The 121896-nt window shown below is 33.5% G+C and overlaps 6 protein-coding genes and 1 pseudogene across 10 annotated transcripts; 4 read left to right on the top strand and 3 right to left on the bottom strand.

Moving 5' to 3' along the window:
* Window positions 1–496: 496 nt before the first annotated feature.
* LOC143240136 (uncharacterized) lies at window positions 497–17273 on the top strand. 4 transcript variants are annotated; one of them, XM_076482066.1, is made up of 4 exons: window positions 497–649; window positions 969–1128; window positions 6259–6380; window positions 9724–17273. In XM_076482066.1, the coding sequence occupies exon 4, from the start codon at window positions 9873–9875 to the stop codon at window positions 16845–16847; it is 6975 nt and encodes a 2324-aa protein (XP_076338181.1). In that variant the 5' UTR covers window positions 497–649; window positions 969–1128; window positions 6259–6380; window positions 9724–9872; the 3' UTR covers window positions 16848–17273. The 4 variants fall into 4 exon arrangements, with proteins under 4 accessions (XP_076338181.1, XP_076338182.1, XP_076338180.1 ...); XM_076482067.1 differs by having other exon boundaries at window positions 501–645; XM_076482065.1 differs by having other exon boundaries at window positions 511–1128.
* A 7332-nt stretch (window positions 17274–24605) lies between these two features.
* LOC143239335 (dnaJ homolog subfamily A member 2-like) lies at window positions 24606–66676 on the top strand. Its single transcript, XM_076480314.1, has 10 exons — window positions 24606–24763; window positions 28186–28245; window positions 42446–42548; window positions 42706–42820; window positions 52415–52495; window positions 56541–56674; window positions 60091–60233; window positions 60791–60989; window positions 61253–61380; window positions 62974–66676. The coding sequence occupies exons 1-10, from the start codon at window positions 24695–24697 to the stop codon at window positions 63157–63159; spliced, it is 1218 nt and encodes a 405-aa protein (XP_076336429.1). The 5' UTR covers window positions 24606–24694; the 3' UTR covers window positions 63160–66676.
* Window positions 66677–68376: 1700 nt separating this feature from the next.
* On the bottom strand, window positions 68377–75785 carry LOC143239334 (tubulin beta chain-like). The gene is made up of 6 exons (XM_076480313.1): window positions 75634–75785; window positions 72465–72573; window positions 70674–70784; window positions 70225–70469; window positions 69401–70037; window positions 68377–68909 (listed from the first exon to the last, which is right to left on the bottom strand). Exons 1-6 carry the CDS (start codon window positions 75688–75690, stop codon window positions 68731–68733), a joined length of 1338 nt encoding a protein of 445 aa, XP_076336428.1. The 5' UTR covers window positions 75691–75785; the 3' UTR covers window positions 68377–68730.
* Window positions 75786–77977: 2192 nt separating this feature from the next.
* Window positions 77978–89599, bottom strand: LOC143236119 (tubulin beta chain-like; annotated as a pseudogene). The gene is made up of 5 exons (XR_013019494.1): window positions 89525–89599; window positions 82918–82937; window positions 81531–81583; window positions 79368–79594; window positions 77978–78890 (listed from the first exon to the last, which is right to left on the bottom strand). The product of XR_013019494.1 is annotated as a tubulin beta chain-like (transcript).
* A 3573-nt stretch (window positions 89600–93172) lies between these two features.
* LOC143236118 (uncharacterized) lies at window positions 93173–96564 on the top strand. Its single transcript, XM_076474392.1, has 5 exons — window positions 93173–93309; window positions 93584–93707; window positions 94456–94522; window positions 95213–95375; window positions 96210–96564. The coding sequence occupies exons 1-5, from the start codon at window positions 93173–93175 to the stop codon at window positions 96247–96249; spliced, it is 531 nt and encodes a 176-aa protein (XP_076330507.1). The 3' UTR covers window positions 96250–96564.
* A 5761-nt stretch (window positions 96565–102325) lies between these two features.
* Window positions 102326–107921, bottom strand: LOC143239333 (tubulin beta chain-like). The gene is made up of 6 exons (XM_076480311.1): window positions 107763–107921; window positions 106604–106712; window positions 105019–105129; window positions 104336–104580; window positions 102913–103549; window positions 102326–102758 (listed from the first exon to the last, which is right to left on the bottom strand). Exons 1-6 carry the CDS (start codon window positions 107817–107819, stop codon window positions 102580–102582), a joined length of 1338 nt encoding a protein of 445 aa, XP_076336426.1. The 5' UTR covers window positions 107820–107921; the 3' UTR covers window positions 102326–102579.
* An 8077-nt stretch (window positions 107922–115998) lies between these two features.
* On the top strand, window positions 115999–116438 carry LOC143236117 (histone-lysine N-methyltransferase SETMAR-like). The gene is made up of 2 exons (XM_076474391.1): window positions 115999–116098; window positions 116194–116438. Exons 1-2 carry the CDS (start codon window positions 115999–116001, stop codon window positions 116436–116438), a joined length of 345 nt encoding a protein of 114 aa, XP_076330506.1.
* Window positions 116439–121896: the final 5458 nt, after the last annotated feature.

Below are 121896 nucleotides of genomic sequence, written 5' to 3'. Positions count from 1 at the left end.
ATAGATACAGAAGTAACACAAAATGATCCATAGATAACAGTACTAGGTGAAAGGTCAAGGCCATAACAAACCATATGTGATATTATTTTAGCTCCTGACCTTCGGTCAGAGTAGGGGTAAATATCACTTTCCAAATGGAATTGTAATAAGTTTTAATGTCTTGTTTTGCCTGTGTGGAAATATAATCACTTAATGTGCATGCGCATAAGGCTACAGCCCAGCAGGAAAAGCCCAAGCGGAGACTGCCGTTTATTTGATCACTCCGCCCGTTGCGACTGCAGCTCGTGTCAAATAGTTCCAAACCATTGCTGATATTTTTGGCTTTTTCTTATGTGTAACCTTCATAGTTGCCAATGAATATTGATTTTAGTTGGCTTCATTATGGTTCTGTGCTAAAACAAATGTTTCCAATAACCTTTATCGTTGCATGGTTCATCATGTGACTAAAGCTGAGGTTAAAAAAAATAAATCGATGTTACACCACTTGCTAATCAAACTTTTATTAATAACAGTGACAAGCGTGAAAAATAAATCCATCCCTGTAGGCAAAATGAAACTAAAGTATTGTTAATATATTCTTTCAAGTTACGAGGATCCAGGTTTGATTCTGGACCATAAATTTGATGCTGCCGTATGTTTTACGTTGTAGGTGTTGAGCATAGTATGACATGTATTAATTTTTTATACTGTTGCACAACTTAGTACCTAAAATAACGTAACATTAAATCAGATACCTCAAAATGTTCATTGCATTCCTGTAAAACACGGTACAATGCTCAATATTATCATAACATGTCATTTAGTTCACTCTTGAGGTAGAATCTAAATCTAATGATTAACAAGAAAATGTGCAAAAAATAAACAAAAAATAACAAACTTTCTTGTTCGAGAGCATGAATAAAACCATATATGTACATTCTTTCATCACTGGATTCTAAATTATAATCCAAAACTGTTTCACAAGGTAGTGTGATGCCCACAAGTGATCCCCATGCGTTCACCTGCCAGAGATGGTTCTTACTAGATCACGTGATCGTCTCCCTCCTGGTGCTGACTTGCCGATACTGTTGGGCTGATTTGGTGGAGGCATCAGACGAAAAAGGCTCCAGCTACCATCAGGCATTTAAGGTAAGGTTATTTCAATATTTAATAAAGTTGTTTTTTAGGAAGTTGTCATCAACACATCAATTATGATAAGATAACACATTCCAAGATTCTAATGATACTTTTCGTAGTACATGTATGAGTTATACTTGTGTGACTTTTATCAAGCTGTCTTTTTTGGAGTCATCCGCAATGGGTTTTAATGGACGGCATTTTGTAAGGATGGAGTAGTCGATTTGTTGAAATAATATGGCGCTCGCAAGAACAGAATCCTTTCAGTATCACCTTTTGAGAATGTCAGTCAACCCCTTTTAATTTTACCTTTCTCCTGTGTTTGTGTTACTGCTTTTTAACAGCTTGAATGTTGAATAGATACGTAGCAAATGATAATATTCGTAGATTCTGATAATCTTTTTTTTTCTTCTTTCAGATGTATTTCATTAACTGTAAGTTGCAAGAAGGTTGCCACATGAATTTGAAGTTATTTTTTTATTTATAGGATTTGCGATGTTTACTTTTGCTATCAACATATACTTATAGGATTTCTATATGAATTGTATTCACATTAGTGTGAATATTTAAACTTTAGCTTTAAGTAAAGGTACTGCTGTTTTTGCAGGTGCTATAATGAAAATGTTCATGGGATGCTATAAGCTACTTCTTTTTGTTGAAAATATAATTTTTCACATATTTTTGTAAAAAAAAAATACAACACGTAAATTATTGAAAATATTTCTCTATAAAAGTGAAGTGTTTTTTTTATTACCTATACTACACTGTTCTGTCTAATTTTGATACAAAATATTGGGGACTTTTTAATCTGTTTTTCATCAACTCTTTTTTTTTTTTTAATCAAATTTCCATATGATGGTACAGGTTTTTGTGGTTGTTTGTGATATAGTTGATGTCACTTTTAGAGCATAAAAATTCTGAATAAAATTTCACAATGTGTGTATTTGTGTGTCCATTGCTGAATACAAACACAGCATGTGTTTCTGTTGCAGCAACCACATGCATGTCCATATATATATATATATATATATATATAGACTGTTTCTCTTTTGTAAGTTATTTTAATCTGGTTTTATTTTGTATTTTGGACATTTGAAACTGTCACATGCTGATTATTTAGATTTTTATACTCAGTTGAACACAGAGGACTGTGAAAGACCACTTTGTTAATCCAGCTAAGTAATGGTATTAACTATGAAAATACTATATTTAATAAAAGTAACAGAAGATTATATATGTATATAGTGAAGCTCTTTATTATATATAACTTAATGTAATAAAATCTTCAAATAATTTTTGTTGGAAGAACATATACGTTTTTCACTAAGCTGTTACAAATCCTAAGGAAAACATGAATTTACACCTCTAACACTGTCACAGCTGTTTTATTACTTTGACAGTTCAGCCAGTACTTTAATTGATACTGTTTTACTAAACTAATCATTTTGTAACCTAATTTACATCATTCTAAATTTTTCAATGCTTTTAGAAAATTTTAACTATTAAAAAAGAAACTTTAAGAAAGCTTATACTACCACATATTTTCATATGAATGATGGTCCATCATTAAAAGTAAATTCATTTGAGATGCTTAAACTATTGATTATATTTACTGAGTAGAATTTCAATATCCAGAGGGATTAAATGCACTCTACAGGAGATGAATTACAAGAACATATAAATGAAAGTAAAGACAAATGTAAGGATATGTCAACCACATTATTTACCATATCCAGTGTCAACAAGGCCTTTTGCCCAGTATCAGACCTTGTGAGTCCAACTTAGATAGGACATAGTAGTAACTAGGTTTAAATTATGGCAGAAGAGGTAATTTGTTTAGCACCTATATGTGGTTAATTCCTGGCTATTGGACATTGTATTATTATAGAGGATGTGTCACAGTGTGTCTCATGGAAATATATTTATATAGAAAGGTTAAGAGATAATGTAGAGCCAGGGGACACAACATTTTTGCTTTTGAATAAAAGTAGATTTGAATGTTCCACCATGGAAGTGGATAAACCAACCCTAAGCTAGTCTAGAGTGACACATTCATCTCAAAAGTGAAATTGTGGTTACTTAAGAGAACTTTTCTATCTGAAGTACTATTATTGTGAAGCTAGGGATATCATTTGATAATACTAACAAGTTTAAATGAGGATTTAATGCTGGTAAAAGTTACAAAAAAGCATCAGGTGTTTTATGAGAAACAATTAAGTTGTTAAAACTGTAAAGTAGATGTCTTGTGTATGTGTGTTTGCAATTGAACACAAGGTGCTATCTCTACTATGCTCAACATGGGTATTAAAATCCAGTTTTTAACGTAAGTCTACAGGCTTACCACCAAGTCAGTGAAGGGCAGAATGAATGCAAACATGGCCAAAGTTGCCAAATAAATAATAAGGGTTCACCAGTTCAGAAATAAAAAATTATGTTGTGCACAAAGACATCAGTAGATGGCAGTATGATTTGTATTTTTTCTAGCAAGTCTTAGTGCATAAAGAGTTGTTTGTAAAGTGTTGATACTGTTGGGAAAATGTTGTTAGATATGTTATTGGCTCCATGAGATAAATATGATATGTTGAATGTTTACAGTAAATTTATCCTAACAATTTCAAAATAGAACCATGTATGGTTTTTATAAAAAGAATAAGGGGTCAAGCTCACTTAAAAGAACTTGTATGCAATTTCAACTTCCTTGGAGTACATGGTTTGTATTTATATATATATATGTATGTATATTGATACACAAATTGTTGTCATCATATTCTTCAGGGCCATCTAAAATGAGAAAATACTATGCAGAGTCTTTAGATTATATAATTATCACATTGACTTAATACTTGCCACAGGTTAATAAAAGTTATATTAACTCAAAAAGATAATTTCATATTTTGTTGTTGGCCATATGTGTTTGATTATAATATGATGCCTGGGTGGTTGGCTTTTGGAATCAGCTGCCTTCAAGAAAATTTAACTGAGGTCAAGAAAAGTTTGGATGAAAAGTAAAAGGTGATCACAGTTGAGAGCTGGAAGGGACATCATTGATGGGCTAATAAGCTCCTTTTCTTGTACTATTAAAATTTTATGAAATTTATAAACTCAAGGGTGAGTCTTGTTTCTTCATGAGGTATTGTAATGGGAGTTCATGATCCCAAGTACAAGCCAAAATTGATTTTCTGAACATTTATAGCTTTCACATACAAGACACTGAGGTTGCAAACTTAATTGTATTCACAATTAAATTCTACTGAGATTCCATAAAGTAACTGGCAAATTAAAATACAAATACATCGTGGTTCACTAATTTCAATCACTTTTACCAACTCTTCTTCACTGTAAAACATGTCACAGGTAATTCTTATGTTGAGGATGTCATAGGGGCAATACAGGTTTGGTGTATTTATTTCTGGGTTAAACAAATATAAACAAGTAACTCACAAAAATTTGTTTAATTATTAGCTACCTTTCCATCATCTTTGCTGCATTCTCAAAAATCCCCTCATTTACTAAACCTGAGTTTCAATATTAAAACAGTAAAAAATGCAGCAAGTACAGATATTTACCTCTAACTTAGTCTCTGAAGAAATTTTGCAATTGCCTAAGGTAAATAGACATTAAAAAATAATAGTAGGTGAGTGGGCATACTTGATTTAGCACTCATTAGTATTGTCATTCAGGGAGTGTGAATTCTATTGATGATGATGTTAAAATCAAATAGTTTAATAATAACAACTTTAACATTTTAATACAACATGGGATCAGTTGGTTAGTCTTGTCTGTTCCATCCTCTAAACTGAACTAAAAACTATTAATGAATAAATTAAAAACCTTTCTCTGAACAATTTTCAACAACTTTTCCAATGTAAGGAGCCCAAGACTGTACACAGTATTCCAAATGTGACCTAACCAGTGACCTATAAATGAACTTAACATCTTTAGACTTAGAGGGTTATATTATTAAACCATTTGATCTTAACATTATTATTATGTCCCCAGATCCCTCTAGCTAAGAAAAAGAAATTATAGTGCTGAAATATAATTTACAACATTATGGAACAAAAAATATATATAGCTATTGCTAAAAAGCAAATTTATAGTTAATTATTAAACTGTTTTTGCATTGACAGAAAAATAAATCCAGACTATGATGAACCCAGGTATGTTTAGAGAATATGTATGTCTGTACACTGGGAAATAGTGGCATAGTTAGATATACAAAGGAAAATTGAGAATCTACACTGACTATGATAGGCTGGATGAAACTCCTTCAAATGTGGATAAATATATTTATTAAATATATAGTTCTTTACAGGAATGAGTTCAAGATTTATGAAATTATTGTTAATTTTAGACAGATGGAAAATGTAAAGGTACTGATTAAGGATTTCTTCAAAGGTCATTGACATGTTACTGTTATTTGTATTGTGTTGGAGTAAATGGAACACTAAAATCCTTAATATTTTTCACTTATTTCATGAGGCTTGCTCCTAAACCCTTATGTTCTCATCATGACAAAGTGCTTTATCTGTAAAGTAAGCATATTATAAACCCATTAAAGCTCTTATAGTTAATACAATAAACTCAAGGACGTCAAAACTGTCAAAAACAGAAAGTTAATAAGGAAATATCAGAAATAAAGAAAAATAATAGTTTCATAACTGTTATCAGGAAAAATACATTACCTAGGAATTGTATAAACACAAATGTATGAGTTTAATGATTGAAACAAAAAAGTCCTGTAATGGTTTAAGGTTTTTGTGAGAAAAAGATTTATTTCATAATTGTTGATATGAATAAGGAAAATTATTTTTGCTACATTTACATTTTCATTTGTACTTAAACAAGTCATGACAATACCTGGTATTTTTTTTTCTAGCAGTACAATAGAATTATTATTAGAAAGACAAAATGTATGGAATATGCCTTTTAAACATTGTTTATTGTATTAACATAATTTTTCTATTGCAAACTACAATATATATGTTTCAGTTGTCTTATCTCTAATGGGTTATGATAAAAAAAATCCATTTAAAAGCTAGTGTCATGAAACAAACTATTATGTGGTTGTAAGTTGTTGTTTTTTCTGACAACTCCAGAAATATTTATTATTTATCACATCTCTTTTTAAATTCCTGACAGAGTAACCTTAGCTACCATAAACTTTTACCCATCAACATTTTTGGAGAATGAAACCTACCTGAGAAATGCTGTTACTTTTTTGAAAATCAACATTGCAGTCATCAATGTTCTCTTTCAAAACAGTATGTATTGAAAATATTTAGACATAAAGTTTGTTAGTTGAACTGTTTTACTAAATCAATGATACTAAAGTATGTAGGGATGTTAGAAAAAAAAATTCATTTGTATCAGAAAAATGTTTATTTTTACAAATGTATGTGTGTGTATATATATATATATATATTACATAATATAATGTTTACTGACAAGGGACCTGTTGGTCTCCAAGCTACTGCTTGCAATTTTGGTTTATCTGGCCCGTCAACAGTTCATTAAAGTAATATAATATTATAAAATTGAAAAATAAAACATAATTGAGCAAAAGCCAGTCTAGTTGTGATGTGGCCAGCCAACGGTTAATTAAAGTAATAAGATAATACAATGATGTAAAAATCAAAAATAAATGTAATTGAGCAAAAGTCAAGGTACAATACACTTTTCTATTTGGTGGAAAATGTCATATTACTTAGTATTTTGTCATCTCACTTATAGATCCCAGTGCCCTGAAGCAGCACGTTTTTTTCCACACTTGCCACGTGTACTTAGTATGTGTCAGTGAATGCTGCTGTTTACTTTATGTTTGAGTTCATAGCTATTCCTGGTTATTATGTCAGGACAAGGGAAAAAGAGAAAATTTGACTTGGAATGTCGTGTTTTTAAAGAACAGTGGAGTGTGGACTACATTGTTTTGAATCACACAACAAAGCATTGTGGTTAATATGCAATGAGATTGTTGCAGTGCTGAAAGAATACAACATTCGTAGAGAATATCAAATCAAGCACTCATCAAACTGTTCTCAGTTCACGGGAAAGTTACGTTCAGACAAATTCGAAACATATCTTATCATCTCAACAGTTTGTATTTATGAGGAAGAAAGAATGAAGCTGCAACAAAAGGAAGTTTCTGAATGATGCACCTGTTAGTCAAATAAGGAAATCCATTTACCAATGGTGAGCTAATTAAATTATGTATGATTGAAGGAGCCAAAGAAATGTGCCCAGAAAAAGTAGACTTATTTAAGACTATTAGCCTTTCAGCGAATACAGTTGCTCCTAGAGTCGAGGACATCAGAAGCAGTATTGTGTCTCAGCTGAAAGACAAGGCCAAAGAGTTTGAGAGCTTTTCCATCGTGCTTGACAAGTCATCAAATATATCTGACACTTTACAGTTGCAACAGATGGTAAAAAAATATGTGATGTAGGAAAAGGTTTAAGTTGGGCAGATTTACAAAGCTGTTGAAAGTGCAGGTTGTTCCAAGCCTGTGGTTCTTCATTGCATTGTTCATCATCAGGCACTGTGAGTAAAATATCTGGATCAATCATGTGTCATGGAATCTGTAGTCATTCACTCCCATGGACTCAACCATCGTTAATTCCATGAATTTTTTGTGGAAATAGAAGTAACATATCCCAACTTGCCATACCACACTTCAGTTTGATGGCTTATCTGTGGGAAGATTATGTTGTGATTTCTTGTGCTTAGAACTGAAATTGAAATTTTCTTAAATGAAATAAACTGCCCTCAACCATTACTCACAAACAGTGAATGGGTTCAGAAATTAGCTTTTTATCCAGACTTGACCATGTAGCTGAATTAATTCAGTCTTAGATTACAAGGTGAAACTATGCTTATCTGCAATTTGTACACCAAGGTGAAAGCATTTCAGGAAAAACTAATTCTTTATTAGTCCCAGTTGATGAATTGCTTTACATACTTTCCATGTGAAAAGTTTAAGCAAGAAGCAGGATCCCCATTTCCAAGCAGGTTTGCACAAGATATTCTTTGTAACCTGAAACTACAGTTCCAGGAGTGTTTTTCTTATCTTGATGCAAATGCAACAGAAATAAGGATCTTCCAAAACCCATTTGATTGTGTTAATGATGAACTGCCACCTGAACTTCAAATGGAAATGATTGATCTGCAATTCAACATGTTGAAGGACAAATACAAAGAAGGGAAACTTTGCTCATGGATTCATTTCAGTTTTTTGCACTGCCTATTTCTGTGAAAAGACATTTTCAAAGATGAAGATGGGAAATATAGTTACAGATCAGCCTTATCTGATGAGAATGTGCAACCACATTTGATAATAGGGAGCACTAACTTTGAACCACCATTAAGTGCAATTTTATCAGAAAAGCACCTGTTTCATGCTTCTTACTAATGGTAAAAAAAGACGATTATGCATCTTAAATATTTTCAGTATCTGCTCTTATGAGAAATAATTTACTGGTGTATTTTGATCATGTATGCATCCCTACTTAATTTTACCGTGACCCCTCTAGCCTGCAAAGTTAAAAAAGATCTACCTCCTGGTTCTTGTCCATAAAGAGTTGGAGACCCCTGATCTAAGCTGTCCCATTTTCTAAACTATATAAGTATTAAATAAAATAAGAGAAAAAAACAACTCAAAGCCAGCCTCTATCATTTATATAGTTATCAAGGTATCTTTGTATGCCAGCTCCTCTATTCCAGGCACTATTCTAGTAGCTCTCCTCTGAAGCCTTTCCAACAATTTAATGTCCTTCTAAAGACAGACCTTGACAGATATTTTTAAATCTGGGAGCCAACCCAAAAACTTAAAAAGTCGGGTATGATTAACGTAACTTCACTACTGTTTGCACTAGGAATTGGGGACTACATATATTTATTTGCTTTCACAGCAATGAGTGCATATTTGTTATCATGTGATATCAAAAACCACCTGATGAAATTGCCTGAACTTTTAGCCCTGTCTGAATCTGAACATGCCCATTGATTTGTTGAATTGAGAGAAAAAAGAAAAATAAAATTGTATAAAATTAGTACTGTGTTGTGCAACTGTATAACTCCATTCCTGAAAAAACATAAGTGCTAAATCTGCCATTAAAATCCTAGAAATGATGTTTGATTTAGGACTCGAATGTGAAAATAGTTCTAGACTTTCAAGAGTCAGAACTGTTCTAGATTTTTATTCTATTAGCACAGCCCTATGGATAAATAAAGTGGGAGAAAATACTAGGCATCATGGTGAAATTTTAGTCACCATGGCGACCTGGCACCTATGATTTTTTAGGTCTTTCATAAGGTAAGAATCCCTAGACTGAACACAATACTCCAAATGTGGCCTATGTACTCAAAGTTTAAAATATTCTTTTTCCTTAGAACTTCTCTTTTTGTATTATAAAAATTGAGAAATTATTTTTTTTGCTGTATTTAAATTACATGTCTATATCCATCTTTTATCTTTAATTCGTGTAACTTTGTATCACTGTTTCTGACATAAAACTTTTTTTTAGGATAGGATAGGAAGAAAAAATTAATCTGATGAAAAAAAGCAATGTTAATATTTATGAAAATTTATGAGACATTATACTGTATTTCAGGAGGTTTATGCAGTTGAAGCAGTTGGTTCAATGGAATGGACTTGCAGCTTTTTGACTTGACAGTATTTCTTCTTACAACAGAAAATTGTAGAAGTGATATTGATTACTATATATTTTGCTAAGAAGGTGATAGTAATATTTCCAGCAACATGAACAGGTATCAATATCTTTGTGATACCTGTGATCACGTGGCCGAAACCCGAGCCTTGCTTCTTCAACACACTGCTTACCACCATGCAGCTGAAGTGTTCAGATGCCCAGTGTGTCCATTTATAACCCAGTACCAAGCTAACCTACGCAGGCACAAGCGAACTATTCATGGAATCCAAGCAGGCATGTCTTCTCAGGTTTTAGAGAAACAAGTAGGAGTAAAGAAAAAGGTACAACAAAAAAATTCAGCTCAAATATCACAGGTGAGTGGTTTTTGTGACAAACAAATCAGTTCCAGTCAGTTAGCAGCACACATTGGAAAGACTCTTAAAAACTCATCCACTACAAATTCCCAATCTATGGTAAAATCCAATGAAAAATATGGAAAGAAATCAACCAAACCTTTTCCATCAGAAGGATATCTTCGCGTTAGAAGAGTTTACAGATGTCAACAGTGTGATCTTGTTACTATAAACCCCAGAAAATTTTTGTACCATTGTCAAGAGGTTCACATGGAAAGAATAACTGTGTATGAATGCCCATACTGTCTGTATGCTTCAAAAAACTTTCAAAAGTTACAAAGACACTGTGGTATGGTACACAAGAAAATGCTTGTTAAAGACACAAATTTAAATCAGGTCAAGCACAATACTTCTGGTGGACAAAAAGCTGTAAAAGGCATTCATACTTCTAGAAAAAAACTAACTAATGCTGAATCATGTTCTACATCAGTTAGAAAAAATGCTGTAAAACCTAATAATTTGCTTGTTCCACATGCTTTTACACAGGAATCAAAGGAACAAAAAAACATTTCCATAGGATATGCTGATGTAGAAGCAGGTTCTACAGTGAATACCAAAAAACAAAAAGACCAAAGGAAGGATTCTGAATATGTCAAGAGTAACTTGAAAACAAAAAACACATCTCACTTGAAGAAAAAATTCTTCCGTTGCTTAAAGTGTAGCTATGTGACTAGTGAGAGAGCAAAATACACTAGACATTGCAAATTCCATACCATGCCAAAAATAAAGTGTAAATTTTGTGATTTTCAAACAACATACAAATGGAATCTTGATCGTCATGTAAAAAATCATGGCTTAGAAGGAACTTTTAAGTGTAAAACTTGCTCTTTTACAAGTCATACTAAGCAGTCCTTATTGGTGCATCAGTGTAAACAAGAGGATTGCCAGTATAATGAACATGTAAAAATTAATTTTTCCAGTGATGTAAAAAACACCTCCAGGTCTGTTAGTAAGGATTTTAATCCAAGAAATGATGATGATGAAATTTTTGAAAATTCTTCCAAGGCAACCTTTAATTATGAGGTACATAAGGAAACTGTGAAAAGTAATGTAGTACAAAAAAGATTCAAATGTCGGTTCTGTAATTTTACTGCTTGTCCATCACGTATAAAAAGACATGAAAGGGGACATTTAACAAAAAAGAAATACTCATGCCCAACTTGTGGACTGGGTTTTGATCTTCTTCCATATCTCACTCGTCACATGAAACGAGAGCATGGAACTACTGAGCAAGCAGCAAAAAGTATTGTACAGAAGTTAAAAAGGAAGAATGGAACTGGTAAGGCAGTGCCAACATGTACTGTCTGTGGCTACAAGCCCAAGTGGGTGTCAGAATTAGAGAAGCATTTTCGTGTTCATTCAGGGCAAAAACCTTTTTCATGCTACTATTGTCACTATCAGACTAAGTGGAAAGGTGATTTGACAAGACATCTACAAAAATATCATCCAAACAAACCACAAATGTCATTTTTGAGACATAAACATGGGCAAGAAATTAGAATTAAAGCCTTAAAACATTATGAACCTGTCATGAGTAGTTACTTACCTAGTGGGAATGAAGAAAATAAGACTACTGGCACAATGAACACAAAAGCTAAAACAGTGAAAAAAAAAATGTCACAATTTTCTAAACATGAAAACAAACATCTCCAGTTCTTGAACTTGAGTGATAACCAGAAATTACCACTTGACTTAAGTGTTGCCAATAAAACTATGTTATTCAAAGAAGAATATGGAGATTTATCTTCCACTGGTGTGAGTATTTGTAAAAATGCAGTCTGTGATGTGTTACCAAAACTGGAGCTACAGAAAACTAAGTTAAAAACCATCAATGCAAATGGACAAGGTGATTCTTCCAGAAGCTCTTCTAAAGAAAGAAAATTTATTAAGAAATACAGTTGTGACCAGTGTTCTTTTGAAACACATTTGGATTCCAAATTTCATACTCATTATGTGAAACATCATGACATGCAGGAATTTATTTGTTCAGCTTGTGGTTATAAATCTAATGATCAAAAGGAAATCACTGAACATATTAAGATAAAGTTTGCTGATGATTCACTGCATCAATATGCCACATGTTTGTTGTCCTGTGATACAGGAAAGATTGACTGCCAAAAATACCTAAAGAGTGTACTTGATGTGCCAGTAAATGATATTGTAAGAGATTTAGATGGGAATGAAAGTTCTGATTTAGAAAACCCAGCTAAAGCAATAACCTGTGGCATTGAAAATGAAACAGTAGAACAAAAACCCAGTTCAGTTTCTTTGAAACATTGGGCTGAGTCTTCAGAATCAGGTAATGTGATTTTTGAAGTTGACTTTAGAGGAATTCAGTCAAAGAATGAAACCAAATTATATCGTTGTAACCTATGCAGCTTCAACCATTGTGACATGAAAGTTGTTGTAAGTCATATGGCTGTTCATGCTGGGATTAAGCCATATCGTTGCCGTATCTGTAAATTTACATCTAATTGGCGTAATTTAATTCTTAAGCATATAAAGAGCAAACATGGTGGAAACGTTCAAGACTTAGAGGAATGTTTTAGTGTTAAGTTAAAGAATCATGTTCTTTACCTTACAGGTATCTCAACAGAGAGTAAACAAAATGTTAAGAAAGACTGCTATCCCCTTGAGTGTTTTAGGTGCAGTATATGTCCTTATACCTGTGAAAAGCAATTTTACATCAAAACACATCTAAAGCAACATCAGCCAAGAAAAGAAGCAGTTTTCAAGTGCTTATATTGCCCATATTATGTAAAATATCGTAAAACATTAGTAAGACATATGAAGTTGCATGAAGAGCACTCTTCCGATGGTAGTGAAAGAAAGTTATCACATTATGCTGAGGACGAAGTTGAAGATCAAAAAGACATTTCAGTTAATTTTGTTAATGAAGATGAAAATGAAAGTTGTAACATTATTTGTGAAGATAATATGGGTACTGAGAAATCTGTAGATAATGTGGGTAATAAGAAACCTGTAAAAGACAGTGTAACAACTGGGAACCTATCCAGCAACCCAACTTTTGCATCTACTGCACTGTTCAAGAAATTCATGTGCAGTCAGTGTCCATATAGAAGTGACAACAGGAAACAGTTTCTTCATCACAAACAGTTCCATCGACCAAACAGAGTTGCCCCACATAGATGTACAGTTTGTTCATACTGGGCAACCAGACTACATCTGTTGAAACAGCATATGAAGCTTCACACAGTTGGTACAAAATCAGTTGAAAGAGAGGAGGAAACACCAAACATGGAAGGTATTGAAGGAGGTATTCCTTTTGAATTAACAACAAAAGGAAACTTTCTGGTGAAGACATATAAATGCTGTTATTGTCCAATGAGAAATCGTCGTCGGGTAAATGTTCGGCTCCACATGTCAATGCATAACAGAAGCACAGTTTCAAAATTTTCTTGTCCTCTTTGTAACTATCAGTGTAACAATCAAGGAGTGTTAGGAGTGCATTTAAAATTACATCAGGAAAGTGAAGTAGATGCTTTTTTGAAAAATACTATTGGTACAGAGGCACTGAAACACTGTGTGCATGATGAATTCAACAGTGACTCTAGTCAAAAGAAAGAAAACCCAGAAACTAAAACAAAAGAACTGAACATGTTATCTGGACAACGTTTATTAACTCCTTGTAATCAAAAAATAAATTTTAGTTATTTCTGTATGAATTGTCCAGCAATGTTTAAAAGCATTGGTGGTCTTAAAACTCATCAGAGTTTTCATGGGGTTAACCATTCCTTTCACTGCCCTTGTTGTGACTATACAGCAAGACATAAGCCACACTTGCACAAACATCTTTTAGTGCACACTCCGGCTTATGCAGCCAAACGAAAAGCATCAAATGCACCGCCATTTAATATATCTGATAATACTCATAACCTTTCAGACACAAATGGACAAATTTCTGATAAAAATGAACTCAGTGAAATAACTATTAAAGAAAGTACAATCAACAATCAGATGCTACTGCTAGAAGAGGCTGAAACACAATCTTACTTGCAAGGACTTTGCCAAAAAATTTCTCAAAAACTTTTATGTTGCCCACTTTGTCCTGCAAAATTTGTGAAGCAAACAACCTTTAATTTTCATCTAGGGCTACATGGTGGGCCTGGGCCATATAAGTGTACTAACTGTAATTATACAGTAGCAACAGCCTGTAATCTATTAAGTCATACTCCCCTTCATTCACAGCCTGGAAAAATTCAAAACATTCCTAAGAAAAACGTTCATCAATGCCCTAAGTGTCCTGCTGTATTTTCCAAGCACAGCCGTTATGATCGACATGTTAACTTGCATGGTAAGAAATCCAGATTCACCTGTAATAAATGTGATTACTCAGTCAGATGTGCAGCTAATCTACATAAGCACAGAAATGTACATGAGAAAATCCAGTCACACAGTCCACTTGTTGTACAAGAGTCCTTTATTTCTCCAGCTTTACCCTTTGTGAAGCAAGCACAAGAAACTTGTAGAAAAGAAACAACAGAATCCCCAATGGATGTTGTTGATAAAGAAAATCTAAAGTGCATATTTCGATGTGATCGGTGTCCATACACAAATGAATGTAAGGATGCTGTCCAAATTCATCAGAAACAGCACAGTGCACAAGAAGGAGTTACTTGTCCACATTGTGACTACACAACTGTTCAGACATCTGGTTTACTAGATCATATTAATAGTCACTTTCAACTTCAGGACTTCCTTATGGTTAAAGCATTTATGGAACCTCTGGTAGAACTTTGGAGTGTAGAAAATGAAAATAAGGAACAGATCTTTATCTGTCCAGACATATCTTCCATTCAACATAAGAACTTTACCAATCCACTAGAAAATAATTATGTGGAAGTAAATAAAGATAATTTTTCTCTCACACCTGCTTCTGGTATTAAGCATTCTAAAGAGGAATTTTTATTACATTTGAATGTAGTTGAAAAGAAAGATGTTTCCACGAAAACCAAGGAGGATAAAATACTTGCTTGTACATCTAAAGTGATAAATCATGATTTGGAGTATGATAAAACTGAAGACATTACAGATTTCCAATTAGCCAAGCAAAACACATATCAGGAAACAGCAAGTGGAATCTGTTCTACCAGCAGCGAGCAATTTAACATGGAAATATGTAACAAATCACAGGACCAACATGGAGCCATTTTTCACACATTATCAACAGATGTTGAAAATAATACATTATCAAAAGACTCAATAGCAAGAATAGTTGAAGACTCTGAAATTTTTAAGTTTCATAGAGTAGATTGTACATCTGAATATTCTATGGAAAAGACAAGCAAAAGAGATAAATCTTTAGAAAATGATACAACATTTGAAGAATTTACACTGGAAGAACCAGAATGTTCTAAATTTATTCATAAAAGTAGTACACCTTTAATCAACACAGAAATAAGTAAGAACTTCACTACAGATGAGCTTTTTGTTAGCAAAAAGAGCCAAAAAGAAGGCTCATCTGTGTTAGAACCAACAACAACAAACAAAGAGCAAAATACAGAAAATTCAACTGTGAACTTTCATGATTATGAGAGTAATGAAGAAAACGTGTTGGAAAATTCTGTAACAGATATACAAAATGCAGAAGATCTCAAGACAACTGTTATTGTTTTAGATCCTACAAATTCTTCTCAGCTCATAAATGATGTCTTACATAATAATGATATACTTCAGCCCATAATTAAGGAAAATCAAGATGATAGGCTGGAAATATGTGGTCAGGTATCTAGTGTCATTGACCATAAGGAGGATGAAAAAATTGAATGCTTTTCTTTCATTGATTTGGAGAGTAAATCAGCAGGAACCAAAATTATAAATGATTCAAGTTGTATTAGCACTGACGTACCACTGGAAGACTTCACTGAAAGACCTCTTGCACAGTGTGAAATTTTAAGAAACAAAGTTGAATGCACTGCTGACATTACATTGGAAGAATTGATGTGCACCTCACATTCTGATGTTATTTGTACAGACACTTACAAGTTAGAAGAGCAGAAGGAAACAATTACGTTACATACAGACATCGTTAATGAGTTTTCACCTGATGACACTGTTCAGAAAAATTTGTCAGAGCCTTCTAGTACCATTTCGGAACTAAATGGTTCTGTGAACTCAACTGATTTTCCATTTTCTACTGCTAACGAGAAGGACTTGTTTGTTGATGATCTGACAGATAATTTCATTTTTCAAGATTGTAAAGCAGAGACTGAGAATCGAGTTTCAGACGCTGAGAAAAACAAAAGTTTTTTTGAAGATGTTAGTTCGTCTGACTCTGTTCATATAGTGAGCCATAACTTCGAAGGCATTCACACCCATGATAACATTGATATCTCACCAGTTTTAGAAACTGGCAGTAAAGAAAATGAAAATGCCTTTTTCCAAACCAGCATGAATTCTAACTCGCAGTATTTTGACGTGACTTCAGTGGATGATAACCAAACTAATGATATTGTTATAGGCAGTAATGTTTTTTATAGCTGGGACATGGATTTGTCTGATGATTCCCATGTTGGTGCCTATGTTTCAGTTGGCGATTCCCGAGAAGATAATCTTTGCCCTCTAGCTCCAGATTATGATTTGTGTACATCATCTGAAGTGGTGTGTTTGACTCAAGATGAAATCGGTCTCCATGAGTCATTAATGAATTAAAATGAAATCCAAAGAGCTACTATCAGAAACTGAAGTTCAGAAACAGTTATTGTATATATATATAATTCGATTTAGAGAGGGACAGCCCAACTCACACCTACTCAAGCAAAAATACCGAAGTATTTGCATATTTCATTTAATTGTTTTTTTATAAACTTTCTGATAAAGCGTTGTTCTCGTATGGTATTTATTCTGATATTTAACATACTCTTACACAGAGACACAAACGTATAGTATGACTTCAGAGTGAAATGTTCATATGTGTACCGATATACTGTAAAACTACAAAGTGTCATAGTTCAGTTTTACACTGATGTTGTTATATGCAAAATATAAATGTGAATGAAAAAGTTGTTGAATCACCTATGAAATTTTCGTGAAACTTAGAAAGGTCTGTTTAATAAAATTATTTTAACTTGCTTTCAACAATATTCTTTGTCACACTAAAAAGTAAATTATGACTGATTACATGCAGAGTGTGTGGTAAGATTGTGAATTTGAAGCTATGTACATTTGAAAAATACTGGATAGATTTTGAAGACAAATTATCAAAAATATATACACGCTTAGCCGAAAAGATAACATTTAAACGAAAGACTTGATTTAGAGTGGGGCTCAATTACTACCAAGATGTTCACCAGGGGGGTTATATATTTGGTTTATTTTTAAATCTTGCAACGACCAGATCCTGGTTTTATTAATTGTCATTAATTTATGATAATATTTGTCACGTTTACAATATAGTTTTTCAAAACACAATATTACATTTACAATGATCTAAAACAAGTATATACGGTGATTGTGTATTAATTCCGAGGAGTTTCTTAGATTTCAATACCCTAAGATTACGATTAACAGTGTTTCCACTGTCTTCAATTAATTTAACGATGACAAGCGATGCAAGTCGAAAGTCTTTTTTTTTTTTTTATCATTACAAGTAGTCAGTCGATGTTAGTAAAACTGATAATTGATCAAATTATTAGTTATTTTATTTGATCGGTGGGCAAAACGTAATGCTTTGCACTTTTGTAACTAAGTAAGAATAAAGTTGAGTTATGTATTCAACAAGTTTAATTTCATTTTTACGCTATTATCTTAATTTAGTTTTCACTCTTGTAAGCAGTGTTCTATAATAAGTATCAAAACACGGTTTCATTTTCGATTTATTAAGACATTTGAGAGATGATTGGATGTAGTACGAAAATTTTTTTTTTTTTTTTTTACATTTATATTTTCAGTTTTTATTCTAAATACAAACTTTTATTTTTTAAATACACGACACGACCTTAGTCTCAACTATGTTGGGGTTTGTCTGTATATTTGTAAGCTAAGAATGTTTACACCTGGGCGATTGGCTCCTTAAGCAATCGCATAGGATGAGCAAATTCAGCGATGAAAATTCGAATTTGCGAGGCAATCGCCCTGACCGCTAGATCTACAAAATCCAATAAGACGATTGTACGACGGCAATCTTTATTATAATTTGGTTTATCAGATTTTTGAATTCAACTAATTTTTATTATTTTGTCACAAAAACCTACAAAACGAGATTCTATATTAAAATCTAATTTCGCCCTCCCCAGTAATACAGCGGTATCTCTGTGACTTGTACCGCTAGAAACCGTGTTTCTATGCGTGTAGTAGACAGAGCCCATTGTGCGTAACTACGAACAAACAAAATGATGTTTGTATTAGAATCAAAATTCTGTAAGTCGTTTACACTTAGCACTTCAATTGCAACTTTCTGTACAGAATAAATAGAAGTATTTGAAACATAAATTTCCGTGTAATGTAGCTTATCATTCTTTTATATGGAGATTAAGAGCTGTATGAAAAGGCTTAGATTTTTCTAAGAATTAATTAGTGAAACTGATACTGATACTATTCATAGTTAGTTAAAGCACGTTTGTTGTTGGCAGAAACTATAAAAGTGCACCAAGCAAGAGTGTGTCTGAAGAATAGAAGTTATTCGAGGGCTATCTGCGCTAGCCGTCCCTAATTTAGCTGTGTAAGACTAGAGGGAAGACAGCTAGCATCAACACCCACCGCCAACTCTTGGGCTACTCTTTTACTAACGAATAGTGGGATTGACCGCCACATTATAACGCCCCCACGGCTGGGCGGGCGAGCATGTTTGGTGCGACTGGATTCGAACCCACGTCCCTTGGATTGCGAGTCGAACGCCGTAACACGCTTGGCCATGTCGGGCCTAAGAATAGACGTTATGTGTGCACAAGCTGGTTCCACAGTAAATCTGTTCAACCATTGGATACCTTAAGCAGCTGGAGGACGAAAAAGGTTTTATGTTAGCCTATATGAAGACATACTGGTCAAGTCGTATGCAATGTTTATGAATGTCTGTGTCATTGAACTGTAGAAAATAGATGCAGGGAAATCATTGTTCTCCTACACTAGCTTATGGGTGGCAGATAAAAGGAGTGGTTTACTTTGGATATGACAAACCTACAAAATAGTCGTAGATAATGGAAATTACCATGCATGACTATTATGACGATGCATAGTTGACAGAGTATAAAAGAATGTGACAACGTAAACTGTAATGACATAGATTATAAATATAATGTTAAAGTAACGTGCATATCTTCTTCATATATACAATGTTATAACTAGAACTATATGAAAATAATTTTATCTATTTGTAATGGCCAAGCGCGTAAGGCGTGCGACTCGTAATCCGAGGGTCGCGGGTTCGCGCCCCCGTCGCGCTAAACATGCTCGCCCTCCTAGACGTGGGGGTGTATAATGTTACGGTCAATCCCACTATTCGTTGGTAAAAGAGTTGGCGGTGGGTGGTGATGACTAGCTGCCTTCCCTCTAGTCTTCCACTGCTAAATTAGGGACGACTAGCACAGATAGCCTTCGAGTAGCTTTGTGCGAAATTCCAAAAAAACAAAACAAAAAAAAACTATTTGTAATACCTGCAAAGCTTTAGGTATCTATTTGTTACTGCATACTACTAAAAAAAATTTCTGAGAAAACTAATTACAAGTAACTAAATTCTTCTTTCTCTTTTAAACAAATTGACCATAAAGAAATTTCACCTTATGTTTAATGTAAAATTAAGAGTGAAATGATATACTAAAACTTGGCAAATATATCAGTGACACTAATTTATAGATATAGTATTTGTTTAGACAATATTTTGTCAAAATGGAATTCAATGAAAAGTATTTTTGTCTGCAGTTTGTAATTTACAAAACAACATCAAAAACAGGGAAAGGGAAATATTACTTTCTAAATAATGACACATCACTAGCTGTTTTATTTGAAAAACTATGCCAACCCGTGAAATTAATGCGGAAAATTAATATCAGTTTCTTTGTTGGTAAGTGCCAAGATACTCAGTGTACTATCTCTGTGTTTCAAAAACCATATTTGTAGCGTTATAAATTATCTTATTCACTGCTGAACCATTAGTGGGATACGAGTAAGAAGCTTATAAACTAATAAGAGATAGATAACTGATGGGGAAATGGAAAGTTTTCTAACGTGTCACTACCATGGCCTGGCATTGCTTGGTGATTAGGACATTATTCGCAGTCTACGGTTCGTGAGATAGAAACCCGTTGTCGAAAGTGATCGACTTTTCATCCGTGAGAGCGTTATAATGTGACAATAAATCTCAACTTTTATTGTTAAAAAGTAGCCTAAACGTTTGTGGACTGGACTAAAATTCTACCGGGGAAAAGCTTGAAGGAGCCGACAAACATAGACATACAAGGGTTATTTCAGAGTGAGGCTGTGCAAATGGCCTACGTATTGCAAGCTAGGATGAATACCACACTCCGCCTGGTACGTTTATACCCACAACACAAAAATACATACTCAAGACGTATATTATTTCATGTTAAAATACTACTCATATGCAATTCATAGATCAGTAATTTTGAAAACACGCAGAAAGAGTTGTTAATGAAATAGAAGATTCTGAAGATAACGTCTTTAACAGAAATATTGTGGTATATATATCCTTTTCAATGAACATCTTTATTGTTAAAGTTATTATACGCGTTACTTTAAATATCAGGCTTATGGCATTAGCCAGATAATTATTTTATTATTCTAACAGACCATTTGTCTATTTCTTCACATAATTGTTTAAGGGAGTTTTCCGGTGCCTAGGTGGACTAATCCTCACTTAGTTATAGATAATCACTGTATGCTTTACCTCTAGTCAATCTCCTCTAAAGTTAGAATGACGAACGTCAATATGCCTCGTGTATCTAGCACTAAGTAATTACTATTTTATGAATATAGTTTAGACATAACCTACTCTAACTGAGTTTAATTTTAAACATTTATCGATTTCGTAATTGGGAACTATCGCAATACTCTCAATCAATAATGTTTGTTTTGAAACTCGTGCAAAGATACAATAAAGCTATATGCGCTATCCGTCCATAATTTAGCAGTACAAGACTAGGAAGAAGGTAGCTAGTCATAACCATCCATCACCAACTCTTGAGCTTCTCTTTTACTAATGAACAGTTAGATGTATCGTCACGTTATAACGTCCCCATGGATGAAAGGGCGAGCATGTTTGGTGTGACGGGGATTTGAACTCGCGACCTACAGACTACTAACAATCTGGCTATGCCGGACTAGTCAGTCAATACTAATACACAAATTATTTTGACAGAGAACATAACATACTTAACAGGTACACTTATTACCTGAACAAATATATCACTGAAAGGGCGAGCATGTTTAGTGCGACGGGGATTCAAACCCGCGACCTTCAGATTAGGAGTCAAACGCCTTAACCCACCTGGCCTTGCCGGAAGATAAATATTAACACATCAAAATGCATTAAACGTATGTCCACCACTAAGCATCTTCGACATCGTTAAAAACACTTTAAATATGTTTATGAATTGAAACACTTGTTTCATATTAATTATCGAAAATAAATATTTCTTCAGTTTAATCGCATTTTTTCTTTTCCATTAAGAAACAAGAATAAAAAGAGAAAAAGGATGGACATTTCTAACGAATTTTCACCACTGATTACACTAGCTAACACAAATTTTATTCATAGATAGTGTGTGTTAGTTTTTATTTGCTTATGTTGTAAAAGTACAGAAAATAGCCATTATTCCCTTCAAACTTTGCTTTTGTGACCTGGATAATGAAATTTAGAAATTAACCTACTTTTTATGTAAAAACGAGCAAATTTGCACATTTTCGTTTACATAATGTCTGAATAAAACAACATATGAATCAGGATTTACATGTATTTATACTAAAGTTATATAAAAACGAACAAAAATGTTTAGAAGTGAGTAGTTTTTCGAGATTTGCGACTGCAATGTAAATCACTTTCACGTATCAACCCCCAAATATAGTATCCCATCATATTTTCGTCATATGCTCCTTGGTAGCGGCGTTTGAAGTCCAGTATATCTTAGTGGAAGCGCTCGCCTTGCTCCTCTGAGTATGCTTCCATGTTCTCCTTGAATTTATCAAGATGAGCGTCAAGGATATGGACTTTCAGGGATATCCTGCAGCCCATTTTGCCGTAGTTCTTCACCAGAGCCTAAACCAGTTCCACATAATATTCGGCCTTGTGATTGCCCAAGAAGCCCCGAACCACTGCGACAAAGCTGCCCCAAGCTTTTTTCCTTGCTATTGAGCTTCTTGGAGAATTTTCTGCACTACAGAATCTTCTTTATTTGTGGTCCAACGAAGACACCAGCTTTGACCTTTGCCTTAGATAGCTTAGGAAAGAAGTCTCAAAGGTACTTGAAGGCTGCAGACTCCTATCAAGAGTTGCAACAAATTGTTTCATAAGACCCAATTTTATATGCAATTGTGGGAACAATATCTTCTGGAGGTTCACTAGTGGCTCACACTTGACATTGTGCCTCCCCACAGAGAGCTCGGTCCGTTGAGGCAAGTGCTTCCTGTTGTAGTGCACTGCAGTGTCCCTGCTGTCCCAAAGGCAAAGATAACAGGGAAATTTGGTAAAGTCTCATTAGAGACTCATCAGAAATGCCACCATTTTGAAATATCCGATATCCTCCCAGTCATAATCGTCATACTTCACGGCGTCTATCAAGGTCTTGACGTTGTTGTATTCATTTTTCACAGAGTACTTTTTCGTTCTTGTCTTGATAAATTGGTCACATACATAGCAGAATGTGTCTGGAGGATTCTGGTAGCTTCTTGATGCCATCTCTGATAAAATCAGATAGGTCTGTGTGTGCACTTAGGCAGCTAGAACTAAACTGAAGTTCTACAACATTCTAGAAAGTTCTTGAAAATTCTCTATCAGCTACTCAGCACTGAATCTAGCTGGAATGTTCTGGAAAATGGGTAAATTTGAAAATTTCATTACCCAGGTCACAAAAGCAAAGTGTGAAGAGAAAAATAAGTCTTTTCCATTTACTTTGGGCATAAGCAATTGGGAAATAACACTTTCTGCCCAGGTACAATAAAAAGTAAAAATTTTGTTACACAGTGTGATTGGTTTGTTTGGTCTGTTTTGAATTTCATGCAAAGCTACACCAGGGCTATCTGCGCTAGCCGACCCTGATTTAGCAGTGTAAGCTAGAGAGAAGGCAGCTAGTCATCACCACCCACCGTCAACTCTTAGGCTACGCTTTTTACCAACGAATAGTGGGATTGACCGTCGAATTATAACGCTCTCACGACTGAAAGGGCGAGCATGTTTAGTGCGACGTGGATTCAAACCCGTGACCTTCAGATTAGGAGTCAAACGCCTTAACCCACCTGGCCATGCCGGTAGATAAATATTAACACATCAAAATGCATTAAACCTATTTCAAAATAAACTACTTAACAAGATCTGTGGTACTGTGAAAATAAAATATTTGAACGCATACAAACAAAACAACGATTTTTAATAATCACTGGAGCCCGGCATGGCCAGATGGTTAAGGCACTCGACTCGTAATCCTAGGGACACGGATTCGAATCTTCGTCACACCAAATATGCTCAAGAGTTAGCGGTGGGTGGTGATGACTAGCTGCCTTTCCTCTAGTCTTACAATGCTAAATTAGAGACGGCTAGCGCAGATAGCCCTCGAGTAGCTTTGCGCGAATTAAAAAAAAAGATAGAAAGAAACGGAAAAAAACACGTGTAATATTACAATATAAATCTAGATTACAACACATAAAAACAGGCTTTCAACAAGATGTCACTAACAAGGAATGGGCCACTCCTGGTCCAGATAAAAAGTTAAAAGCACGCCAATTTTAAATAGTGGTAGGCAAAATAAGACATTTAAAATGAAGTAATGTTAATAAAGTTTTATAAGAAGAATTAAGCATGATATCAATTAATTAATAATTAAATTGGGATGAACTTTATTTTAGAAAACTGTCATATTTTTTCCTCTCATAAAGAGAAATACACAACTTTTTGTTTGTTTCTAGAGCAAAATCTTATTGGACTATTAGGTGTGTCCATAGCAGGAATCGAATCCAGAATTTTAGCGTTGTAAGTCCCTAGACTTACTGCTATCCCGTTGGAGGACATACATGATTGAAATAATCAAGCTAAAATATTTTTTAGAAAATTAATTGAGATATACCTAAAGCATTATTAAACAAAAGTTCATGGATATTCTTCTGTTAATATTATCTTTATTATTTAATTTTATATTTACTTATTCAGTCAGGCTTTATTAATATTTCTAATAATCTTTAATAAAATTCTATTTATAAATGATAAAACTTGTACCTTTTTTTTTTTATTATAATAGAGGTCCTTCCAAGAACTTACATAAGCTGTTGCTCCGTCGTCATTGTCTAGCTGTATGACGTTAGTATTGTTACATATTACTTGTGTGGAAACTTAAATAATGGCTGATACTAAACTGTATGATTTATTAGGTGTTTCCCGAAATGCCAGTGATTTAGAAATTAAAAAGGTAAGATTATTATTTTACAACCATACAATTATCGAGTGATATGAGTTTAACTAGTAACATTAGATTATTCATTGAATTACTTCACATCAAAATATTTAAAAGATTGACACTCGAATCACGATTCACATAGTCATCAGAACAAGGTTGGCTTATTATTAATTTAATATTAAGGACAAATTATCTGTTGGAATTTGTTCTGAAGTTAGACTTACAATTAAGGTTTATACTTGTAAGTGTAAATAAAAAAAAGAAAGAAATTATAGATGAGTATGCTTTGTAGGTATGTTATGATACAGGATTTATTTACGATGTAGCACAAGTAATGTCCGATTTTAGGTTCAGAAAAAGATAAAGGATTTCAAACGCTTTTCATGTTATATAATCAGTAATGTATGTCCCATTATTATTAATTACTTTCTGCCAACGATTCACAAGTTTTTGAATGCCACTTCTATAAAATTCTTGAGGTTTGAAGGAACAGGATGTAGAGAGGGTAGTTCTGACATCTTCATGTGTTCCAAGCTCTTTTCTATCAAAATAGTTCTCCAAACTTCAGAATAGATGATAATCAGACAGGGCAAGGTCTAGGGAATAAGGAGGATTTGGAAGTTTTTCCCAGTCGAGCTCTTCATTCTTTGCAGATGTGATCCTTATTGTATGAGGCAGTGCATTATCCTGGTGTAACACAACACCTTTACAATTGATCAAAGCAGGCCTCTTTTCTTTCAGTGCAACATTCAAGCGCTCTAACTGTTGACAATAGAACTCTGATGTAATCATTGTATTGAGTGGCAGCAATTCAAAGTGGATTGCACCAACAATATCCCACCAAATGCTTAAGACTTTCATATGGTGGAGGTCCATTTAGCCAGTATACCTGCACTGAGCCATTGTCTGTGGCATTTAATATTTTTATAATATATCCATTTTTCATCTTGACTCACTAACCTATACAAAAATGGTGAGTTACATTCACAAGAGTGCAGAGAATTGCAAATGCCCACTCTTGCTCTAAGGTTAGCTTCTGTCAAATCATGGGGGATCCATTTTCCAAATTTTGACACCTTTTCAAGCTGTTGCAGATGATGGTGAACTGTTTAATGGGTTGAATTAAGTTTCTTTGCCAATTCTTCAACTGTTACAGCATAATCTTCATCAAGTGCAGCCAGCAGCAAGTCATCATTAAACTCAACAGGATGACCTGAATGTGCTGCACCACTTAAAGTGTAGTCACCTAATCTGAACTTCTGAAGCCATCTTTGACATTTTCTTTCATTGAGAGACTCTGTACCATAAACATCTTGAATGTTTCATGTAATTCCTGCTGCACTATTGACTTTTGTAAACTCATGAAGCATTATATTCCTAATGTGCTCTTCAAACACATCCATCTTCATAAGGATTTATTTGATTAATGATCTGAAAAAGTGGAGTTATTAAAGTTGTTTCTAGAAACAAAAATGAAGATATTAAATTTTCGAACATTACTTGTGGGGTGACCTGATAGTACCAATACTTATAATGTTATACATAGTGTATGTTTCTATGTTGATTTAATAGGTAGTAATTATTTTAAATTATTCATGAATTTTTTTAAACTAACAAGTTTTAAAAATAATTAACGGTAACAGAAATACATTAATATTTACAACATTACTATGTATATAATATGAGTACTATTACTAGTAAAGTAGTAACTAAGCAACTACTCTGTTATTTTGACACTGTTGACATGAGCAGTCTTCTGTTGAGTTTTAGAATTTTTAATTTCTGACTTTCATGTCCTTTTATTTTTATTTAGATTAAAGTATAACCTTGACTTAAACTGTATAACTACAGTAGTTGTTTTTTCATTTATGGCTTTGTGAACATACAAACTCTATTTAGAGTGACAAGAGTTTTTACACTGTAACAAGCCTCATCAAAATTTCATTTATTTTAAGAATAGATGCATCTAGTCCAAGAAAGGATGAAAATTAAGAATTCTAGAGCAAGTCTTTCATCCATATAGGTGGCACTGATTAATCTAGTTACTAATTACTGAGAAGTCAACTCTTATTCTGAACTCAGTTTATCTGTGTGAGAGGGAGAGAGGCACTTTTGTATACAGACTGTAGACCAGCAGTCACAGTTGTTAGAAAGAGTTGAGCAGGGTTAATTAATGTAATTATTTACTATGACTATGACTACATCAGTTAGTATCATATAATTGAATTATTGAAATTATGATTAAACAATTTCATGAAAATAAGCAACTGTGTAGCTAATTATTAATGGTATAGAACATTGGTACTGTTCTGTTAAACCCTTCAAAGGGTAATTTTTTACTCTATGAATACATCATTTATTAATATATTTTTATTAAAAATTGATTATAGACATTTACTATATGAATAAAATGATTTATTATTTAAAAAATTAAAATTTCTTGTGTGTAGTGGAAAAAAGCCAAATATTTCAACTATCTAAGTAATTAAAATATTGCCATTATGGTTTCACCTTATATTTTATTAATTCAAGATTGTGTAGTTGAATGTTTTAGTGTCAGAACTCCTGAAAATTATAAAGTAACAAGTGTTTTTGATGTTTTCTATTTTAGATTATTCTAACTCTCAAAGCTTCACATTAGTATAATAGTTAGTTGAATGTCATTGATTAATGAACCTATTACTCAGATATCAAATTCTACAAATTTCACACTTCCATTAAAAATAGGAGTACACAAAAAACTTTCAGATTTTTTTTTGATCTGTCAAAAGTGTGTACACATATTTTCACTCAACAGAACAAGCAGTAAGTCCTATTTTGTTATTGTTTAAGTGGTCCTCAAACCATATGAATATACTACAGATTATCTTTTGATGATCATAAGCATTATAAAATGTAATTGTTTATTCAGTGTTTAATTAAACATCAGTTAACTGCAGGTATTAATTATATACATGTAACTGTTTGTTACTCCAGATTGATCTGTTCTCATTATTTTAGGCCAGATTTTTTTTTATTAATATCCATCAATTTCACTTCTTGATATTCCCTTTCACATATTTCATACAGTAGAAAATAATTCTCTATAATACCAGTTAAATGTTTTGTTGAGCCATATGCATATTTAACTACCAGTTTTAAACTATTTATAGCATTTAATGTAGATATAAGAACAAAAATTATCATGTCAGAAATTTGTTGGGTGACTTGATGCTGCAAAATATTCATAATAATAAAATAAACTTTTAAGGTTCTCTTCTCTTATTGGCTTAGATTATTTTTTTTAGTCTGATTATCTCCAAGGCTTATTTTTGTCATTTTGTACTTTGTTTTAAAATATGTTTGTGTTTTGAACTTTTTGGTGTGGTTAATTTTACTGTACATTAAAATAAAAATTTGTGAAATAATTAAAATACTATAAACTTATGTTTCAGGCATACCGTAAACTAGCCAAAGAATTTCATCCAGACAAAAACCCTGAAAAAGGAGAAAAGGTAATTATATTTCCTCCATTGTACATTTTACTGTTACCTTGGTTTTACAATTTTAAGAATAGGATTAGAAATAATACAAAAAGTCTTGCTTTACATGGAAAGGTGCGAGATAAAAATAGCATGAAATCTGTAGATTTACATTCATTACAATAATACAAGTTTTGTTTGACATAACAGTTAAGGAAAATAAGGGGCCTGTTGGTCAGCTTAGGCTGTCACATCCACTGAACTAAACTTATCAAAGATTATGATAATAAAAAGCCCCTCAAACCTAGGTATAATGTAATTATCAAGTCTTCCCGTTATTTGCTGGACCTATGGCAATCCATTTCAAAGGCCAATCACCTTGTTAGAAAATTATAAAACTATCTTAGCTGAAGATGACTAATACTCTGCTAAAATTTGTTTCATATAAATCTCACAGTTACATGTAAAAAATATGTGAATCAACATTGTCAGTTCTCTTTACAGTCGTAAAGGTGAATTTTACAGAAAAAGGAAACTTTGCAGTTAAAAGAACTACTCATAGTGATTAATTTTGCAGGTTCACATTTTTTATGAAACGTGTGCTAATAAATGAAACATGGAACTTGGTGCAGAAAGAGCCCTTTCCGAGCAGCAATCTGACCATTTTAGTTTTTACATTTGCTACTAGGAAAAGTACTGTGACGTAATAGTTGCCAAACAAACCGACAACGCCAGCTCTTTGATTGTAAGTAAACATGGCCGGTGCATACGGAGAAACAGAGGTGGAGTCTGTTTTGATTTTGTGTTCTGAACAGTGTCGAGTAGCACCATATCAATTCAAACCTACTCTGAACGAACCTAGAACAGTTACTTTTGACACACATCTGACAAGTTCTAGTGATGAGGACAGTTCCACGAGCGAGAGTAGCGGAACTGTGAGTGATACTGATGGTGCCCAGGCCTGTTGGAAGTTGGTCATACCTCAAGTGGAAGAATGGTAAGCCTAAGTCATGGCAACAGATATGGTCTGCATTATTTCACGTGCAGTTTTAAGCATTTTGAAACCTGTCTGGTGTTTATAAATTATTGGTATCACAGACTGGGTTTTATTTGTTTATATTTTGCCGACTATGGTAACTAATACTCAGCCCTTCCACAATCAGCGTACTGGGTATTTATGACTCGTAACAAAATGAATTTCAATTATACTTCATAATTCTGTCTATAAAATCAAACTAGATGTAGCAGTCTGAATAGTTAATTTATCTTGAAATGTTAAATTTGAAAAATGGAATTCTTCAAACTTTTCCATATTTAAAAATGATACAAAAACATCTACAGAATGATCTACCAGCTTTTAAACTTGGAATATACTCTATAGATTTGTCCACTGTTTAGACTAGGAAATCAAGGTTTCACTGACTTTCAGGTGCCACAAATGCAAAACATGCTCATGAATATGAAATGTGTATGTCTAGTTACATTCTTCAAAAACTTGTACTTTTTAAATTATTATATTATACTAGTTATTGTTTCTCGCTTTATACTGCACACGTACCTTTAAGTTTGTTCTTTTCATGATGGCAAGGGATGGCTTCAGAGGGGTGGAACCTGTACATTGCAGGCTGAGATCAGTCCTCAGCTCTACACAAGGAAAGATGGTGGGGACGATCCTGTCTACTGCCAATGGTTTTTTCAGTCTCAACCTGCCTGGCTTGAAACCCATGGAATGCAAAACAGTGGGATTTGACACAAAACATAAGTGTTCAAAGTGATCTTGACAAAGCTTTGCATGGTGTGAAGGAGTCCAGTTCTTCCTATTGACCATCCGCACCCACTGTCGTCACCTTGCCGGTTCCTTCTCCTTGCATGGGAACGAAAAGAAACTTTTGCCCGATGCTGAACCGTTTTTACAACCATAAGCAATGCAGTAAACCATGTTATCATAAAACAATATCAAAACAAGAAATAGTCTCACAAAGTATGTAATCCGAAAAAAGCAGCGATAGATTACAGAAAACACCAGCACTGAAAAGAACACAATGGTCGACACGCAACGAAGCATATTTGGCAACTATTACGTCATATTTGTAAAATGTCACGGAAACAGCCGAACGACCAAGAGGAACTTGAGTTCGAGGACCTGCATATTTTGTTTCATTTTTTACTCAAAAACTAAAGTGTTTTAAAAATATGCCAACCACACAGGAATTATTACTAACCAAAGTACAGTTTCTAAGGAAATTATTAAATTTGTTGAAAATTCACCTTTAAGTACCTCAGTCACTTCTTAATTTGTCTTCATATGCCAACCTTTCTGTCCCAAATACCATCCTGGTAGCCCTTTTTTGAACATTTTCCAACCTATAACATGAAATTATAATGTATTTAGATTTGTCTTCACATTTTCTGTAGATACAGTCTAAAATACTATTTTTCCTACTCTGGCTCTTTAAGTCAACCAGGCAGTTATTAACAATTTTTTTGCTATCTAATGCACAAAGTTACACTTGTAACTAGCCTTGAAACTCCAACCTAATTCCATATATATGACACAGTTCAGCTACAAATTAGCAAGTGACAATCCTTCACCAATAGGACCGAGACAAACTCTCTTATTGCAACTGATTCCCTCTATGTAGTTGGACCTAATCTTTGCTTTCTGTTTTGGCATGACTGTGTTAAGACTTACTTTTGATTTCAAACATTTTTTCTTCTTTAATGGTTACTGAGTTTTCAAATTGATTTCTTGAGTTGATTGTGAATTCTACTTCCCACTTACTTGCCAGTAGTCAGTTATTTATGAATACACAAATATATATTATATCTACAATGGCTACAAACTGTACTGGTGTTCAATAGCCTGTAACAAAAGCTGCAGGTGGGGCATTATTGGCAGAGGAAATGCTGGCTGTAGTTCTTTGTAAGATGGTTTCTCTCATGTGTGCTGATAGATATACTGATATACAAGCAATTCTGCCATTCTCTGGGGGCTTGAATCAGGATAATATGGACTTGAAGAGTCTCCCCCTCCTTCCTTGCAGTGGATACACATTCTCAGCCTGTTGAAGTACTTAGACTTCAGTCACCACTTTCTTATTTGATATTACAGATATGTTGTGTTTTATCTTTGTTGCCTGTGTCATTTTATCCTTCCCCTTTGTTATTAACTGTGGTACATACTGTTGTTTTTAACCTCTCTCCTGATATTGAGATCAATTCTGAACATTTTGCAGAGACTCATCCACTTGCATATCTTCATTCAGTAAACTCCTGGGTTCTTTGAGTTTTGTGAGAAGGACTCTTTTTTTTTTTCTTCTCTCTCTCTCTCTCTCACATCTCATGCTTTATTCTCTGTTCCAGTTCTTTCTGTATTTTTCAGATCCTGTTTTTGAGTTTTTGTCATTCCCAAGGAAGGCCAGATATTGGCATCCTCTTTTTGATCTCTCCCAGCTGAAACCTTCCTCAAAGTGCTTTGATTCGTCATAGAATCTAACGTGTCTCTCAGATGGGCCTTGGATGATCAGATTTGATGTATCTGACATATATCTTTGCATTGCCCAGGCTTTGTGTCATTATCCATGCTTTTTCCATGAGGATTATTTTTGTCATTTCTAACTTTTTTGCAGATTAACATCAGCACCCTCCATTTTCTGTCAGGTGGTTTGGTCCTTTGCTGATTTGTACACTTTTGTGGATTCACTTTCCACCTTTATATGGACAACTGGTCTCTTCTAGCTCCACCCTCATCTTCCTCACACACACCCAACTTCTCCTCAGAGAAGCTGCTGGTGTTGGTTGTTTTTTAAGGTAAAGAAATCTTGTTCACCTGGGAGTGTTTTTCAAGTCATATCTCAGTTGAGCTCAGTCTTCTCTTTATCTGTGATTTATGGAGCTTTTAGTTCATAGGGCCCTGTCAACACTTTTTCTCCCTACACAAGAGGTTTTCATTTTTTGGGAACATGGGCATCACTGGAAGCTTTTATTCCTCTAGATTTTGCCCACATGCATTTTTTGCAATGGATACTACGAGATCAATGCTACCTCGTTATGGAATCTCAGGATTTACAGATATCCCTTCCTACTTCCCTTCAGTCAGATTTCTTTTGGTGGTTAAACAGGGACAACACATTGGGGGTACCTATTCCTCTTTCCCATTCAGATATCCATGTCTTCACAGGTGCTTTTGTCTGGTTGGGGTGTATGCAGCAACAGACAGGAGATCTTGAGCCATTGATCTCAGGAGGAGTTATGTTTTCAAATCAACCTTTTGGAACTCCATGCTGTTTGTCAGGGGATAGTTCATTTTCTGTCATATATGTGGGTATGACAATTATGATTCATTCTGAGAACTTAGAGGTTGTCTCTTAAATCACCAGCCAAGAGTACTTGATCCCAGCCCTTATGTTCCTATGCTCTATATCTCTTCATTGGACTCGTAGCCATCAGACTTGTTTGCTGGTTTTTCACGTACTGGGTACCCTCAATCTTGTACCATCCTGACAAGAATGGTCTTTTGATCTCAGGCATTCTGTTGACTATGTTTTTAGTTCAATTCTCCCTAGCTGGATGCATTTGCCACTCTTTTGGTCCCCAGTTCTGCATCATTTGGCTTTGATATAGATACATTCAGTTGGGATTGAAATGACATTTTCTTTTCTAGATACTCTTCCATCCATCTTCTACCCCTAGTAATGTCTCTCATACAATCCATTCTGTGTTGGGTGCTTCTTGTAGCTTGTTTCTACCATGGTTTCTTTCTCTGTGTTTTCTCCAGGAGGAACCTCTTCAATTACATTTCCTTCTCTCCCACTTTCTCCTCTGGCAATCTCAATCAGGGGTCCTCATACCTCCTTTCCCATGTTCTGGCTTCACTCATGGCTTTGGTCCAATTCCTTGTGAGTGGTTCTGGACTATTTACACATGTAGCATCCCTGAACACTGTTGTCTCACACTGCCCATTCCTTATCCAGGTCTGTGTTTATCAGTATAAGTTGGGAATATTCTATTTTGCATGGAATTTCCCCTTTCTTTCTTTCCCTTCCTCGTATATCTGTTATTAAATGAGTGTTTGACAAGTGTCTGCTCTTTTCAACCATTGTGGGCTATAGGGCAGCTTTTTTTTTTTTGCTGTGTTTTCCTTTCCAGTTGTTTTTCTTCCCTTCATATCACATATTTACTTTCTCTCTGATCCACTTAATCTGCTGAGTCTGTTCTATGTTTTATAGTGTTACATGTTGCACTCAGCATCTTTCTATGGCTGTCATTCTTGTTTGTTCGTCCATTGAAATCCTTCCGTTTTTCCTATCATCCGTACTAATTGGGTTTGTTAGGTTATCTGTATTGTGTATTCCTCTCTTTTTTCCTGATTCTTGCCAGTTGTTTGGTGTATCATTTCATGAGATTTGTTACCACATGAAGGTCTTTACTGCTTATTTCCTTTGTCCTCTAGATGACATTATCTAAGGTAGCATATAGACCACTCCCTAAACTATTTTAGTCATGCTTCTTGCACTACCTGACAGTTTCGTGCTCAGTTGGATATCCTCTTCTGTCTGTAGCCATTCTCCATATGCTGGTACAACTCTGATTAGGTGAGTTATGTATTTCATTTCTCTCTTCTTTTTTTTTTTTCAGGGGCCTACTTTACATGTTGCAGATCATGCTCTGTGGCAAGTTATGGTTGGATAGGTATATTGATATCCCAAAATTCAGACTATGAGATGGGGTGTTCCACAAGATTTCTTGGTTCTTTTTTGTGGCATGTTGTGTCGTAAATATGTTTATACTAGACTATACACTTATGGACTAACATGAGTAAAACAGAAAGAGATTGCTGTTCATTTCTAATATTCCTTAAGTTGAATCAGAAGTGATCTATTTTTCAAAATAGGATTTCTTGATTGCCCATTGCATTTTTTCCAGTGATGCATTTTTTCTGGAATCTCCAATGCATTTCTTTCCCTGTAGTTTAGTGGGGTGGGTTGTGTGAGATTTTCACATATGATGGTTTAGGTTCATGGGATAGGTGCTCCTTTTCCTTTCTGGTTCCTAGATCTGAGGTAAATGGTTGAGGACCCTTCTGTCATGGTGCTAGTTGGGTTCTTTCTGGTACCATTAGTCTGAACTGCAGTTGACCTTCTGCTTATGATCTGATATGACCTAGCCACTCTTCACACGTTCCTCTTCCTTGGAGATTTGGATATTTTACCTTGTTTTGCCCTTTAATTTTGACACCAAACTTCTTGGCTCCACCACATGGGCAAAGAGTATATCTGGTTTGGATAAGATGCAGTCTCCCATAAATGTTTTCTCTATATATAATTGGCACATTCCATGGGTGCTTTTCAGACTCTTTTAAAAGGTGCTCATCTAGGTAATTTTACATCAGTTTTCCACCTGCTCAGTGTGGGTGTCTAGCTGTTACTGAGGAGAAGTAATTGTATTGGAAGCTAAGATTATCTTGTACTGAAAATATATTTCCAATAGATACTCACACTTCCTTCCTGTCCTCCCTACTTCCACAATTTTTTCTGTCCAATCTCAAAATGAAGAGTGATTTTAACTACATAGAAGGAGCAAGCTGTAATAGGAGGGTTTGTTGCAATCCTATTGGTGGAGAAGTGTTGCATGCTAATTTGCATGCTTAAACACAGCTGAATCATGTGGAATTAAGAGGGAGTTTCAATGCTAGTGGCAAGCACAAATGTGCCCACTAGAGAGCAGTCAACTTGAGAATAGCTGTAACTGTGAGGAGAGAAGTCTGTATTGAAAATATATTTTCAATTTACAAAAATATTAATTACGTAATGCCATGGTCGTAGCAGTTTATGAGGTCACTGAGGTACAGACCTTTGTTATATTTTAAAATTAAATGTAATATGCTATTTAATTTTACACCTGTGTGGAAAAGATGTATAATTTGTAAGCTTGACCCTATGTACTTGTTTGGATCTCAGATAAATTTTATCTGTAAAGGCTATTTTCATCAAAACTATATTTGTAATATAAATGTGCAACCCATATGCATTAAATATAACTTATTCTTTCCACACACATGTAAAGATATTTTTAACAAACCTTTTGTGTATTTGACATTGTCAAATACTTTATAAAAATAAAAGAAACAAGTTTACACCATTACCCTCATACACATAAAATGTACATACAGAGATTAGATAGTAATGGGCCTATAGGTTAATATAGACCATCCAATCCACTAAACTAAACTATCCCTGTAAACACAGGTGTGTATGTGTCAGAGTGTGCATGTCATGATGTTTCTTCAGAGTTATATTCAAAATTTGATTAAACAGCTCTGTTATCAGTGCATGTTGGTACACTTGGCATAAAATATTTTATAACTCAAAGAATAAGATGACATAAGATTTATTTTCTTAATTGTAAAAAATAAATATTTCAGTTATTACTCTTTACTTTGTATCTTGTAATACTTCTTTGCTCCAAATTGCCCATTTCAGGTTTCTTTTTACCTGTATATGACCCTCTGAGTTTGGCACAAGTCACATGTTTATACAATAGATGTAGTTGAGCTATAGTGTAAATATATAGCCACCAAGCTTCTTGCTTTGCTGATGTACAAACAAGAAAGTAAAACCCACGCTTCTCCTGTCATATCCTGTTTTTCTCAAAATGTCTGTAACTCTTAGTGATATTTGCTATTGGGTTATTTATAACTTTTAGAAAGAGAAGATTCTGCTTTACTAAATTTGCTATGAGGTTAGTTCATTCTGGTGACAGGTTTGGAAACATTTATCCTCAGTTTAATTATTTGCCTTTATGACATAAAGCTTGATTATCTAAGAATCTTTTTAAGACTATCTGTAAACACATACATCAACTGACAAATCAGTTTATTAGTTTATAACTTTTGATAATAAATTATTGTTGCAGCAGAACTCTGCTACTGTTTTTTTTTTTAATAAAATTTTCAATAGAATTAGTTTTTTTCAATACTGTAGTATCTTCAATGAATTTGAGAAATTTCTGAGATTAGTAGTGAACAAGTAGGTTTCAAGACACCCTGGATGGTTACATTCTGCTACTGGAAAAGTACTTACTAATATAATTGTTTGCCCCACTTTTTTTACTTTGGTTTCAGATGAAAAGCATACAGTGTACAGTACTAATTATTCATATGGTGACATGTAAAGATACAGGCCATAAGCTTAGGTTGCCATTATCCGAGTGATGCAGAAGTCCTGTAAAGAAATTCCAACACATCTGTGAGATTAAAAATTTTTTATCATAAAACTGTCTTGAATTGTCTTTCAACTGATTCTCAAGTAGATTCTAAATAAGATGTTTAAGACAAAACTCAAGCTTATAGCCTATAAGTGTCATTCTGTCAATCATTAAGAACTTTTGTTGCAGTGTCAATGGACTAGAATAATAGAAGTTTCCACAAGTTCTTTTTGTAGCTTTTTCAAGAATTTAAGATAAATCTCATCTTTCCTAGATGTACAGGGTGGCCCGTAAGTCCCTATCCATCTGTATATCTTATGTATCCAGTGTATCTGTGTGCTGTTTCTCATTCTCGCTGCATAATATTATGCAATGCGATGTTCTGTGAGACATTTTCCTCAACATAGTAGGGGTTATTGTTCCAAATGCTGCAGTAACATCTGCCTTCAACTTATCATTAGTGTTATAACGTTGTTTAGACACAACATATGGATGGGTAAGGACTTATGGGCCACCCTGTACATAATTGCAACACTTGTCTTGTTGACATCTATATTTGTGCTCATGCCAAGATTAATTTTGGTTGTGAAGCCAACATGGCTAATACTAACACACAAATATTGTCATTCTGAATGGCCAACTATACAACATGACTCTTTATGTACTGTATGTAATTGTACTAGTTTTATGGGTACTATTCAGTTAAGAGTTTTGAACATATAAGTAAGCTATTAAGAAATTAGATATCAAGAAAACAGATTTACCATGCAATAAAAGTATTTATATTTCAACATGTCCTTTAAAATGGCTTGAAGAGTTCTTTTAAGTATAAACTATCAAAGAAAAGAATCTAAATTACAACAGCCCAGTAGTATGCTTTTGTACCTAAACACCAGAAACCAGGTTTTGATACCCATGATAGGCAGAGTACAGATAGCCCATTGTGTAGCTTTGTGTTCAACTTCAAACAAACAAATCAATTATGATTTTTCTGATTAATATGTCTAATTTTGTAACTATCTCATTTTGTTATTCCACAAGTAAAGAAAAATACTAAGTACATTTGTTTTTGGGATAAATAGAAATTATGTAGTTTATAAATAATTCTTATGTTAATTCTGATTGATTGTGTTCTCAATGCTAGTCTGTGGCATTAATGAATACACATCTCTGCATGTAGTGAGATGTGACTGCACATTCCTCTGCTTACTAAGAACATTTATTCTATGACTCGTTTATCAGAAAAATAGACTGCACCTTAATCTTACATAGTTTGTACAATAATGGTGAAATTTTCTCTTTTTTGTTTACATTTTGTATGTTACATACTGTCTAATGTAGTGAAATTTACAGAAATCATTCCAGGTAGTATCTATTCACAAAGTACATAGTTAGCACAACAATGGTAAAATTGAAGTCTTGTTATTTTCATTTTGTACAGCATGTACTAACACACTGAAATCTACATAAATTATTGTGTAAATAACCTTCACATGATACCTGAAATCCCAGGGTCTATGGTTCGAATCTCATTTTCTGATAACTTACATTAAGTGTAATATTGTTTGCTAATTGTATTAAAATGTTTGTAAACCTGAAATACTTAGGAATAAAAAGATATTAGCAGCCTAAAAGACCAAGTACAGAAAATGGACCCTATGGAAATCCGTTCTAATAAATTTTGCCTAAAAGTGTTGTTTGCATCCCATCTCTGAAATTAAAGATAAATAAGGCATTCATGTTGCAAAGGTCTTGATGGATGTCTTAAGGAGGGGCATTTGATTAAAAAAAAAAAACTATCTTGTGATAGTTTTCAAATTGGAAAATCATTATTGTAATTACCTCATAGGCATTTTTTTCAACTGCAAGAAAAATAGCCATGGGAATATTGTGTTTGAATTGTGGCAATGCTACAGGAGTTATCTGCCACTGTCCATAATTTTGAATTGATGGCACTGGCACCAACTTTTGGGGGGTAAATATTTTGCTCAAGACATACTCAAATGTAATTTTAAAGGGACCTGCTATTCCCTCAGAATGTTAGTGTGCTAAATTACACTCAGCCAATGTTGGATTTTAAAAAGTATTTTGTATTAAGTTTTGAAGACTTAAAAGTATCTACAGGCCTTGAAAAGGACCAGAAGTTTTTTTCGTTTAGAGGGAGTGTAATAACAAGTCCCTTTTAAAAGTGGATTGATGAATGATGTTATTTCAAGCATTATTTAATTAAATAGATAATTGTTTAGTACAGTAATAGCATTAGTATAAAAATGTAGGGGTAAGTAGAATACCTCTATTGTAGGATACATCTTGTTGACTTATAGTATATAAGAAGAAAAAAACATCCCATAATATTGTAGTATGTGTGCAAATTGTGTGAATATGCTTTCTTGTCATACACATTGCATTTGCTCTATGTATATTGGTTTAAATTTTGGAAGGGTATAACAATTTATGGTAAAATGCCTCCCACTGACTCCCTGTAGCACCAACACTGATTGTTGACCATACAATTTTGTAGTAGAATGCATTCACGTACAGTTTTGGAATTCATGGGGGACTGTACTTACTACAAGATATAAACTTAATCAGTGTTATTGAAGGTAAGATCTTTTAATGAAAGAAAGTCTTTACTGGCTCACAAAAAAAAATTAAAAATCTAATCAATGAATAACTTCCTTATTTAACTTTTTATGTTAAACATTACTATACCTGGACTTTTAACAGTCTAACAGTACATCTTTAATTTATTGACATTAACAAGACATCTGTTTAATTACACTATGCAAAACAGTTTTTACTTTTTCTTGTTCCTGGGCAGAAAGTGTTTTTTCCCAATTGCTTATGCCTAAAGTAAATGGAAAGACCTTTTTTCTCTCTTCAAACTTTGCTTTTTTTGCCTGGGAGTGTATAACGAAAACATGATGGAAGATGATATTTGGGGGCTGATACATGAAAGTGATTTACATTACAGTCGCAAATCTCGAAAAACTACTCACTTCTAAACATTTTTGAATAACTTTAGTATTATACATGTAAATCTTAATTCATATGTTGTTTTATACAGACCTTATGTAAATGAAAATGGGCAAATTTGCTCGTTTTACATAGAAAATAGGTTAATTTCTAAATTTCTTTATCCAGGTCATAAAAGCAAAGTTTAAATGGAATAATAGTCATTTTCTGTACTTTTATAACATAGCAATTAAGAAATAACACATGCTATTCAGAAACAAAATTTGTGTTACATAGTGTTTTTATTAACTAAGCTAAACAGAAAATACAGGAAAACAAAAGACTGGCTGTTATCACTTACAGGTTAAATATTTTGTTGTTTTATTTATTTATTTCTCAGCATGCATGTATATTTTCACAATTTTTTTAGGTCTCTATTATAAAATGTGAATATATTAACAGTTTTAGTATGTCCTCTATATTTTTTTTTTCTCAGTACCAACAGCTTCTAGTTTGAAAGTTTATTGGCTTTTTTAGACTTAAACTTTTGTTAATTATACTTTAATTTTTTCGTGCTGATAATGTAAGTATAAAATTTGATATTTTGGTAATTAAAGATTTTGAGTTGTCACTTTTTTGTATTTCTTACAATATTTTGATTTCTGTCTTATGGATCACTTTATTTTCTACAAAAATGGTCATGTAGTATCTTCACATGTTTTATTGTCAAAATACTAAATATTATACTGTTTGTTTCTGTAAAAGCAAGTTGAATTTGTTTTCACTAAATTATATATTATTTATCACAAATCCTGAAAAAGATCATTACTTGTCTCATGACATGAAATCTTCATGTGTGAATTAGTTTATTTGGTAATTGTCTGCTAAAGCCAGATATCCCAGCAAACCTTGAAATGGTACTCATGTTACAAGTTTATTTTACATGGTATTGCATGTGTGATATATTTTAAAGTATGACAGCTTGAGATAAAATTGTACCTTAGTCCTAAATTGTCGTACCTGAAGATGTCTATCATATTAAATATAAATAAAAGGTAGTTCACAAATGTACTGTTAAAAATCCAGAAAAAGTTAAGAATGGAAAAATTAATCTCATTATGATAATTTTTTGATTGAAAGTAGTAGATTAACATGTCCAATGATTAAGGTTTTAGTACATTCTATCAGTCAACCAGCTCTGGTGTATATAAACTAAAATAAATGAAAAGTTAAGTAGTTATATGTTGATAAAAGCTGGGGTACCTCAAGATATATTTTGGCTTCAGTAGTATATTTGCTGTTGTTATGTCTATTAATGATGGCACCATTTTAAACATGTTCTGTCCCAAGGTTTATCTGTAATGTTATTGGTGATGGTGACACTGTACACCTTGGAAATGTTCTTAGGTTTTTTAAAGACCATTAATCTTTTAAATGATATTTAAGTTTTTTTCTATAATTTATACACTAGACATTTTTTAATGTGATTCCCTTTTGAGAATCAAAGTACATCTAGTTCAATTTGAAATTAGAAAATTGCCATAATGTCAAATAACTCGAAACCAGGACTGGAAAGGCCAAATTCAGGTAGCTAACACTGCTGTTTGAACTACCCGCTAGTCGTCCTGGCTAGTTATCATTAAAATTTTACTACAAGTCTTTTAAAACTTTTATTACTTTCTGAAAATGGCCATAACATCAAACAATTCAAAACCAGGACTGGAAAGGCCAACTTTAAGGGACTAATGGTGGTTTTTGAACTTGCCTGTTAGTCTTCCTGGTGAGTTATGATAATTACAGTTATGCTACAGAAAGTCTTTTACAACTTCTATTACTGTAGGTTTCCTCTTACTGGTGTAGACCAGATGTAAAAGTTGGTTTTAATGCTATTTATGTTTTTTAAAACTTTATTTTGTTTTACCTTAATTTTCTTTTATGAATTTTACTAATTTTACTTTAATTTTAACTTTTTACCAGATGTTTGGTGCAGATAGTCTAGTTGCTTTGCACCATAAAACACCAAACCAACCAACCAGTAGTGTATTTACTGTGCATCAGTGATAGTACTGACTTAGGGTTAGACAGTTCATTTTCTCTGTATGAAGATAATTGTGTGATCATGTTCAGTGATTATTAGATCACTAATATTATATCTAAATCACATGTTTGTGATAAACTTAATATATGTTACATCTTCAATGTACAAACTTTAGTGGAGCTACAACTGGAAATGTTTAATATTGTTTATCAGACAGTTTGTGAATTTGTAATTTGTTGTGAAATTACACTAAATAGCATCAAGTGTTTGTAAAACAAATTAATCTTCCTACAAGCTGTGATTTTTGGTTTTAAATTTTTTACTCATCTTTTTGTGACACGTATTTTACTGAAAATGTTTCTTATTACTAGCTTTCATGCTATTCATGTTTACTTGAAGGAACATGTTTTAGTATTCATTCAGATAGAATAAACATCAGGACTTAAGTCTGTGCAAAATATGTACATTAATTGTTTTTGATATAGTTTAAAATTTTTTCATCCATTTGTTATCCATTATCTGAATGAAATTTTTCATTGGTCTATCCAGTCTGTGATACCTGGTAAATTAAATATCTAGTGTATTACTTGAAGTAAATAGATACTGAAATTACTGCAGGACGTTTGTTGTTTGTTTTTTCATTTTAGTAGAAGTACAGTTTTTTGTTTTTAGGCATGTATTTATTAAAGTTTTAATTACTAAATTAAAGTATATAAACAACTACAAAACCTCACAGTAAAAGTTTAAATATAATACGTTGAACAAAGTTTGAGTTAAACTCGGACTTCTTGTTCAACTTTTACACTGTTTATCCTTAACTTTGCTCAGTATTTTGTTACTACAGTTTCTATAGAAATTGACATCTGAACTTCTGACCATTCATTACAAATGATTAGTTAAATTCCAGGTGTAGAATGCTAATTCTCATATAATGATAAGAAAAAAGAATCTTGTATGTGTCATGATTTAATAACATTATTATTTCTTTTTTTTCATTTTTGTTATTATACTTCAGAGTTTGTTTCTTTTCTTTAGTTTAAAGAAATTTCATATGCGTATGAAGTGTTGTCAGACCAGAAGAAGAGAGAGATCTATGATCGCCATGGTATAAAAGGTCTTCAAGAAGGAGGAATGGATGGTTAGTGGAGTCTCAGTTTTTTTTTTTTTTTTTATCTAATGTTTTTTTATTAATTAGATGTGTATATTTGAAAATGTATATATACATCAACTATATGATAAAGTTTTTATTTGTTGTAATTGTACATATACTAAAGACTTGTAATTTTTATACCTAGGTGGTTTTACAAGTGAAGATATCTTCTCACACGTGTTTGGAGGAGGTTTGTTTGGTGGTATGGGCCGTGGATCGGGTAGGAAGAAGAAAAGTGAAGATATGGTACACCCACTCAAGTATGTGTCAGATATGTTTGGTAGTTATGAAACTTATGAATAAACCTCCAAACACATGTATAATTATAATACTTATTACATTGCTCAAGTCAGGTTTACAAGATGAGTGCTGAACTTCATGGAATGTTTGATAAGTAAACTGATGCTTTCATAAATCAATATTTTATATCTAAATTTATAAATACCTTGGACCAAAGACCTTTTATCCTAGAGTTTTAAAGGAGCATAGAACTTGTGAGCTACTAGCTAGTAGTTTTTATTGGCCATTGAGTAGTGGAAGAGTATAAGAAAATTGGAAGTTGGCTGATGTTAGTTTAATATTTAAAGTAGGTGATAAACATTATTCAAGTAACAGTTAGTCTTGCATCTGCAGTTGGAAAGGTTTTGAATAGTGTGATTAAATATGCATTACAGAGTCACTTAAAACAGTTTGATATAGTTTCAAAGAGCCATTGTGAATTTACTAAGGGAAAGTCTTGTTTAATAGATCTCCTGACATTCTTTAAGGATGTTACTGCAAGAGTTGATGAAGGAAATACTGTGAGTTTGGTCACATTGATTTTCAGAAAGCATTTTATAAGGTGTCTCACAAAAAAACTTGTTACAAAAATTAAATCTATGGATGTGGGGAGAATGTTATTAAATTAATTAGAAAATTGACTGGAAAGAAGAAGAAAGAATTGTAATAAATGGAGCTAGAACTGACTGGATCACAGTTACAAGTGGAGTTTCCAGATGACATTAAGATTTTTTGGGTGACTAACTATATATATATATTAAAGATGCTTCAGTCTTACAGAGAGATTTTAGTCATTTGATGCATTGGGCCACTACGTGGCAGATGATGTTTAACTATTCAGAATGTTAGGTGATGGATGTATGTTTTCAAAGTTCCAGGTATTATCCCAAGTTAAATGGGAATACATTAAATGTTTTGATTGGGAAAAAAATCTTGGTGTTGTGAAGAAAAACTTAAATAATCTAAACAGTGTATTATAGCCAGTAATAGGGCTAATAAGATTTTGGGTAACATCTACAGAAATATTGAATACAAGACAAGGAATATCATTGTTTTATTGTATAGATCACATGTAAGGCTTTGCTTAGAGTACTGTGTACAGTTTTGGATTTCCTACATCAAGAAGGACATTGAATTGTTGGAAAAGATTCGGAGAAGAGTTACTAGGACAATATCTGGGATGGTGGGATTGTTTTATAAAGAAAGACTAAGATTTCTAAACATGTTTTCTCTGGAGAGAAGAGTTTGGTGTTTTTGATTGAGGTGTTTAAGATAATTAAGAATATTGGTAGTATGGATCCATCAAACTGTTTGTGTTTAGCAGTGAAAACAATAGGACAAGGGGTCATAAGTTTAAATTTTGCAGTATAGGAGCTGGCTGCATTGTATACAATGTTTCATTCATTTCAAACAGGGTGGTTGGTTCTTGGAATAAGTTATCTTCAAGGATAGTTTGGATGGAAAAATTTAACTGAGTAGTTAGGGCTGGTTACAGTTGGGAGCTAGAAGGGACATCCTTGATAGGATAATAAGCTCCTTTTTTGTATTTTTAAAATTTGATGAATATATACACACATACATACACACACATATATATTCATAAAATTTTAAAAATACAATATATATATATATGATTTATTTAGCTTTTTTTTTTTATAGAACATGAAGCAGCTGATTTGCTGTTTGTTCAAGACCACCTGCATTCAGATCTAGTTTTGGGGGCTTGACTGTCTGCTAATATCATATTGCTAATTTTTTTTATAGTTTTAGACTAAGTGTTCACTGTATTTCACTTGTTAGATCAGACCAAGATGTAGAAATAAGTTTGATATGGATATCATAACTATAAGTAAGTTTCTTAAATGTGAGGAATTATATACAGTTACTAGAAACTATTTCAATAAGATCTTGCTGTTCCCTCACACAGAGCCATCTCTAAGCATTTTTGCAATCAGTGTACTAGTCTGTATACCCCATCAATTTCACTATTTCTGGAGATGTACATATCATGTGACTACCCTCTGTCAAGTGTATTGAGCCACCTATAGTACTATAGCTAGCTGTTTCTGCTATTCCTGCTCTTTCCTCACTTTCTTGATTGGTACAACATTTTTTAGATGTGCTTTAGATTTTTTTTTCTTAGCAGTTTCAATTTTCTGTGTTGACATTCACTTGTTTCAACAATATTTTTTTGCATTTAATTATTGTTACCAGACTCAATGAGTCATAATGTGGATTTATGATCATTATATCAACTGTGTAATTTCCTGTTACGGTTGAATTGCTTATGGTACGACTTCCTAGGAATCTTGTGTGAATTTATCTGTAAAGGAGGTATAAGTTTTAATTTATGTGGAACTCGATCCATATGTTGGGTCTGCAATTTCTTCTTTTCATTGTAACAATGGTTTTAAGAGAAAATACAGTCAGTGAGTAGATACTTTGAACTGTCTTTTTCTGGCACTTTCCACCAGTTTCTCTGCAGCTAATTCACTCATTTTAGCAGTGAATTGTTCTTCCCTTTCTTTCTTCCTATTACTTTTAGTAGTTTAACAACATTTACACTTCACATTGGATTAAAATACTTATGGTAGGCTGGATCAGTTGTCCTTTTGTGGCTTTGCCCTAATTTATACACAGGAGAATTATGTATTTCATGTCCTTAGTGCTTTGACTTTGATAAGTTATATATTTATGTATTCTTTGTCATCTAATTATTGTAGATGAATTGTAAGTTAGGTATTGATTATTGTTCTCTATTTTCTGTAAATTTATTCATTTTATGTTATACAGGGCGTTCGGAAAGTCACTGTGCACTTATATATTTATTAACCGACAAAACTGCACAGTGACTTTCCGAACACCCTGTATTACCTACTTTGTAGACTGCAAATTTCATGATTTTATAAGTTTGTTATTAAGTACTTCACCTCAGTGTGTTTAAATTGTGTTGGTAACATTACATTACTGTTAGTAAAATCTTATTAATTATTCTGCAAGTAATTTTTTTTTGTCACTGTTAACAATGTGCTGCCTTGTTACCATTTTTGCTGGTGTAGGACTTGACTAAGTGTCCTTTATCATCTAGGTTAATTTAGAGAAATGATAAGTTAGATATCGATTATTCATGTATTTTCCAGGATATATTAATCGATTATTACATTCATTATCATTCCATACTTTGTGGACTAGGTGTGTCTATGTAGATAGTTTGTTCCTTACATACCATTGCTAGTAGTAACATATAATTTATTATTCTGTTTAAATACTTATTTTCATCATTGTTACTTTTGTGCCTTATTATCACACTTTTTGTCAGGTTAGAACTTAAATATTGGTCCTTTGTCATTAAGGATAACTGACTGGTAACTTAGATATTGGTTATTAATGTGTTTTCTAGGTAATAGTTATTTATCATGCTAGTTAATATTACATGCTCTGTAGACTAGATAAATTTAGATGTTTTTTTTTATTTGATATTTATCAGCCTTAAGTTAACTGAGTATATTTCAATAATTTGTACATTATATGTTGTTACTATTAGTAATATCAGTCTTGTTTTATCTGAATTTTTATTTTATTTTTATAAGTTTTAACTGTATGCCTACTTTTGTTAATCTGGAACTTAAAATGTTTGATTTGTTACTTTGCCAACATGTTTGTTTGTTTCACATTCATAGGGCTTAGGTTGGCTTTGGCTCTTTTTCCTGCATTTGTGATTCTAGGAATCTCATAATTTCCTCATAATCTACAATTCAGAGCTTTTCCCCCCACAGTACCTTCTACTTCATTGATAGTTATTTATTGCTCTAAGTTGAGTTTTCCAGTTCAGGGTCCTACCTTTTGGATTAAACTTGGTTCTTTAAGTATTTTGTTGGGAAGTACAAACTTTCCCAACATATTTTTTCTATCAGTCTTTGCACTGTTTCTTCTATGGATGATTGACTCCTGCTTGCTTCCTCCTATTTACACTCTAGAGACCATGCTTCTCTGCTCATACAGGATGCAGAACATGTGGGATTCCTGTTGTAAGTTGTGGAGTAGTCTGTTCGTATCCCTTTTAATATCCCTTTCATTTTAAGAGGGGGAGGATTTCATTATTCCAACTTTAGTTGGATCCAGCCTCATTTTCTTTATTTTTGGGCTTGGTGTGAGCAATTTCTCTCACTTTTTGTTATGGCTCAAAATGTTCTATCTCTCTAGGGATGTGGGCTTCTTTGGAAGCTCTCACTTTTATAGTTTGGACTCATGCAAGTTTCCTTCAGTAGACACTCTTTGATCAGTTTAACTTCTTGGATTTCTGTCCTGGTGGTCAGAGAGAGTCCAAACCACAGCTAAAGTGCTGCTTATTCCATTTTGTCTGGATTTACATCTGTTCACATACACATCTTTAGAGAGTTTGGGGTTCTTACCTCAAATTCCAGGAATTTGCTGCTGTATGGCTGATCAAGGAGCCTTATCTTCATGTCACCTTTCTTGAGCCTATAGTAGTTCATTGAGCTTTGTCCCACTTCCTTCCTGTCCTACAGGAAATGATAGTCATGGTATGTTCTGACATCTTCACAGTGGTCACTTATGTTACTGAGGTGGGGTATTGATTCCAGGTCTCTGTGTTATCAGATCCTAGATCTCCTTTCTGAACCCACAGTTACTACATTGAAAGTTTAGCTTTCCTTTTTTGCTGGCTCTCTGAATTTAGTGATAGATTGTTTATCTTCTCCTAAGAAGTTTTCCCTCATGGAGTGGTCCCTTGTTCCACAGATTTCACATCTCTATCTTCAAGCATTGTTTTTGTCTCTACCAAGGGACTGATTCCATGTGCTGCATATATCTTTTTCTAATCCATTAGACTGTCTTTTCCATGTCTTTTTACCACACATGACAGTATACCTTCTGACTTTGATTTCTTCACTGTGGTTTCTGTTCTTCCCACCCATCTATTTCTCGACTTTCCCTATTTTTCACCCATTTGTTTGACAAAGCCTTGTCCACTTTGTTTGTGTCTAGCTATCAGGCAGCCTTGTTAACTTCCCTCTGTTTCTCCAGGTTTCATCTGGTTTTGTCTCCCCTGTTCTTTCCCTCCTTTTCAGTTTATTTGAATTGCCTATTTGGATCTTATTGTGGTCCTTTATGCCCTTTTACCTCTGCAGTTTAAACCTTTGTCTTTGTATTCCATTTACCCTTTTTCCCTCAATACTTTTTTCTTCTTGTTTGCAGCAGTCATTATTTAGTTATTTATGCCATTAATGTTACCCACATCCTTTGCCATTCCTTCTGTATCATACTCTATCCTGACCTGTGCTACCAGATTTGGTGGTTTGGCTTTTCTACCCATTTCATACTTTCTATTTTCATTTGTACTCCCATTCCAATCCAAATTGACTTCTTTGTCCTTTTTTTGAATTAAGTTGATATGTGACAGATCCTGTCTCCTTTTGGTGTTTATGTTCCCAACCTTTTATTCCCTTGAACCTTTCCATTTCTTGTGATGTGTTTTTGTAACACTTGCTTGTTGGGCTCATGAACTCATTAGGCTGTTGTGTTTGGACTCACCTATGAAATGTTGCCATCTTCACAACATTTTGTTTCATTAGATTTGCCACATCACAATGTCTTTACTGCACAATTTCAGCTTCTCTTTGATGATATGGTTGAGACTGGAATGTGTACTACTCTCGATAACTTCAGTGTTCATTATCTGCATTACCTAGTTGTTTCTTCCTCTTGTGGATATTGTCTCCTTTCTGTGGTGATTCTACATGTCTCAGTTTGCTTTTGACTGGGGTAAGTCTTATCTCATTATTTCATTTATGTTTTTATTTTAGAAGTCCTTGTGTTGACTGCTAATAATGTCATCCCACTCTGTGGCAGTTCTTGCCTGGTCAGGTATGCTTTGTCTCAAAGAATCATATAGACTTCAAGTCAAACAAACTGAGATATCTGCCCACCTCTACCAACAATTTCATTGAATAAATCAAGTGTAAATCTGCTTTCTAAAATAAGAAGTTGAAGATATCTATTGCAGTGTGTCTGATATGATGTTTCTCTGAACTCTCCACCCCTCGATGTGGATTCCTGTATGTGGTGAGGGAACCTCCCAGAGAAGGTTCTGTTCTTATAAGTGTTATAAGTGATACTGCTCATCTCACTCATGTTTTTACATTTTTAAGAGCCATTGGTCTTTTACACTTAATTTAAGGTTTTTTTTATCAGACTATATAGTGTTTTAGCATGATTTCTTTTACACATTTTAATGTTTTAACACGATTTCTTTTACACATTTCAATTTTTATTTTGTCTCTGACCCAGGACTGGAAAGGCCAACTTCAGGTGACTGACAGCAAGGGTGTACTTCTTGCTTCAGTCTTCCTGGCAGTTCCTAATTTTACATATTTTACTTTTCACCTTAATTGTCCTATACTTATACTGTACCATATTTTGTCTGGCACAGGTAGCCTTGTAGCTTTGTGCCAATAAACATTGAATACCTACCTACCTGAACTCTCCACAGTATTTTTTCCTATTTTTTTCTAGTGGAACATGGGAGTTCTTACCACTTCTCACTTGCTTGAGTGGTTGAGCATATAGGCTTTTTCCTGAGTGAGTTTAGAAATTTATTTTGCATTACATATTCAGGATTATTTGCTGAGATTCTTTTTCTCAGGCAGACAGCAATAGACAGAATAATAAATTTATCAGTTGGAGCAGGCCCAGCTTATGTGGGATACTACTCATAATGGCAGGTTCATTATGACAGTACTCTGTTCCTACATTAGAGTGCAATAGATGCCTCTCTTAACCTTAATTCAAGTTGCAGAAAGTTATTTCCCTCCTTCTGCAGTTGAGTTCATCTGTGTCATAATACCTGCAATAGGACAACCATGCTCTTTTACTAAGGTTGGACAATTGTTCTGTGGTCTTGTAATTCTGGATACAGGATGTCTCTGCCCTGTATTTATGGTTGAGAGAGTAATGATTTTGCCTGCAACACCAGTTACAACTTTACCGTGTTATTATGGTTCAATCATAGTAATGCTATGACCCCATAATCCTGGGTTCAGTTTATTGTACTTCGTTATTCAGTCTTTTGGGGAGTTTGTCTAGTTACAATCAAAAGCTCGCTTTCTATTTGTAATTATGGTTGTGTGATGTATGACACCTGTTAGTTACGGTTGGGGTTGTTGAGTATATATAACATGGTCCACATGCCTTGGCCACAGTGTTGTTACAATTTTTTTGTCCTCAATCTCCTAATGGTGACGATGAGTTATGGAACTTTGTCAAGTTGAGGTTGAGAATGTATTAACCTTATTTTGTTTTTATGTTGCTATAGCTTACACCTTTCAAAACATAATACACTAGTGCAAGTAAATTGCTTTTTCTCTCCATATTGGATTCATTTCCTACTTCCTGGGGTGGCCTAGCTCGTTAAGGCGTGTGCTTCGTAATCTAAGGGTCGCGGGTTTGCGCCCAAGTCGCGCTAAACATGGTCACCCTCCAAGCCATGGGGGCGTTATAATGTTACGGTCAATCCCACTATTCATTGGTAAAAGAGTAGCCCAAGAGTTGGCAGTGGGTGGTGATGACTAGCTGCCTTTCCTCTAGTCTTACTGCTAAATTAGGGACGGCTAGCGTAGATAGCCCTCGAGTAGCTTTGTGCAAAATTCAAAAAAACCAACCTACTTCCTGGGCAAAGATCATACCTGTTCCAGAACTATTGCAATATCCTACAGTTGTGGTTCTTTTTCAGTTTTGAGCATACTTGTTATTTCTGGGTTGTTGCTTTCTGTTTGGTTTGATATTTGTGCATCTACACTGGCTCCCCTACAATGTGAGGCTCTAGTTTTCTGTGAGGGGAGGAAGTTCACATTTTTTCTTGTGCTGAAAATGTATTTATGAGAAGTAATTCCCACCCTTCCTCCTCACTGCCATTGTTTTCTTTCTGGGGCTTGCCAGTTCTCAAAAGTGTGGACTGAGCAAGGGTAGTATAGAGAGCTATTTGTAAATGTATAGGTGTTACTATACTATTAGTGGAGAGTAGTCACATGATATGTTCATGTCCAGAAACGACATGAACTTGATATGGTATACAGACTGGTGAGCTGATTGCAAATTTTTTTTTAGCAATGCATAGAAGGCAGACAAACACTGAGACGGCTTTGTGTAAGAGGAAACAAATACCAACTGGAAATACATTTTCAGCGTAAGTAAATTTGTAAACTATAATTATTGTATTATTTCATGAACAATATTTTATATATAATATCAGAATATGATTTACACTAGTTCTATTTTATAGATATTAATACATTGACTCTTATCTATTTATGGTTTTACTGTTATTATAACAGTGGAGTGTTCTTTGATAGATTTTGTAGGCAGAGTATTCATGATAAAACTTTAGAATAGGTGGCAACTGCCTGATGTAGAGACCCAAGTGTTGAGGACGACATTTCGAAAGTCTTTCTCTACACTTGTCTTCACAACAGGCAGTTGTCGTCCATTCTACAAAGTTTCAACGATGGAGTAACTTAAAAATAAAGAGATCACTTTCTTTTTAGAGATGAATAAATATTCTTTTAGAATGCTAAGTGCTTTCTTGGGCTCTTAGTTTTGTTGTTTTAAGTGAAAATATCAAACTATTGGACATTTCTTTTAGAAAGCTAGAATAAAATAAGTATTTCTATGCCAGGTATTTGTTGTATAATTAAAGTGTATATTTTATAAATATTTTGTCATTATTCCATGTCAGAATTTAAAAACTGCCTGACAAAATTTTTGCAGTAGTGAGGTACTGCAGACAAAAAGCTTCTTGGGAGGGGTTAATTGCTCATCATGAAAGTTTTGACATTTATGCTCTAAGATACATTCTGGTGTATTTCTGATAAGGATGTAATAAAAATACTATCCTTTACAACTATTGACATGTGCCTTTTTCCATGTAAGAAGTATTATATGTTCACACTTTTTATATCATTTGCACATCATTAAATCTGTTTTGTTTCAACAACAACAACAAAGGTCATCATTAAAGGAGAAATTTTGAATGTTGAAATATCCATTCTTATTCTAAACAAGTGTATTGGGGAATGATGGCAGATTGTTTTGATGACTCAGATCCTGCCTACTGATATATAATTGCTTGAAGTAGACTTGAATTTGAACTTATTTACTTACAAATAGTAAAGCATTTGGATATGGGCTCAGTTCAACAATATTGTATTTTCTCATTACACTTAACAGAATTTTTCAAGAAGTTCCATTCTTTTTACTAAAACATCTTTTGCATTATTTCAGAGAGTTACAAAATTTTGTTACAAAACATGAATTACACTTTTTTCAATCATTTTATATATTTAAAATCAGTGAGCACTCTACTGTGACATGATGAAACTTTCTCCTTCACTCATGCAAGAAGTTTTGTCATCATTGTATGTTATTTATTATATTTCAAAGCTGTTCGACACAAATTATGAAACCTTTAACTGAGATTGAAATTATAAATGTTTTTATTTGTATATTTTAAGGAATGAGGTTTTTCTTAATGTATTGTATACATAACCTAATTTTTTTAGGGTTTCTCTTGAAAACCTGTACAATGGAAAAACTGCTAAACTTCAGTTGAGTAGGAACGTCATCTGCAAGACATGTGATGGGTATGTAAAATGTACTTTGATGTTTGTGAAAATTTTTATCTGAAAATTATCTTTCTTAATTGTACCAGTTCAGAATAGATTAACTTAAAGTTTTCATTCTTGTAATTTAGTTATGTGCCTAGACACTGAGATTATGGAGGTGGCCTCAAATATGAAACAACTTGGAAGAGTCAGAGATCTTCCAAAAGTGGTAAAAGATCTGAAAATGAGGATTTTATTTTTTCTCTCAGATTTTGCACATACACACAATTCATGCAGTCTCACTAAGCCAGTTATTGGTATATGTTAATACAGTTGTGGTTTCTTAATGTAATTTTTTTCTGGTGGTAATTGTCTAATTCATTATTAGGTCAAATATTATTTTGTTCTTATTATGTTATTTTCTACCATCAAGTTGCAATGCCCTTGTTTGAAAATATTTTTTTCTGTAGTACAGTAGTCAAATGGTATGACTACTATATACTACTAGTATATTTCAGTATGGTACTGAATACAGTATAAGCTAAAGTAGTATGAGTTAGGTAGAATTATATAAAAAAAGTCAAAATATCAGTGTCGCATATCCATAAGTAAAGACCTGTAAAATCAGGGGAAATATCTTGCTAATACTATAACTACCTTAATACATGGATGGCAACAAAATATAAATGCCTGAGTCATAGATTTGTTATTATGATAAAAACCAAGTATAATTTGTGTAAGTGAGATTTAAATCTGAATTTTTCTGCTTCACAGATTTTGAAGAGTAACTCAGAAGTTGAGCACTATGAAAGATGAATTTAAGAGCACTACAGAATAACACAGATTATGATTCTTCAAAACTAAATAGTGCTGGGTGAACTAATTCATTAATCAATGCAATCAGTTACCTATAAGCATCAATTTAGAAATTAATAGAAATTACATTTAAATTGAATGTCCAAAAATAATCAACTAATTAAAATTGATGTTTCCAGGTATCACTGTTTGTTTTTTATTATTCCAACTGTTGATTAATCAAAATTAGAAGCAATTGATTGCCATTAAAATAATGAGCTAATTGAAATTAGTTTACAAATTCTACTCTTTTTGATTATTCCAAATATAAAAAATTAGATGAGTGCATGATAATAGTATTCCAGTGTATAATAACAGTATACTTTTTGTATCTATTGCCAATGATGCAATTTGCTTAACTCAGAGCTTGAGAGACTGGCTAGGGCTCAATAAACACAGTGTTATTTATATAAACCTTTCATCACAACATTAATTGTTATGGTGTGATCAACTTTTAACAAGTTGGTAAAGCATGACTGTAATTAATTATACTTGTCGTAAAACTAATTATTTGTGTTAAGCCTACATTTTAAACTACATTCTATAACTAGTCCTTTGAGGATTTTCAATAATCAGCAGGATGTATAATAATAGTATTCTAGCCACACTATGTTCATTATGTCCATTACTGACAGCACATTTCACTCAATTTGAAGATCTTGAAGTTAAATACAGAATGTATTGTTTAAAAATATAATAGGCCTGATACTAATGTTGTATGACAAGTATAATTAATTATAATTGTGCTTTGTCATCTAGTAAAATGTGCTTACATAATAACAAAATGCATATATATTTTATGATATTTGAAAGAAACAATTATACAAATTAATAGTAATGGCTGAAGGCTTGTATGCGTAATATAGTTTTAAGGACAACAAGTGAACTGGCTTCCTACTGCTAAGTCTGCAGGCTCAAAGGGTTTTGATACTCATGGTTGGCTCAGTGCACTTTGTGCTTTACAACAAACAAAATAAAAAAAATAAGGGAACTGTTGGTTTGTTGGAGCCATCCCATCCACTAATCTAAATTTTAAAACTTAACACCAGCTCTTATGATTCAGATATTTATCAAACATTATTTTAACTTTACCACCATAAAGGCAACCCATTCCATTGGCCAACCATCTTGTTACAAAAATTAAACTATTTTAGATGAAGGTTGCCCCTATTTTGGTAAAATCTGTACTTGTGATCTTATAACTACTGTTCTCACTATTAAATATAAAAGAAATACAATTTGTTGAACATAATTAGATATTCTGTAATCCTATTTTTAAGAGAAAACAATTTTAATACCTTAACCTGTTCTCCTGTAACACTTTTTTTTCCCAGGTATCATCCCAGTAGCCCCTTCTTTACCCTTATATTGAATTAAATGTTCTATATAAGATAAGGAGCTGAAGATTGAACACAATATTCCAAGTGCAGGTTAACCAGTGAAGTTATAATTTCATTAGAATTATCTTCAAAATCTCTATAGATACAATCTAAAATCTTATTTTTGCTATCACTAAAAACAGCACATTGCTTGGATGACAGAAGAGGCTGAGAAACTAGAACACCATGGTCTGTTTCTTCCATAATGCTGTAGCTATAGTGAGCTACGAGGCCACTAATATTTAGATCTTGGTTAAAAGTTGAAATTAAATGTAAAACAGTTGAATTTTACACACACATGGAAAAGATATGCAATTTGTAAGGCTTACCCTGTACATGTGTTGGTGTTTGAACCTCAGGTAAATTTTTTTTCTAGCTTTGACCATGTATAACAATGTTGGTTACTTCCAACATTTTCAACTTAGCAACATTTTCACCACAGCCAACAACACCTGAGCTCTTTGTATATCAACAAGTTTAACCAGTGTGTAGACCATTCCTTCACCTGGATCATTGATATAAATAAAAAATATCAAAGGTCTAAAGACTGAGCTTAGAGGTATTCCATTTATGACATTAATTCAGTTTGACTTGTACTCCAGTTATGACAACCCTCTACTTTCTCCCATCCAACCATTTTTGATCTAGTGAGCCAACTTGTTAATCCCACAGCATAATGCTGTTAAAATTATTTCTATCCAAATTGTATTCATAATTGAACTCATGATAATGACAAATGCATTGTTGCACTTATTGTAATTAAAATTGTCTATCATTTATTTGCCTAACTTGCCAAATAATCTAGGTTCCTTTGTATAGCAGCTGCATCATTCTAACAGTCATCAACACCCAAAACCTAGACCAGTGGGGGCTACGTATATTTTAGCATGAAGTCAGTCTTGTTAGCTGAATGCTTGCATGCTGTGTAAAATGCAGTTTTATTTTTTCTGGAGGGTGTATATGCAAGCACTTATTTTTTTCTTTTTACACTGATGAAATGTACAGAAGCTGTTACAGTTTTGTTTTATAAATACAAATAATGGCTCTTTTTGCTGTAAAATATTTGAAACTGATTTCAGATTTTCAGTGCTTGTTACTTTTCTCAGATAACAAAATTATGATGATAATTAGTGGGAATTATAACTAAATATAGTTATGCTAATTGGGGCTCATTTTTTATTAATAGATGCTGTTGGGGAAAATGCTACTCTTTATTTGGGGAATGAGTCTGTTTTTTGGCCGAAATACGTGGTAGATTGAACAATCACAGCCAATGCAATTTAAACATTGTTATATACTAGTAACTTTCCAAGGCTTTAAATAGACATTCTTTCCAATACCACTGGGCTTGACATATACTAGTTATAGCTCAGAAATATATTCTTATAAAAATGGGGAATCTTGTAAAATTTCTACGGTGATTAAAAATCTTTGTTTATGCTTGATAGTCTGAGACTTTCTGTACGTTATGTGAAAAAAATTCGATACAAGTTTTATTCTTTGCATGTCTCATTACTGGTGTTTTATTTTCTGGATGCCTTATAATTGCTACTTTTTAGACTTACACTGGCTTTATCTGAACTGGTAATGTTTCTATAGTTTAGTGAAATATTTGGAATTATTATTGAATGTAATATTTAATATCCTGCAATTTTAAACAGCTGTGTAATAGACAACAGCTTTCTTTTTGTTTTTGTTTGCCGTAGTTGAAATTAAAGTATTTGTGTAATTATGTTTTAGTTTAAATGAAATGATAGGAAATAATTTGATGAATCATGAACAAATAAACTTGCTTTTATTTTCATATTATTATTATTATTATTGGTTCCTGAGATTATTTTTATGACCAGATGTGGTGGTAAGCCTGGAGCCTTACAGTCTTGTCAGACTTGTAATGGTCGAGGAATAAAAGTCACTTTCAGGCAGTTGGGTCCTGGAATGATGCAACAGACACAGACTACCTGTCCAGACTGTGGAGGTGAAGGTAAATATATGAAGTTTAAACCTCTTCACCCAGGGACTAAAAATTGAAAGTTTAATTAATACCTATGATAGGCCTAGTACAATAGCATATTGTTAGACTCTGTACTTAAACTTAACTAACAAAAACAAAATAAAGCACAAATCTTAAAATTATTTGGAGGTATTTGTGTGTGAAAAACTTACTAGTTGTGGACTTATGATTGTTGGTACTTAGAAATATTGCAAAGAAAACTGCTCACAAGGCAAAAAAATTAGTTAAAAAATACATTGAGGTGAATGACATATTCCAGGATGAGTCCTTCTGGAACTATGAAGTGGAGATGCTATGCTGAAAAATTGTTTAATTTATCATTACATCAAAAAAACTTGCAAAGACTGACACTTAAGATACCAGAATGGCAGTGTTACATTATGAACACTTTGCTCCTCTTTACTTTTATCAAGTTCATGATTGGAATGACTGTTTTCATAAGTATCCTTAAAATTTAAGCAGTCAGCACTTAAACAACCTGCATGTATATATTGCTTGAGTAGAGAAAATCTGTTTATGTAAAAAAAATATTGAAAACAGCTGAAATTATTTTACATTCTGACATATTAAAGTGAAAACTAAAATATTTATGCTGTTTGTCATCAGTATTAAAATAAGGTTTGACCATTAATGTTCAATTCTGCTGGCAAAGAAAAGAAATTTTTTAACAGTTGGATTTAAATATTATTACTTTTGAGTAGAATTGTTTGGTCAGTTAACCAGTGTTTTGAAATGAAATACTGAAAGAAGTTAGCAATAACTGAGTTTGTTAATTGGCATAGCTAAGGAGAACCATGTAAATATCCTTTATGTACAGATGAATATGGCTAACTTATTGACATAAGATTATCAGTTTACTTGGTGTTGTGTCTTAGTCATAATTTGAAATAGCAAATTTGGTACAACTACCAGAAAGGATTGTAAACTTCTGGTTAGCTATGGGGCTTAGCCATCAAGTTTTTATTATGTAATTTTTTAACCCTTTGTTTGGCTTATCAGTATGTTCCCACAAAAAATACATTGTTACTGGTGCAATCACATTTTGGTATGATCTGTTCAGTCACATTCCTGTTTGGCAATGGGCCCAATTGTGTTGACTAACTGTCTATTTCTAGTGGAGTGTCAGCAGGATTTCCAGCTGTAATGGTAAGTTGTGGCAATATTTCTAATTACTTAATTTATAGTAAAGAAACATTAAGAATCTTTATTCATTTAACTTTATTAGATAATGTCAATTCTTGTAGAGTTACATACTTCTATTTCTATTATTGTTTAGTTCAAGTGAGAGAGAGGTTCAGGGGGGCAATTATGTTTTATGATAATACATATGACATTAAAACTAGTCTCAAGGGCTTCACCACTTTTATCACACCAGTTCTTAAATATACTTGACCAATGTCAAGTCTTGCAGTATTCAAAAACTGGAATAAATACAGAAAATGGGATCTTATGAGTAGCAGCTAGATTTGTTTTTTTATACACATTGCTGTTCTTAATAATCACTATATCACTTGGGCTTTACCATAAGAACTTATTAACCTAGGTAAGAAAACAATAGCAGTATAATCTGTGTACAAGTCAACAGATGGATGATTGTCATCACTGTTCACTGTCCAATGCAAATGGAATAAGTACATTTCACCTTTTAACATGGTTTCATTGTTGCTATGTTTAGTCTTTTTTGAAAAAAAGAGCTGCTTGCAATGGTTATTTAAAATTTGAAAACATTTGTCATGTATTCAAAAGAATACCCTGTACATCAGCTGTATTGTGTTAAGTACATTTAATCATTATGTATTAGACTTAATAAATATATGATGACACTAAAATGATGTTTATGGTATTAATAACCATTTACATTGCCAAACTTGTGGATTAAAGTTGTTGAGATGATTGAGCCAGCTTGTAACAGGCTTAAAGATGGGATCAACTAAAGAATAATATCAACAGAGCTAATTGCACTCCAAAACATACATTTGTTTTAGTAGCTATTGGCAGGTATGATCATATATGATTTTACATCAGAAATGGGTGAAAATGTTGGATGTATTGGCAGTAATGCTGTTTAAGATAGATCAGATATGTCTACTTCAAATGAACTGAGCTTTATTTTGCATAAGAGGAAAAATTACCATGGATGCTTCGAATAAAAAAATAAATATAATGTTAAGATAGTTCTAGTAACCCTAGGGTAGGTTTTTTGCTCATGTATATAAAACTATAATGGGAAAGAAAAGAGCTTCACACAACTTGTAACATTAAACTGAACTTACAGTTGACTAATGTGTTTGTGCTTCTCCAGGTGACTATGTCACAAAGTAACAACTGAGCTCACAGTTGATTTATCTCCATATTTCTTCAGTTAATCATGTCACTATTATTTTTAAAAATTTTCTCAAATAACTGTGGAACAAATGAATCATTATGTTGAGCAACTGAAGGAAGAAACCCATGAGTTATAATTATATTTAGTCAGATTACCACATAGTAAGTTATTTGCTAATAGTGTTCTGTTATTTTTATTAAGGTAAAACTGCTAGTTATAAGAAAGGCAAACAAAATTGTATATAGCTATGAGTACTATTTACACATAACTAACAAATAGTATGAATGCAAGTACATAAATATTACACTTTCAGTATAGTTGCCAGTGGGAGTACTGTGAACTTTGTTTGGTGAGAAATCAGTCAAAAGTAAACAGCTTTAACAGTGAAATATTTCTCTATTTTTGTGCATTAAAGTTAGATTTCTTTATAGCTGATATAACCGTATGTGATTCATTATGTAAACATAGCTCTATACATTTCATGCAAAAACACCACCTGTAACTGTATATATGTTTGTTATATATATTGAATGCAGCAAATGTTTATAAATAGTAAATGCTTTCTAGTTATTGTAAATTATAATATTGAATATCGAGACAAAGACCAGTGATTATATTAAAGCTATAAATGTATGTATGTTTATACAAAGGAATAATTTTTAAAAATTGCAAATTCTTCCCTCTTCTCCATTATGAGATCACCTCTGCACAACAGCCAGCAATCCTGAAAGTGTGTGTGAAATGACATCTTGAGCTTTTCAGTGATGTTTCAAATAAATATTTCTTTAGCCTTATGGCTGTTGTTGAATCTCAGGTTATTCATATATTTTAACAGTTTTAATATTATTAGTAAGTCATGTAACACTTCAACTTACTAAGGATGTAGTTAAAACTTTTGGATTGTTTTTTTTTGTGTGTAAAATGTATCTATCAAAAATCAAAGCTCTTAATTTCATATGCATTCAGGTTTTTGTAATTTGCTTAATGCTGACCTTTATTTAAATTGTATTAGCTGATATTAGTTCTATCTTCTGTTTGTTGAATTTTTTTTTTTTTTCAGGTGAAAGAATCAAAGAAAAAGATAGATGTAAAGTCTGTAAAGGTAAGAAAACTGTCAGTGAAATCAAACTTTTGGAAGTACCTGTTGACAAGGGTATGAAAGATGGTCAGAAGATTTTTTTCAGGGGAGAAGGTAATCAAGAAGTAAGTGTTTTTTTTAATATATATGTAAATTGACCTGTGTGAATATAAAAAATGTATACTGTAAAAAATAAAACTAGCTTTGATCCTTTGTGACCCAGAAACCCAAAGACGGAATGTAAAAGTATTTATCAAATATAACTCTTAAATTCTTTAAAACTGACAGAATTGCAAGATCAAAGATGCAAACTGACTGACTATTAATATAAACAAAAAATAAACAAATGTGGTAACATTTCAGACATAAGTATACTGATTGCAGTTAATGTTAAAAAATGGAACTCAAACATACATATTTAAGACTTTTATAGTTTATAACTATCAGAAAATTAATAATTTTATATCTTTATCAAGAATTTTGAAAAATTTTCACAGAAATATAATTTCTAGTTTGATAGCTAACCAGTTTTGGCTATACTAAAAATGTTACTGTTTAAAATTTTCTAGATCTCTAGTTATGCTAAGATTTTTTATAGTGTGTTTAAAATAAACTAAATGAAATAAAAATTAGATTAAAACAGGAAAAGAAGTGTTTAAAGAGAAAAACATTTTATTTCCAGCCTGGTGTAGAAGCTGGAGCTTTGATAATCATTCTTCAGCAGCAACCTCATGAAAGATTTCAAAGGGAAGGAAATGACCTTTACATGTCACACACAGTGTCTCTGACTGAAGCCCTTTGTGGGTTTAATCTAGTTATCAAACATTTAGATGAACGAGATATAGTAATTAAACACCCTCCAGGAGAAGTGATCGAACCAGGTACAGTATTTCAGGGATACTGCCTAATTGGATTCTCAGCATAGTTAAAGTTCCTTTAAAAATTTTTATTCATAAAACAATCATTTTCTTTTTTCCTGATTAAATTATAAAATTTTGTTGACAGCAGAATTCTGAAAGATGTTACATGTTATAAATGTATTCATAAGACTGTTTTTTGTTTTGGTGTGTGTTCTTATCATATTTGAAAGATTGGAATAGTTCTTTTGGTCTACATTTTGAAAAGTTCTTTCTTGTTTTTATAGCAAGTATAAAAGGAGTCAGGGGAGAAGGAATGCCAATCTACAAAGATCCGTTTGAAAAAGGAAATTTGTATATTAAGTTTGATGTTCAATTTCCTGAAAATCATTTTACTGATGAATCTAATCTACAGGTAAAAAATTTATATAACAGTAACTATAATTAGTCATTTATCGAAATGTGTGAATGTGATAGGCACCCCACTTGAACCCAACTAGGAACTACAGCATTTTCAAACTTCTTTATTTTTTACTGAGATATATGATCTGGATTAATTTCAGTTATTTGATAATACTGAGATACAGAAACAGTTCACACACATGATCTGTATTTTACAAATAATTTACTTAAATTATGTATGATTTCCCTTGTTTACTTTCTCCTGTTAGACTGGGTGGGCTTGAAGTGCGTGTGCTGTGATCTTGTGCAAGGTGCAATCATCATGGTTTTATGAATTTGATGTGAGTGTTAACAGCATATAATTTTACCTTGCATGGCTGAATATGACAATTTGTGTTAGAGTAGAATAAAATACCAAATACAGTATGTGTGGATGCAAAAAACTATATATGTATTTCTAAAGTTCTAGAGGTTATACAATGCAACATGCTCACTTTATGATGGACAAAACTATTTTATTTTTCACACAAATATTACTCTGTACTCAGATCTGTAAGGTTCTTAATCATAATAATTTCATTAATTTACAGACATATCTTAGGTACAGATATGTTTGTAAGGCATCTGATTTTGTGTGTGCAACAGATTTGTACTGAATACTACAAGATTACCATATTTTATGAGGACAAATACAGCAAACTTGGAATTATAGTTAATTCTTCTCCAGTATGGGATTTATTTAACTGGACAGGGTGTTAAGTTTGACATGTATTTAAACTCAGATTTTTCTTTATCTCTATTATTATTAGAAAAGAACAAAAACACCAAGGAATTTCTACTATTTAAAAGACATTAATTCCAATTACAGTTAATTGTGTTTTAATAATGAAGGTGTTTAAGAACCAGTCGATTCTCCTTCATCCTACTTAATGGTATTCTGGTTGATTTGGTGAACCTTCATCCTACTTAATGGTATTCTGGTTGACTTGGTGAACCTTCATCCTACTTAATGGTATTCTGGTTGACTTGGTGAACCTTCATCCTACTTAATGGTATTCTGGTTGACTTGGTGAACCTTCATCCTACTTAATGGTATTCTGGTTGATTTGGTGAACCTTCATCCTACTTAATGGCATTCTGGTTGATTTGGTGAACTTTCATCCAACTTAATGGTATTCTGGTTGATTTGGTGAACCTTCATCCTACTTAATGGTATTCTGGTTGATTTGGTGAACCTTCATCCTACTTAATGATATTCTGGTTGACTTGGTGAAAAATAAATAAGAGTAAAGAGTAAGTATAAGTTTTGGCTACAAAAAGGGGAATAATGATAGGTTTACCAAGTCTGCCTTTGACATGAAAATTATATTAGACAGTCATAAATGTATTTTGTTCCATTCAGTTATAAGCAGTTTCTAACTGCAACATTCTATTTTATGTTTGTTCTGTGAATAAATTATATGTTAAATTGTATTTGTCATTGTCTAATTTATTTTATTCTTATTAAGGATTATTATTAAATTATGATACAAATTTTTGTATTTAATTTTTGCAATGCATTGAAAGCAGTAGGCAGGAGATAGTTAGTTTCTGCTTTACTCTTTAGAAAATAGAGACATTACTACCTAAACGTCCAATAGTGAAGATCCCTACAGGAGATCATGTTGAAGAAGTGGATCTTCATGATTATGACACCAGCTCTGCAGGAGGCAGAAGTTATGGGGGTGAGGCGTACAACTCAGATGATGAAGACAATCATAGAGGCCCTAGAGTTCAATGTGCCCATCAGTAGTTAAGTTTAAATCCTGTTCTTAATTTAAACATTTCTATGGATGACTTAACAATTACTATTTATGATTACTTTAAATTCTGTATTCCATGTAAAAGTAGAAAATATGTAATTCTTGTTTTAGAAGGTAATTTTTTTTCTTGTCTGTATTTATGACTGGGTTAATTGGTATTATATATATATAATATATTATATATATATAATTTTTCTCAGTTCTAAACATAAACTCCATGTCGAGGAACAAGAACTCTTGAAGATTTTAGCATTTTGTTGAGTAATTCCATATCGTTCTTACATTTAAGCTGCTTTTTCAAGTATTTCCAGTTATCTTGTGTAAACTGTTAAATTTGTGAAAATAATTTGGTTCACAACTGATCTTTCCTGACTGTGCTGGAACTACATTTAGAATATGTAATTAAAATATTGAGTTTGTTTACTAGATAATTTTGCTGCTGTTAAATTATTAGAGAGCAGTTTTAAGCATTGGAATTGAGATGTACAATTCTTTTGCAGTAAAAGTCCATTACTTGCAATTATACCAAATCAGAATGTTATTTTACTGTGTACTGTTTGAGAAATAAGTGAGTTAAGTTCTGTTTGCTATGTTTTTGTAATGTTGATCTGAATTTGAAGAACTGATATTTGAAAAAATGAAATTAGTTTAAACACACTACTCAATGACACAGCTAGACAGGTGTGTACAAGAAATTTTTAAACATTATTAATATTTCTGAGTTTTTATTTTGTTATAAAAATAATACATGAGTAAGAAAATAGTAGCTTTATTATATCCAAAATATTTATTGCTATTCTGGTCATTTGAATTTAACATTAAAAAACAGAGTAAAAAACTGTATTACATACTTATTTTTAGAATAATATCCTTTAAAAAACTGTATTACATACTTATTTTTAGAATAATATCCTGTTTTTGTTACGCAAGAAGCTCCCACTTCATAGTACAGATAAATATTTCCCATTCTCTCCTTATTAAAATATTCAAATAATTCTTTTGTTAATTTTTGCCATTGAAAACTGTAGAAATGTATAAAAAAACCTTTAAATTTAAATTGACTTACCATTACAACTGGCTTTTTTGTATTTTTTGTTTGATATTATAAGTTTTTTTTTTAGTGTTTTTCTTTCAATGTTACAATTCAGTTTGTTTTAACTGGCTGAGATTTCATTCGAGATGTAATTGTGTAGCATAGTTTCAACATTTGTCTGTATTTTTGTTCAAACTTTTTTTAATTACAGATTTCAGCCTTGGTAAACTGTTATGATTATTCTTTGTCCTCATAAGTTTGCTCAACATTGTAACTCCATCTTAAGTGTGTAGACTCATAATAAACTTTATATTCAATGAGATAACAAGAATAAAGGGAAAGTTTAAGATTGCATGATTTTCTGTACAGCAGTAACAGTTGTACATATTGCTTTAGTGGAATCTTTTAAACAAACGTAGACAAGAAATGTTTGGTTCATTAATGGTAGCATAAGAAAATTTGAAAAGTTTTTTTATTTAGTAACCCAACTATTAACTTATGATCATTGGAACATCTGGTTAAATGCAATTTGCTGAATCCATTTTTTTTATTTTAATGAAAACTTATACAATATAACTGAGTCTTTAAAGCTTTATTAATGTCCCTAAATTATACAAACAGAACCAGACTAGTAAATGTTGTCAGATAAGTTGATTTGTGAAATTTTCTAATACAGTATCTTGATAAAGCCAACCTTTTGAGTACTTTGAAAGAAAAAAGTTTTTTAGCATATTTTGAGGATGCTAGAACAATGGAACATATCGTATGTATATTTAGTTGAATTTTTTTTTAATTTGTAGTTTAATATAACTTAGCAATTTTATGTAACTGAGAAGTTATAATTTATATAAACTTTGGTTTGTTACTTAAAATGTTGACCTGAACTCATTCCATATGTTATATATAATTTCCAGTTTACAAGCATGCAAAAAGTGTGAATTGATATCTCATCATAAAAGTCATGTCAGTTTTTTCAACTTAGTTGTTTTTTGTTCACCGTTATGTTCTTTATAAATGTGATTTCTGTTGGATTTTACTAAAGACTAGAGAGATGTTATAAATATATGATTGTTAAATCATTCTCCAATAATAATTTACCATAGAGCGTGTAATTTAGTCCATCTACTAAATATAAATATTGGAGATATTTTGAACTGCAGATATGTCTTCAAGTCTTTTTGGGGGTTCAAAGCAGCGTGTTTAGAACGCCCAAGAAGGTACCTATCTGTGCTCTTTAGCAAAAATACAAGTCAGTATTGTTGAAAGAAGCTATAATGTTGCTATTATTTTTTGTTACATTTTTATTCTTCCAAGTTTTTTGTGTGAAACTATCTAGCAATGTTTAAGTTATAACTTTTTTATAAAGCAAATTTTCTTTTATTTTTTATGTAGTAAGTTGTGTCTGTTGGAAAACTCATAACACAGTTTGAGTGATCTGTATAACTGGAATTTGTTAGTTTTTCTGAACAAATGATTAGATCTTATAATTTTTGAGTGGCTTTAACAGTCGTTTATTTCCTAGGCTACAGTAAGGAGTATTGGTCAGAAAGGTCCATTTTGCAATAACATAATGGGTGTTCTGTTCAAATGGAATACAAGATCTTGTAGTAGTAGAAATTTCAGAAAACACAGCTTTGAGTAAAAGGCTACCTGCATTTATCTGGTAGGTTTCAGGATTTTAAGATGATCACTGTATTTTGTAGAGAAGGTAAGAACTCACATTTAAAAAACCTTAATAAATAATGTGTCGTTTTTACACAGAACAGTCTTGATTCTAGCTTTAAAAACTTTATTTCAACAAGATAATTTTACATGTAAGAAAGCCCTGTTGTCTTAGACAATGAACTGAAGTTACTCATAGTAAAATACTACATCAGCAACCTTGAATCAAAGTTTGTTGAATAGTAATTGAGCCTTATTGTGTCAACATGCACAGAGATATAAAAAGTAAATGCAGGTAATAACAACTGATCTGTTAACTTACCAATAGTAGATAGCCATGAATGTAGTTTTATTCATTTGTTTAAATGTTTCTAGTTTGATTGGTTAATGTGTTATGTAAGTACAGTTTGAGAGAATTGGCTTATATATTAAAGTACATAAATGCAGATGTCATTTTGAGAGGTATGTTTACAGTTATATAATCATATCTAAATGTCAGATTTCTCTTGTGTTATGTGCTTGATTTCCAACATCTAGTGTTATGGAAATTCATTTACCATTTGTGTAACAAGTTCACTTGAAGTAAGATGTTTAAAGATGAGTGTAGGTTTTATCTGACTGCACTGATGGCTTCATAGGAGATATTTAGTTTTTATTCAAAGAAAGCATTAAACTGTTAAGATCATCTGAATGTAAAAATATCTATGTTCATGATTTTCTGCGCATCAGTTTATCTTGTTGTTGTAGTCTGCCATACAGTTGTACCTAGGTGATAAAAGTTCTATTAAAGATTATAATACCAGTCTAATAAACTATTGTGTGTTTATTTTTGAGAAAAAAAAAAAAAAGTATTGTTTGGGCTATCTCTAACCCCACAGCATTAGTATAAAATATAACTACTATAGTTGCTGTACTTCTAGTTTATCAAGATGCAGGTAATTTGTGTACTTTACACATAATTACAAAATGTTGCAGCATTCTACATATCTTTCTGTGCTACACTGTAGACAGAAAATTAGTGACTGTATTGTTAATGGGGGACTTTGTAGCAAAAAAGCTGAAAACTATCAGATTTATTAAAATAAAACTGATAGTATCCAACTCCTTGTACATATTTACATCAAACATACTGCTCAAAAGCTAAAGTTTATTGTATCTTATGTAGCTGTATTAAAACTAAATTAAGCAGTGATTTTGATATCACGTTTCAGATGTTCCTAAATAGTGTTGTGCTGTAGATTGTAATGTCAAAAAAAAAAAAAAAAAAATGAAGGACCAAGGTAACAGAAGACTATTAAGTCCATCAAAGTTGACACTTCACTTACCACAATGACCAGCTATTCACCTGTTGCCAAGTATACTGTTTTGAAGTGTTCAGTGTTAGGCTTCTCTGAACAATCTTTTCTTAGATGGTTGCAAATTCCAATCAGCAACAGATGAATGGACATTAAGGAAAAAGGAAGTGCCTGTGGTTCGAATCTTAAAACAAGAACTGAACAACAAGCTAACATAACCACTGCATCCCAAAATGGACAAAGAGTGAAAACTTCAAACACTAATGTCAATACCTATCACAAACAAAACCAAACACATTGTATCTCTTCACATTATACTCATTTAAAATAGTTAAAAATTAACTAAATGGAAAAGGATACATCACAAGCCAGATAAACTAATCCACGACTTCATAACTTTAATCGGAAACTGTTGTCTTGAACTACCCATACGAGTCTGATATTTTAAAATTTAATTTCATTAGGTCTACTCTAATATTTATTTTTAAATTTCCATTTCATTTATCAGTCCACCATGATTACCTGAATTAAGTCATCCTTAATTTATTACATTCTAGAGACATCAAGACGATGACTAATTTTTGTTTGTATTTTGTCGTCCCCATTTGTTTAGGTCCAATAACTAAACAAAGCTTGTGCGTAGTTAGTACTTTCATGTTAGTCTGGTATAACCATTTAGTCCATGTTAGATAAAGTATCACTCTCAAGTTAACTTCTAATTACAGTTACTTTCAAGAAAGAAAGTCGGTCCATAATTTTACAAGATTAGAATTTTTCATATTATGGACAAATATGGCTTATCAAAGTAATTTTGGATGAGAGGAGTATATTCAATTGATTCATTTCTAAGTATTATACTATCAGTAATTTAAAAAACAAATTATATAACCACTAATCAGAAAAGAAACAATTTGCATTCTCTTATTTCATTAAAATTATTTGTTACTGCTCTTTTAACAAACCAGTTAATTTATATTCATTTATCTTTATAAATGTTAAGTTTCATATAACAAGATTAAGAAAAAGTGTGTAATCACAAAGAATTTCTCCCAATTCATATTTTAAAGTAATAAAGTCTTGGTTATTAAATGTTAATGTTTTTTTTGTTGTTGTTGTTTATATAACTGTTGATAATAAGAGGAAATCAACCAAATTTTAAAAACTACATGGAGTTATATTTGAAATATCTGTTATAAGAATGGAAGTCTGGACACAAGTTCATAAGTAATATAATCTCATTTTTATTAGGAAACCCTAAAACATAGTTTAAAACTTCAGTACAATACTGTTGGAGACAAAACTGATTTGGTTTATCTGGTTTACTACTGTAAATGTAGTAAAAACATAACTTTTTATTGCAGTACAAACTATTTTTTGATTAAATCCTATCACAATTTTAGGAAAGAAAATGTAACTGAGACACTTTGACCATCTGGAATGTTCCAGTTACTTTTTAAAATTACAACTAAAAAATTTCATAGCTAGTAAGAAATATTGGCTTTTGATTTTTTTCCCATACAAGTTGCATAGTAAAAAAGGAAGACAGTAAAATTATGGAAGTCATCTAATTCTTAAGATTCTTCAAGAGGCTCTTCTTCATCAAATTCCCCCTCATCTTCAGCAGTGGCTTCCTGGTACTGCTGATACTCAGACACCAGGTCATTCATGTTGGATTCCGCCTCCGTAAACTCCATCTCATCCATTCCTTCACCAGTATACCAATGTAAGAAAGCCTTTCTTCGGAACATAGCTAGAGTAACAGTTGAAAGCAATATTAGTATCATTATATATTTAAAAACGGCTGGTATAGGTAGAAAAAGCACAATCCATACCAGCTGTTTTTAAATATAATTTTCTCCACAAGTGGGTTTTCTCGTCAACACAGAATATTAGTATGAAATAAACATTGCGAAATTAATCAATATTTTCCATTGTTCAGAAGATGTCTTCCATTCAGATATTTAGAAGCACAAGACTGTTTTAGTAATTAAAAAAATATTTAGTGTGCTGAATATTTCTTCTTGTCACTAACATTAGTACTGAATGTCTACATATAAACCTATTTCTGTAACATAACTTGGTTTGCTAATGCTTTCACAATTGCAAGGTATTATTTACTTTGGTTGTTGATAACATTTTAGGTGAAGTACTAAAAAGTTTAAATGTAATCAACTTCTCAATGATAAAAAGTGAAGTACACATTCAAAATCTTCAACAAGTTTCAATATTTCAAATGCTTACCAGTAAATTGTTCAGAGATTCTCTTGAAGATTTCCTGAATAGCAGTGCTGTTTCCAATAAATGTAGCACTCATCTTCAGCCCTCGTGGAGGAATGTCACACACAGCTGTCTTGACGTTATTGGGGATCCATTCAACAAAGTAGCTACTGTTCTTGTTCTGGACATTTAACATTTGCTCGTCAACTTCTTTCATGCTCATGCGTCCACGGAAGATTGTTGCAACTGTCAGATAGCGACCGTGTCGAGGATCACAAGCTGTCATCATGTTCTTGGCATCAAACATCTGTTGGGTCAGTTCAGGTACAGTAAGTGCTCTGTACTGTTGGCTCCCTCTGGATGTAAGTGGTGCAAAACCTGGCATGAAGAAATGTAGTCGAGGGAAAGGAACCATGTTGACAGCAAGTTTTCTGAGGTCAGCATTCAGTTGGCCAGGAAATCTTAGACAAGTAGTGACTCCAGACATCGTGACAGACACGAGATGGTTTAGGTCACCATAAGTTGGAGTGGTCAGTTTGAGGGTACGGAAACAAATGTCATACAGAGCTTCGTTGTCAATGCAGTAAGTTTCATCTGTGTTTTCTACAAGTTGATGAATAGAAAGAGTAGCATTGTAGGGTTCTACAACCGTGTCAGATACCTAAAATATGAAGAACTGTTGAATTAATATCTTTTCTTACCTACAAATCTTGTGTTATGCATTAATTCTCATTCATGCTCTTTGAAAGTTTAAACTAAAGTATCATTGTATTACAAATAGTGCATTAATCACTTGCCAAAAATGTATAACAACTGTGAATTTTATTTTAAACAAAAAAGAAAATCACCTTTGGAGATGGCATAACACTGAAAGTGTTCATGATCCTGTCTGGATATTCCTCCCGAATCTTGGAGATCAGGAGAGTTCCCATTCCAGATCCAGTTCCTCCTCCTAGAGAGTGAGCCAACTGGAAACCCTGGAGACAATCACAACTTTCTGATTCTTTTCTCACAACATCTAGGACAGTTTCCACTAGTTCAGCACCTTCAGTGTAGTGACCTTTAGCCCAGTTGTTTCCTGCTCCACTCTGACCTGATTGTTTTCATTATTTATAAATAATTGTTATTTATAAGAAAAGTCTTTGTATATTTTTCAGTATTATCTAAAGAATACTTGTTTTTATTCATGGGTACTTAACAGTTAAGTGGTCTTCAACTTATTATCTTAGAGCTCTTCGAGGAGTGCCCATGCACGACAGTTTTGTTTTTTCTTGTAAAATTTTGTTACAGAACTTACCAAAAATAAAGTTGTCTGGCCTAAACAATTGTCCAAACGGTCCCGATCGTACAGCGTCCATTGTTCCAGGTTCCAGGTCCAACAAGATTGCGCGTGGAACATATTTCCCTCCTGTAGAATAATTAGCGAGTTAAGAACAAATAATATATTACTGCTACGTTAAAAAAAAAAAAAAATCGCACAGCGTTTCCAGCTTTATATTGTATGCGCTTAGTACATGACGGCAACTATGATATTTTTTGTAAAAAAAAAATCAATATTCGTTTATGTCAGTGGAATGTAAGAAGTGTTTGTTAAGAGCCAAGAACAGTTCTTGGTTCCCGAAAATTATCCTTTCAGCAGATGGGTAGGTTAGGGACATTTATCGCAGCCCCAATACTCCAGGGGGCAGGTGAGAAGCTGTATAAGAATGCGTACGGAATTTAGTAAATCAGAAGGGAACGTTTAGCAAGCACTATGCGTGACGCGTTACTATTCCAATAAATTATTTAAGTTGGTATAACATAAATTCTACCTGAGGGACCAGGAGGATGGTTATAGGCACCTCTGTTTGTTAATAGTCCTGAACTAAAAGATCAAAAATATATATATACTTTTACACTGTTTTTCGACACCTACCAACATGTTACAATTTTCTTTTCCATAACTACTTTCAAAAGTCGTTAGTATACTGGTATATTCTGATACTGTGGAATATTTGGTGAAGCGGAAAACGCTTGAATGAGAAAATATTTTATTGTACTTGCAACACATGCATCTGGTGGTAAGCTTGTTAATAATATGAACGGCACACTCTTCGTCATATATGGTGTATTGAAGTGCAAATTAGACATAACAAATTACTTATGTCATGACTACTTCCCCAAATATTTAGTATGTATAGAATAGTTATGAATAAAGTAAAAAAAAAGAGCGGAATTGAAGAAAATGTGTATTGTTAGGTATCATAAATGCTAATAGAAGGCGAGTTTTTTGGTTAATATCACGTGATCGCACGAGAAGGATGACTCATTTTAAAGGGACCATTACACGTGGTCTTGCAGCAGTGAGCTAACGCCCGACGACTGAGTCATGGTAGCAGATGCGTGTTGGCGACAGAACGCCTTCATGTATTACATTACATCAGTCTATAGGTTCTTCGACTTTTATTAGCCCAGGTCTATAACTGCTTTTTTTTTTTGGAAAAAGTTCTGCGATTTTTTTTATTCGTATCATGTGTTCAAAAATAAATAACTAGACAATTTGCAACATCAAATTTATCCAACAAATGTTAACTTATTGCTATTAAGTCGAAATCCATTTCATATACAGCAACCTTTAATAACATAATTGGCTACTTCCTTGGATAACTTGTCGCTAGCATTTCAGAGACAATGTAATGCGTCATGCGTTTTGGTTTCGCAAATTTCATGCGCTCTTCTAAGTTGCATAGAATTAAGACAGTTACTGTATATGTTGGGGAGATTTTTTGTATTACATCATTACACAATACACTGGTTAATTGTAATAATTTAATGATGTTTTAATATCAATAGTATCAGTACAATACTTTTTAATACCTTTCCGATTCCCTGAGAAATAAAAGACAGTATTAAATACTGGGGTTTGACCACAAAAGGCAAAATACTACATTGAAAACTTGGTTTCATGACGAAAGGTAACATACTACATTCAAAACCAGGTTTGATCACAAATTATAACAGGCATTACAGTAATCACATACTCAAATAATTCTAATGCTTCCAAACTCGAGTTAGCTATAAATAGCGAACCGTATATTACGTTACACACCTGAAGCTTCATTGTAGTAGACGTTGATTCTCTCCAACTGTAGGTCTGAATCTCCATGATAAGTTCCAGTTGGGTCAATACCATGTTCTGCTGAGATCACCTCCCAGAACTGTATGAAGAATTAAGAACATGTTACGTATTTTTAACCTTCAGACTACCAAAGGTCCAGAAGACCTAATCGGTGAGGTCAGGATGTTTGTATGTCTCGAGTATTTTATTTTTGTTTACTGAAAAATTATTTATTTTAAACAGAAACTAAAGGTTTTAAATGAAATATTAACACTTTTTTTCACATTTTTGCACGATTCTGTGTTGTTATGGAGGGGCCTTTTAGTCGACAAAAGTATGGAATCGAATACCATTTAATTTAAAATGTGTTTAAAAAGCCGTCTGTATCCATAAACACCTTCGGTAATTTTAGAGAGAAATTCGTGCATTAACAAAAAGAATGTTTAATTCATTCAATGCCATATTTTTACTTTATTAATGTTTGGATGTGTTTTTATTATAAAACTATCGTATGTACCAGTTAAAGAATAAAACTGTAAAAGGAACAAACTGACAGAAATCTTGATAGTGAAGAACATTGTTTTTATACATTCACTTGTCCTCCAGTCTCACGTTGCCTTCTGGCAGGAAAATTGATCGTTGAGGCGTTGTTGAAACTAGATTCTCCAATATCAAAACGTTAGTTTCTTCCGTTTACTGTTTTTCATTTAGTTCTTAATTTTTATTTTGCACAAAGCGACGCGAGGGCAATCTGCGCTAGCTGTCCCTAATTTAACAGTTAAAGATTAGAGGGAAGGCAGCTTGTCACCAATTCCCATCGCCAATTCTTTAGCTGCTCTTTTACCAACGAATAGAGGGATTGGCAATTGCATAATATCATCCCTACGGCTGAAAGGGTGAGAATGTTTGGTGGGACGGAGAATCGAACAGGGGGGGGGGTCTCAGATTACAAATCAGGCGTTATAATCACCTGGACATCCCAGGGCTATCTGTACTAGCTATCCATATTTACCTTAAATAGAAGGTAACTAGTCTACACCATTTATCACCCACTGGCGACTGCTCTTTACCGGTCAGTAGAGGGATTGACTGTTACACTATATAATACTCCAGTAGCTAAAAAACCGAGCATATTCGGTGACCAGATTAGATCCCGGGATCCACAGAATGTAAGTCGAGTTTCCCAACTACCCGGCCACTTTATTAGCGACAGAAAATTACTATAATACACCTTTTCCTCTATTTTTAATTACGTATATGATGTCAGAAATAGGTATTCCAATACTGTTATTACAATACTTTAAGAAGTAAAATAACCATCTAGACCACTTTATTATTGTTTTGTACTATTGTGATTTGTTAGGAAACCAATAATTTTTTGCTTGTCGCGTTATTCTCCACTGAACACTTTTTCTTGTATACAAACCCGTCTCTATAACTATGACGAGGTAGAAACAGAAACGGTTTTTAAACGAATGAACATCTACGAAAAGAGTACTTATATGTTCCAGTTACGTCATTTTTTACAAGCCCTAGACCTCAGTCTTGAGATTTGCTTTAATAACCTGGTGTAAATCCAAGTGGCATAAAAATGACGTGTATGTGTATATTAAATAAAACAGAAAATAATATGATATAACAGGGATAGATACCAGTTTCACGTACACATTAAATGGTCGACTGAGTTGATCACGTGATGTTTGAGTAGCTGCGAGATTTCGGTATTGTTCTGACAGTAACACAAGGAAATGTAACTTCAAATGTTTATTTTTGTTGTTTCATGGAAGCACACGTCAGTAAGGCTTACAGAACATTTAACAGATGAATCATCAATTAAAATGGCGTCAACACAAGATTCGAAAACAAATTTATATATATACAGTTCAACACTGCAAACGTCTGTTACTGTTCAGTTAAAACCAGTATCTTTTTTCTATATACGATCAAGTATTTTTAATTAGCAAATTTTGCTTTTATGGAAATTTATTTAATAAAATTCATTTGATGAATTAAATCAAATGTAATAATGTTGTAAACAGATGATTAACACTCAATAAATACGCAATGCTTAGATCGTATCGCGTAACCTATTAGTCACGATAACGCAATATAATGATTTAAGTTTAGACTGGTGCAATGCACATGCGTCACACGACAAAGTTTCACACTTCGACTCAGTTTCAGATTTGTCCGAAAGTGTAGAAACTAAAAATAAAAATATTCAGTGATGTTCGTTTACTCATAAACTGATGCTCCGGATGAGTACAATAATTTAATCAACTTTTTTCTCTTCGGAAAATGGTAATAAACTTAAGGTAAAACAACAAAATGTAATACCTCAGTTTAGTTTAGCATATTACTTTGAAATACTGTATAACATTTTGTACTTTGGTTTGAACTCTATAATGTAAAATTGCGAACAACTAGATTAGGAATAGAAACTGTAATTTATAATGAATTTAAAAAAAAAGGTTGAACAAGCACAGAAATCGTTGCAATATTGCATACAGAAAGACGTAGAAAGTATCGTATTGGTTGTTGACCTTGAGATTTTATAGCGTTGGCGCAGACGCAGACAGTAGGTTGTTCAACTCGAAGACACACGCTCGGCCAAACCTTAAGAATGCAGACGACAAGTGAAGAGCCTGGTCAATATGTTCGGGATGCTTCCACAATTAACTCGCGAAAACTCACAGAAGATTTTATTTTCTGTTAAACACAAAAACGGTAATTTGTATTACTTGTATTCGCCCAATCCACCATTTTACTTTGCTATGATAAAAATCTCTCAAACTGCCTGGCATCTCTCACAGGTTGGGTGATATTTAAAATTTTGCTTTTGCCAAAGACAGTGGGACTAGTTGGAAACACATAAAATTGTGTTCCTAACAAATCACACTTTAATAGCGGTAAAAACAAAAGAAAACATTTAAAGCTGCTATTAGCCATCAATCTCTGTAACTTACTCATGAGATTCACGTACGAAGATTTGAATTTCACGTCTTCAAAACAGTTGAACTATTGGTATTTTGATTCAACCATTTCATACTATTTTATACAATAACATGCAATACACAATTATCTGCAATATCGTCAGTCGGAATAAAAGATGCTAAACCTAAATGAAACATAAAATAAAATAATTAACTTCGCTATTTACCTTAGCTCCAATCTGGTTTCCACATTGACCAGCCTGAACATGGACAATTTCCCTCATTTTAATTTCTTTCTACTTTCGTGCTTTACCAGACTATAGCGTTGTATAGTAGGAAACGTCTAATAAGAAGTAGAAATTTGTGTGCCTGGTGCGCATGCGTGTATTTATATCAGAAAATGAACGCGATTGGCTTAAAATGACCCATAATCAACCTCTTTTTGTTTTTGAAATACTAATGGTTATAATAAAAGTAAATATAATATATATGCTCTTTTCTTCATTATGTGTTCTTTTTTTTTCCAACTTGCATACAGTGAAGATTCTTTAACATTTTAAAAAGTTTTTGACGACATGATACCACTCCCTTCTTTCCCAAAAAAGGCAATTGTTAAGATCTATAGTTTCTACCCAGCTGTTGAATTTTACCTTTACACATAGAAAGCTACGTTAAAGACAGACCCGGACGCAATAAAAATTCCGTTAATGGTATTTAGTATATTATAATATGATATGACGGGGCTGCAGATATGTATAGTAGAGCTCAAAAAGCATACAAAGTAATTGTATCAAGTTTTCAAACTGACGTATTAGTAATTATTTCACTGTAGTCGATATAATAAACGTGTTATTGAGATCTTTCTTAAAACAACCTAAAATAAAGTTGGCACAGAACATACATTTAAGTAATTGAAGCAACCTTTTTAAAAACTTTCCCGTTTTTCTATATCATAGAAAAACTTAAATTTAACTTACTATTCGGAAAGATTATGTACTAAGCTATTGAATCTTATAAGAATCGCCTAATATTGTGTGATTGAAGAAGTAAGCAAACAGTTTGAATGAGGAAAGAGTTTCGTTTTGTTGTTTTGAATTTCGCGTAAAACTACATGAGCTGTCCCTAATTTCGCAGTGTAAAACTAGAGAGAAGACAATTTGTTTGTTTTGGAATTTCGCACAAAGCAACTCGAGGGCTATCTGTGCTAGCCGTCCCTAATTTAGCAGTGTAAGACTAGAGGGAAGGCAACTAGTCATCACCACCCACCGTCAACTCTTGGGCTACTCTTTTACCAACGAATAGTAGGATTGACCGTCACATTATAACGCCCCCACGGCTGGGAGGGCGAGCATGTTTGGTGCGACGGGGATTCGAACCCGCTACCATCAGATTACGAGTCGAACACCTTAACCTACCTAGCCATGCCGGGCCTATGAGGAAAGAGAAAAATACAACAGATTCAGTAGTGTATTTAAATGAAGACTATGCTTTCAATAGCAGTAACATCGAGCTGCACTTTAACGGTGAGGCTTTTCATCGTGTTCACCCAAACTATCAAATTATCAAAAAACAGCCGCACGGCAGCCTGATGCTGTTCAAATTACTATTGAACACGCCCTATAGGTCAGTGGGAGTCACATCGTAGAAATAATCTAAAATCTTAAAAGACTAAGTCCTAATAACTCAGTGGGGGCTGCTGGGACGAGTCAGAGCTCTCTAATGGGGTCTGTCTTCCAAGGGACCCCAGTATAAACGTCGTTGGACCTCAAGATTCAAGCACAGTCTTCCATCCATGAGTAACTAGACGGAAGGCAACTAGTTAGCATCACCCGCTACCTATTTTAGCTGCTATTAACTGATAAGCGAAATTGACTGTCACTGCTATAACAACCAGAAAGACTGGAAGTGAAGAACGTCGTCTGTAACATGACGCGCCTCTAACCTTGGACCATCTGATACCAGCCCAACACGTTAACTAATGATGAAACTAATGAGCTACGTCCGACTGATTTATAATAACTTAAGTAAAATTTGTTTTAAAATAAATACAGGAGTCAAGATACTTCCTATTCTAATACATACACGCACAAACACACATACAAGCAATAGTTTTTCTTCCTTACTGCTTTCCGTTTTGGAATGTTATATCGATGGCTTTGATCGATTAAAAATGGTTCTGAGAATATTTTAGATATCACATCATATTCTTAAGCAGAGCCACCATGAATGAATAACATGAAACAGTTACTTAGACTTCCTCCAGTGGTATTTTCCTAATCATCAGTGGACTCAGACGCCATGTTGGATTATACCTCAGTAAACTTCATCTCATCCATTCCTTCTCCGATGTACCAGCGCAAAAAATGCCTTTCACGTGAGCATAATTGGATTAGCAGTTTAAAGTAAAATAGCTAGTTACGTTAAATCAAAAGAAATGTAAACTTTGAGTATAAAACGAAACGTTTTTTATTTGTAATTTAAATGAAGAAAAAATCGAAATATGTTGACACATACTTCGTATTTATTATTAAACAGATCGATATTATTTTACCTACAATTTGATTTGCTATCTGACAGAAGTTAATCTTTAGTTATTCATATAATAATAAATAACACATTGTTGAACGGCTTAGTGGTTAAGGCGTTCGACAAACAATGTGGGTGATACGAATTCGAATTTTACTTACCACCAAATGTGCTCGCTCTTTCAGAGTTATAATGTGACAATCAGTTCCAGTATTGGTTGGTAAAATAGTGGCCCAAGCGTTGGTGGTGGGTGGTGTTAACTGGCTGACTTCTCTCTAGTTTATCACTAAATTACGGCTTGGAGAAATAATCCTTGTGTAGGTTTGTACGAAATTCAAGAATAAATCAGCAACAAAAATAACACACTGTTCAGAGGTTCTCTAGAACAGCTTCTGAATGGCTGTGCTTCTTTCAGTGAAGGTAAGCACTCATCTTCAATTTATTTTATTTTTTTAGAAGGAAAGTCATATCTGCTTTGCTGTTAGTGGGAATCCTTTCAATAAGGTAGTTTCTTGTATTTTTCATGTACTAATCAACCTCCTTGCTCATGTGTCCACGGTAAGTTGTTGCAACTGTCAGATGATGACCATGGGAAGGATCACAAACTGTCATCATGTTATTGGCATCAAACATCTGTCGGTCAGTTTAGGTCCACTAAGTGATCTGTACTACTGGCTTCTCCTGGTACATAACCTGGTATACAGAAATGTATTAAATGGAAAGGAACCATGCCAACAGCAAGTTCTCTGAGATCAGCACTCAGATGCCCAGGAAACCTTAGGCAAATAGTGTATCCAGACATTAAATGTTACCACAAGTTGGAGTAGTCAGTTTGAGAATACAGAAACAAATGTCGTACAGAGCATCGTTATCAATACGGAAGGTTTCGTCTGTGTTTTTTTTTTTTTTCACAAGTTAGTGGACAGAGAGAGTATGGTTTCACATCTGTGTCAAATGCCTACAGAGTAAATAATGTACAGAATAAAGTAGCAGTCATTTTTGGTTGTGATTAATAATTACAAGTTCACAAGTGAAATAAAAGTCTGTTTTGTCATGGGATATTTAATAACTATAATTAGTAACAAACCTATTACATTTATGGTGAAATACATGTTGTACAGACATGACATCTTTCCATTAACCATCTGTAATATGTGATTTATATCTGGATTATATTAAAGTTAAAACAGTTCAAATCACTTTTGGAGGTGATACAATAATTAATACAAAAACACCTACCATCACCAAATATATGCATCATGAATTTATGTCACTTCTTCTTTCTGTATGGAAAGTTACGGTATGAAGAAATAATTTATAAAAATGTTTTTTCTTATATTTTTTCATTCTTTTATATTTGCAACTGATATGTGTCAACGAAGGAACACTCACACAAATGTACAAAAATAAAACCATAAGAATATCTTTAAATCACCTTTGGAGATGGCATAACGCTGAAAGTGTTCATAATCCTGTTGGGATATTATTCCCAAATTTTGCAGATCAAGACAGCCCCTATTCCAAATCTAGTTCCTCCTTATGAACAACGAGTCAACTGGAAACCCTGGAAACAATCACATCTTTCTGATTCTTTCCTCACAACATCTCGGACAGTGTCCACTAGTTTAGCATATTTAGTTGTTTCCTGCTCCGCTATGACTTCTATAATATCAAGAATCCACTAGAAATTAAGAACATAATTACAGTTTTTTTGTTTTGTTTTTATTCATAATATATTAAATTAAGTTTTATATAAAGATTCAATTTTTAATGGTTGTAAAATATTTATTACCATGTGCTTGTTTGTTTGTAGATAAACACAAATGGCTATCTGTACTCTGCCCACTACATGCACCGAAACCTGGTTTGTTGCGTTGGAAGTCCGTAGGCTGTGCGTGTGTGTATATGGGATTGAGGATAGGGGTGTTCCTCTCCTACAAACGTCAAAAGAAATAGTTGGATATTCGACCGAAAGCATTTTAGACTACACACTAGCCATAAACAAAATTACCGGGCTTAGTTCGAATAGAACAACACAGAAAACATAGTTAACAACTTAAAAATGTTTGTCGTTATAACGTGTAAAAAACTGTATCAATAACCCTTAATTGCTGTGTTAATTCACTTGGCATAGCTCACGTGGACAACAAAGGATTGTATATAAAATTTGTTAAGAAGTTTAAAAAAGAAACGGGTTTCGTCCTTTTTCCCTTTCAGCGGTAAGATTGAGGACTTTTCACTCTAAAATTTTGATTTCGATATTCGTGGAGGGTAGAGTACAGAAAGTCCAATGTGTACATTGACGCTTAACAACAAACACAAGCAATGGATATCTTTACGACAATGTTTCACATTTTAGCCAAAATACTGACATAAAAATTGCCTTATATAAGTGGTATATGTGTATCTCAAACTGCAAACATTAATTGTTTTGTTTGTCTTTGAATTTCGCGCAAAGCTACATCAGGGTTACCTGTGCTAGCCGTCCCTAATTTCGCAGTGTAAGACTAGTTGGAAGGTAGCTAGTCATCACCACCCACCGCTAACTCTTGGGCTACTCTTTTACCAAGGAATAGTGGGATTGACCGTCACATTATAACGTTCCCACGGCTGAAAGGGCGAGCATGTTTGGTGGGACGGGGATTCGAATCTATGATTGCCAGATTGCGAATCGAACGCCCTACCCACCTGGCCATACTGGGCCTCTAAAAGCTTTAAGATGTTTGAATGCAGTCCTAAACTAGCCTCACCACTAATTACAGGATAACTTGAATTATAATTTTATAGACTTGTATTTTTTTTTATACATGTAATGTACTGCCCTCACCCGCAGTGGCTCACTGAGAGGCATATAACGCTAAATAAGGGGTTCGAGCCTTGTAGTGCGCAATTTATTTTCATTTACTTCCTGTCAGAATTTTGAGCATTGATTTTCTTGCATTTGAAATGAAACAAATGTAGAAACAAGTAAATATTAACTAATATTAAACTGATTATTTTAAACATAATGAAATATTAAACTGATTATATTAAACATGATGAATATGCACTAAGCCGTGACCTGACTATAAAAATGTGTTATGATGATTCTTAGTCTGTGAGCACATTAATTCTCTGAATATTATTTGTGGAACGAAAATATATGATTAGGCACAAATAAGGTAAGTACTGCAGAGTGATTTTAAGATGTAGAGAACCGTTAACTGTTATGATTGAAAAAACATTAATGATTATATATATTGCACTAAACAACATGTCGGGTGATGTGTCACCCAGGTTAGAGTCCGGGCTGCACTATATTAGGTTAGTAGGATTACTGTAGGCCGTAATGTAAGTGGAACGAACCTTAAAAGGCAATCAAAGAAGCTGCCCAGCTGATACCAGAAAACATTAACCGAAACTGGTTCTTAATGTTGGCGAACACCCATTTAAAACCCCATGTTACGGTACCAGTAACGTAAATTGGCCTAAGTATATATATATAGACACACACACACATAGTTTCTTAGCTTATGTTAATCATAAATACGTCATAAAAAGTTGTATTATTTGAATTATGGTAGTAAATCAATATAACAGTTTGTTTTTTTGTTTTTACCTGAAACAAGAATCTGTTTTACGGTTAACTCAAAGAAGTTTTCTTTTTCAAGGCTAGAATAAACAAACAACATATCATTTTAGTGAGGAACCTACTGAATTGAATAATTAATTAAAACATGCAATAACAGCATATTTTACAGTGGGCAAGTTTCTCTTAATAATTACAACGTTTTGATCCATGGTATCGAGTCATCATCACGTCGAAACGTTGTAACTATTAAAATCATAACTTGCTCACTGTAAAAGTTGCCGTTATTGCATTTTGAATTAATCAAACACATAATTTTATGTTACAACAGTTACCTCAGAAACGTGTTGTACAATGATCTTACGTTCAAAATGTTTATTGAAATGAGACTTGATATTGTTTTATTTTCTAACATATTTTTCTCTTCTGTGTTCAGGCATTAGGCGGTTGTTATTGTTCAAAGACATGAAGTTCAATTTTATTATTTGTACGTTCAAACTTAACAACAAACAACACGTGCAATTTCCAGCCGTGACGTCTTGCGAATTCATATACGATGATTCACGCGAGAGTTTCTATAATTCACATAGATACAATAGTACGTTCATATACGAAATATTTGTCCGAGATGTCTTTCCTCTTTTTGTTTTACAGTCTAACTATTCTGTGCACAGTTCAGATACTTTATTAATAGCAGGAAATATTTACGATTTTTTTTACTCCACAAAAATCTGAAGGGCACTATTTATTAGAGCAACTAAATAAATTGACTGATTTTGTGAATACGACCAGACACCGTTAAAGTTCGATAGTATTTATCTCAGCGACAGTTGTTCTTCCATCTAAGGTGGTAATTACATTTTGAAGAAGCTTTAATCGCTGGACAAAAACCAAACGTTCTGTATTTCAGTTCATGTCAAATCAGGGATCTTAACGATTCTTTTCTAGAGGAAATAAGTTATATCACGACTAAAATTGCGGCCGGCATGGCCAGGTAGTTAAGGCACTCGACTCGTAATCCGAGGGTTGCGAGTTCGAATCCCCATCACACCAAAACATGCTCGCCCTTTCAGCCGTGGGGGCAATATAATGATACGGTCAATCCCACTATTCGTTGGTAAAAGAGTAGTCCAAGAGTTTGCGATGGGTAGTGATGACTAGCTGCCTTCCTTCTAGTCTTACACTGCTAAATTAGGGACGGCTAGTGCAGATAGCCCTCGTGTAGCTTTGCGCGAAATTAAAAACAAACAATCCAAACCAAACGACTAAAACTGAGTGAGTTAAAGAGGTTAAGTAGTTTTAAAGTGCTTTAACTAATAATAATAATATCTATCGTATCTGTTTTAATATAAATGTTGTTATTATTCTGAAATCGTAACAAACACTTCATTCTTCCCCACATCCTGCTTAAACTTACACAGCAGATTCATACAGAACCTCCCGTTATTAGTCTGACTCGTTAAACTGGTTTAAACTGAGGCGTCATTGTAGTGTACGTCGATTCTCTCTAACTGCGTGTTTAAGTTTTCGTGGTAAATTTCGAGCTCATCAGAAGTCTTCCCAGAACCGCGAATGTGTACACTCGTTCAAATTGTGTAAGATATAACAGCAAAAGTTTCTTTACTTACAAAATTTAATCTAAAATAAGAGAACTGGCTTTGTTTAGCTTGTAATTCCGAGGCCTTTAGATACTGTGACTGTACAATGAAGGGATACTACAATAGTCATTTAGTCATATTGTACAAGAGACTGTTAAACAAATATTAGGATCTTAATATTATCAGTTAATTTATTAAGAACATTCAGTAAATCAGTTTACAAACGTTGGAGCTCTGGTGAAAATACGCTATTCTTTCTGAAGAATTATACTCTTGACATTAACCGTAGTTTTTACTAGAAGTTTAGCTACATATAGAATGTTCTGGTTGCTGTGGGGATAGTTTTTAGGATATAAATATTGGTAATCGGCACTTTATTGTCAAACTATATATGTAATGAACACACACGCTATGTTAGTGCAAGTGACAATACGTTTTATTATCCCTAAATCAAAGAAGTAAATACAGGTGCTAACGGGGATACAACAGAATTATATATTTTGGTCTTCAAAATACATTTAATTTCTCATGATGAATTACATTAACCTTAATAACAGAAGTCTACAACCAATATTTTTTTTCTATGGCTCTTGATTTCGGAATTTTACACACTTGATCATTCCTTATTGTTGTCGCCCCCTAGTAGCACAGCGGAATATTTGCGGTCTTAAAACGCTAGAAACCGGGTTTCGATACCCGTGGCGGGCAGAACACAGATAGCTCTTTGTGTAGCTTTGTGCTTAAATACAAAACAAACAAAATCCTTATTGTTTTCTTAAGCTCAATGAGTGATTTTGTTTGTAACAACAGACCGTATTCAACAACGCTTCTGTATCACAGAACTGCTGGAATGGGTATCAACAGTTGTTCTCTGCTTTATCCGTAAAAGTGTTAATACCCATATGAGTCGTTCCGAGATACATTTTTACTTCAAGTGGGTTTCTCGTCATCAAGAATAAAAAAGCTTCTGGTTATAATTCGAAACTAAAGCGAAGTTATTGCTCAGTTGCTGAATATGTTTTTAAAAAAAATCAAAGTAAATAAAGAAAAAAACAAACAAAAACGCAAAGTAACTTTAAACGAGCAAATATCTTTCACTTGAATATCCAAAACCAAATTATAATAAATGGCATAATACTATACGTGAATGAAATGATTTTGTTTAGAATACTTATTAACCAGTGGCGTATCTAGGTAGGGGCTAGAGGGGGCTCACTCTCTGGGCCCATTGATTATTTTATTCTGTGTAAAATTACATGGGATATAAGGTCCACAAAAATTATTAGCCCCTGGACTCACACAACCTTAAATCCGCCACTGTTATTAACTATTTTACATAATGGCTTAGGATAGGATATAACTGTAAATCGTTTCGAATGCAAGGGCAAAACTACCAGGTCCCACAGTGTCTGTTTTTGCTCAAATTTGTGTTGTATTGCAATTGGTCTCACCAGTATGAAACCTATAGCAAGATTACTGGTTTCGTTATGCTATGGCGTTGTATACAACAACTACTTTATTTTATATAGAACTGCAACGTTGTTAACGAGAGTAGCTTGTCATATATTTGACTGGTTCTTAATTTTTCATAAAAGTATATTTTTATTATATATGACTAGTAATGAGACACGATAATAATCTATGTACTCATTCCACAGTCTACACTTACAGATTTTCCTTTTTGTCTTTTCACTCTATACAACTCTCACGTTACATGTATATCGTGAACAGTTATAAAAATTATTAATACTTCTGAAAAAGTCAGTTACTATTCAACCACAAGTAGCAAAGATATATCATAGATACCAGTAACTAACAAGTAAGAAGGACGAATCTCATATACCAGCAAATAAGTTGTAATTTTTTACATCCGATTAATAAAAATATGTCAAAGATACCAGTAATTAAGAAGTTCTAATTTTTTATATATGTGATAACAAGGACATATCATAGATATCAGAAACTATGACGTAAGAATCACGTGACTTTTCTGTGGATTGTTTCGAGACTCGTAAGAGATGGTGTAATATAAATACACACACGTGAACCGCACTTTTGGCTTACTCACCATCACCCACTACTGCGTGATGGCCACAGCTGTTCTAGACGGTGAAAACCGGTATTTTAGTAGCAGTGAAATACGGTTGTGGTGAATGAAAAAAACATATGTGATTTAGAAATGACAGCTCACCAACGCGCGTTATTACAGTGTAAAAATAAGTTTCTATTCACTTGTAACATTGCTGTTTCCATGACGCTCTTGTCCTAATCATGTGTTATTTTTATAGTTTTATATATACTGAATCGTAATAACGTTAATACAGTCTGCTGCAGGATTGAAATATAGTCGGAAGAACTCGGGACTCATTTTCAAGGACTAAAGTAGCACGATCTATCCATGAGCCAATGATAAAATTTGTGAAACGTTAGGTAAACAAGAGTAAGAGCTAAAACGTAGGTCCTGCATGACCAGGTGGTTAAGGCGCTCGACTCGCAATTTTAAAGTCACGGGTTAGAAAACTCGTCACACCAAACATGTTCGCCATTTCAGCCGTGGAAGCGTTATAATGTTACGGTCAATCCTACTATTTGTTGGTAAAAGAGTAGTCCAAGAGTTGACGGTGGTTGGTGATGACTAGCTGCCTTCTCCTTTGTCTTACGCTGCTAAATTAGAGATGGCTAGCGCAGATAGCCCTCGTGTAGCTTTGCGCGAAATTAAAAACAAACACGGAAACAAAATAAAGTTCAAACGTAAGACTTAGTTACACTTAAAATAGCATATACGCAATTCGTTATGAAGGTAATTAAAATAATTTTAACAACGTAAACAAATGCAGCTCTTTGACTTAGCTTCACTCTGTAATGATAATAAAATAAGCAAACTTCTGTGAAGTTAATGGAAAAGTATCATTTCCAAAAAGTTTTAATGATTTTTCTTCTAAAATCTAGCTTTATAGTATTATTGAAAATATTATGCATCAGTAAAAGAACCCAAAAGACTGCATTTTATGTATTTTATCTTACTAAAGTGAACGTCTGTTAATCAGGTATCTTAACCTACCTTTACACCATTCTGATTACGTAAAATTTCTCGAATTTTGATTCCGTGATGATTCGGTCCGAATTATTTTATTCCCGCTTTCTCAATAAACAGTGGTAGTAACGAATATCCATATAATACATGTATATAGTTTTGAAGAATTTTCAGAATGATCAGTGTAGATGCACATTTTTTAGTGTTGCGGTGTAACTAGTTAGGTGCTGGCTTTGTTAATTAATGCTTGTATATTTCTGCACAGTCTGGTTAACAAAACAACCATGTTTAGATTTCACTCCCCAAATGATGCCATAACGCCACCAGTCAGTCTGGAGCACCGCAATGCGCAACACACGCGTACATAGCACGTCTTGCAAACTGCCCGTAATAGTAAAATGTAGTTGTAGAATGTAAAACACAAGGTCGAATCGTTAAACATGCACCAATGTGTAAGAAGGAAGGAATGTAGGGAGAACCTCATGATGAAAGTTATATAAGAACTGTCTCTTGTTCATTTTAAAGTACAGTTTGATTTATTAGTTGTATCGACACTAATTAATGTATAGGGTATTATAAATTTAAAATACACTTCTCTTAACATTTGTAGGCCGATATTGAATCTTACATATCTGTTAATAAACTTGACGTTCATAGTTCCTAGAATACGTATTTAACTAAGCTATCACATGATGTCTAATTACTGGTACATCATTGTATTGATATACCTACAGTTAAATTAGCAAGTGTTTACAATGGTGTATTTACGTAGGAGCAAGAAGGGGCTCAGCGCCAGGGTCCATGGTCTTATTGGGGGCCCATTGATAATTTCATTCTATGTAAAATTACATGGGATATAGGGCCAACAAAAATTACACTATGTAACAAATTTTTTACTTTTTCTTGTTCCTGTGCAGAAAGTGTTGTTTCCCAGTTGCTTATGCCTTAAGTAAATGGAAAAGACCTATTTTTCTCTTCAGACTTTGCTTTTGAGACCTGGGAACGTATAACGTATTTGGGGCTGATACGTGAAAGTGATTTATGTTACAGTCGCAAATCTCGAAAAACTACTCACTTCTAAACATTTTGTTCGTTTTTGTATAACTTTAGTATAAATACATGTAAATCGTGATTCATATGTTGTTTTATTCAGACCTTATGTAAATGAAAATTTGCTCATTTTTTCACATAGAAAATAGGTTAATTTCTAAATTTCATTATCCAGGTTACAAAAGCAAAGTTTGAAAGGAATAATGGTCATTTTCTGTATTTTTACAGCATAAGCAATTAAGAAATAATACATACTATCCAGGAACAAAATTTGTGTTACATAGTATTATTAGCCCCTGTGCCCACAGAACCTTAAATCCACCACTGAGTGTTTATATAACTAAACACTTCTGTTGGCTTTGGCCCTGGAGTATCTTTGGTTGATTTGCATTATATATCATATTAAATACTTCTAACTTAAAATACTGTAAATATGCCTGTTAAAATAAGATCGATTTAATATCGTATTATTGTTTAGCGAAGTAAGTAATAATAATATTCATAGAATATTATATTTTATTTATATCGGTTTCAAATATGGTTCTGTTAGTTCACATTTATTTGACCTAACCGTCTATGTGTACAGTTGATTAGTTGCAGAATCAAAAAAATCGTTTCAAGGTATACTGAGAAAAAAAGTTTTAGTTATTTCTAAAGAAGTATTCCACAACATCACATCGTCGCTCGATGAATTAGCAGACTTTAAACAATGATAAACTGCGAGGTTCGATTTCCTGCGGTGGATAACCCATTGTGTTGCTTTCACAGATAGAAAACAAGAACGACACTACCTCGCCCTCTACTGGCAGTTTCACTCTAGTAGTTATAAATCTCTCATTAAAGTACCATCAACTCTATCGTGAGCATTAAGAAGATACTAGATGTTAATGTAAATAAACATGGAAAAAGTGTTTGTTTTAAAATTCCACAAAATAAATAATGATTAGTATTTTCTCTAAAGCATTTAGTAAATTTATTTGTTAAAGCTGACCTTTAACATCAAAGCTTTGACGTCACAAGAACGCCCTTCTCTTGTTGGATGAATTCAAAAAGTGAAAGTTTATACCAACTCGCAGACTTGAGTGTTGCAAGTTCGTAAATATGCTGCTATCCCACCAGGAGATTTTACATAAGGAAATAAAACATATTAATAGGATACATGTAATATATTTTTCATACCGTAATTCTCATAGTCACAAAGCTTCTATGGCTATTCACTGTTTAATTGTTTTATAAATAAGTAAGAAAACGAATCTTATAAGAATTCGCAGATGCAGCCACGATCTGATTATTTCTCACGGTTATTGGTTTGTTTTGAATTTCGCACAAAGCTACACGAGGGCTAGCTGTCCTAGCCGTCTCTAATTTTGCAGTGTAAGGCTAGAGGGAAGGCAGTTAGTCATCGCCAACCATTGCCAATTCTTGGACTACTTTTTTACCAACGAATAGTGGGATTGGTAGTAATATTATAACGCTCCCATGGCTGAAAGGGCGAGCATGTTTGGTGTGATGAGACTTCGAACCCGCGACCCTTAAATTACGAGTCGAGTGCTTTAATCACCTGGGGATGTGTAATCTGAAGTCTATTGCACTTTTCATTACTAAAGAGTAACCCAAAATTTGATGGTAGGTCGTGCTGACTAACTATCTTACGTTTTAGTTTTACTACCTATAAGTTGGGGACAACTAGCACAAAAAGCCCTCGAGTAGCTTTGCCTAAAATTCAACATACAGTAAATTTCGTAATATATTATGGTGGGAATATTGTATAAAGTTCTGTAGTTGCTAATTCGAGGAACGTCTCAAAGATTGCTGCGCCTGTCCTTGGTCACAGTTGAACCTTTTAGAGGCTGAACTTGTGAAATAAAGAGAGCTCCTAGGTGCAAAAAAAAAAAGAAAAAAAGAAGCTAATCTTATAAACGATTCTATGTGATTTGAAACTGGATATTATTAGACGAGACCCTGAGTACAAATATGATTAATGTTATAAACTTCACGAGACGACCTTTCATAGAACTGGGGTAGAGATAGGTCACGCAGACAAGTGGGCTTCGGGGTCGTAGCCCTGTAGCAGTTGTTCCGGCTACACTACCTATATGCACACCACTAGTTTTCTATGTTTTCACGTCATCTGAGCAGTAGTCAGAGGTGGGGTGGAAGGCAGTTGATAAAAAATATACAACATATAATAACTTGAAAATAACAACTACATGACTTCAATGTAACATGTTTAGACAGAAAATTATTTGCAAATAATATAAAAGATAAAAATAAATCCGAAAGAATTCTTCCTGGTTTTCGAATGAATCGAATTATCTTATAAAACAAAACAACTGGTATGCCAAAGGGGAGAGTGTTCCCCATTCAGGATCCGCCTGTGTCAACTGACTAAGCATTTTAACTTGAAATAGCCCCATAACCGGATCAATGGAACAAGAAAGCATATATTTACTTCCAAATAATTGTAAAATATAATCAGGTGCTTAATAAACGATGAGTTAAAGTAATAATGACCATAATTCTCGAATTAAACAATTGTTGGTGAAAAGGATATTAAATTAAGATCTGACGAGTCCCCAACTTCCCGAGAAAATAGTAAAAGAAGAACAAACAATCTGGTAATCTGGTTCATCTTGTTTGTATACTTGGAAAGAGCCTTTTAAGGAAAAAAAAATATATATATACAATTCTCGCTTAAAATCACACCGAAAGAAAGTTTGTGTGCTGTGGCTGAAAACACCCAAGCGTTGGCGTTAGCATCCCAGAGAAGTTAAACCCCCTTCGAAAATTTTAACGTGGGCGAGAGGAAACCACACAGAATTGACGTGCATTGGAAGTGGAAACACACCTGCTTGCACGTGGAGCCCGACCTCAATCAAAAGCGCCCGAAAATAAGCAATCTTAAACATTCACAAGTAGTAAAGAGAGAAAGGAAGACAAAACGTGACAACTAGAAACAGCCTGTTCTCAAGATTAAACAAACGTCATATGCTGAAATCTATTCAATACTAGTGACTATAGTTTAGTTCGTCTATATGTAGCAACTATAATTAACAAATATAGCAAACAGGTTTAGCCTCTAACACGCCAATTACCCCTTTCTTACAAAGAGAGAAAAGCTTGTCTTTATCTTAACCTCGTAATTTTTTATTCGTCTCGAAGTTGGGTTTTATTATTATCATATAGATATATTGCATTTGTTGTTGGGTTTTTTTTTTTCATGCATTTATCTTTGTCTGAGAACTAACAAAACTCTGGGAAGTATTGAGAACCGTATGTGGTGGAAAAAGGCAGTAATCGGTTCTGGGTCTTCTTGTTAGGAAGGCAGATGTGATATCGCCTTTTTAGTCACTATTTAGAGTTTACATTAAGCCCCCCAGTGGCTCAGCGGTATGCCTGCAGACTTACAACGCTAAAATACGAGTTTTGATACCCGTGGTGGGCAGAGCACAGATAGCCCATTGTGTAGCTTTGTACTTAATTCAAAACAACAACAAGTTTACATTGAGAAAGCGGTGGACTCAGCAGATGGCCCGATATGACTTTGCTATGGGAAAACACACATACACTGGAAAGTAATTTTTACTCTGCGAAGCGTAAATCTAAACACAAGTAAAGCGTGTGTTTACTTTTTGTAAAATATCAACTACTGAAGCAAAACACATAATGTGGCTTAAGCTTCAACATATTTATATTTTCTCTTAACTTAATGATGTTTGTTTTTTAATTTAACGCAAAGTTACGCGAGGGTTATCTGCGCTATCCGTCCCTAATTTAGCCGTGTAAGACTAGAAGGAAGGCAGCTAGTCGTCACCACCTACCGCCAACTCTTGGGCTACTCTTTTACCAACGAAGAGTGGGATTGACTGTAACTTTATAACACTCCCACGGCTGAAATGGCGTGCATGTTTGGTGTGACGAGGATTCGAACCCGCGACCCTCAGATTAGGAGTCGAATGGCTTGACCCACCTGGCCATGTCAACTTAATGAACAAACTAGTGATGTACACTGTAAAAAATAACCGTTTTATAACAAAGAAATGCCTCGTTATTTTACGGAACATACGCATGTTTTCTGATCTACGCTGGTAAGCATCGTGAAATCACGCTGCTAACCAACGTAATCAACACTGCGGCCCGCTCAGGTACCGCCTTTCAAGCCCATGGCATTGCAAAGTAGCTAGCGCGGGGCTAGATGCGCGTACGCGCGTGTTTATCAGCTATAGCCGGACTCTGCTGACGCAGTGCTGGATGCGGGGTCATGAACTAGGTCGCTCGCGGCACCGGAAGCGAGAATTGTGAATTCACACAAAGGAATCAGCAGTGCCAGTGGATCGTGGATGCAGTTTGTTCCGAATAGAGTCTAGCGTCAACTTGCGTTCTACACCTCATCAGTTTATTTACCCCTTGTTTAGACCTACGCAATCCAGATTCAGTTTAATTTAAATTAACTTTGTGTTGTGCATTTCCAGGAGGCAGGTTTGTATTTTATTTGGTTCATAACCATTGATATTACTGGTACATAGATAAATCTACTAACGTGAAGCCCAATGTCTACTTCATGACAAACTATATTCTAGGCCTATTGTGTTGCCTAAAATTGTAGCTTTCTAGCGATCTAACGTCAGGCCTGGTCAATTCGTATCAGGTATTTGGGAATGTGCGGTACCTGGGTACCGTTTGATGATAAACGGTTCCTGATTGATGATCTGATGAACCTTATACTATAATAGGTATAGGCTAAGTCCTAGTAGTGTAGATTCTTCAGATCTGGTCGTCTGGTTACCTTGTGAGAGCATATTCTTAGATTCAGTCATGCATGGAAGCTAGGCCTAAAGATCGTAGGTAGGCTGAACTTCACGTTTTTCTTTAAAAACTGCCATAGCATTTTTATGAAATTGCACTCTTCAGTATGTTTAGCTAGATAAATTACCATCCAGTTAATTTAGCAACAATATTCCAGTCACCAAATTTGCCTAAGTAAAAGGCTCGCTAATATTAGGGTTTTACAGCAAGTACATGGCATGATCAGTCTGGCTGCTGGGCATGAAGTTATAGGGCAAGAATTTTACTGATGTTTAGAGTATTCCAAAATTATAAAGAGATTATGTTAAAATTTTGGGCCAACTTTTGAGCGAATCATATAACATGGCACATTTTTGGTCCTGAGTGGTTTACATGATTAATCCCAGTTTGGTGCATTTTAGCAGGTGATTCCTTCTGTAATTAACAGTTATGCAAGAATTTTGAATTGCTTCTCCAAAAGTAAGTGAAAGTGAGCAGGAGTTGATCAGTTGTTTCGCAAGTTCTTTCAACAGACAAGGCCTGGCGTGTTGGTTAAAGCCAAGATTTTAATTCCTGTGCCATACCCCATCACTTATCCACTTAATCTTGGAGATCTCACCATGCCCTGCTGCTTAGTTCATTTCCTATATCAATTTTTTTCACTATTCTGGTCTTGTTTGTTAGAGTTTAACTGAAACTCAAAATGTATCGCTGTACTATTTGTCACTTTAGAACATCTTCTCTGCGAACGTATGGCAGTCATTATAACTCATTCCATGCAGCTTTACCAAATCCTACTATACCTTGTCCAGTGACTGACTGTTGTGAAAACTTGCCAATATTTCCTTCTCTTAAATCACACATTTCAAGGCAGCATAAGGGAGAATATTCAAAACAGTATGTTGACTCTGATAGTATACAGCTGCAATGTGAGATAAGGCATTGCTTAGCAAAATATTTGGGTTTGAAACCTTTTATTGCTCATTTGAAGGGATATATAAAGGATGGTATTAAAATTGCATGTCCCTTCCAACAATGTGATAAGCGATTTGAGGTTGTGTCAAGTTTCAGTTCTCACTTGAGCAGATATCACAAGGACACCTCAGTTCATCACCTGCATGTAGCCATCCTCTGAGAGATTTGACAACCTGAATCGTTGTAGCAGAGGCAACTCTTTCCGCAGGAAGCTGCTGGAAGAAAAGAAAATGGAGGTACAACTGGTAGTGCTAAGAGAAAGTCTGCCTCAGTGCTGCAGCAGGATAGCTATGGCTGTATCAGGTGGCAGCCTGATCTGCCCGACGGGGAGACTGAGGAAAGCCAGGAACAGCAGAGGTGCTGGCTTGTAGAAGAATACCACCGTGGTAGTACCGACACGCCAAGGGTGATTCAAAGTATGACCAGCACCTACCTGTCACAGCTACCTTATTAACAAAGGTGCTCACTTGTCAGCAGTGAGAGTAAATTGGCCTTTCCTTTACAGCCAGCATACTTTCTAAGCCATTTTGAATACCTTATGGACTTCAGTTTATTTGAAAGACTTGACCATGAGATGACCAGTAGGGCAGACAAGATGCTGAGGTACTGTCAATCACAAACAAATGTAACTGTGGCAACAGCAGCAGCCCAGTTGACAATGCTAGCGAAGTGGTTGGAAATGTTAGTCCCAAGGTGTATGGCACCCTCTTGCTGCTTCCTCTGATCTTTGGAGAAGATAAAGAAGACCTCTTTAAAACTGCAGAGGTAAGGCTTTCACTACAGCTTTTATAATGAGTGAAAATAGGAACAATTTATTTTGGCAGATTTTGCAAAATGATATCATATTTCAGTTAAAATACCTTTGTATACATCAAGCTCTAGTGACCAGATGCTCTTCCTGTTTTAGAGATTTTGGTAAATTTTTCTTAAATGTTTGCTAATTTCTGTAAATATTGACAAGTTTAATTATAAGAAAATAGGATTAGCAAATTTATGTCAAATATAAGCTTGAAAAAAACAGAGACCTGTGGTAGGGCTACTATTTAAGGAAATACTGTTCTCTGTAATACTGTACATTTTAATACTACTGCCTAATTTAACTTAGTACCAAGGTTCTTTTCACAAACATTTAGTAGACTGACAGTATCCAGCATTAACATAATTAACATAAAACGCTTATCTAAGATTTGAAACAGGATTATACTGTAAACAGGAAAATATTCACTAAAGAAAAATATTCATCAACCTTACCAATGTTGCCAGTCCTTGAAGATTTTCCCCAGCAAAATGAGCCATTTTGAATGTTGTATTATGGATCACTGAAGTTGGCAGAATTTATACAAATGAATTAAGCACTTATGTGACCGTCAAATTAGGGCTGCACTGCAGATAAGTTCATATTATAATCCTGATTACAAATCAACTTTTGCTGTCACTTGACCTGCTGTATGTTTCCAGTATTAGACACTAATTTATAAATACATGTAATAGGATTATATAATTTTTTCAACAGGATATCATCACATCTGCTGATTTAGAACAACATGATGACCTACCTCACCCCCATGTAGTCATCAGAGGTAAGATACTTATTAATATATTCTTACTCATGCATACTGTTTTTGTACTTGTTTTTTTTTTTTTTTGGGGAGGGGGGGGTATGTGCATCACATTGTATGCCTATTTTTCCATTTAATGGACTTCATTGTGTTTTTTGAAACTCTAAAACCTTCATTAAGAACAATTAGTCATGTTTTTCTTTAAATATATTAAAAATAACAAGAAAATGATAATGAAGGCCTAAAGTTTGAGATATGTTTAAAATATATGGCACCACTGCAGATTATATAATACAATATTCAGAATTTCTTGATGTTTCTGTAAATTTAGAGTTTAGACCTGTGAATTGCTAGACCTCAATTTTTTTGACCATTCAAGGTCAAAGTTACACAGTCCTGCATGGCAAAAAATGTGGGCAACTCACACACACAGGAGACACACAGACGTCACTGAAAATATGATAGCTGCCTCTGATAGAAGAGGGCAGCTGTAATTATTTCCTTGTTAGGCAGTTTGCTAAGTACTTTGTTTTATTTGTAACATCAGGAGAGATATATAAAAGAAAACTACACACTACAGGCTGCAGGGTTCCATATGTGGTTTTGGTCTGACCTGAATTATCAGGGCTGAAAACTTGATAACAGTATTAACAAGACAATATGCCTCACAAGAACATCAAAATGTACTCTTGTTGTTTTATATTTTTGTAGGAAACCATCCATTTGAAAATAACTGCTATGCAGTTGTAGAAGGATGTATCCTGGCAGAAAATGTCACCCTACGGATGGCAGTTGGTTTGACCATAGCAGCTTATTATAACTTGAACATCACCTACCCAGAGTCCATTGCCAACACTCTTGAATTTATTCAAAGGTTTGGAATAGCACTTTCTTAATTTACCTGTATTTACTTACATAATTTCTTTTGACCTGTAAATGAAGATGATAAATATGAATAGTTCTTTCCTATGCAAAAGAATACCGGTATTTTGGTTGCTACCCATCAGTTTAATAGAGCCATTCTTAGGACCAAGGTTAAATGTTCCCTACTCACAGTTTGTCTTTTAAAAGTTTTAAACTTGTACTAATCAATTTGCATGTATTTAGACTGGCCGACATGCAAGGCCAGCTGAAGTAGTTAGTTAGTCTTACTACACAGGTCCTCTCTCACATGTTCCAGACCTGTTTCACCATACAAAACTCAAGCTTAGGCCACAAGAAATACAGATTTGTGAATCATCGCTATCTGCATCCAGTCTTGGCTGCCCTATAAACATTTTTATGGCTTTACTGAATAAAATTTTTTAAAATATTATATGTTAACAGCATGAAATGTATATTTGCTAGAAGTATTTGGTTGAATATTCAGTTTAAAAAGTTATGTCACCAGTAGGCAGAAATAGAAGTACATGGTATTTGCAGCAGAATATGACAATTTTTTCTATAAGAGAATTGACATGTATGAAAAATTGAGCGATTTTTGTTGCAAATTGAACAGTGGACTGGTCAGAATAAAAAAAAAGTGCCCCTGTAACCCACTCTAGAAGGAATAAAAGGATGAGTAACAAAAGATTTGTTCCTTGTGGCCTTATTGTATTTTGTTATAATGCAGATAATTTGAATTGTCAAAATGTTATGAAAAATATATATATAAAACAGAATTCCAGGATATTATGACTCATTTAACCATGCTTATCAATTTTAACAGGATCTTCCTTGGCATAAATCCTCAGAGGGGCTCCTCTTGAGGAAGACCAACAAGAGGAGGCCTGCCTTTAGTACCAAAGTTAGAAAGTTGATAGACAATCTAAGGGATTTTGATAATGATATCTCAGTTATTTACTGAGATTTTATTTCTGCTTAATAAAAGATGGACAATAAAAGTTTAAACAACTGCAAGACTTTATGGTTTCTAATATTGAAATTTAACCAGTTAATAAATAGGAACATTGGCATGACATTCCTTGTGTACCATTATTTCATGTTTTTTTGAAAAACAAAATATCATCAGTTTGCAATAAATATGGAAAATAAACAGGAGTCTCTGTTTTTTTTATTTCAAGAAAAAGTCATATGTCTCTTTCTTTCTATTAATGTTATGCTAAAAATGCAGGCCCCGCGCATGTTATCATATTGAGCATTTCTTTCTGTAAAGTAACATCACCATGGTCGTAAAAATTATACACTCCATATTACTGTAAAATTACTCCACATCAGCATAAAAATTACCCTGCCTTCCATGTAAAATTACTCCTATCAGCATTAAAATTACACTACATTGCTATGTAAAATTACACTGTATTTGCATGAAAATTACGGTGTATTGCCATGTTAAATGACAAGATTTGTTTTTGCAATGCACCGTAAAAATTACACCAGTGTAGCGTCAACTCTGCTGCCACTACATTGCAGTGTAAAATTACGAACAATTTCTAACAGTGTATGTTGTTTGAGCGAATGTTTATTAACAGCAAATATAGCACTAAGTTTAATAAAGTTATTTAAAAATAGAAATATTTTGGTAAAGTTGAGAAATGGAAAAATATCATCAAATAAAAACACCAGCAAACTATAGGAACTTTCGTAACGTTACAGTGTCACCCAAGGATAAAATCTTAAAAATAAGCTTGACCCTTCAACTTCACAAGCTCTCAAACTTGTAAGATCCTGTTACCTCAGCAGTAATGAGAATGTTAACGCTATGTGATATCCACAGTTCGATCCTTGCACTGAAACACACACAGATAATTCATATTGTTGCTTCGTGTTTAAATTTGTATTGGTATTTTGAGTTTATGACAAATCTGCTAATAATTTTGAACTACATACTAACCAGATAGAAGACAGTCGGTCAGCAGCACCATATTACCCACACTAAGGCATTGACTCTTACTATTATAGTGCACTCGCTGCTAAATGTTCGGGGAATATTTTGTGGTATTGCACAGATTCGAAATAGATTCGTCAGCTCAAAAATCCAGAACTTCATTACTAGGCCTAATCACGTCCTTGTGTTTAAAAAATCCTCACTTTTTACAATTTGAAGTGGCTCGGCATGGCAAGGTGGTTAAGGCTCTCAACTCGTAAATCGATGGTCCCGAGTTCGAATCTCCGTCATACCAAACATGCTCGCCCTTTCAGCCCTGGTGGCGTTATAATGTAACGGTCAATCCAACTATTCATTGGTAAAAGAATAGCCCAAAAGTTGGCGATGGGTGATGATGACTAGCTGCCTTCCCTCTAGTCTTACACTGTAAAATTATGGACGGCTAGCGCAGATAGCTCTCGTGTAGCTGTGCGCGAAATTCAAAAGAAACAAACAGAATAGCTTGAAGTTGTATGATGTTTTATACTACTAGAAATCGTCACACTTTTTCAGCGGTATGTGTGTTTTTTTTCGTTTCAAAAGAAAGGATATTACTCGATTAATAAAATTTCAAGGTCTTGCATTTTTATTTTGTGCTATTGGGTTTAAAAAATCGTTACCTCAATCAGATTACACCAGCTTTTGCTGTCTTATCTTTGTCGTTATTGTTGAATATTAGCTTCGAATATTAATAATTTTATCATCTGCTGCCTCATTAATGTGTCGTTGTCCATTTAGACTTTTCGTTTATTTTTTAACTTTAGCGTTACGAAAATTATAGCCTACATGATGAAATAAGCTGATACAGACGTGGTGATAAGGCAAACTTTAACAGATTAATGATAAAGTTACACTCACCTGGTAATTCATGACGTAGGCCAAGACAGCTTTGAACAATCTGTTTTATAATGCTAACCTACTTATGGGATTCAATATAAAAGTCAAGACATTATGCAGGTCATAAAGAAGTTTGAAACTGGGTGACACAAATTTTGTTAAGAAGAGTGTGACGAGAATAGAATGTCTGAGGTGACGCAAGGTATAATAACACAAGCTATCTATATCCCTTTTCAAGACAACCCAATTCCTGACTTAAAAATATAGTAACATCCACAGCTGAGGACATGATTGATGCTGACACACCTACCGCAGCCAAGAATGTCATTGTAAACGAACTTAAAACCCGTAGTTCCTTTTTTCTCTCTCTAAAATCCGCACAAAAAGGCATCATAGGCGACTTATTATATTCGTATGTAGTTACCATACAGAATAAATATCCTCATATCTTGGCGACGTTATATCACTCTTTGTTGCAAGGCATCCAACAAATATAGATGGCAGTCATGTAACAGGAAAGAAACACTACAGTTTCACCATGGTTGTGTAAGGAAGGTTTGGTTGCGCTAAAATATTTTTAACGCTAAAGACTTGCACTTGACCCATTAGCAGGACTTAGACTCACACTTTTTGCCCACACGTTTGATAATAACTTCTACAACTAGATCTATGGGGTCACTATGGGTACAAAAAATGGGTCCAACCATACCAATCTCTCTACTGGATACAAAGAAAATCGTATGCTTAGTAGATACAATGGATTGCTACCAGGGGCATAGATTTTTTTACACCCGATGGGGTATGATTTTTGCAACCACTTATGTGGACTGTTCAACTTGCAAATTGGTAATATTTGATTGCGTGAACCTGAAAGCTGTAAACATGCAGTCACAGAGTAATCTTGTTGCCACGATACTTGCATGTATTCTTAAGCCTACTGACTGATACTTACGAACTATCGCTTAGATCGAAAAGCTTAGAAGCACGCCTATATTAAAGATGTACATTTCGGCTACTGAAAAAGCCTACATCTAGGCCTAGTTATGTAATTCGATTGATAAGAACACGAGAATCACAAGAACAAATACACAATTTGTAAGCCTGTGATGCAATAAAACAATTCAACAGACCAAACTGTAGGGGGGGATAATTGTATGCATCATACCCCCACCTAAAATGAAGGGGGGATGTATCCCCCATCCCCCCAGGATCTACGCCCATGATGTATTGTTGTTAAATTGACAGCATACTAGAGACTTGCATCCATGCCAGAATTAGATTTCGAAAGTTTTCTACACCGTACATCATCTTTCCACATTTTTTAAAAAGTTGTATGGGAAATATTAGACATAACATTAGCACATAAATGCAACCCCACCATCTAACTACTACTATACATTATAAAAACAAACAGGCAACAGTTTCACATTCACATGGTACCTACTTTTCGAATTTTCCTACCCGCATCAAAACAGAAAAGTTAATATCCACAATTTATACGATTCTACAAACTTTGTAGTTACGATACTGATTACAAATTAAAAACGAAATATACGAAAACATTCTTCTTCAAAAGAAACTGTTCCAATTATCTCATCCATGATGCATGTATTAAAGCTGGTTCATATACACAGGAACAAACCCTCAAACATACCACAAACACTACCAACAAAAAAGAACAAGCCGATCGTATTCTATTTGTGCTAACACACAATGAGACAAAGAAAACGATCGAACACATTATACTAAACAATTACACAATACTTAACTACTTAACCACTAAATCTATTTTAAAGAATCCATCCATTATAACTTACAGATGAGATACAAATCTAAAATAAATCCTGGTACACATCAACCTTAAACAAAAACAGTATGATACGCAAGATATTCAAAGATGGGTTGAAAAACATTGGATTTTGTCCAGTGCACGTATCTCAAATCAACACCTTGCGATGTCTGGACTTTCTGATAAGCCCATACAGACTATCCCAATGTCTCAAGAGGTACACTGCAACCCTACGCTTTAAACTATTTGAAGTAACTATTACAAAATGCTTTACTGTATCCGGGACTACCCATTTAGGCTTCCATTACCTTCTTGCTATTGACAAGTGATGGAGACCATTGCCAATGATAGATACCAGTCTGAGAGATGTTTCTTCCTGTCCTTGCTGCGTTCCCGGATTGAGTCCTCAACTCAAGCTGAGGATCCTCTTCTTTATCCTTTCTATATTCTTATAATGCATCTTTCCTGAATCACAATTTACAAACGTTTGAGTATTACTGAGTCCAACATTAAAGAAGCGCTATCATTTTATACCTTTCAATAATCCATGTTCCAATTCTGATCATGGCTCAAACATATTACTTTTTAAAACTACTTTGTCGTAGCCAGGCGCACTGATATTGATGGGTAACTAAATATTGCTGCAAAACATAGACTAAATTGAATAAAGACAGCAAATGCGCGAACAGATAAAATAAATTATTTACAATAACGATATTGTTGTGTTTATTTTCTAGTTGGCTTTTACTAACTTAAACTCTGTTGGTGCTGAAGACAATTCAAAACGACAGCACGAGGCAAAGACATCATACTTTCGTAGTCAGTCCAAGGTATTCAAGTGCGGTATCCCATAATGAATAGATCACTTAGAGCCCTTAATTCTTGAAAACATATATTAACTAAAAACAGAATACCTCCATGAAATTTAGAATATCTGAAAGATTGAAATTAACTGTGACATAATGCACCCCAAAACCTGTTTAACGATATATGCTTAGAGTAGAAAGTTAATTATTGAATATAGAATATGAATCCATGAAATCGGTGTGGATTTTATTCAGTTCGAAACATATTTTCCTTTTCCTACGTTTATATAAATGTGTTACAAGAAACAAATATATGTGTAATGAAATATTTACAGAATGCCACGTTAGAGAGAAAAGAATTATTTCACGCGAAACATTTCTTCAAATTTCATGTTAAACAGCGACATACTTATTATTACTGTATTAATTTCTGAGGCCTCTGGTGTCACATTTGCGAGTTACGCTTACGTGTTACATATGCATTTAAAGTTTCAAAGAATTATGTTCGAAATCTAGATACTTCTTTCCACCCATAATTTGTTTTTGGCGAGGATTAAAAATATTTAATGAAACTTGGGTTTATGGATAAACTAGTTAACAGATGCAGTAATTGTTATTGTAATACACTTTAGGCGAATCATTTACCTTATTAATTTGTACATTACCGAGTTAACTTAAGCCAATAAAGCATTAAGCTTCCTACGGATTTTGGAATATATAACACTCGAAACTTTACATAATTTACATGTATAGGTAAGTTTGCATAGATTCATGCACATACGTAGATCCTCAAAATATTAGGTTGTTATAATTATTATACATTTTCATGTTACTTTTGTGCCTAAAGAGACAACAGTTTGCTAAAAATTGAATACAAAATTTGCTTTCTGTGTATTTTCCCCGAAGTCCGTATTGAGTGAACGTGTTATATGATCCAACATAGTGAATGACAAGTCACATTTATTTGAATCTAACGTTGAAGTTCCTAAACAAATATCATCGCTACATGAAATTTTATTTACAGAAACATTCAGTTATTTTAAGTATATCGTATGGGTGGTTAAAGGTTCAACTTATACAATACTATATATATAAGGAAAAAAACCAACTTTGTGAGACGTGTACATGGAAACATCTTATTAGATTCTTTGAAAAACCTGAAATATTAAATGTGGATGGTCGAATTTAACACAGAATTATGGAGTTAAATTACATGTGTAAATTTTATGGTAATTAAATTATTTTGTTTCTGACAGAGAAGGGCAGCCGTAATTAAATGGGATGAACTGCGATAATTACTGTATTTTTGTTTAATAATTTGTGTGACTGTTATGCCATTAAGATTTTTGTAGTCAAAGTAATATACCTAAAAACATAAAATAATGTGCTTGAAAAGATCTCATTGAATTTACAAACCTCATCAGTAACTTTATGGCTAAGTGAACAAGGTAAATGTTTTTGCTTTCAACATTTCATTTAACTGAAAAACTGTAAAGTAAAAAAAAACATTAGAAACTTGACACTTGTTTTGTTTATGTGTTAAAAAATCTGAAAAAATGATTTAATAATTTAAAAACTAAATATACAAAATTCACCACTGCAGACAATACAAGTTTCTTATTCTTTAACCAAAAAGATTTTTATGACACTAAATAATTTGAGCATTAAATTATCAGCAAAAACTAACACATACATAAGTACATACAAATAAAAACTAAATGTTAGCAAGTTAACATGTCTGACAATCTGCTTAGGAAAAGATTATTTCAAGAAATGGAATTTAGGCTTCTTCCAGTGGTTCCTCCTCATCAAATTCCCCTTCATCTTCAGCAGTGGCTTCCTGGTACTGCTGGTACTCAGACACCAGGTCATTCATGTTGGATTCTGCCTCAGTAAACTCCATCTCATCCATTCCTTCACCAGTATACCAATGTAAGAAAGCCTTTCTTCGGAACATAGCTGCAAGAGGTGTTTTGAAATTATTTACATTATAGTATATGTTACAACTTCTGAAAAGCAGTGTTAATTAAATATACATTTCTAAGTTTTGGTATATTAAAAAAAAATAAAAATTTAGTATAATGTTAATACAATAAATATTTCAAATGCTTACCAGTAAATTGTTCAGAGATTCTCTTGAAGATTTCCTGAATAGCAGTGCTGTTTCCAATAAATGTAGCACTCATCTTCAGCCCTCGTGGAGGAATGTCACACACAGCTGTCTTGACGTTATTGGGGATCCATTCAACAAAGTAGCTACTGTTCTTGTTCTGGACATTCAACATCTGCTCATCAACTTCTTTCATGCTCATGCGTCCACGGAAGATTGTTGCAACTGTCAGATAGCGACCGTGTCGAGGATCACAAGCTGTCATCATGTTCTTGGCATCAAACATCTGTTGGGTCAGTTCAGGTACAGTAAGTGCTCTGTACTGTTGGCTCCCTCTGGATGTAAGTGGTGCAAAACCTGGCATGAAGAAATGTAGTCGAGGGAAAGGAACCATGTTGACAGCAAGTTTTCTGAGGTCAGCATTCAGTTGGCCAGGAAATCTTAGACAAGTAGTGACTCCAGACATCGTGACAGACACGAGATGGTTTAGGTCACCATAAGTTGGAGTGGTCAGTTTGAGGGTACGGAAACAAATGTCATACAGAGCTTCATTGTCAATGCAGAATGTTTCATCTGTGTTTTCCACAAGCTGATGGACAGAGAGAGTAGCATTGTAGGGTTCCACAACCGTGTCAGATACCTATAGAAAATACCAAAACAAGCAAGTATAAGAATGGCTTTCATCACACTAAGTAAAACAATTAAAACACATCTTGAATATATTATAGTAATTATTTAATTTTACAACCAAGTTTCCCAAAACTTAATAATAGCTCAAGACATATATTAATATTAAAACTTTTTTGAGAACATTACCCTAAAAAAACCTTAAAACTAACTTTTGTTCACTATGAATATAAACATATTTTTGTTACTTTTGCTGTTGTACATAATTCACACAAAACCTGTACTTGTTTTAGATTGATTACAACTTTGTTGTTGTGAACGTTATTAATATTTAGTAATAACTAAATTAATAAATCTTAGACATTAAATCTTAATGTCTAATTAATAAATCTTAGTTATTAATTAATAAATAAATTTATTAATATTTATTAATAACTTTACATAAAAAATTCAGAACAATTTTGTTTACAGACCTGTAAGTATAGCCAAGTATAAAATTTTGGGTGGGCTGACTTACAATAGATAAGGAGGTATAAAAATCCCTTGGGGGACAAGTTACATATACATATACACACACAGAGAGTACATATAATATATTCAGACACAGAAACCTTCATGCAGACTAACTAGGTGGGTGGATTTGGCTCACCAATGGCTATAACACTGCCAACTATCTCAGAATACCCAAATAAATAATAAAATAAATATCTTAAATACATTAGAAATACAAAAAACAATGTTTTTATTACTTTTGCATGGGAAAAATATATCTAGCACAAGCTAAATATCTTAAAATCACCTTTGGAGATGGCATAACACTGAAAGTGTTCATAATCCTGTCTGGATATTCTTCCCGAATCTTGGAGATCAAGAGGGTTCCCATTCCAGATCCAGTTCCTCCTCCCAAAGAGTGAGCCAACTGGAAACCCTGGAGACAATCACAACCTTCTGATTCCTTCCTCACAACATCTAGGACAGTGTCCACTAGTTCAGCACCTTCAGTGTAGTGACCTTTAGCCCAGTTGTTTCCTGCTCCACTCTGGCCTATGAGAATAAATAAAAATATACATATAAAAATATCCTTTGCAAGAAAATGTAAATCTGCATATTAAATCACTTAAACTATTCAAGAAAATGTTTGAAAATAATTTGTGATGAGATCTTTGGTAAAATGTAGAATAAAGAATGAAAAAGAAGATTTATCAATGCAAGTGTAAAGGAAATTTCACAAAAAATTACAAACTGTAGGGCTAATGAAGTCCATAGAACAATTCAATAACTATGAAAATCAAATATGAAAGTAAGTAAAAAACTGAATATTAATAAAATAAAGACAAAAAATCAATATAACAAGTAGTACTTCAACTAATTTAATGGAATAAAAAACACTTGGGATGCTGCACACATATCTTTCTCATTTAATGATTGCAAGTACTAGATGTTAATAGGCTATTAATTTTACATCATTTATCTTGAACTCACCAAAAACAAAATTATCAGGTCGAAACAGCTGTCCAAAAGGTCCAGATCGGACAGAGTCCATTGTACCGGGCTCCAAATCCAATAATATGGCACGAGGAACATATTTACCTCCTATGTATTGGATAAATTTCAAGTAGTATTAATAAAAATAAACAAACTTTGTTTGTAGTTAAACATACATGCTTTTTGAGATAAATACTAGATGAAAAGATAACTACCATTTGAAAGTATGATGTTCCACTTTTGAAATGAATATTTATAATAATATTTATAAACATATGGGTAAGTTCATTATATAACAAGTCCAATGTTAAACATCAGATATTTACAATTTTCTTATTTACGTGAAAATATATTTTTTAAATTTATATCTTCAAATGAGGCTATCTTGCCGATGTGAATTCCGACACGTTTTATAACCTCATAAAACGTTTTGAGACTAAAGCACAACTCTATCTAGTGAATCAAGTGTGCTGTGCCCATCACAGGTATTGAAACATTGTTTTAATGTCATAAGCCGTCACAGGGGCAGTGGAGCAACTGTAATGTAAATCCTAATATACTGTAGAACCTGGTGAAACACGTTTGATTGTCTTTAGGATTAATTTTCCAGATAACCAGTGAATCAGTGACTTGTAAAATTGTGACGTGAAATAATTCGAGGTTCAAACATTGCACTTTCCAAAAAATAAACACAATGTATAGCCTTGAGCTTAATCAAGCAAATAACGCTTGCAATATTTATTTTCCGTAATGATTCCGTATATTAACGAAAACGTATCTCAAATATTCATTTTCTGCATTTTATTAAACTTTTTTTCTTTTTTAAATTTCCATGCTGGCTAAACCGTTATTGCATTCACGCACCTGACTGCAGGTTTATTATATCGTGGGCGCGTCTGGAATATGACATCATCATAAGAGACCATATATGGTCAAGAGTTTCGCCGTCGATAGGCATTGTTAGGAATTTTGATTTTTCCGATAGAACGCCCATTAAACTATTTTTAAAGTCACAGTGTATGCAACTGTGACTTGCATTCTCCAAGTGGGCGATAGGATACAATGATTAAACTTGTAAAGCTGATTATCAAGATGTGTTTTGTCTTACAACTAATCAGTTTGCTGTATCACAACATAACAGAATTTAAGAAGATAAATACTTTATAAAATAACTCGTTTCATTTTCATAATGTATAATAAAACATGTAATTCTCAGGTTCGGCCACTTAAAGACCATTACGTTGCTAAACCTGTGCACACACAACTATAATTATAAAATAAATTACCCTGAAGTGTGATATGTTTTAACTCTTCGTGTAGACGGCATATCGATTTGTCGGAGACCGTGACTAGTTTCCATAGTAACACAGTTCTTGTATTTTTTTTCATAAAATTGAGCATTACCTAGTTTCCGTCACTTTAATGAAACATAACATTTTCTTTTGCGCAATTTCAGTATAACTGAACTACGCTGCAAGTTCCAAAACATTCTGTAAGATTTTGTGCTCCATAGCTAGACTATGGTGAACAAAACAGATTCAAACTGTGGAACAGAAGAGAAGTGTAATAATTCATTTTTTACCTGAAGCTTCATTGTAATACACGTTTATTCTCTCTAACTGCAGGTCTGAGTCTCCATGGTAAGTTCCAATAGGGTCGATACCATGCTCGTCAGAGATCACCTCCCAGAACTGTTGGGAAAGTTTTAACAAAGACTTACTTCAAAACAAAGTTCTCGTTTACAATATAAGCAAACAACTCACAACGTTCAAATTTCGCACAGAAATGGTGGTGTTGGGGGAGGCTTTAATTCAAGATCTGCTATAAACGAAACCTGTTTTAAAATACAATTAGTTTTAAGTTGCCAGTTAAGTTGCCTATAACTATTTAAGAGATTGCAATCTTAAAACGTTTTATAAATATCATCCGTGTCCTTTGATGACAACGCCTTTATTATCGCGTGTAAAGTAAAATCAATTGATTAATTGCTGATGGGTAAAATATAAACGTGTATCAAACCTTGCAAACAATTAATGATGTCTAGACCAACGACTGTCGCGACAGAATACTAGGATGAAGTGTAACTATGCGTTTTCCACCTTCTTTGTAGTTTTCGAGAGCTTAAAACGTTAGAATGTTAGCGTTACACATCTTAAAGAAAGTAATATTAAGACAAAAAATTTAAAGAGTATTATTACTCAGACGAACTACAGCCTGCAGTAAACGGGTTAAGATTGCAAATAATATTAATGGCCTCTTTAAAAAATAGCAAAATAAAAAGGAAACCGATTTTATATCGACAATAGTAATTAATACTCATGTTCATTTTAATACGAGTCTTACTAACGTACAAAATCTTCAAAACAATTTCCAAATTCTAACCGACGAAACAGTCCAAACAATTCAGTTTTTATAATACCAGTATTTTTACGACTTCACAAAAATATTACGAATGAAAATAAATATGGAGCTAATATTAACTCTAGAGACGGCACCTCACTCATGAAGAAGTCGGTTTATAACTTTAAAACTTTTTAAGTTATGGGATTCTAACTTAAGTTAAAATATTAAATCTAGGATCTTTGGAGTTTTTTTGTTTCATTTTAAACATCAACACAGTAACATTCTACCGTTCGTGAATTAACTCAACCGCCAGTATTGAAACTGGTATGATGACAACAGAAATAAAATAAAAATCTGCTTAATATCTGTAGACAGAAATATAAACTGCTAGTTCTTACCTTAGCACCTATTTGATTACCACACTGGCCAGCTTGGATATGCACGATTTCTCTCATTTTAGTGGTTTCTCGGTTGTACAGTTTCAACAAAACTACTTCTTTGTCTGATATTTCAAACCGCAGTGACGCAAAGCCGACACGGCGCCTTTATTTTACCGTAAAGTGTGCGCATGCGTTATAGGGATTAGAGAGGGTGACTGAAGGATAGTGTTGCACCCTGATGCTAGCTAAACACATAAGTGGGTTTACGAGAAGGTTGACGTAGTAGGCAAAGCAACTGAAAAATGATAATAAAATAAGAGGTGTAATCCCAATTACATCAGATCGTAATCAACAATTTACTTTTATGTTCGAATAATATTTAGTTACTGTACGATGAGTTTTGTTTTTGAAATTTTTAGATTCCTCTTTTAAGTAGAACTTAATAAACCCCGAGTCTAATCGTAAGTTGTTCTCATAAAAATAAATTCTGACTATTTGACTGCATTTCTATCATATGGATTCTATCACTTGAATAATCTGTACAAACGTCTGACTAATTTTTTTCCTTTTAAAATTTCGAAAGAGTTGAAAAAAATCTTTATTTGGTACAAAAGTGTAATACTAATTAGGTAGTAAAACAACATTAACGTAAAATGTCCGTAGAATCGAAAATATATAAAGTAACACACAAAATGTTTGTCTTGTTCAAACCGCTTCTCGTGCGAGCACCCCACGAGTGCAAAGGACCACGGGAAGATCTTATTTGAACGAACTAACTAAAAATCTATGCAAAAACGGCTCGTTTAGGTTGAAAAAATTTTTACGTAGATTTTCTCAACCCAAACGAGCCGTTTTTACATATATATTTCTCTGTAGAAGTGGGTTTTCTCGACATCACTGATAACCAAATATCTGAACGAATTAGTACACGGTCAGTATTTGAGACACACAATGTGTAAACTGCAATATCCGATCTACTCAAAAATTTTGAAATTAAACTGAGACTATACAGTTTTTTATTTGAGCTTTCTTCCAGGGTTGCGCAACTAAGTTAATAGGACATGAAAATGAAATATTCACAAAGTTTTTCTTAGTGTGTTTGATTTGAGGAGGGAAAAAAAAGAAGAGTACGTTTACTAATGAAGGAAGAGGGCGCTTTCTTTATATTAACTATTAGTTGAGACAAATTTACTGAAAGGATCAGTAACTTTTAATCAAAGCTAGTATTTATAACAAGAAGTGTTCTGTTTGTTTGTTGTTAATCTCAAAGCCATACAATTGGTTATCTGTGCCCTTCCCACCGTCCAGTGAATATCGAAAATCGTTTTTTAGCTTTATAAACCATCAGACTTACCAATAAGCTGCAAGAGGCTTGTCAAGAAGTATGCAATGCCATTAAAATCAACAATTTAATATGATTATAACACATTTTCACCACTTCTCAGCCGTTTATTACAATATTATTGTGACAAAAAACAAACAGTGATAATGCATTCGCTTGCTCCGTTGAAACTAGTCATTATTGTATTTTTTTAATATTTTGTTAATTAATAAATCGTTTGTACATAATTATGCTGGAGTATTGTTACTATTGTAAGCTATATTTTTAACTAGCCTTGCTTGACCCGTCAAAAGTGATGAGTTGGAGTTTTGTAACTCCGTCTCTAGGGAAGGGTCACCCTTTTATCAGTTAGTTTTATTCACCAAACTTCTTTCATCATAAAAGACAAGTTTGGTTTGCTTTTTGAATTTCGCGCAAATCTACACGAGGGCTATCTGTGCTAGCCGTCCCTAATTTAGCAGTGTAAGACTAGATGGAAGGCAGCTAGTCATTACCACCCACCGCCAACTCTTGGGCTACTCTTTTACCAACGAATAGTGGGATTGACCGTCACTGCTGAAAGGACGAGCATGTTTGGTGCGACGGGGATTCGAATCTACCACCTTCAGATTACGAGTCGAGCGCCTTAATTACCTGGCCGTGCTAGACTCATAAAAGATAAACAATCATGCATTGTGGAAACTCAAACATGTTTGAAGTAAGTTTTAAATAAAAACCCAGTAAGAATAATGCAAAGTTAAATTAAAAACGACTCATAATATGAGCATTAGACATACACAAAATGACAACAGATTTTATATATATTTTAACAAGCGGAAAAAAAATAGTAGTAACATGTCCAAGTTCACGACTTGTATATAAATTTATCTAAATCATATAAAACTCTTATTTAAATTGATTCTTTTTAATTTTTAGTTTATTCCTAACATTATGACTATAGTACAAATCCATCGATATTTCATATGTACCAGAACATATTTTTCCTAATTATATAAAAATAAAATGAAACACTCCAAACCAGTAGGCCTAAAGTTTATGATAACAATTGTATTACAAATTTAATCTTAAAGATTAATTTCAAGTACCACCATTAGTTAAGACTAACGGTAAAAAGAAAGAAAAATTGTATCAATAAAAGTAATAATAAAACTGCAGGAAAACTTAATGAAAAAGATACGAATTGTGGTCACTAACCTCAGCTTTCGGTGTTTCTAAAACTCACCAAGAACTTCAAAATAACTACATCATAGCTAATTATATGCATGAACTAAAAGGTGAAATGATTTATAAACTGGAATTCAAGCCAGTCCTCGTGAACGTTCGAAGTGTATATAAATACTTAAGACAACAATACCAAATTATATATACTTCTGTTGCTAAATGACAGAGACGAACAGAGAAGTGGCTTTATATGTATATTAGATGTTTCATTTTAGTTATTTGACAGGAGTTTGTCAATTGAGAGTGACACGACTAGTTTGACACTTGCTAACTATAGCCAAAAAGTACAAAAAAAATTCTAACTCCAGGATACAGTCTTTTTTTGTAGTTTTAGTTGATATGGATTTTTCGGAACATCAGACATTTCTAAAAAAATAAACGCATAGTGTTTAAACTGAATTGGAACTCTTATGTTTTCTCAACAAATGTCGAGTCTATATTATTAAATATCCAAATAAATAATATTAGATACGTATATGCACTCTGATCGCCTGTCATACTGAAACAGTTTTGTTTTTTTTTTTTTTTGGAATTTCGCACAAAGCTACTCGAGGGCTATCTGTGCTAGCCGTCCCTAATTTAGCAGTGTAAGACTAGAGGGAAGGCAGCTAGTCATCACCATCACCGCCAACTCTTGGGCTACTCTTTTACCAACGAATAGTGGGATTGACCGTAACATTATAACGCCCCCACGGCTGAAAGGGCAACCATGTTTGGTGTGACAGGAGTTCGGACTCGCGACTCTCATATTACAACTCGAACGCCTTAACCTACCTGGCCATGCCGGCCCTATAGCGGTAAGTCTGCACATTTAAGACTGGTTTTCAATATTCGAGGTGGACAGAGCATATATAACCCATAAAATCCAATCGGTAGGTTCGGCATGGTCAGGTAGGTGGTTAGGGCACTCGACTAGTAATCTGAGGGTTGAGGGTTCGAATCTCTGGCACTCCAAACATGCTCGCATTTTCAGCCTTGAGGCATTATAATGTTATGGTCAATCCCACTATTCGTTGTTAAAAGAGTAGCCCAAGAATTGGCGGTGGGTGGTGATGACTAGCTCCCTTCCCCTTAGTTTTATACTGCTAAATTAGGGACGGCTAGGGTAGATAGCTTTCGTATAGTTTTGCGAGAAATTCAAAAACAAAAACCTGCTCTATGCTCCAGTTATTAAACAGTCCTTTTGTATACTTGCGTTGAAATCAGCTTGTATGAAAAAACCATACTACATACCTAAGTGTTTGGATTTAAATCAGTTACTCTGGAAGCAGGGGCGTAGATTGTTTACACCCGATTGGGGGGGGGACGATTTTTGCAACCATTTACGTGGACTGTTCAATTTGCAAATTGGTAATCTCTGATTACGTGAACCTGAAAGCTGTAAACATGCAGTCACAGAGTAATCTTGTTGCCACGATACTTGCATGTATACTTAGGCCTACTGACTGATACTTACGAACTGTCGCTTAGATCGAAAAGCTTAGAAGCACGCCTATATTAAAGATGTGCATTTCGGCTACTGAAAAAGCCTACATCTAGGCCTAATTATGTAATTCGATTGGTAAGAACACGAAAATCACAAGAACAAACACACAATTTGTAGGCCTTTGATGCAATAAAACAATTCAACAGACCAAACTGTAGGAGGGATGATTGTATGCGCCATACCCCCCACCTAAAATGAAGGGGAGGATGTATACCCTCCATCCCCCCTCCAGGATCTATGCCCCTGTCTGGAAGCAAATTACGTATTCAACACATGCTCTTACTAGAGACCCGAAAGAACTATATTTTAAAACTGTTGTACATAGTAAAACTTTTGTTAGTTTTTCTATTCACAACGTTTCATCGAGTTTACGTGGTGTCATCATATAATATACAAGAACTGAGGCTAACGGAAGTTTAACAATGCACAACTGATAAAAACTTGTGTGAAATACGCTTCTTGGTTATGCTGTTATGTATGAATATGTGTAGTTTTCCTTGAATGAAACGAAGAACAAACATACAAGTGTATTAGTTATTATCTGTTTGATATAACTTGTTATGGCTTTACTTTTTACAAAAACGAAGAGAAAACAAGAAATCTGACATGTTTTTAATTTGTAGGAGGTAAGCCATGGTTGAAGATGCACCAGTTGAATTATAAAGTCTTAAGTGTGAATGCCAAATGATGAAATAGCAAAAGACGTGGATTATAAATGTGAAAGACTGTGGTGCTGTTAGCTTATGATAGAGATTTATGAAATCGTGGAGTTTTTAATAGCAAATGTTAAGTCTAAAGTACTGTAAAACCCAAAATATTAAAATACTTCAAACATGCTTTAGTTATTGTAGGGTCTTCAATAGTAAAAATGAAAAAAAACGTTACAAAACCCATATAGTAAGACTTCGAGAAAGTAACTGATTAACTGAAAAACAACAAACTTTTGTAACAAAAAATAAATATTGTTCTCAAGTTATTATTCGATTTACCGTTTGTTATTAAGTCGTATTGGTTTTGAAGAATTTCACCTTTATTTGTAACTCTACTCTGGATAAGGGCAAATCGAAAGAATAAGACAAGGCTTCGTATAGAAGAACTGTGGGAGACAAGTGTGTGTGTGTGTGTATGAGGGGGACCCAAGGTTAATCTGATAGAACGAAACGAGGGAATATGCGCCACAGGCACACCCATTAGAGCCGGAATTCGGGACTCGCCTTAAGGCCAAAGAAGCTCTTGGGTTCTGGATTAGATTCTGCTTTTCCTGAGAGTAATTATCTTAATTTGGATGCATTTATACTGTGACAGATCAAAACGTGAGGGGCCCGAGCCTTCCCTGTTCTTACGCCACTGTACAGTAGTGAAGTGTATATCACTATTAGAGCTTGTGTTCCCCTCCCATTTTCACATTGAAATGTGACATAAAAATGTATGAGAAACAGAAACCAAAAAATAAAATGAAGTATAATTACAGTGAGTTATAATGCCAACAATAAGTGGCTCAGATGTTAAGCCTTTTAATGCCTTAATAGGAATGCCAAAAAATTTAAAAAAACTAACTGGAGAGTCTATATTCATGTAAATGTTCCACAATAACTTGTTTCATATGATTTACTTATTAATGTACAGTAAATACACAAGTTAACTCATTTCGGTTACTTTTTTTCCAAAATCAACCCCTGCTACTAAATAAGTAGGTACCCACTTCTATAGTGCGCATACTGTTTGAAATACTAAAAATAAAAGCCAGAATTGGATCCATAAGAACAAGGAGCTGTCTGAATAGTGTTGTACATTAATACTTTATATGATGACTTCTATAAATGATTATATTTAAATGAAAGACTAAATAACTGGAAATTAAGTTTGGACACGGAGTTATAGGGTAGAAAAAAAAGAGGGACATAAATGAAAGCACACAAAAATATGTTTTTACAATACAACGATATGCTACAACAACGTTAGGCACCAAGGTAGGGTTGGAAATTGTTTTAACTGGCACACCCTGGTTTAAAAGTAGGTTATCAGATGTCACGTGACTATAAACCGGTCCTGAGCTTGTTACAAATTGTTTTCTTTACGTAATTAAGAGTTTAGAGAGCTTAAACGAAGTATGTGTTATCTAGTTTTCTAATTTTTATTATAAAATAAATTCCTATTCAAAAGTGTTTTGTTAACTACAACAGTTTATTGTACCTTAAATAGGTATTATTGATTGTGACGAATGTTTTCTTTAAGCTAATTCTTTTACGTCAATTGGTAAAGATAATGTCAAGTCCAGTTAATGTAATAATGATGAATTAAGGCATTCTCTAATAATCATTTGCTACAGTCACATTTACTTGTAGACTTAATTTCACAAATAATATTTTTAGTATAAAATTCGTAACGTAATATAGGCCTAACTTTAAGTAAAATGTTTCAAAATAAACTACGAGACGAACGCCTAATTTGACTAACTTTGACAGATAAACGGTCATGTAACCCACACCATAGTTGAATAGCAGAATAGATGAGATAAGTGACATTTATTACCTTTTCTGACACTGAAATAACTGAACTGAATCATTCACTCATTACTGAATAAATTATCATTACTGATTACTTCACTGATTGTTTTAAATTAAAAAACGCGTATTTGTTTTCTACGTATGTCATGAAACTTTTCGATTATTACATCACAATAAACTTTATAGATTAGTAGTTCTGTCTAATATGCAACCAACTAAATCACGATATTGAAAATATAGCTTACAACAGAATATTTCCCTTTTTTACTACTAAACGAACATCAATGTATTAATATCTCCATATTCACCTAGTCAGTTAAACATGAATTGCGTTGTTGTTTTTGGAATTTCGCACAAAGCTACTCGAGGGCTATCTGTGCTAGCCGTCCCTAATTTAGCAGTGTAAGACTAGAGGGAAGGCAGCTAGTCATCACCACCCACCGCCAACGCTTGGGCTACTCTTTTACCAACGAATAGTGGGATTGACCGTCACATTATAAATTTGCAATTTATTCTGTATTATAGTTCTCACAATTAGTTAAATACCTACTGATTGATTGGAAAATAATTTTTCTCCGTTTCCAATCTGAGGTTGTTCATTGCTATTTTAGAACAGTCAACTCTTTCCTTTTAAAAACAACATAAATTTATGTTAAAACCATGTTATAATATAAAATTAAAATGATTATGTAAGAGATAAAATTCATAAGGATGAAATTATAATTTAATGGTAAATGGTAGGATAGGCAAGATAATTGATAAAACATGATTAATGAACAATTCAGAGTAGACCTATCCCATGTCCAGTAACTAAAATGTAAGTCTAGTAAAATAGTTACATGACTGTGTGTGAAAAACAGTAGATAAAAGACATGCATTTTTTCCAATCCTAGCATACATTTCCAGTTGTTTACGGATATAGCTCTCATTAAATTACTCCTTTTTTGTATTTGTAAAGTTTGCAGCATTTATAATTATATCAATAAGTGATATGGACAAGAAATTAGTAAAAAGAATGAAAATTATTTTAAACAAACCATAACCTTTTACGTAGACCGAATAATGGGATTTGATCATCATTCTTATAATGCACTCATGGCTTCAAGGTGCATAACTCAATTTTGCGGAAATTAGAAACGAATCATGACACTCAAAGCCATAGTCCAGGTACATTGATCATTAAGGTCACGTTATAAATCGTCCGATAAAAAAAGTTTTTCATATTGTCAGTTATTATATTGATTACCTTTATTTTATTATGAGCTAGAATGAAAGTGATAGGTTATGTAATTTATTTAAAACATATTTAATACTGATGGTGCTCTGTTTACACATTTTTTCATCTGTTTTCTTTATGTTTCTCATTGATCTAGGCGAATGCATTCAACGTTCCAGGAGTTTCCCAAAATATTACTAATTACCAAATAAAGACTACGGATGAATATTATAGCTCTCAGAACAACGTCACAAATATTTGTTGTTAAGGTAGTACCAACAAATCATTTGTATAATATGTCAGGTGATCCTATAAGTGATATCCCAAAATATAATACAGAAAGTGCATCAACATTTCTGTCTTTGTAGAAGGCTTTAATAGCTAAAATATGTAGTAGGACGTGTATAAAAATGTTCAGACAAAAAAAGAAACTACCTCAACTCCACTTTTTCAGATCATTAATCAAATAAACCCTTATGAAGATGGATGTGTCTGAGAAGCAAATTTGGTGTAAAATGCTTTATGAGTTAAAAAAAGGCAATAGTGTAGCAGAAACTGCACGAAACTTTGAAGGTGTTTATGGTATGGAGTCTCTCAATTAAAAAAAAAAAAAATTAAAAGGTGATTTCAAAAGTTTAGATCAGGTGACTACAGCTTAAGTGATGCGCCACTTTCAGGAAGTCCTGTTGAGTTTAATGACGACTTGATGCTGGCTGTACTTGATGAAGATTGTGCTGTAACAGTTGAAGAATTAGCACAGAAGCTTCATTCAATTCATTCAACAGTTCATCTTGGAAGGTGGTTCCCTCATGAGTTGACAGAAGCCAACATTAGAGCAAGAGTGGACATTTGCACTTCTCTGCACTCTCGTGAACACAACTCACCTCTTTTGGACAGCTTAGTGACTGAAGATGAAAAATGAATACTTTATAAAAATATTAAGCGCAACAGACAATGGCTCAGTGCAGGTAAACTGGCCAAAGCACAGTACAAAATGGACCTACACTCTAGGAAAGTCTTGTTAAGCGTTTGGTGGGATGTTGTTGGTGTGATCCACTTTGAATTGCTGCTACTCAATACAAAGATTACATCAGACTTCTATTGTCAACAGTTAGAGCGCTTGAATGTTGCACTGAAAGAAAAGAGGCCTGCTTTGATCAATTGTAAAGGTGTTGTGTTACACCAGGATAATGCACTGCCTCATACAATAAGGATCACATCTGCAAAGAATGAAGAGCTCGACTGGGAAAAACTTCCAAATCCTCCTTATTCCCTAGACCTTGCCCTGTCTGATTATCATCTATCCTGAAGTTTGGAGAACTATTTTGATAGAAAAGAGCTTGGAACATATGAAGATATCAAAACTACCTTCACTTCATCCTATTCTTTCAAACCTCAAGAATTTTAAAGAAGTGGCATTCAAAAGCTTGTGAATCGTTGGCAGAAAGTAATTAATAATAATGGGACATACATTACTGATTATATAACATGAATAGCGTTTGAAATCCTCTCTCTTTTTCAGAACCTAAAATCGGACATTAATTACCTGATATATATACATCAATCTGATGTAATGTTTTTAGATGACGTTTTCAACACATAACTTCTCAAATTTATCAAATTTATTTATTTTTCTATATGTACCATATAGAGATGGATTGAAATTTTGATATTTGTTGAGTTTACAGTATTTCAATACTTACATCTTCAAATTATTATTTATATTTTGATAGTGAATATAAAATATGGACCACTTAACAGCCCTACTTGGGAATTTCTTATTAAAATACTGTAACGAATTTACCATTATGTATTTATTTTACTCTCTACGTTTGTTTTAGTTTAATATATATTTAGAAATGCATGTAACCTATATTGTTAAATGTGTATTGCGAAAGTCCCGCTTGTTCTCTAAATTTGTAGATGTTTGACTGTAAGAATTAACAATATAATGTGTGTGTAAAATACTAGTGATTACTAGCTGAAGTTTCGAGAATCTCGCGTAATGTGTATGAAAGGTAGCCATCGCAACACAGTGGAGAGACAGTTTTATGTTTTGTTGGTTTGCTACAGTTAGTATAAAATATACCCCAGAAGTTATGATGTGATAAGTGCTTATTAATCGGAAAACTATAGATATTTGACCAGGAACCTTATATATATATATCAAATATTATAAACCGTTCAACTTTAGAGAATTATTTTCAGACGTTAGTATTTCTAGGAGGATATTAGATATCTTCCTCGATAAAAAGTGAGCTTATAAACTGCATGAGGTCAGCCAAGAACAGAGCTAGCTAGTTTTTTGTCAAGAGAAATGTACCTCTGTATCAACATAGAATTAATTTGCTCGTCGTGAACCGTCGATAAAAGAATCAGTTCCGGACCTTAGAGAAGATTTAGTATCGTTTGTAAGTTTGTAAAACTCTTGTACATAAACCATTATCAGTAATAACTATTTGTAATAACCGTTATTATAAACTGTATTGTTGTTTTATAATAAAATAGATTTGTGTTAAGAAAGAAAATTGTGTGTATTAACGTTGTTGGCAAATGTGACAAACGTGATACATATCGACAATCATTTAACTTCTAAATTAAAATTGTCTGCTATTTTAAATCGTAATACATAATGTACGTGACATAATAAATTCGTCCAGGTTAAATTATAATGCGTAACAATTAATAAATATTAAATTTGATTATGGTTGACAAACTATTTATTCCTATAAAGGTGTTAAGAAAATCAATAGGGGGGTCGACACACGCCTATTTCTTTTCCTAACGCTTTTAAATGTCACTAAATTTTCACATAAATATATAAATGAAAGCAGTTTAGGAATAATAAACGTAAATGTTCGCTGTTCTCATTCTGTGATTGCGACAATACGTGATAAGTGTAATAAGTGGTTTTCTTAAAAACGTGCAATTATTGGTTGGTATTTCATCAATGTTTGAATACCTTAATTAACTCACTGTCATATTTATCATGGACATGTACCTACATATAATTTGTTTGAAATATACGCCCCCTGTCAGCCACCAAGGAACCAAATGTTTGGCAAGCAAGAGAGAGAAATTCATTTTTTACCTAATCCACTGTATATGGCTAAGACCTAATCCATTACTCAATCGTATATTTTAACGTATGATGTGCATCTAGCATGCCATAGATATTACACCTTTTCTGGAAATAAAAAAAATGATTCATGAGTATTTTTCACACAATTTACAGTCCATGTTTCTTTGGATGGAAACATTTCCTCAAGCTCCATCAAAAGGAGTGTGTGTGTGTTTTCTTGTAGCAAAGCCACATCAGACTATTTGCTGAGTCCATCAAAAGGAATAAACCTGTTTCGTCAAGGAAGTCTAACGCTATAATAACAAGTTGACTTAAAATATTACTATCTACTTTATCGACAAACAACTAACTTAAAGGTGTCTTCCAGTTTCTCGTCAAGTCAACAATTGGAAAAACAAGTGCTTTTGAAGTAAACTTATAGAACATGACTTATGAACGTTGAATAAAAACTCATTAAAGAACTAGAAGGCACAATCGTTTTATTGTTTAAATATTTTAAGAAAATGCATTCGTACAACAAATTGTGCTAGTACTCAGAATCTATGCCTACATTTTAAGGCAGACAAAACACAGTAAGATTTATAGTCGATCAGTGGGATTTGAGCGCTACTATTATGATGTATCTAAAGCCCTAAATCCAAGAGCTCGAATTGTTTTTTTTTTTTGTCGGTAACGGGACAGGAAGAGACGATAGATCTCAATTCTGAGCACTAAGTTTTTGTGCTTTTTTTTCTGTGTGTAACTAATTTTTTCAGATAATAATAAATTAACTTTTATTGAACTTAGAAAAAGTTCTCAGTTGTGCTAAAAACAGTAACACATAAATTAATTTTGTTAAATTAGCCCTAAACGTTTGTACTTTGTAGCTTTAAAGCATCGAGCCATTGTTTTGAGTAAATTATAAAAACTATCTCTTATATGAATAATGTAATGAACTTAATGTCCATAAGTATATTATACTGTAAAAGCTACTTCTCAAATGAAAAGCCTATACAGTTGAAAGTAAGGAAATTTCGGTAAATTAATTTTTCAGAACGTGTTTTCTTTTTTATTGATGGTCCCTCATTGGAACAGAGATAAGTCTTCGCATTTTGCAGTGCTAAAATCAGAGGTTCAATTCCTCAGACAGTCTGGTGTGGCTTTGTTATAAAAAAACACACACACTTTTGTTTCCCCTCTTACGTGGTCAAGCAGAAAGTTTGAAGGCTTATAACGTTAAAAATCGGGTTTCGATACCCCGCCGTGGGTACAACATAGATAGTTCATTGTGTAGCTTTGTGTTTAATAACAAACAAACACAGGTAATTAAACATTCAAATCATAATATATTATTTCAGAAACGCAGCTTTATGTATAATAACAAACAAACACAGGTAATTAAACATTCAAATCATAATATATTATTTCAGAAACGCAGAAATAAAACAGCATGCTATATTATTTTATTTATAAAATGGTTCGTGTCTTCAGTCACAAAACAAAACCAGAAAGATATTATAGTTATCTAATAACTTGCATTTTCTAATAAAGATATATTTCATTTGCTATGAAATAACCAAGAATTTTTCTATCACAGAATTGATCCTTATAAATATCGATAAGTTAAGCCTATTTCTATCTTGACTATAGATTCACTTATTGTCTTGTTGTCTAGGAGGTCTTACTTTTATTATCTAGGAAAAAAACAACAACAGATTATGGGTCAGTGTTCATATTGATATATATCAAGTAACTCTACACTTCCCATAAAGAATTTGTATTTTACACTGAGTTGTTTCGCGGAGAAGCCAAAGCGATTGCTCGTTGCTCACTTCAAAGTTTGCTAATTAAACTCCAAGTATCAAGAAATGTTTTGTATGCCAAACGTCATATTTACATGCTGTGTATTTTTTGATTAAAGGAATGGTTCAAACGTTGGCGATGGGTGATGTTGACAAGCTGCCTTTCATCTGGTTTTTCACAAGTAAATTAGAGACGGTTATCCCAGAGGCACAGCGAATATGTATACTGACTTATAACGCTAGAAATCGGATTTCGTTATTCGTTGTGGTCAGAGCACAGATAGCCCATTGTATAGCTTTGTGCTTAACTACAGACAAACAAACAGTTGGGGACGGGTATCTGTAGGGGAGATAAATGCCACCAGGTACATCTATTCAAGAACCATCGCTGATGCATTAGCATATAAGATGGCTCAACGCTCGTGAGTTCTCTTGGAGTCAAAAAAAAAAGAGAGAGAGAGAGAGAGAGAAAACGTTATAGATGTTTTTTTTTTCATAAAAACCCAAAGCTTTTAAGAGACTAAGTTTCCAAATATCATTTCATTGTTTTTAAAACTTGTCATGAAACTACATTAACACAATTTTATTCCATTTTAGTTTTTTTAGAAAGAACTTTCATGACCACAAAGATGAAAACGTAAGTATTGGTTCTTTGTTGACGTTACAACCTTCGACTTCTGACTAATGATAATGATGTAGACAAAATTTATGAGCAACGTTTTATGACTACTGAAATTGTTGGTTTTGTACAAGTAAAGTAAATTAAGGTAGCATAATTCAAGTAGCAGTACTTATCTTTTGTATGTATGTTTTATTTGGAGGGCACGTACTGTTGAGAAGCACAAAGAAATTCAACGTTCTACAAATCATATCGATACATTATGACATTCCCAGTTTCACTAGTGTTCAGTCGAGTAATTGAATAGGAACATGATACGTAAAAGCTCCTCAGAAAATGTACTGAGGAGCAGAGATATGACTTTTGACTAAGTTTGACATAAATAAAGGAGTGAAGACAGGTTGAACACAGTAAAACAATATTTGTTTAAATTATTGTGTAGGACTGTTCTATATGTCAGCGCCAACCTTAGTTACACGTACATTTGTTTATCAAAATTATTATATACTTTTCAAAACAAGAAACGAAAAAGGGATATTTTTGTTATTTTAAAGAAAAATATATGTAGTAACGTTACAAGCTAAGAGTATGTGATGTTACACGTGTTAAGGCACTGATTGTCAGACCAAAATGACATTAAAAGTTGTGCACTTTGAAAACGGAGGAACACATCGGATTTTTCGCCAAAACGCATGCGTGTCCAATAAATTTGTTTGAGAGATCTGCATGTTCTGCAAGTGCAACATGTGCGAAATCCCTATAAAAGTGACGGGTTCTCGGTTTCCATAGCTCAGTGTTAAGCCACTGACACGCAATACAGTTACGCCAAGACTGACTGAAGCACAACGCAACAACGCCATTGGTTGCTTGGAAGCAGGCAAATCTCGATCAGATGTTG

Source organism: Tachypleus tridentatus, chromosome 13 (assembly GCF_004210375.1).
Source record: "Tachypleus tridentatus isolate NWPU-2018 chromosome 13, ASM421037v1, whole genome shotgun sequence".
NCBI lineage: Eukaryota > Metazoa > Arthropoda > Merostomata > Xiphosura > Limulidae > Tachypleus > Tachypleus tridentatus.
This window is presented reverse-complemented; position numbering and strand designations above follow the sequence as displayed.

What these genes read in the sequence shown, in the direction of transcription:
- LOC143240136 (XM_076482066.1), top strand. Translation starts at nt 9,873, where the DNA reads ATGAACAGGTATCAATATCTTTGTGATACCTGTGATCACGTGGCCGAA.
- LOC143239334 (XM_076480313.1), bottom strand. Translation starts at nt 75,690, where the DNA reads ATGAGGGAAATTGTCCATGTTCAGGCTGGTCAATGTGGAAACCAGATT. An exon ending in CTACTACAATGAAGCTTCAG is followed by an intron (nt 70,785 to 72,464) that starts GTGTGTAACGTA and finishes ATTATTCTACAG; the next exon opens with GAGGGAAATATGTTCCACGC. An exon ending in GTGTTATGCCATCTCCAAAG is followed by an intron (nt 70,038 to 70,224) that starts GTGATTTTCTTT and finishes TTCATATTTTAG; the next exon opens with GTATCTGACACGGTTGTAGA.
- LOC143236118 (XM_076474392.1), top strand. Translation starts at nt 93,173, where the DNA reads ATGGAGGTACAACTGGTAGTGCTAAGAGAAAGTCTGCCTCAGTGCTGC. An exon ending in AACAGCAGAGGTGCTGGCTT is followed by an intron (nt 93,310 to 93,583) that starts GTAGAAGAATAC and finishes CTGTGGCAACAG; the next exon opens with CAGCAGCCCAGTTGACAATG. An exon ending in CCCCCATGTAGTCATCAGAG is followed by an intron (nt 94,523 to 95,212) that starts GTAAGATACTTA and finishes ATATTTTTGTAG; the next exon opens with GAAACCATCCATTTGAAAAT.
- LOC143239335 (XM_076480314.1), top strand. Translation starts at nt 24,695, where the DNA reads ATGGCTGATACTAAACTGTATGATTTATTAGGTGTTTCCCGAAATGCC. An exon ending in TCAAGAAGGAGGAATGGATG is followed by an intron (nt 42,549 to 42,705) that starts GTTAGTGGAGTC and finishes TTTTATACCTAG; the next exon opens with GTGGTTTTACAAGTGAAGAT. An exon ending in AGGAGAAGTGATCGAACCAG is followed by an intron (nt 60,990 to 61,252) that starts GTACAGTATTTC and finishes TTGTTTTTATAG; the next exon opens with CAAGTATAAAAGGAGTCAGG.
- LOC143239333 (XM_076480311.1), bottom strand. Translation starts at nt 107,819, where the DNA reads ATGAGAGAAATCGTGCATATCCAAGCTGGCCAGTGTGGTAATCAAATA. An exon ending in GTAATCAAATAGGTGCTAAG is followed by an intron (nt 106,713 to 107,762) that starts GTAAGAACTAGC and finishes CTTTCCCAACAG; the next exon opens with TTCTGGGAGGTGATCTCTGA. An exon ending in GTATTACAATGAAGCTTCAG is followed by an intron (nt 105,130 to 106,603) that starts GTAAAAAATGAA and finishes TCCAATACATAG; the next exon opens with GAGGTAAATATGTTCCTCGT.
- LOC143236117 (XM_076474391.1), top strand. Translation starts at nt 115,999, where the DNA reads ATGGATGTGTCTGAGAAGCAAATTTGGTGTAAAATGCTTTATGAGTTA. An exon ending in AAACTTTGAAGGTGTTTATG is followed by an intron (nt 116,099 to 116,193) that starts GTATGGAGTCTC and finishes CGCCACTTTCAG; the next exon opens with GAAGTCCTGTTGAGTTTAAT.